At 36.1% G+C, this 144,179-nt stretch overlaps 7 protein-coding genes and 1 long non-coding RNA gene across 25 annotated transcripts in view; 4 read left to right on the top strand and 4 right to left on the bottom strand.

Moving 5' to 3' along the window:
* Window positions 1-1,369, bottom strand: part of npr1b (natriuretic peptide receptor 1b) — an 87,620-nt gene extending 86,251 nt beyond the window's left edge. Inside the window, exon 1 of the mRNA XM_009292394.5 lies at window positions 1,134-1,369. The gene's annotated coding sequence lies outside the window, so the exon portion shown is untranslated. The remainder of the gene's footprint in view (window positions 1-1,133) is intronic.
* Window positions 1-8,070, top strand: part of LOC141378213 (uncharacterized) — a 10,311-nt gene extending 2,241 nt beyond the window's left edge. The window contains exons 2-4 of the long non-coding RNA XR_012392153.1: window positions 4,673-4,797; window positions 4,934-4,989; window positions 5,082-8,070. This is a non-coding gene — a long non-coding RNA (uncharacterized lncRNA). The remainder of the gene's footprint in view (window positions 1-4,672; window positions 4,798-4,933; window positions 4,990-5,081) is intronic.
* Window positions 8,071-17,953: 9,883 nt separating this feature from the next.
* Window positions 17,954-23,878, bottom strand: chtopb (chromatin target of PRMT1b). 3 transcript variants are annotated; one of them, XR_012391551.1, is made up of 8 exons: window positions 23,748-23,878; window positions 23,401-23,477; window positions 22,663-22,813; window positions 22,413-22,566; window positions 22,205-22,342; window positions 20,919-21,568; window positions 20,613-20,764; window positions 19,345-19,433 (listed from the first exon to the last, which is right to left on the bottom strand). XR_012391551.1 is itself a non-coding variant. In NM_001431062.1 (7 exons), exons 2-7 carry the CDS (start codon window positions 23,463-23,465, stop codon window positions 18,731-18,733), a joined length of 777 nt encoding a protein of 258 aa, NP_001417991.1. In that variant the 5' UTR covers window positions 23,466-23,477; window positions 23,748-23,878; the 3' UTR covers window positions 17,954-18,730. The 3 variants fall into 3 exon arrangements, 2 of the variants coding, with proteins under 2 accessions (NP_001417991.1, XP_009290618.1); NM_001431062.1 differs by lacking the exons at window positions 19,345-19,433; window positions 20,613-20,764 and adding an exon at window positions 17,954-18,954 and having other exon boundaries at window positions 21,524-21,568; XM_009292343.4 differs by lacking the exons at window positions 19,345-19,433; window positions 20,613-20,764 and adding an exon at window positions 17,954-18,927 and having other exon boundaries at window positions 21,524-21,568.
* A 3,210-nt stretch (window positions 23,879-27,088) lies between these two features.
* On the top strand, window positions 27,089-44,538 carry smad10b (SMAD family member 10b). 3 transcript variants are annotated; one of them, XM_005158079.6, is made up of 13 exons: window positions 27,089-27,138; window positions 27,618-27,698; window positions 28,658-28,904; window positions 35,437-35,611; window positions 35,763-35,786; window positions 36,051-36,242; window positions 36,348-36,563; window positions 39,081-39,185; window positions 39,396-39,449; window positions 39,548-39,731; window positions 39,814-39,982; window positions 41,187-41,325; window positions 43,330-44,538. In XM_005158079.6, the coding sequence occupies exons 3-13, from the start codon at window positions 28,668-28,670 to the stop codon at window positions 43,539-43,541; spliced, it is 1,707 nt and encodes a 568-aa protein (XP_005158136.1). In that variant the 5' UTR covers window positions 27,089-27,138; window positions 27,618-27,698; window positions 28,658-28,667; the 3' UTR covers window positions 43,542-44,538. The 3 variants fall into 3 exon arrangements, with proteins under 3 accessions (XP_005158136.1, XP_001922725.2, XP_068070257.1); XM_001922690.8 differs by lacking the exon at window positions 27,618-27,698; XM_068214156.2 differs by lacking the exons at window positions 27,089-27,138; window positions 27,618-27,698; window positions 28,658-28,904 and adding an exon at window positions 29,024-29,147.
* A 4,492-nt stretch (window positions 44,539-49,030) lies between these two features.
* On the top strand, window positions 49,031-65,236 carry syt11b (synaptotagmin XIb). 2 transcript variants are annotated; one of them, NM_001162531.1, is made up of 4 exons: window positions 49,031-49,247; window positions 57,739-58,649; window positions 61,034-61,154; window positions 62,262-62,730. In NM_001162531.1, exons 1-4 carry the CDS (start codon window positions 49,214-49,216, stop codon window positions 62,564-62,566), a joined length of 1,371 nt encoding a protein of 456 aa, NP_001156003.1. In that variant the 5' UTR covers window positions 49,031-49,213; the 3' UTR covers window positions 62,567-62,730. The 2 variants fall into 2 exon arrangements, with proteins under 2 accessions (NP_001156003.1, XP_073781454.1); XM_073925353.1 differs by lacking the exon at window positions 49,031-49,247 and adding an exon at window positions 57,570-57,658 and having other exon boundaries at window positions 62,262-65,236.
* A 3,383-nt stretch (window positions 65,237-68,619) lies between these two features.
* Window positions 68,620-108,354, top strand: plin6 (perilipin 6). Of its 3 annotated transcripts, XM_005158066.6 has the most exons (9): window positions 68,632-68,781; window positions 70,544-70,597; window positions 73,554-73,589; window positions 73,670-73,868; window positions 74,806-74,888; window positions 84,404-84,641; window positions 85,554-85,762; window positions 102,747-103,013; window positions 105,819-108,354. In XM_005158066.6, exons 3-9 carry the CDS (start codon window positions 73,566-73,568, stop codon window positions 106,269-106,271), a joined length of 1,473 nt encoding a protein of 490 aa, XP_005158123.1. In that variant the 5' UTR covers window positions 68,632-68,781; window positions 70,544-70,597; window positions 73,554-73,565; the 3' UTR covers window positions 106,272-108,354. The 3 variants fall into 3 exon arrangements, with proteins under 3 accessions (NP_001103951.1, XP_005158123.1, XP_068070125.1); NM_001110481.1 differs by lacking the exon at window positions 70,544-70,597 and having other exon boundaries at window positions 68,620-68,781; window positions 105,819-107,448; XM_068214024.2 differs by lacking the exons at window positions 68,632-68,781; window positions 70,544-70,597; window positions 73,554-73,589; window positions 73,670-73,868; window positions 74,806-74,888 and adding an exon at window positions 84,076-84,198.
* zgc:171704 lies at window positions 108,287-113,000 on the bottom strand. 8 transcript variants are annotated; one of them, XM_073924425.1, is made up of 5 exons: window positions 112,839-112,993; window positions 112,699-112,752; window positions 112,530-112,606; window positions 109,680-111,450; window positions 108,287-109,523 (listed from the first exon to the last, which is right to left on the bottom strand). In XM_073924425.1, exons 1-4 carry the CDS (start codon window positions 112,951-112,953, stop codon window positions 111,040-111,042), a joined length of 657 nt encoding a protein of 218 aa, XP_073780526.1. In that variant the 5' UTR covers window positions 112,954-112,993; the 3' UTR covers window positions 108,287-109,523; window positions 109,680-111,039. The 8 variants fall into 8 exon arrangements, with proteins under 8 accessions (XP_073780526.1, XP_073780528.1, XP_073780529.1 ...); XM_073924427.1 differs by having other exon boundaries at window positions 108,287-109,539; window positions 109,686-111,450; XM_073924428.1 differs by having other exon boundaries at window positions 109,699-111,450.
* Window positions 113,001-113,272: 272 nt separating this feature from the next.
* On the bottom strand, window positions 113,273-141,208 carry trim33l (tripartite motif containing 33, like). 4 transcript variants are annotated; one of them, XM_073926071.1, is made up of 17 exons: window positions 140,914-141,208; window positions 139,236-139,327; window positions 138,350-138,488; window positions 138,145-138,262; window positions 137,893-138,009; window positions 133,416-133,530; window positions 132,685-132,828; window positions 130,524-130,635; window positions 128,621-130,449; window positions 127,848-127,923; window positions 126,854-126,896; window positions 126,361-126,490; window positions 123,787-123,998; window positions 120,056-120,158; window positions 119,852-119,920; window positions 119,389-119,523; window positions 113,273-114,159 (listed from the first exon to the last, which is right to left on the bottom strand). In XM_073926071.1, the coding sequence occupies exons 1-17, from the start codon at window positions 141,098-141,100 to the stop codon at window positions 114,085-114,087; spliced, it is 3,696 nt and encodes a 1,231-aa protein (XP_073782172.1). In that variant the 5' UTR covers window positions 141,101-141,208; the 3' UTR covers window positions 113,273-114,084. The 4 variants fall into 4 exon arrangements, with proteins under 4 accessions (XP_073782172.1, XP_073782173.1, XP_005158134.1 ...); XM_073926072.1 differs by having other exon boundaries at window positions 128,621-130,407; XM_005158077.6 differs by lacking the exon at window positions 113,273-114,159 and adding an exon at window positions 114,752-115,146.
* Between the last annotated feature and the right edge of the window lie 2,971 nt (window positions 141,209-144,179).

Here is a 144,179-nt window from a genome sequence, read left to right as displayed (position 1 = left end):
TAATAATGAATGCTTATAAGTTTCTTTAAACAAATACTTTTAAATGAGGATTCATGTTTAAATAAGGAAATAACTCATAAAATCACTTTGTCTTTCCAGTAATATTTATTTTCATAGATATTGTAATAAAGAAGGAGTTTTCCAATACTTATGTACCTTTTTTATGAGAACAATTGTGATAAAAATATACAGAACAGTATGATAAGAGGTATTTTCTGTACCATATAAGGTACAGTTTTTATAAAGGTACAAAACTGTTCCTTAATGAACATTATTTGTAACACTTTGCACCTTTTTTCTGAGAGTGCATGCTGCATTAAGAAATGAATACATCCTGCAAAGTCACTGCTACTGTTTAGTTCATTATAACTTATGTATAAACTAATGTAAAGATTTCAAACTGGATCTTATTGTAAAGTCTACAAGCAACATTAACTCATACTGGGGTAAATGTATTTAACAGTGTCCTTGTAACAGTGTAATTACACATTTAATTACTGAGTAATAGTAATTAACATGCACTTGCTGCAGGGTAAAGATTAGGGTTATTGGAAGTAGTTATGTATAATGCGTTTATTGCTATAATATGTACATGTAACGTTTAACAAAAGCAGCTTTAACAAAGTGTTGGCAATAAAACTTAATTATTCTGTGCTACTTTTATTATCATATAACTGAAGCAAATGGAGCAGCTAAAAAACATAATAAACTCCAAATCTGAAAGCTTCCTGAAGCTAAACACATACATCATGCCCTTTTTTATGGAGAGAACATCTTAAAATCATTTACCATTAAAAGTGAATTGTTCTCAAAGGGTAAAAACAGTATTGTGAATAAAATAATAATAATATAATAATATAATATAATAATATAAAGTATTCAGAAGAGTTTTGAATGTCTGTTGGGCATAGTCAAGTTTTGAATGCAACACAATTTTCATCAATCAATTGTTAAAACTAAATTAATCATTAAAAAAACAACAGAAAACTAAGATAAAATACAATACAAGCCTTGTCCAGTGAAGTAAAGGCATAATATGCAATCACAAATCATTTAATGGGAAAATCTGTCAACTAAACTTTCAAACCCAACAGAATTCCAAGCATGCAGAACAGAAAAGATAAATGAAATACCTCTTATACATGATGTCTTCAGGTCTGCTCAACATGAGTTGGTACAATCCTGTGACAAGTCCACTCAGCACAGCACAAAACACATCTCTGCCTCTGTGAAACTCATCCCTGCAGGCTGACTGTGTGTCATTCAGAGTGCCAAGAGCAGCCGTGAATTTCTCAAATCACATTACCTCACAGAAAGCTCCACCTCATCTCTGTGTCGAGCTGCATTCCCTGCCATGCTCCAAGGTTCTGAGGGTATTAGTGCCTCAGCAGTTACTGCTGTCAGGAAGAGAGAGGGAGAAAGAGAGAGAGAGAGAGTAAGAGAGAGAGAGAGAGAGAGAGAGTGTGTGTGTGTGAAAGACAGAGAGAGAGAGAGAGATGTTTTAATGTATCTTCTATTCTGTGATCCAGCAAGCTAAAGCTTGACCCTTTACCAAAGAAGTACTTCCAAATGTTTCCAGCAATGAAAGAAAAAAGCCTAAACACTCCACTATTTTTAGTTAAAAAAAAAACTCAATGGCATCAAAATCCATTAGCTTCTACTGTGCATTGAGTACTCATACATGCACATAACCCATAAGAAACAGAAAGTCAAGGTCGCACTAGTTAGCATGACCCTGTTATCTGCAATACTGCTGATTGCAAAATGCAGACAAAAACTCGTTTTCTATTCAAAAGTAAACCAAACAAGTGTATCAGAGGCCAGCTAGTATACGCTGTGCGAGTAAACCTCACTCTTCAGGACGTGAACCAGCAGTTTGAAGATTCTTGTCCTTGTTTGCATGTCCGCCTTCCATGTAGGTTTGCCTCCCATTCAGAATGGATGAATAGAACTGGGAAGGTTACACTGGTGCCATGACCCACAGTAGTAAGAGTTGCACGAATAATCCTCATTACCCTGGTCTCAAGAGGCAAACTAGTGACCAACACTAGAGCCTGTGTGCTTAATTTACTTAGGCTACAACTGGCAGTTTGAATCCCATTCAGAATGGGTGAGAAGGACAGGTGGAGTTCCACTGGGGCCATGACCCGGATGGGAGTTTAGAGGGAAGGCTGTAATGGAAATGGGGAAGAAGGATCTGTGTTAGTAATTTACCAGCATGGAAGGAAAGTAAGAGGATAAACAGTGGACAGGTAAATAGCTTGATAGGGCATCCAACAATGATGCCCAGAGACTCAGAGTGGGGGCACCATGTCTGTAATATTTTGGTAGAGTGACTGGACCCCCCGAGAGGTTTATAGGATTGGTAATAGGAAGTGAGGAAATAGAGGGAGTGATGATGGGTTCGAGAGAACAAGAAGAACAATGCTAGAGGGCTGGTCTGCCTTAAATAAGTTCAGCAGTTCAGTTAGCCGGCCCTGGCCCGGTTGGAAGAGGCGTGCCAGAGTGCAGTACGCTTGTAGTGTGAAAGCATGCCTGAGCCCGAAACTGAAGATGCAATGTCTCTACTAGGGGACTGTTTCATGTGGATTTATTAATCATCCTTGCTGTTCAATGAACGCAAACTGCTGTAGTTTATTAAAGACACAAACCCCTCGGTACACATCAGCTGCATCTTCAGCAAACCTCCTAATACCTGCAGCTTGAGATAATTTATGAGCATCAAAAATGGTGGATCTGTTCAGCAAAGTGTCTGACTGCATGTCACTGCATCCCAAACGACTAAAAATAATACAAAGTGATATAACTAAAGCAATCAACACTGTACTGAGCGAGAGTGATCATCGATGTAAGCGTGCTCAGGTCCGGTAGGTACAAATGGAATGTGAGTGCAGGCAAAGAGGGTGAGGGGATGGGGGACAATCGCGCTTTGGCATGGTTCAAGGCAACTGTACCTAATTTGAGTGCACCCAAAGTGACACGTGGTTTCGCCGCTGAATCTTTGTTAACAAGATAACTCCATTTCTTACTAGACTGGCCTCAAGAGTCTCCCTAGTGACTAGCGAAGTTAAGTAACCTTGTTAGGCCATGTCCACACATACAAGGGTATTTTTATGAAAGGGCTTTTCCCTGTTTTCATTTTATAATTCATTTGTTTTATAGTTTCATTTTATATTCACATGAAAACCAAAATAGCACTGTGAGGCTCATAAGGACTCATAAGGCCTACAACTATTTTACGATTTGTCAGTTTAGTGGCTAATTCATACTAAAATGTACGAATGTACGTTTGTTGCAAAATGTGTGGAATTTTGCATCTACCACGTTTGGTGGGGACCCAGCCGTGTTGGCCAATCAGTAAGAAGAAAAAAAAAAAGCACACACGCTGACATCATCTGGCGAAAACTCTGGTTATAGTGTCCACATGACCACACTGTACCCTGAGTGTCTGAAAATTAATCATCTTTATTTCTATAGCGCATTTACAATGCAGATAGAAGTTCTAGTACATTGAAATTGAAACTGTGTCAGTCCAGTTTTTAGAGTTGAAGTTCAGTTCAGTTCAGTGTGGTTTAATTTCACTGCTGAAAGTCAAAACACTGAAGAGCAACTCCATCAGTTTGTGCAGCTCCACAAGTCCCAAACCAAGCAAGCCAGTGGCAATATTCACCCTCTCTGGAGTTTTCAGAAAGTATCGGTTTGAGGCACCTGACGCTGTGTTTTTCATAGAAAAAATTGCAGTTTTGAAAATACATGTTCATGTGGACAGGATCTTAGTTCATATCCTTTTCACGTGGCAGAATTAAATCAGTCCATATTTGTTCAACTTATGTTTATTTCATAGTGCTTTTACAATGTAGACTGTGTCAAAGCAGCTTAAAATAGAAGTACTAGTAAACTGAAACTGTCAATCTAGTTTTCAGATTTGAAGTTTGGTTTAGTTCAGTTCAGTGTTATTTAAATTTTACAGCTGAAAGTCCAATCACTAAAGAGCAAATCGATTGATGCGCAGCTCCACAAGTCCCAACCAAGCAAGCCAGTGGCGAGGAACGAACTTCACCAATGGACAAAGTGAAGGAAAAAAAACCTTGAGAGAAACCAGACTCTGTTGGGCAAGACCATTTCTCTGGCTTGCTCTGGCCATTTGTTGCAAAAACTCGATTTTCGATTCTAAATTGATTTTCGATTCTAAATCCACATACGTTTCTGATATATTTGCAAATTTTTCTCTGTTCGTTTAATCATAATAAGTGTAGTAATCAAAACATCAAACATGATAAAGTAAAATTGTGAAGTATGGTTTACATGAAATTGGTTTTCGGCTTCCCATCCAAATTCACATTATGAGTGGGAAGTGAGAGCAGCTATTGCTTCCAGTGCCCAGGGAGCAATTATCGGATACGTGCCTTGCTCAAGAGCACCTCAGTTGGGTCCCGAAGACAAGAGAGAGTGTGGTTCTTTCATACTCCCCACTTTCATTTCCTGCTGGGACTGGCAATCGAGTCTGTAACCTATAAACACTAGGCCACAACTGCCTGTACATGCCCTAAAGTGTAGAGTACAAACCCCACCTGGAAGTAAAGCTAATATTTAATTAATTTGGCATCTAATTATAGTACTGTAGTGGATATACTTTTAATTAAATATAATTCTTGTGTGTCCTAATAAACAGGGCCAACATTTGGCAGAAAGCTCATGACAGGATGCCTGTCAGCAAATAGGATATGAGATGGTGAGGAAAGAGTGGGCCGACTTTTGAGCACCATCCAACAACCATGCCATGAAGTGTGATGTCATGTAAGTGTGTATGCGTGTTTAACAAATAGGCTACAGTGGAGTATGTAAGCCGCTTTAACAACTACTCTGTAGTCTCTACTTTCAAAACAACTTACATTAATTGTTTCTATCTATTTATATGTCCTGTCAATTAAAGGATTTTGCATCAAAAAGGTTTCTTTTACATCTGTGTCGATATTACTACTACAAAAGGTGATCATTCTGTTCAAAAACATCATATTTTCACATCAGCAGTTTAAACAGTAACCAATTAGTTCAATGTTCTTCTGTTTTCACAATCACAGATCCAAACAGCTGAAAAGATGTGGCCACACATAAGTAACATGGTTAAATATACACTCAAGACACCACTTGAGCAGCTAGTGGAGCAGGAATTGATGGACATAGGGGACAACCTTGTCAGATACTGTGCCTCCAGCTTCACATGCCAGCTATGTCACCTTGGCATCGGTAGCGCTTTATGAGCTTGGAATAAACTCTAGATTCCTGGCACACTAAAAAAAAAAAAAAAAAAAACACACATACACACTTTTATAATAAAATAAATTAAGAACTGTCAATCTGACTTTTATCACTCCAGGCAAAGGCATCATAATGTTTTGGCAGAGGGTAGATGCCTTAGGACAAACTCTGAGGAATTGTTGCCACATGCCAGTGAGGAAGGTGACCATTATAAAGCAGAAAAAGTATCTTCACTGACCTTATATTCAGTTTTTAAAAGAGATCCCATTTCTTCAGACAGCCAAAAAGCAAGTATGGATCTTCACTTCAATTAATTGACTAGACATTTTTAGATATGAACAATATTGTGAATATTGCACTTCAAATCAACACAACCAGAAGATACACAACATGAACCATAAATGACAGAAACTATATTTTAAACAACATTAACAAATTGATTCAGCGTCAATGGAAAACAATGACTTTCAGAACCGACAATGCATCAGAAAGGTCAGTGTCTTTATAGACATTGGTGCACACTTGACTTGTCTACATTTCGGACACTGACTTTCAGTTTCAATGAATAGTCTGCCTTCCTCATTTAGTTTGGTAAAACGTTCCCCACCCTTATTACAAAGTTAACACCTACAAAAACATACATCAATTTGGAACAACTAACTATTGGTTTTACATAATGCTTAGTACAAATGATTGCATTGAATTAAAGAATACAAAAAATGTAACAAACAGTTAAAGCTTGCCCTGTGTTTATGCAAAGCATCAGATTGTGTTTGATTTTGGGGCTCAAACATTTGAATGCTGCCTGTAGTTGTTGTGCTTAGAAGTCTGTCATAACCTGAGTGGTTCTCCTGTTACTAGAGGCAATGTTGAAGTGCTCTTTCATTACTGAAGTGATTTCTTGCAGGACTTGTGCAGCCAGCAACCATCACACTTCTTCAATTCTTTCAAACACATCCTGGAATCCACTGCTGCCATCATCTCTGACTGAAACTGAGATTTACCAAAAATCCCATTCCTCATTTTAGGTAGAGTTTTAGGGGATTGACAGACAAATCATTTGCTTTAGATTAACAAATGAAAGTGAATACTGTCAACATTCTTTGATTGTCTGAGATCATCTTGGACAATCATACTATTGGAACTTGAGGGAGAGTAGATGACTCAGTAGTGAGTAGATGTTCTTGTTAACTTCAGTGTCCATCATAAATTAAGATACATGTTGACTGCTTACCCAGCAAGCAATTCTTTTAGTTAACAAAGTCTTATAATAGGCTATTTATCAAATAGACAAGAATAAAGTAACTTCAATGCTCCATTCAGCAATGAAGATTGAATTTCATCTGAAAAGTTAAGGTAATAGTATTCAACTTTTACAGCTGTAATTGTACAATGTACAAGTTCACTTGTTAGCAAATACTTAGGTTTGTTTTTCTATCTTAGAGAAATCATTACAAAAGATTTCCATTGTTAGTGATACTGTCTACTACAGCCTAACTTACCCATAACCATAAACCCCTCACATAAGCGCAAATCATTAGTTACTAATAAAACATGCTTGGACACACACACACACACACACATTACAGACTGCCACTAAAGCTAACGGCAGTTGAAGATAGTGACAGACATGACTCACTGTTGCAGTGTAATCTATAATGACCACTTGGTGAACAGTCTAATCCCTCCAGTAAAATTGCCCGTGTTCATATCGTCAGTTGAATACCAATTTTAACTATTAATTAACTTAAGGAAACTTATCCAACTTAATGTTGTCTCATCACGTGAATATATTGGAGTAAATGGCTTCTCACAGATGAAATGTAAGACAGGACTTGGTTTACTTTGATTAAGAGTTATGATGAGCATGGATAAATGAACTCATATATTATTAATATTTCAATCTCTTTGTCTGCTTTTATTTCATGGTGATTTTAAAAATGTATTTCTAAATGATTATTACAGGTGCTGACAGTTCACACCTCTGCATTAATTTAATGTTAACAAATGTCATTTTATAGTCATCCATCTTTACTAGTCAAATGCTTTAGAGTAACAATTTTTGCTCTTGTTTCAGAAAGACAGACTTTACTACGTTAGCATGAACAACAGGGCTGAAAGTGGTGGAGAATATGGCCACAGTGGGGAGTATACAAAGGTTTAAACGCTTCCATGAGCTGATATCCCCTCACTGTCACTTGCTGAAGAGCTACACGGACCCTTACGAGAGACAGGTCAGAGCATTTTCCAGCTGCCCAGCAAGATGTGCCCTTGGGTCACAATAAGCTCTATCTGCTCTCCACACATTTTAAGTTCAACCTCTACTAACCTTTTTTCAGTGGTGGTTGTGTGTAAAGCTCTTGTGTCTCCTTGGTTTCTGCAAGCTGATGGTATGTGTGTGTTTGTGTGTCTCTAATGTGCGATTCCTTTTTGAGCTTTCAGACACCACTGTGCTCCAGCACGCATCTGACATTTATAGTCAAAGCCATGGAATGTCTAAATAACAGCCTTATGCAATGTGGAATGATATACATGTCACTAATCTCAATGTCAATTACAGGTAATTCTAAAGGACCTCCAGTGCTGTTAGATGCTTTTCTTCTCTTTTCCTGTTGTATCACTTTCACATTGAAAAAGTATAGAAGTAATGGATTAAAAGCATAGCAATTAAATTCTGGCTGTAAAACACATACTTCAGTAGGTTCAATGACGTTTTTGGAAACATTGAGCATTTGCTTTTGCTAAAACATCATAGCAGGAATACACTGGAATGATGATTCTGGTCGGTAGCTGTAATTATTTTCATGTTATAACAAAAAAAAAAAAAAAAGGAGAAAGAAAATGGATGATAGATTTATATGCCAATTCGTGATTCTACAGGTAAATGTTAGCATGAAAAGAGTTGCAAAATTGACTTTGGTTTTGTTGTAAAAGAATCATTAACTTAGAATCTGAAATATTTTATGGCATTCTTTAAAAAATAAAGATATATATATATATATATATATATATATATATATATATATATATATATATATATATATATATATATATATATATATATATATATGTGTGTGTGTGTGTGTGTGTGTGTGTGTGTGTAGTTTATGGTAAGAGGTTGATAATTTAGAAATTATGGGATGTGTAAAAAAAAAGTAATTAAAATACAAGTGAAATTAAGTATCACATCATAATACACAGAATTTAAAAAAAGGATATTCACATGGACACATTTAACTTTTTGTTCAAACCAGTAAAATAGATGTACATTTAAGCATCACAACCTAATGTGCATAATGAAAAGTACATACTTCTTAAATAAGATTTTACATTTGAGTTTTAAATGATTAATTTTTACAGATTAGATTCAATCAGGGATTAAATAAAAAATAATTAGCTAGCTCACAAATATAGATCAATGAAATGAAAGATAAATAAGCCTGCTTAACTACACAATTAGGCATCGGATGATAACTGGTTTCAAGGATTACTGTGGTTTGGAAAAGTCAAGCTTTTAAAACCGCAAAAATTTCTGTTATACTGTTCCTACAGTTTATCTAAGGTTTTTTTTTTTTTGTTGTTGTTGTAAAGAAATCTGTGTTATTGAAAGAATGAAAAAGACAAAATTATTTATTAGAAATATTTAGCCTGACATGTTTACTGTTCCAAAATATTGGGTGCCGAAACTTTTTTTTAAATAATGGCTGTTAAATTGCAGAAATTTATTGTAAAATAACGAACATTAAATGACAGATATTTCCTAAAATTAAAATTTCTAGTAAATTTCTATAATTCAACCTCTGTTATTTTACAGTACATTTCTGTAATATAACGGCTGTTATTTTACGTTTTTCTTTCGGCAACCAAGCTGCCAGAAATAAACTGTAAAATTATGTTTTTTTAAATGCTCAATAAATTGGTTCATTCTGCTGTGGTGACCCCTGGTTAATAAAGGGACTAAGCTGAAAAAAAAAATGAATGAAAGAATGAAAAACTTAACACTTCATTAGGACATTTAAATAACTGTTCATGAAGATAGATATAATTGAATTAAGGTATAAAGCGGGTGAAATGCACGTGCAATTAAATTTTCACCAATAGTATCAGTTGTTTAAAACTCACTGGTATAATTAATGATGATTGATCTAAAGTACAAGTTTGGTTAATAAAGAGGTACAAGAACAAAATACTGAACTAAATAAAATAAAAACAAATGAAGAAGCCGCTTATTTAGAGCCAAGAGATGCTTTTTCAAAAAAATAATAATAATACAAACTGAACTCAGGGTTTAGTCATTTCTAGATTTGTCCTTTGCTCCCTTCAGACAGGCCTGGGACGGTCAGATGGATAGAATTACCAAAACAGGATGCAACACAATAGCATCTCCCTCCCTTTCTCTCTCCCAACATTTTCCTCTCCATCATCTATCTCTAAACCCACAATTCATTCCTTTATAACCAATGAAAAGCAGAAAGAAAACGGCAGCAAGAGCAAGATTGTTCAATCTAGCGAACAACAGAAAGGATGCAGTATTTGACCAACAATAGGGCTGTCAAATGTGTCACGTAAACATTTACCGAAAAGCTTTTCTTGGCATTGTGTAAAGTCACCTTCAGCTGCAATCATTGCTGGCTCTCAAGCAGAAAACCTCCTCCTTTTTTCATTTTGGGACACTCATGATTCTGAAACAGAGCTGCATGGAGGGAAAATCTAACATTTAAACCCTGTTTAGCACTATATTTAAAACAAGTGAAGTTTTTTCTTCTCACTTTTATCCTAAAACGTCACGCCAGTTTGTTAATCAGGTCTGCCTGATTAAAAAAAAAATCTAATGAATGATATTCCCCTTTTTTCAAGCAGCGTGACTTTATTACATGTGGATGCCTAATTAGTAAAAATGGTCTTTAGCACAAACATTTGAGAATGACTCTACAGCACGTCAGTTATCGAGAAGTAGTGTTTAATTATAGTCTATTCTGTGTTACCATGGCATTAAACTCCCAGCTTCGTGCTAGAGAGGGCTTGTGATCAACCGCTGTCTGGGGACTGTGTGTACAGAGATTCATGCACAGGAACAACTTAAAAGTCATTTTGGGTCTTGCAATTATAGCATGTTGTAGAAGGAGGAGATTCGGTTACACTGAGAACAAGACAGCTAGTGTCAGATTATCTTAAAAGCTTAATCAGCACATTATGTACATCGTGTATGCACTTATTCTTTGACTTGAGTGAAGCAATTATTACAATAATCAGCTGGCACTATCGATTTCAATCAAAGGACATGCTCCTAATTCACTTATTCTGTATAGTTTCTCTACTGTGCGTGTAGAAAAGTTTCTCGTGGGAAATGTCAACTGAATTCTAATGCTAGTTCTACACCGATAAGTACATTTAATATGATGTTGACATTTAATATGGCTTGTGAGGTGGAGCCACCATGGATCAAACCTGTTGGGAAATCTCATTGATACTCCATTGCATTTGGATTTGAATAATTTGGAGACCAAAGCAGCAGCAGGTTAAAATTTTCATCATATTCTTCAACTATTGCTGAACGTGTGCAGTGTTACAGTGTCCAATATTCTGCTGAAAGCGCTCCCTTTCACCATTGTCATGAAGACGGGGACCTGGTCTATAGCTCTGTTTAACCTTCCTGTCGTGTACGGGTAAAATCTGACCTATTTACAACTTAAATCACTCATAAATATTGTTATACATCTGATTGCCTCAAGGCCTTATGATGTCCTTCACACTATGCATTTGAACATTTAAAAGTGATGATCACCTCTTTCATTATAATTTTAAGTGTTTTAATCAACCTTGTTATACCTGTGGTGTTCCCGGTCAAAAGCAACCGCCATAGGATATGAATGGGTATCCAGGCTATATTCATTCATCAGACAGAAAACATCCCCACAAACACTACCCCAACTCACTCACTCCAGACTGAAAAATGTCTTTTGCAGGTAGACAACTCCTTTACGTGTTTATGTGCTGATCCTCCAGCCTGATCTCACAAGGAAAAAAAAACTATTTTACGTTTTGTCAGTTTAGTGGCTAATTCATACGAGTTCAGTCGTACAAAAATGTACGGTTTTTAAAAGGAGGTGTGCCACCCAACCCCACCCCTAAACTCAATCGTCATTGGGGATAAGCAAATTGTACACAACTGTATGAATGAGATCGTACAAATTCATATGGATTAGATACTAAACCAATAAGTTACTTTCAATATTGCCATGAAAGTTGGATCCTCCAATGTGAATCAACTTCCTGATAAAACAGTGTATCAGATCTTCACACAGACAAGGTGTCTGTTATGTGAATCCATCTGTTTCTTTTTTTCGGCCAATCTCTGAATGAAGCAGAAGCACTTTTAGCTTAGCTTAGCAAAAAAATATTTTATTGGATTAGACCATTAGCATCTTGTTCAAAAATTACAAAAGTATAACTAGTGCTAGCTCAGTGTCCATGTTTACCGTATACCCTCAGTCACTATTCCCTGTTAGTACACTATTGTGCAATTGAAGGACTGACAATTCGATCACTCAAAACACAGGAAAGGATAGCATTTTGTTTGTGCTTTAGCGGTTGATAAATCATTAAGATTGATTACATTTTTAATTTCTTTGCTCAGACCGTGAGATAGTTATTTTAGCTAGCTGTCTATTAGTAATGAAACAAAGTATTTTGATTTCTGTCATCTATTGTTCAATTTGTAATACATTTTTAGCACCTATTTTTATTTTCATTGCAGTTATTGAATATAATAATCTAATTCTGTAAATTAATATTAAACAGTACTTTGAGACATTGTTCACAGCTAAAGAATGTTGAATAAAAATTTGGCGGAGAAAAATGTTTTTTGTGCTAATATAAGAGCAGTTAAAACAGACATGAAAATGATGGAGAGGGTTGGTGCGAATGCCCTTAACATAGATCATCATTTCTAAATTGACGTAACCTTTTTTTGTTTGTTTTATTGCTTGTTATTTACTTTGAGCAAACTGAAATGAAATGTTTCAATTTAATGTTGTAAATAAATCTTATTTTAAAATGTAAATATTGTCTCTCGATGAATAGAGAACTATGCAGAGAACATTAGAGAGCAAATCAGGGCAAAAACTGGTGTAATTCAGTTATGAGTTTTAGTTTTTACTGTAATAAGTTCAAAATAAAATCTAAAAAATACTGTATTAGTTAATATAGGGCAATGTTTTCTAGTCACTGTAAAACCTTAATTAATAAATTAGGAACTTACCCATGGCAAATATTTACCTTTGGCCCACAACAGACATCTAAGAATAGCCCAAAACTAGACTAGTCGTCCAACAGACTGATTAGACGGACTTTATATGTGTGGTCATTAATTTCTGTTTATTTGATCTAGTCAGTCTAGTTATCTGTCTAGTTTTGGCCTGTTCAGACATCTATTAGATTTCACTGAGAGCACAAATTTAGCCTTGTTTTAGCCAAAATGACTATGTTTAGACTATCTATTAGACATCTTTTAAAAAATTATTGCTGGGCCTCCTCAATTCACCTTTGGTAAATACTCACCACTACTGACCTATAGTTTCAGAAATACTATAACAATTTGGCATATCAAAAATTGGTTAGAGAACTAATATTCTTAATTCTTCCTATAATAATTTTTTAATGAATATACCATGAAAATACTCTCCATATAAACTGAATACTGCCAAATCTAGGATAAGCATAATATTTTGGCATACATTTAGCTGATTTGGTTCTAAATATTATATATCATATTCCAAGAATATGGTATGTCAAAAAACAATGATGAATGCATTTTTTTTTAGCCATCGCGGCAAAGGATATGGCAAAGCATGTGTGTTATTCTGAACTCAGCCCTAGTCATTAAATACAACGAAGAAAAAGGAGGGGAAAAAGTCCAGAAACACTGGCAACCTTTCTGATGTAGAGGAAATGGGCAATTTTAGCAGTAGGTGTTCCCAAAAAGGTTGAGTTTATGGTTGATTACAGCTCTCACATCTTTCACCCAGCAGCGCCGATGTGGTCAGAACCAAGTTTGATTGTCTTTGAAAAAGCCGTTTTGAAAAACTGACCTACTTCTTCAGATGTGCTGCCCACACTATTTGAGAACACACTATGTGTTTTTTGCTTTGAAACAGTTTCTAAAGCCTCATATAAAGTCGACCTACCTAGTCCAAGACATCTGATGACATCTGAAAACATTTAAAAAATGAAATTAGGTAAAACATGATGCATGATTACTCTTATATAAACAATTGCTCCATTATCACTGCTCTTAATAGATAGCCAAGTGGTCATTTTAGTCATTATTGGTTTGACCTACTTGACAAAATGTTTAGAAATAAAAAGATTTTTCACACAAGCAACAACTTCAACTTCCAGCTGTGTTGAGTGAGCAAATCAGACTTTCATGCCCCACATGAGAGCATGTAACCTGTCAGAATGTTGTTGCAAACTAGAAAAAAAACATGACATCATCGTCCAGATATGTGCTCGCCTTGTGTGAAAATATACACCAGTCCCAGTTCATTCATTTTTGATTCAAATCCAAAAAATAAAAATATGGCTGTGAATGAACCTCAGGGCAGGGTGGTAGCATAGTGGATAGTTAAATGAATGAATGAACCTCAACTATCTCCTCTGTGTCTGTAAACTAAACAATGAGACATGACATTTCATTTCAAAGTTCTGCTCAGAAACCCAGGATGATCATTTATGTAGATGTACTGTAACTTGTACATTACCTTCCTAAGCAGTGCTGCAGACCAGGTTCCCCTCTTCATGCCTTTCAGCAGGAAAATGCACACTGCAGCTATGGGATGGTAACCGTTTTCAAGGTATACTGTGGTTTGGAAAAGTCAAGGTTTTAAAACTGTCAGTTTTCTGCTATACTGTTCGTAAGGTATGCAAGACATTTTTATTTACATTTTAATTTTAGTTTTTAGGACAACAGTATCTCCAGCAGAAAAGACATCCAAAGATGCTGTTTTCAATTGTAAAGAAATCTGTGTTTTTAAAACTAAAGACAGCAAAAGTCAATGATTCATTAGAGACATTAAACCTGACATGTTTACTGCTCCAAAATCCTTTAAATGTTTCTTAAAATAAAATATATTGTGTTGAAAGGGGAATTCCAGATTCCAACACAATAGAGTATCAATGGGACATGCTGGACCAACAACCATTTTGGCTCCATCTGACAAACTACAGAACTTAAGAAGAATCTACTGTTAAGATACTGTTGCCAGATACCACAAGACACTTAAAGTGGTCTCGCAGAAATAAATATATTTAATAATATTTTAAATAACAACATAGCAGTATTTATCACCTCTTTTATATGTGAAAGGGTTTCATTCATATACACACAAACTGAAAAACTGAGTTTGAACATTGAAGTCAATTACGTAGAATGACACCTCTGACCACCCCTAATCTTAGTTGTGATTCATTGACTACAACACCTTGTCACGTTCAGACAGGTGCCGAAAGTTAGACAGTGAGCTTCATTCAACCAATCCGCTTTCATTGCTGACATCATCTCCAGCTGAATGCAGTGCTGTTGGCAGGAATGCCATAGCAACCCTCATCTGGTCCTCAAAGTGGCACATTACACTCAAAGTGTCTGAACACAAGACATCAGAAAAGAAAGGAAAAGAATGGCCACTCACCGATCAAATTGGCCCCTGCTAAGAGCCAATGCATGAAAAATACTGCATGTCACAGCGCACAATACAGCTTTGCTGTGACAGCTTTTACCTGTTTCCAGCTGAGAATTGTCTGAATTGGTAAACAGGAGTTGCACAGCATGTAGCGTTTATGCACAGAAGTTGATACTATTTGAAACGGCTGACATCTTGTGATCCCTCTTCTGTAACAGAGTGGGAATGTAAAACAAGTGTGCTTAATAATTTAGGAAAACAATTAATATTGTAGAGCCGTGAGTCTGTAAACAACCAACAAATGAAGCTTTGAAACTGACAACACTATGATAGCAGCTCAGCATGAATCACACAAAAGCACATTTACTCCACAAATGAACACCGACAGCCTTCCCATGGTGAGCTTAGGCATCATAAAGGACATCTAGCTTGACAAAGAAGATTGGATTCCGACCCCACAGCGTTTTGGGATGGTTAAACACACCCTAACAAAAGATGAAAAGTACAGAAAACATTGTGATCTGAAAGACACTTCGAACAGACAATGTTTCAAACAGCAGCTTGAAGCCTTAAAGCACATTTAAATAGTTTAATGGTTATATAAAGATGAAGTCAGCGGGAATAGAGGTTTTAAGTTTAAATAAAATACAGATTTACATAGCTATAAAAGCATGAGGGTATCCTTGTGTTATTGAAGTAAATAAAAGTTTTGCCACTTGTTAGTATTTTCAGATTTTCCTTTTTTTTTATCAAAGAGATGATAGTGAAACAAGGGTAGTCAGATTCTTATAAAATCAGTTAATGTTATAGCATAACTGAAATATGTGACTTTCCGTGTATGAAATATGCAACAAATAAATTCTGCTGTAATAATAATCTAAATATTTAAAATTCTGGCCACATTTTCTTAAAAAGCTCACCCTTATGGATTTGGTATGTGTAATCAAAAGGAAACTACAAACACTTAGCTCCCCCTGCTGGGGTAAAATACTTATTAACATTCGGACATTAAGATAATTATTACACACGCGCGTGCGTGCCTGAATATCTGTCTGTCTGTCTGTCTACAGTTGAAACCAGAAGTTTACATACAACCTGAAAAAGGGAACATAACCATTTTTTTTTTTTCAAAAAAACGTCTGACGGTAAATCATACTAAACATTGACTATTTTAGGTCCATTAGGATTACCTAAATCATTTACATTTGCTAAATGCCAGAATAATAAGAGAATTTTTTATTATTATTTCTAGACAGTCAAAAGTTTACATACATTTCCTTAGTGTATTCTTAGTGTTGCTTTGCTTTTTTAACTGTATAACTTTGGTCAAATGTTTTGGGTATCCTTCCACAAGCTTCTCACAATATTTTGAGGAATTTTGGTGTAACTGAGTCAGATTTGTTGGCTGTCTTGCTTCCACAAGCTTTTTCAACTTTGCCCACAAATTTTCTATAGTATTGAAGTCAGGGCTTTGTGATGGCCACTCCAAAACATTCACTCTGCAGTCTTTAAAGCACATTTTAACTAATTTGAGTCATGGTCTGTTTGGAAGACCCATTTGTGGCCAAGTTTTAATTTCCTGGCTAATGTCTTGAGATGATGCTTCAGTACTTTTACATAATGTTCTTTCTTCATGATGTCATCTATGCTGTTAAGTGGACAAGTCTTGTAAGGCTTGTAAGCTTTCCCCTTTGTCCTCCTAATATAACACTGGTCATTATGGCCAAACAGTTTAATCTTAGTTCCATCAAACACCAGGACATGTCTCCAAAAATTATTCTTTTTCCCCAGTGTAATTTAGCTAATTGTAATCTGCCTTTTTTGTTGATTTTTCCATGTTGTCCAAAAGAAAGCAGGGCGTTTGAGGTTTTCTTTAAATACTATTATACAGATGCGTCTAAAATTAACTCAAATGTTGTCAATTGGCCAATTCCAAAACCTTGACACCAATATCTGAGCTTTTTCAGAGGCATAATAATCTTATTGTACGTAAACTTGACTTTCAAGAAGTTATAACAATTTCTTTAAAAATATCTCTCTTATTATTCTGCTATTAAGCATAACAGAAACAAATTTAATAATCTTAACTTACCTAAAAGAGAAAAAGTTTAGTCACATTAACATCTGACTTTTTTTTTAAATGGTTATGTGCCTTTTTATACAGCGTATGTACACTTCTGGTTTCAACTCTATCTATCTATCTATCTATCTATCTATCTATCTATCTATCTATCTATCTATCTATCTATCTATCTGACTGTCAATCTATCCCTCCATCCATCTACACACAATAGAAAAACACAATCCCTAGAAATAAACTCATCAGAAACAGACTCTTATGTGACATAGGAGTCATTTTGTTTCTTACCAGTGCATTTCACCCAGAGACTACATATAGGGGATGCCATTTAGCTGGACCTGTGTGAAGTTGCTTGAGTGCAGAAAAACACCCTCATCATGCAGGCAGAGACTCTGGATACTGGCTCTAATGCAGTGGGATTCAGAGGTTGAGTCATCTGATGCTTCTATAATCCAAGGAACCACACACTATGAGGAAAAGGATAAACAAGATCCAACTGAAGCATGCTTGAAACATCTTTCTCTGGGTTGGCTACTATAAAAGCACTGATAGACCAAATGACAGAATAAAAGGACACAGTTTTTGGCGGAAATGGATTTCTAAAGAGAGGCCAACTCGGTTGTTTCCACAGCAACAGGAGCCTGCACAAACAATCCTGTGGTGCTGCGGCTTGACTGATCCATAACTGGAAAGGGGGGAGTACTACAAAACAAATTTCAAACTGGAAATTGTTTTATACAAGTGATACTAGCAGATGTGTTTTGATTAACGGCTTACCTTTGGGATGGAATTTTAAAAATAATCAGCTTCAATTGATGCATAACTGTGAAAAAAAAAAGTGTTATAATTAATGGCATGCAAATAAAAATGTTACATTTTACTTCAGATTTCAAGTTACACAAAAAATGTAAAAATAAAGCCGAAGACAAAGATGGCCATTACCAAACATGTTTTTATTAAAGAATATAACTTTTCTTTTATAAATCACCATCTGTAACACACACAAAGTAACAGTATACAAGTATACAGTCAATCTTGGACAATTGTATCATATAGGAATGATACGAAACACTATTTAGAAAAAGAATTGATTGCTTACATAAAGTAGTTTCTTCAGACGAGTTCTAATGCAAATACTTCGAGTATGATTACATGCTTAACCAAAATATCACCATATTATCAGTCTTGTGGTTCTTGATACAGTTTAACAACCAAAACATGAGGAAATACAAATGTCACCTAGTAAACACATTTTTTGTTTTATTAATATAAACAGCTTATCAAAATGATCAGCTATCAAACTTCGAACTGAGAGGCAATTCATATCCTATGAGTGCAAGCATTCATCGGAAGTGCTCATCAAATAAACTGTTAAACCGTTTTCTCAGAAACATTATCATGCTGCCCTCCTGAAAAATAGCTTTCCTAGAAAGCAGCGCAAGCCTTCAGAAAGCTTTCAATTCTTGTTCTGTTCGGTGTGACTACAGAAAAAATAACGATTCTTGAATTAGAGTAGCAAATTGAAAGTTCAGGGTTTCGAAGCAGCAGAGCTCAGAGAAATGCAACAACTATACACAATAAGTTTAGGTCTGATGAAGTCGATCAATAAGAACAAATCACACTGTAACTGAGCAGTCCATCTGCAAGTTAGATTACATGCTCCATTAGGATTAAAGAATATGCAGTGGAGCTCAACTCTCATGCCAAGTCCTCACACTATGTGCTTCAGATCAACCTGAGCCATGTATGCATCCAGCTCTGCATCCAGATGGCTCTTGCTCTTGGACATGTACTCATCCAGTTGTTCATCCAACTGCTCCCGAGCGGCTGGAACCTGGGGGCTGTCGAATCTAACTCGGCTGTACCCTGAATATGCCTTCTTACTGATGGGTGTAAAATGACCACGGCCTGCGCACACAGGACGAGAGTTTATAGCTGTAACAGAAAAACAGGTATGTGAAATATATGAAAACAGACGTACTAAATAGATCACTTAAAAGAGCTGAAATAAATGAGTAAATAAGAGAAAATAAATTTTTGGGGACATTTGGAAGCTTTTATTTGTGTCCTTAGTCATAATTGTACTATGTTCGTTTGTTTGTCATTAAAAACTATCAATGAATTATTGTATTAGCAACCTAGTATTTTAAAAACAAATAAATTGCTGCAATCATACCATTTATATGATGGTCGCTGGACTGCGAACGAGCCAAAAGCAGACCAATTTACATGCATATATTCAATTCAATGTGTAGCAATGTTTATGCTGTTTGTCATGTAGTACATGTTTTTAGTTAATGTTGCTGGCTTTTTTTTTTTTTTTTTGAAAGCTTCTTGAAAATCAGAAAGATTTGAATTGTCATTATGGGTGTAAAGCAGGGGTCACCAATCTCGGTCCTGGAGGGCCGGTGTCCCTGCAGGTTTTAGCTCCAACTTGCCTCAACACACCTGCCTGGATGTTTCAAGTATACCTAGCAAGACCTTAATTAGCTTGTTCAGGTGTGTTTGATTAGGGTTGGAGCTAAAATGTGCAGGACACCGGCCCTCCAGGAACAAGTTTGGTGACCACTGGTGTAAAGGATCACGGTTCATTTGTGATTTATATTGATCACAACCCACAGTTCGGAACACACGTGACCCGCGGATTAATCCTTTTTTTCTCCGTAGATTAATCTTAAATGTGTAGCGATCACAGAGAGATCGCCTCTCGCATCATTCAGACCACATGTATGAAAGCATGCTTTCCTGTAAAATATAATGATGAGGGAAGAAGTTGTGGTAGATTAATTGGGATGTAGTGGATTTCTTAGGTTGAAGGTGTTTTCTGTCACTAGTTTAGCCTGTACTCAGTGTAAGCTGCACAATTAGTCATTAAAAGATTAGGATCTCAACACCCACGCAAAATAAATTATAAATGTTGGCGATTTGCATATTTTTATTAATCCTTCGAATCACAGCATTAAAACCTTTGTTTGAAATATGCAAGAATCAAGAAAGAGATTCAGTCTTTAGTCTTCTGAGGTTGGTAACGAAGGTACAAACAGTCAAATAACACAGAAGAACTGGGATAACAGTTTATAGTTTTAGATGTAACCACTGATGTTTATGGTAAAAATCAAAATCACAGTCAAAAATGAAAGTTGTAGGCAGCAATTACATTATTTAACCAAAAGGTGATGACAATCAGCCATCAAAAATATGCCACTGAAAACATGAACTAAAAATAAATATGAATTGTACAAATTATAACGTTGAATTTAAACATTTAGTGTTATCAGCAACAGTTGTAGTAAGAGTGAATTTTTCACAGTACTAATATTTTACAACTTATTTTTATTCAGCTTATGATTTCTTCATTTTGTTTTTAATAAATGTACAGGTTCTAAGTTCTGTTTGTTAAAATCAAAAGTTTCTTGTAATACTGTTTATTTAATAAATGGAAAGCAAATTACATTTGTCTCCTCCTCTTTTTGGCTGATGCGAAAAATGGCCCAATCTGTGACTAAAAACATTATGTGATCCAAATCATGAGATTTGTGATCCATTAAACCAGTGGTTCTCAAAGTGGGGGTCGGGACCCCCCGAGGGGTCACGGGACAATGAAGATGGATCACCTGGTGATTTCCAAAAATCTATTAATTTTTAATAAACCATAGGAATTACTATATTCTATCCATAATCCATAGTTGTTTATAGTTACTATATACCACTGCAGGGGTGGCCAACCCTGTTCCTGGAGAGCCACCTTCCTGCAGGTTTCAGTAGCAACCCATATCAAACACACCTGCCTGTAATTATCACGTGGTGTTCAGGTCCTAATTAATTGGTTCAGGCATGTTTGATATGGGTAGCAACTGAAATCTGCAGGAAGGTGGCTCTCCAGGAACCGGGTTGGCCACCCCTGTATTTAGTACTGCATGTAGTTACTATAATAGATTATAGTTACTAGTTTTATTTGGTTGCAACCCCTGGGGTAATTACATAATATTAAAGACACAGCAGTAGCGTCAGATGCAGCAGATTGATTTTACAACACCAGGTTAAACTTTCTGGCTCATTTACAGCACTGACAAACATTAAATTAAATTAAACAGACTTGGGTCTATTGGTGTGTGTGCGCCATTGCAAGCAAGATTTCTGTATTTATAACCACCTTAGAAGATATTGGGGGTCGCTTGCATTGCTATTTTGGGGGTCGCGGGCTGAAAAGTTTGGGAGTCCTTGCATTAAACCACTAATTGTCATATAGCCCTTTTCAAAATCTAGTTTTAATCACTGTAAAAAAAATAAATAAATAAAATTTAAAAAAGCACAATGAAACCATCAGAGCTCAAAATGTCTTGTTAATCTATAGAGAACAGGTGCTACAATCTAAACAAGGAGTTGTCGAAAGTGTGAGTCAGGTGAGTCTGGCAAAATATTACAACATATTAAAAATCAATAATGTAATCAATAAAAGATAAACATTTCATTTTACAATAAAAGTAAAACAAGTCTCTCATACCTTGTGCTGCTCCTGGATGTAGCACCTGTCGCACTACATTTCCTTCTGAAGAATCCAAACAATAAAAACAAGTTATCATTTATACGAAGCACACTTGATTTCAATCATTTCAGTCTGAAGTTAACAATTTTAGAACAAATTAAAATAGTTGGTTTTGTCCTACAGCATGAAAGTAATTTAGTAACACAACACATTTTAAAGATGCCAATAAGATAGGTATCCAGGTTACAATCTCTTAGCAATAAGCATATAGATCAGTGGTCTTAAACTCAGTTGCTGGAGGGCCGCAGCTCTGCATAGTTTAGCTTCAACCACCTCCAATTCACCTGCTTAGTAGTCTCTAGTAGTCTTGAACACCTTGATTAGTTGGATCAGCTGTGTTTGATTAAGGTTGGAGCAAAACTTTGCCTAGCTGCAGCGCTCCAGGAATCAAGTTTGAGACTTATGATTTAGATCAGCGGTGCCCAAACTCAGTTCTGGAGGGCCGGTGTCCTACAAAGTTAAGTTACAACCTAATCAGACATACCTGAGCTAGCTAATCAAGCTTAATAGGCTTTCTAGAACCATCCCTACAGGTGAGTTAGGGCAAGTTGGAGCTAAAATCTTCAGGACACCGGCCCTTTAGGACCGAGTTTGGGCACCCCTGATTCAGATAACGGTGAACTTCAGCAGGTGTTATACCTGTCCTTTTAATGGCTCCTCCCCCTCTGGGTCCCATTGGTCCAGCCCAATTCATATTGCTTCCAGGCTGTTGCTGGCTCCACCCTCTCTGAACAGCTACACCTACAGTGTTGACTATACCTGGCAGTCTATTCACACCTGCACACAGAAACACATGCTTGTACGTGTGATTTGAACTACTGTTCGTTTCATCTACTCGGTCACTCACTCTTTTTTGTACAAAATCCTTTGACCATTCCTCTTCTGCTTCTTCCTCCTCCTCTCATCTGCCCGTGCAATCCCATCATGCCCCCTCTCCCCACAGGATGGCCGAGCCTCGCCTTCACGTTCATGTTCACTTTGCACAGTTGATTATTTATATGCTGCAGAAAGGAAGAGTGCCAGAAATGATTTAGTCTAGCACGCTGAGATCAGCAGCTCTGATAGTTTTGTATTGTGTCAAAGAGAATGTGTCTGACAGCTGTATTGTGTAGAGCGGCTAGCACAGAAGGTCTGTTTGCCATCTCCAGAGCCAGACGCTGATTCTTCAGTGAGGCTGCAGTCTGCTGGTTCCCTGCGGCAGCGATGGCCATCACATCTGCAGCCTGATGCTTCAGCAAACTGGTGAAGCTGGAGGAAGGAAGAAAGACAAACACAATATTTCAGCTGCACTGTAAACAAGAGTATTTCAGGGAAACCTTTCAAACAACATCATGAATGTAAAATCAAACAAAAAGTGCTCAGGGGTAGATTAATTATTGCATCGGTGCTCTTTGGGTAAGGTATTTATCAGAATAAACAGCAAAAGAAAGTCTAAAGCACTCAAAAATGTGGAAAAAAATATTAAAAAGCTTTTATTGACATGGCTCATCCTTAAAACTGGGCCTAAGCATTTCGGCAAACACTTGCCTTTATCAGGGGAAATGTTGGTTTTATATTCGCAGATTCGTTCAGTGACAACTTGCCTATATTGTTTACCCAGGTACTTTCGCTCTCAAATCTAAAGTCACGTGCAAGTATGACTTGAAAACAACATTAGCATCATTTATTTGATTTGACTGTGAACAATGTACTTTTGATGTGATAGTCATTGACTGTTAAAATGATTTCCATTGGTAAAGAATACTTTTCTGAAATAATATTAATAAGGAGAAAGTTCAAATGTGTGAATATTATAGCAACTTTACCTTAATATAAATGCAAAAATAAATTCTTACCGGTCGTGCAGAGAGACAGTGCATGTGCTGTTCAGAATGATCTTCTGGGTCTCCATAGGATTCATTTTCACATCCATCTTGCGGTGTTAAGGTCAGAATTTCAGTCAAACAAATGAAAAGGGGCATAATGAGAAGTCATATCAATATTTACATTTAACTTTAATATAAGTTATACAGGTCTAATGCTAGGTAAACATGTCAAGACAGTCTCGGCTAGCACTAAACTGATTTGCACGAGACAAAACTTAGCAAACATCGGAACGCTCAAAACTTTAACGGAAAATGTCGTATTAAATAATTGTAAATTTATACATATTGATCATAAAACGCGTTCATTGACTTCCTACCATTCAATATAGCACCAAAGCTCGTGTACAGCACCCAGATGTTATTGGAATAACGTTGGTTTTGGTCGACTGATTTCTCTGCCAGGTGCGTGAAGATTGGGACAAATTCTGACACGCCAATGTGTCCGCCTGAATGCTCTAGCGCCCTCTGCCGGTCATAATGCCACAATCCGCTTAGTATTTATTTTTTATTATTCTTTTATTACGTTTTATTTTGTAATATTATTTACAATTTTATTACTTCATTTTTATAAATTGATTAATTGCTTCAAATTTATTTAACCTTTTAAAATGGCTTTCATCTTAGGAAAATCATTGTAAACCATTTCATCATTTTTCTTTTTCTTTTTTTTTTTGAGTTTCCAAAAAAAAAAAAAAATACATATATAACTTACATAATCTCTCATACAGAAAGAGACTTACAGATCTTGCATTTGCTTTGTATTTTCTTCCCTTTATAAAATAAAATCCATAAAATGGCCTTTAAGCCATGTTGCCTTTAAATTAAAAAAAAAAAAAATATATATATATATATATATATATATATATATATATATATATATATATATATATATATATATATATATATATATATATATATTTTAGACACATAATATTACATTCAAAAGTTACAATTCAAGAAAAATCCAGGCATATTGGTAAAATAAGCTCAATCATTTTTTTCAATTTAGAAAAAAGTATTTAGTTTGTGTTCTTAATGAAAAAGAAAAAGTTTCTTCCATGAAATATTTCTCCTGAGACCCGAAAAAATTATTTTTTTCTATTTTTCCTTTTTCTGTGATTTCCTACATTTTTTACATTTTGTTTTTATATTAAATTTCACAGCATGTCCACTGTAGTGAACCACAGGACAATTTTAGTTTAAAACGGTCACCACTCAGACAACAAAACTGTACAGGATATGGCTGTAAAGGGATATTAATCTAACATTAATGTAACAAAAACTAAACAAAAGCCTTTTTTGTGTTGAAATTCCTGAAACAGTTTAGTCTGAAAGAGAGCCGAACTCCAAATTTAACATAAAAGTTATTTAAATATGATTGTCATTCTCTAATTGTTCTGCCTCCTACAACATGCAGTCAATTACATTAAGATGGTCCTGGTGTCCACTATAGTGGACATTTAAAAAAGGATGATATTTTGAGACACAAACAAGTTAACTGCTTTGAAAGCTAAATGTATTGTTTCTGACACTTTAATAAACTAATATATTTATGTATTAATAATAGTAAAAAAAAATAATTAATTAAAAAGCTTAATTTTACATGCTTCTCTCCTTTCCATAAAATGTGCTTTTTTTGTATGTCGGCCATTTTGGATGCAGTGTTAGAAGTGGTTCCTAGCATGCCAGCCAATCAAATGACATGTCACTAGAAAGCCCAGGATGTCCTCTGAACAGTACAACGGGACTTGACAGAAAAATAGCCCAAAAAATTCAAAGAAAATTCATGAAAACGCATTGTCCACAACAGAGGACACAAGTCAATGGGTTCTCAGGAGAATATATAGTGTGCATTGTATCAATCCATTCTCCAATGTGACTCTAATTTTAACCATTTTTGTAATTACTTTTTATTAGCTGCCAGAAGAATTAATAAGTTTCTTGTCTTTATTAATAGGCAATCTCTACTTCAAAAATGGCAACTTAATGTATTTTAATCTCTTTCCAGTATGGTAAACCATTTAATAATGTCAAATCAAATGGACAATCACAGTTAATAATCTTTTTATCAAAATTTACTAAAAAAAAAAAAAGTGAATTAAATACATATGAATTAATATCTAGTTAATATTTTTACATCCCTATACATTGGCTTATCATTTTCTGAACATCCAACGGCTTGGCTTACATTATAAAATAAACTTAAATTAAAAATATTGCAGTTAAATGATGCTATTAACCATGATTTAGCTAAACCATCCATAGTTTACCCATGCAAAATAAAAATAAAAACACAATCTTATGCTAGCAGGCATTACACTTTCACATGTGACACAACAATTTCCAAACAAAAATCTTTTTTTAAATGATAAAAATATTCATCTGACAGAGGTGACAGCGCTGACAAAGTTGACAGATTTGACGAGTGTAACAAACTTTTTACTATCAAAACCACACCAACATGGCGAGAACATGCAAACTCCACAAAGAAACGCCAACTTTTTGCTATCAAATACATAAATTTATTATGTATTAAATGAATTATGTTTAACAGTGATGGGTTGCAGCTGGAAGGGCATCCACAGTGTAAAACATATGCTGGATAAGTTGGTGGTAAATTCCGTTGTGGCGACCCCATGAAGGATTAGGCCGAAAAGAAAATGAATGAATGATTGAATCATTAACAAGCAGTGAATATGTTACTATTAATTTTCACATTTATGTTTTTTAAGATTCAAATTTAAAAAGATATAATGATGTTGACTTCTGATGCTGTTGGCATTTTAGAAATTTATTTCACTAACAAATGGAGCTTATGGGATTTTGCTTTTTGTTGATGCTTGATGCTAGGAAAATCATCTAAAGATGTTAAATATCTTCCTCAGCAATAACATGATTATGTTGATATATATTTGTGACACAATTACTATCAGTGTAAAATATTCTAAAACATTTAAACTCAGAAATTTGTCTGACACAAAAAAACTTGTCTGACACTAAAATAGACATAGACTGTGGTAAATGTTTTTTTAGACTACCGCTCCTTATAATAACTGATTTATTAAGTTTTAATAAATGTCTGAGACTATAGACATAAAATGGGGACATATTTTTGAAATATTGTCATGCACATGCTATTAAAACAGCTTTGTTTTAATTTAATATAGTGCTAAAATTTTATATAATAATAATAATAATAAAGTAAAATTAAAGAGATAGTTCTATTAATTTTAATTACATTTAAAATTGAAATAACTAATTTTTCCTTTAATATCATCAGATATATTTTTATATCTCCTATTTGTAGTCTACTATTTGTAGTAAAACTGGTCCTACGCAATTATTGCGCCTCCCAAAAAAGAATAAATGAACGAAAAAATGGATTTACTATAATAAAACTATGGTTTACTTAATTTTACTCATATTTGTAAACATAAACAGGTAACTCAGGCACAACGAGACTTACAGTAAATGTTTGAGGACTTCAGCTCTCCCTCCGTTTCATTTTATAAAGTAAGTTTTGTTGAACTTGAATAGCTTCACACGTAACTTTACGTTTGTCTCGCTAGGGGAGTTCTCTCTCTCTCTCTCTCTCTCTCTCTCTCTCTCTCTCTCTCTCTCTCTCTCTCTCTCTGCGCGCACGGTCAGCGAGCTAGTCAGACGAGCGACACACACAGAAGATACGCACATGTGACACAAAACGAACTTGTAAGTACTAGTGCTTATATCTGCTTCTATACATTTATAGTTTGTGTTTTATGTATTTTGTCATTAACATTTGCCTGGGAAACTTGGCCATACTGTCTCGGAATACCGAATAAATCAGCGTCTGATTCAGGAAGTAACTGTTTGGCATTTCCTTGACTGAAGTAGCTGAAGTTATAAGTGATGGAGACGTCTACTGTGGAAAAGCCTATCAAATGATTTGCTTTGTCAACATATATAGTTATATTATAGAATTCTGTATTTTTATAATAAGCTTTTTTTTATCTGTTTTTGTAATTTTAATTAATTAAATTTTAATTACATTTTGACAGCATATTAGGCTCAAAAGTTAAAATGCATAACCTGTGCTGCATTGTCAGTGATTGTTCACTATTGCTGTAAAAACTATACAGTGGCTTCAAAAGTGTTTGGACATTTTATCCACATTTTAGTTTTTTATTATTACTTTAAATATTGCACAGTGGTTCGACACTGGTTTCACTTGAGGACTGGAAATCTGGAAAGTGGTGACCCAACGCAATGAAATAGTTTTCTGTCCAAAGGTAAACATACATACTTTTAACATCAGACATCACATTAATAGTGAATTACAGTAACCATTTAACTGCCCGCTTTACCAAATGATTGACCATATTTTGACTGTTTTAAATAATGGTTTACATTACAACATGGTTGGCTTACAAAAAAATAATCAAACATAATCCTGTTGCACTACTTCACCTGATTTTGGTTTTATTGTAAAAAAAAAAAAAACAACAACAACTAACAAACAAACAGGTAAACATGTTAAATGAGAATCTGAAATATTTTACTTAAAAAATAAAGATGATTTTGTGTTCAAAAATGTTTCATTTTGATTATGTTTTTAAATAAATAGATTTTACACTTCATATTTTCAGATATTTCATAGTATATGTATTAATTCTGGTACTATTACCATAAACCAATATATATCTACCATTTGGCAGAGGCTGATATTTAAGAAATTATGCGGGAAAAAAAATGCATTAAGTGTGGGGACTAGTGACATTAGGACTTAAGAAATGCAACCCCAAAAAAAAAATTTTTTAATTAGCCTAGCAATATTTTGCTTGCCAAAAAAAGAGAATCGCTATAAAATATCCTTTATTATTATATGCTATATAATATATAGACGGTCATGCAGGTCAAAAATTTTATTAAATATTCTGCTACTGTATATATACTTTTAATTTTAAAAATCAGAAAACTCCTTGTATCACCTAACAAATAATTATGCAGAATAGCTGAACCTTATGATTTGTCATTACTAGCCAATTATCATCTGTCTCAGAAGTTCAATACAAGTTTGAAAAATCTAAATGTTTTTGCTTGAAAAGCGTTTGTGTGCTGTATTTTAGTGTACATTTTTATTGTACATTTATTTATTTGTCTTTGATACAATATGTTAGAATATCTTACTCAATTGATATAATTTTTTAATAGTACTTACTAAAGTCTTTCTCTTTCTCTTCTAAATCAGTGTGAGCAGAATGTCTGTAAATGCCCCGAGCAGCAATGATGCCTGTTTAAGCATCGTTCACAGCTTGATGTGCCACCGGCAGGGGGGAGAGAATGAGAGCTTCGCGAAACGTGCCATCGAAAGCCTGGTAAAGAAACTCAAAGAGAAACGAGATGAGCTGGACTCTCTCATCACCGCGATCACTACAAATGGAGTTCATCCAAGCAAGTGTGTCACCATTCAAAGAACGCTGGACGGACGTTTGCAGGTCAGAGACAACCAGCTAACATCATATTTTTATACTCATCTTACTTTATTTATACAGCACAATGCATTTTATCACATATTGATTACATTTGTGAAAATCAGATGATGTCTGTGGTTTGTTGCAACAGGACACAAGACGATACTAACTAACTGCTGAAATGTTAATTCAGCTGGTTTTATGCTGGTCTGTTTAGTGAACCAGCACAGCCATGCCAAACTTAGCAGCCAACATTATTTACAACAGGTCAGTGACTTTTGAAGAAGCTGGTTGACCATAAAAGCAAGTTAAGTAAGTTAAGAATCCTTGGTGGGAACAATTGCATACCAGGTTGTTCCAGCATATGAAAATTTAAGCCACAGTTTTTTTTTTTGTAACTATGATTGATCAATTAAAGTGAATTAAAATGTATTTTAAGTTTTGATAATCAAATTAAAGCTAAAATTTAAATATTAGTATTTTAAAAAGCTGATTATAAGAAGAAATAATAAGCTTTTAAATAAAAAATACTGAAATTTAGAGTACTGAAATTGTTTTTATTTAGTATTTGGATTATGAAAGTTATACATTATAATATACATATATAATCTATATAGTTGTAATTATACATATAATTATATGGGTGGCGCAGTGGATAGTTCTGTCGCCTCACAGCAAGAAGGTCGCTGGTTTGCGCCTCTGCTGGGTCAGTTGGCATTTCTGTGTGGAGTTTGCATGTTCTCCCCATGTTCGTGTGGATATCCTTCTGGTGCTCCGGTTTCCCCCACAAGTCCAAAGACATGTGATATAGGTGAATTGGGTAGACTTAAATGTCTGTAGTGTATGTGTGTAAATGGGAGTGTATGGGTGTTTCCCAGTGATGGGTTGCAGCTGGAAGGACATCCGCTGCGTAATAACATATTTCGCTGTGGCAAACCCAGATTAATAAAGGTACTAAGCTGAAAAGAAAATGAATGAATGGACGAATATAATTATATATAGTTATACATAACATACATATATTATTATTATTATTTAGTCAATTTATTTTTTAAAACCTTCTAATAATTTAAAATAAAAATAAAATTCAAATCTAAGACTTATAATTACAAAATATTAACAAATACTGCAATGATATTAATATGATGTTAAAATAATGATACTAGCATCCAAATCAATTCTCTTCTTTTTTAGCAGAGTTATCATTATGTACCAGACTGTTGGTATCATCTTACACATAAAATAGTTTGTTTTTATGGAAAAGCACATCAGCGTTGGATTATTTTTTATGAATGTGACTGCACACATTGTAAACAGGGTATGTGGCCAGTTCTCAGCTTCAAAATAAAACTAGAACATAAACAATATCAAATAAAGCTCCAGCATCAATATTCAGGAAAAGAAGCAATTTTTTCCTAAAGGTTGCATCTCCATTCCAAGTGATTGCACTATTGTCATCTGCAGGGGCAGATTTAGTGATTGGGGGACCTAAGCCCTCAAGCCATCAGGCCACAAGTTCTGAAATGCATTCTTTCTACTTTTATTTCATTTTTATTTATTTAGCAGTTTTTATATATCACTCAATCTTCTTTTCTATGTTTTATCTTAATGTAAGCTTTACATTTTAAATAATTATATATTTTTTTAATAAATTTACAATTGACTGATTTATTTTTTCTTTGCCATGATGACAGTAAATAATATTTTACAAGATATTTTTCAAGACAAGTTAGGGTTATTAGGCAAGTTATTGTATAATGATGGATTGTTGAATAGACAATCAGGGGGGAAAAAATAGATTAAAGGGGCTAAAAAAATAAAAACTGCTTTTATTCTAGCCGAAATATAACAAATAAGATTTTCTCCAGAAGACAAAAAATATTATCAGACATACTGTGAAAATTTCCTTGCTCTGTTGAACATCATTTGGGAAATATGTAAAAAAGAAAAAAAATCAAAAGGGGGTTTAATGTTTCTGACTTTAACTGTATATATATTATAAATTTGACTGCTGGACTGCTCCATGATTGGGGGTGGTGGATTTTTGTTTCATAATATTGTTTTTACATGACATTACATAATAATAATATTAATAATAATAATAACAATATTTTATTGTATATTAAATCATAATTAGGCAACGCAGTGGCGCAGTAGGTAGTGCTGTTGCCTCACAGCAAGAAGGTCGCTGGGTCGCTGGTTTAAACCTTGGCTCAGTTGGCGTTTCTGTGTGGAGTTTGCATGTTCTCCCTGCGTTTGCGTCGGTTTTCTCCGGTTGCTCCGATTTCTCCCACAGTCCAAAGACATGCTGTGCAGGTAAATTGTGAAGGCTAAATTGTCCGTAGTGTATGAGTGTGTATGTATGTGTGTGTGTGTGTGTGTGTGTGTGTGTGTGTGGATGTTTCCCAGAGATGGGTTGCAGCTAAAAGGGCATCCGCTGAGTAAAAAACGTGCTGGATAAGATGGCGGTTCGTTCCGCTGTGGCGACCCCGGATTAATAAACGAGACAAGCCGACAAGAAAATGAATGAATGAATGAAATCATCTTTAATTATGTAATAATTTTACTTGTTTGACTCTCATTATACAAAATATGATAGACAACGTTATATATAGTTTATAGGTATAATTTATACTTTTAAATATTTATGGGGGGCCCAAAAATGTCCTGGGGCCCTAAGCTGCTGCTTGTTGGTTAAATCCACCCCTGGAATCATAATGGATTTTCAAGACCATAATTAACTAAAATAAATACAAAATGCCTATATTCGCTTACACCAACATAAAACAGTCATATCACATTACTTTTCACAATTAAGACCAAAAGTCTGGCAGACTTTCACATTGGCAGCATTTTTGAAACCATCAGAGGAGGAGAATCGAGGTATGGCTGATGTTAACATGGAAATCTTTTCTCCCAAAATAGTCATTTGAAGATTTGAGAGAGACTCAGAGAGGCTCGAGACAGAGAGTTTTCCCTTCCCCCAGCTGTAGACGGAGAGTGAGGCGGGTGGAGGGCGAGGAACGCTTGTTTTGTCTGAAACACAGGAAAGAGGCGGAGCCAAGCTTAAGCCTGTCTGTCTCGCACTCTGTGTATGTGGGAGAAAGACAGAGACGACTATGTCAGTATTTGAAGCATGAGTGCAATGCGTTCAAGTGGCACATTTATGCAACAAGTTCTAAATGTATACGTTCATCTGTATGTATGTGCGCTAAACTCTCTGTTTCACGTCGTACGCAGCTATTTGGGTTTGTTAGTGGAGAAATGTGATGTTTATGAAAACTAGAGAGTTCTGAGAGTTTAATATGGTGTTCTGTCTGTGTTTGAGTTTGTAAAACGTAATGGGTTTGGCAATGGACCAGCTCTGTCTCTGTGTCTGTGAGCTGACTGTCTCCGCTTTGACTCGCTCAGGAAGGTCAGTCTCCAGGGTGGAGAGTTGTAAGTCATTCCAATAGCAAATGAGGTCACAGTGTGTTGCCACTCACAAGATGGTATGACAGCAGAGTCAAATGTTTTTCTGTGCTTTTTATCTTCTGTTTGCTTCCCTTTCTTTTACTTCTTTTACATTGTATCGTTTTTCTCCATGATGTTGTGGTCTTAAGCTTTTGAAATGGCTTATTAAACCATGAACAGTCAGTAATTAGATTGGGGCCACCACAGCAGAATGAACCGACAACTATTCCAACATTTGTTTTAGCAGTGGATGCCCTTCCAGCCCAGTACTGTGAAACACCCTTACACTCTTGCATTTACACACACACTTATACACTTTGGCCAATTTTGTTGACCCTATTCACTTATACCTTTCGACTGTGGGGGAAACCGGAGAACCTGGAGAAAACCCACGTGAACATGGGGAGATCATTCAAACTCCACACAGAAATACCAACTGATCCTGCCAGGACTCGAACCAGCAGCCTTCTTTCTCCAAGGCAACAGTGCTAACCACTGAGCCACTGTGCTGTCAGAAAAAAAAGGCAAAATCTTTCGCAATTTTTTTTAAAAACTTGGGTTGTCTGCATTCAACGTCAAATGGAAGATATCTCTCAAAATCCTCAGCATGCATCCATAGAAGATAAAAAATAAAAATATAATTTGAATAATGAAATAAAAATAATAATTTATTACCTCAATTTTGTTTTCTTTTCAGGCTGAAATATTAAAATTTGCATATTAGCATAATAAGAATCTCTCAGAAATGTACATAATATAAACAAGTATGGGGTCATTACAATATGATAAAATACTATATTACAATATTGAAAAATTGGTGACTGTGACAATGTATTAACTTATGTTGTTGTTCAGTAAAGCGTTAAAAGCATCTTTTACAAATCTGGTAAGTATAAGAAATGGTTTCTAAGCAACATTGTTTCTAATTTCTGGTTCATGTTACCTGGAAGACTATAGTAATGGATGTTGAAAATAAAAAAAGTATTTCAAATAGTAATTTCTCAACAGTACACAATATGCTAAAAAGGGTGCTTTGGTATAAGAGTATTAAAAATATTTATGTTTTGAACAGTAATTTATGTAAAGCACATTTTAGTTGAATTTAAAAGTTGAATGATTCTAAAATAATAACTGTTATTAGTCCTGATGTTCATACTGAGCATGTTTCATACTGAAAGCCAATTAAACAGATGAGACATCATGGTTTTCCAGTTGTGTTTTACATCATATTACAGCATCAGTCTTCTATTTCATTTGGCATTTAGTTATGTCTTACTTGTGTGCCAAAAACATCAAATGCATTTTTCTCTTTGAGAATAATTCTTTGGAACAGAGCTCGGACTCAGGAAAGGGTGGAAAATGAATATAATACTGGGAATACTCTGATTATTAAGATGTTTTGGGTCAGTGCAGGAACAATAACACTAAATTGATATACTCACTGGCCATGTTATAGGCACACCTTGATAGTACTTTGTTTAACCCACTTTTGTTTTTGAGCTGCCTGATTCTTTTTGGCACAGATTAAACTAGGTGCTGGAAACAACAATTAGAGGTTTTGGTCTACACTGACATGATAGCATCAAGCAGTTGCTGCATATTTGTTGACATTTTCATAATGGCACTCCACCAAATGTGCTATATTAGACTGAGATTTGGTGGCTGTGGGGGATATTTTGTGAATTATTGAATGTTTAGGAAACCAGTTTGAGATGAGCTTTAACTTTGAGACATGACACTTATGTTATCCTGTTAAAGGTAATCACAAGATGGCCACATTGTGGTCATAAAGGGATGGAGTTTGTCTTCTTCAATACTTGGTAGGCAGTGGCATTTAAATCATGCCCAATTGGTACTAAGAAGCTCAAAGTGTGCCAAGAAAATATTCCCCAGACTATTCCCAGGATCTATGCTTTCATGTTACTGATGCCAAGTTCTGACCTTCACAACCAAATATCAAGCCAGACATTGAGACTCAACATACTAGAACTGTTTCCAGACTTCTGGTACCAAATTTCTGTAAGCCTGTGAGACTTACAGCATTCTTAACTGACAGGAATGTCACCAGTCTGCTCTCTTGCTGCTGTAGCTCATCTGCTTCAAGGTTTGATGTGTTGTGCATACATAGATGTATATGTTGATTGTAACAAGTAGTTATTTGAGTTGTATGTACAGTTGAAGTCAGAATTATAAGCCCCCCTGTTTATTTTTCCCCCAATTTCTGTTTAACAGAGGAAAGATTGTTTCAACACATTTCTAAACCTAACGATTTTAATTACTCATTTCCAATAAGCGATTTTTTTATCTTTGCCATGATGACAGTAGATAATATTTTACTAGATATTTTTTCAAGACACTTCTATACAGCTTAAAGTTACATTTAAAGACTTAACTAGGTTAATTAGGTTAACTAGGCAGGTTAGGGTAATTAGGCAAGTTAATTTAAGAAGATGGTTTGTTCTGCAGACTATAGAAAAAATATATACAGTAGCTTAAACAGGCTAATAATTTTGACTTTAAAATGGTTCTTAAAAAATTAAAAAGTGCTTTTATTCTAGTCAAAATGAAACAAATAAGACTTTCTCAAGAAGAAAAAATATTATCAGACATACTGTAAAAATGTCCTTGCTCTGTCAAACATCATATGAGAAATATTTAAAAAAGAATAAAAATCAAAGGGGGGCTAATAATTCTGACTTCAACTGTATATATATATATATATATATATATATATATATATATATATATATATATATATATATATATATATATATATATATATAAAGGTGGCTGGTGAATGTAAAAGAAAACATAAATGATTAACAAAAAGGTCGATCAGAAGTCTTCCTTTTGTTAAATGTTAATAGCTTAATCCTATGTCTAACTACACCTTAAACAAAAGGACATGCCAGTCTCAGAAGATACAGTCAATTAGGAAGAAATAGCTCATATATAAATCTAAAAAGTAGTAGAATATATAAATCTTATGATTTATAATACATTTTTAATTCATAATTCTTAACCATTATAATTCTGAATGTGTGTAAACTACAATGGATTTTTGGACTGTATGTTGAGATGAATTGTTGTCACTGCTACTCAGGTGGCTGGACGGAAGGGTTTTCCTCATGTCATATACGCTCGTCTGTGGCGATGGCCGGACCTTCACAAGAATGAACTCAAACATGTCAAGTTCTGTCAGTATGCGTTCGATCTGAAGTATGATAACGTGTGTGTGAACCCCTACCACTATGAGCGTGTGGTGTCTCCTGGAATAGGTGAGTATGTTACTCGCTTCATCACTAATACATTTTTTTGAAAATATTTTGATCAACAGGCAGTAATCTAAACATGATTTCCTTATATGCCATTGAATTTTTCATGCAATACATTGTGCTCTATTATTTTTTCATTCTTCTTGTTTTGCAGTGGGATTCAGTTTGCCAAACACAGGTGAGTGGAGCTCTGAATGAATAGGGCCATTAGTGCTTGTGTTTCTCCTCAATGTGAAAGAATGTCTCAAACATTCATCACGGCTAATCGCTGATGGCCCTGATCGGCATGCTGCTGGCAGCCAGCCTTTAATCAGACAGAGACTGCCATAAAATGTGTCAGATCGAGACAAGCAAGGACTCGCCTTGCAGTGAGAGGCATAAACAGGAGCATGAGCTTGGAGAGGAGCTCAACAATGTTTTGACACTCTTTCTCATCCCTCAGGCAGGATAATAAAAGAAGAGCACATACATGACTGCATCCAGTTGGAGGGTCCGTCTAGTATGACATTACAGCATGACCACCATCCTCCAGATCACTACAGCCCACAGCCGCTGAGACTGATGTCCCAAGAGCCACCCCAGAGGACCACTTCATCTGTAACTCTCTACCCCAACCTGCCCCTTTCTCCACCCCGTAAGTATAGCAAAACTTTGATTAAGCAAACCAGTTGACAGAGTAGTTTGATATTGATAATAAGTCATTTAAAGTGATTTTCTATCTGTCTAACTCTTTCCAAAGCGAGCGCTCCTAGGTTGTCCATACAGGCTGAACGTCCTGAAGGTCTTCTCCAGATCGCATCACCAGCAGGACGGGCCTTGTCCACCAGCACTCCACCCTCCACTCCAACACACAGTCATCCACCCACACACAGCCAACCTTCATCCCAGCAGCCTTCTGTCAGCCAGAGCGAATACAGCAACTCCAAGCACACACAGACACAGAGCTCTTACCATAGTGAGTCGTACATTGTGTAAAGGTTCTTTACTATCTACTGTAGCTCAATTGGAGTGTTTGTTTTAGAACCTGGCACATTTTCTCCATTAGCTTGGTTTATTTGTGCATATGTGAACATGCCAATTGCTCTCTGTTCCACAACAAAACAGTCGGTCTGAGATTGCCTAAGCAAACCAGCCTGTAAAATCAACCAACTTAGATCCAACAAGCCAACCAACCTAGAACCATATAACCAACAAACCAGTAAAACCAACCAACCAACCAACTCGAATCCAACTAACCAGCCAGTAAAATCAACCAACTCACATCCAACAAATCAACCAACCTAGAACCAGCTAACCAACAAACCAGTAAAACCAACCAACCAACTCAAATCCAACAAACCAGCCAACCTAAAACCAGCCAACAAACCAGTCAGTAAAATCAACCAACCCACATACAACATATCAACCAACCTAGAACCAGCTAACCAACAATCTAGTAAAACCAACCAACCAACTTGAATCCAACAAACCAGCCAACCTAAAACCAGCCAACAAACCAGCCAGTAAAATTAACCAACCCACATAAAACAAATCAACTAACCTAGAACCAGCTAACCAACAAGTCAGTAAAACCAACCAAACAACCAACCAACCAACTCAAATCCAACAAACCAGCCAACCTAAAACCAGTCAACAAACCAGCCAGTAAAATCAACCAACCTAGATCCAACAAACCAACCAAGTTAGAACCAGTTAACAAACCAGCCAGTAAAACCAACCAACCTAGAACAGAACCAGCCAGCAAATTAGTCAATAAAACTAACCACCCAGCAAAACCAACCAACCCGGTTCTAACAAATCAGCCAACCTAGAACTAAATAACAAACCAGCCAGTAAAACCAACCAACCTAGAACCAGCTAACCAACCCAAATTTAACAAACCAGCCAACCTAAAACCAGCCAACAAACCAGCCAGTAAAATTACCCAACCCAGATCCAACAAACCAACCAACCTAGAACCAGCCAATCAGCAAACCAGTAAAACTAACCAACCAACCAACCAACCAACCAACTCGAATCCCACTAACCAGCCAAAAAAAAACAGCCAGTAAAATCAATCAACCCACATCCAATTAATCAACCAACCTAGAACCAGCTAACCAACAAACCAGTAAAACCAACCAACTCAAATCCAACAAACCAGCCAACAAACCAGCCAGTAAAATCAACCAATCTAGAACCAACCAACAAAATAGTCAATAAAACTCACCACCCAGCAAAACCAACCAACCCGGTTCCAACAAATCAGCCAACCTAGAACTAAATAACAAACCAGCCAGTAAAACCAACCAACCTAGAACCAGCTAACCAACAAGCCAGTCAAAACCAACCAAACCAATTCCGACAAACCAGCCAACCTAGGACCAGCCAACAAAACAGTCAGTAAAACGAACCATCCAGTAAAACCAACCAACCCAGATCCAACAAATCAGCTAACCTAGTACCAGATAGCCAACCAGTCAAAACAGTCAGTAAAACCAACCATTTAACAAATCAACCAACCAACAAAAACATCTTGAAAACAAACTCTGGAGTTTGGTTGACTGGTGTGAAAAAAGTTTTAACCCCAAAGGTTTTTATATGCATTTTTTGTATTCATATCCCAAAAAATTGTCACATATACACAAATCTTGCATACCGAGTAGTATTAATCAATTACACGCACAACATCCAGAGTCAATTTAAGTAGTGATGCTTGTTCTCCTCTCTCCTCTTCAAAATAGAAGAAGAAAGAGTAATAGGAATAGGCTACATATTGTGTTCATTCAATACTGCATAGAAAGGAAGGCGAGTTTTGCTCATTATCAAAGAGCTGCTCTGGATTATCCCAAAAGTTTATTTCAGAAAATCAGTGGAATTTTGATACATTGCTTGTGATACTTCAGACATTTACATATGTCAACAAAACCGAAACACAGAATGGCAGTACTATAGACATTATAATATATGGTGGCCACATTGACATATTGGAGCAAGCAATAATGTCTATGGGCAGTATACCAAAGTATGGACACACACACGCCAAACAGCGGCAGGAGAGAAGTGCTAGAGGGGATCTCAACACTCTGCTACATTCTGTCTTTATTTAACACACTGTCATAAAGTTATCTTTCTGGGCATTCTGTATTTTGCCTTTCACTACGGTAGATCTGAACCATCAAAACACCTCTCAAAGTGCTTTTCATGTGAAAAATGCAACAAATCCAAGCTGATTCGATATTTTTTTTACTACGGACGAAAATTGTCAATATGATTCACACAATGTGAGATCAATTTTATTTTTTAACATGTGAAAGTTACAGATAAAAAACTCTGATCCAGTAAGCAATAATCTGGAATAAATTGAAATGTGTTCACAATTGACTTTTTTAATATTATTAAGACTCTGCGTTGTGTTATTTTATGCTGATATAAGAGAAACATTGAAAATTGGAACAACTAATAATTTGCTTTAAATTCAATTGTGTTTCAGCGACAACCTGGACAGGGACCAGCACAGCCTCTTATACTCCTACTGGACCACAGCAGAATGGGCGGAGTCACCAGCAAGCCCCTCCCCCTCACACTAGCCACTTCTGTTAGTAAAAACTGACATCATGTCTACACCCAATCTTCTGAATGATATATAATAACTCAAAATATAAAAGAATGAATAAAATAACATTTAAAAATAGATAATCGTAATGTTATTTTTCATGATCATATTTATCAGTAACTATGATATACCTAACATATGCCCTTCGTTGCATTTTAAATGTGTTTTGTTTTCATTTTATACTGTTTTTAGGGTCTCAGCATCACACACCGACATCATATCCTCAACCAGTCTCCAACCATCCAGGTACACACAAACATGATTATCTACATGAAAAATGTATATAATCAATTCGTATTAACCATAATGCATGGTGTAAATGTTTCATTGTGTGTGCACTACAGGCCCAGAGTTCTGGTGTTCAATCTCTTATTTTGAGATGGACGTGCAAGTTGGGGAGATGTTCAAAGTTCTAGCAAACTGTCCAGTGGTGACGGTAGATGGATATGTGGACCCTTCGGGTGGAGACCGCTTCTGTCTGGGTCAGCTTAGTAATGTTCACCGAACTGATGCCAGCGAGAGGGCACGGTCAGTGTGCATTCAGCATATAAATTACACATGTTTATAAAAGGAAATGCGAGCATATGAATGCCTGACATCCACCCAACAGGCTTCACATTGGTAAAGGGGTTCAGCTGGAGTGCCGTGGGGAAGGGGACGTGTGGATGCGCTGCCTTAGTGACCATGCTGTCTTTGTGCAAAGTTACTACCTTGACAGAGAGGCAGGGAGAGCGCCAGGGGACGCGGTTCACAAGATCTACCCCGGAGCCCTCATTAAGGTGCACCTTTAATGACATCACACCTTTTAACTGCTTCCTTCGGTGCAGTTAAATCAGATCTACCACATCTAAACCAGAAGGAGAAAAACCATGTGCTAGTAGTGCACTACAGATAATACATGTATTTGTAAAATCTGTTATTTCCAGGAAAAATTAGAATAGTGTAAATCATTAGGATTAACCCTTGTGTTATGTTACATTTTCATCAACTTTCGGGTACTTTTGAGTCACAAATGTCTCTTTATTTCAGCAAATGGAATAATATTTGGTAATGAATCTTACTTTGACACATATTTTGGGAAAATTCTTTGAATATGTAAAAACAACAACAACACACTCTGGGCAAATTTTCCACCCTTTCATTATGTTTGAGGCTGTTTTTGGCCCATTGACTTTCATTATAGTTCTTTTTTTATTGCAAAGCAATGACACCATATTATTATGCATTCTTGATTGCTGGTGGTTTTTCCATTTAGGAAGAGGTACAATTTGTCATTTTTATCTTGTTCGTCAGTTACAGTGCAAAAAAAGCTTATTTTATGGCTTTTATATTGAGTTTTATGGAGTATAGTGTGTGAGGGTGTATTTTTATCTTATTTATTTATTCAAGAATTAAAATATATAACCACAAGCTACATCAAGCTACATCAGCTGCAGAAAGAAAAAAGACTAACAAAACAAAGAAAGAGGTAAGTGATTTGCAATTGTATAAAAGGCATGAGAGAGACCTTTGCATACTTGAAACATCAGAGAAAATCAAAATAAGCACCTCAGCTCCCAGAACATAGTAAGCATAGTGAGTGTATTTATACATACACACTATAATGTGATGTTATACTCCATAGAAATCTATATAAAACCCAGAAACGTTTTTGCACAGGCCTATCTAAAGGGTTGATGTTGCACAGGCCTATCTAAAGGGTTAATGTTGCCAACTGATGATGAACAGTAAAATTAAATGTTTGACCTCCTCCTAACAGGGAAAACCACCAACAATCAAGAGTGCATGCTTATATGGTGTCATGGCTTTGCAATGAATAAATGTCATTATAATGAAAGTCAGTGGGGCAAAAACAGCCACTAACATAATGAAAGGGTAGTCAATTTGAACAGTGCACATGGGTTAAAAATTAGGATGTGAAAGACTAAAATATATCTAGCTCAGTTCAAGCACAGGTAAATAAATGTCATTGAACTCTTCTAGGTGTTTGATCTCCGTCAGTGTCACAGGCAAATGCAGCAGCAGGCAGCGACTGCACAGGCAGCAGCAGCTGCTCAGGCTGCAGCGGTGGCTGGGAGCATCCCTGGGCCTGGTAGTGTTGGAGGAATCGCTCCAGCCATCAGTGAGTCACTGCTCCCACAATTATTGGTTTCAGTAGTATCAATATTTCAGTGTTTTCAAAAACAATTCTTCAAACCCATAGACCAAGCTTTTTAATTCTGTGCCAGTTTTTTTGAGTTTGCAGTCCACAGCAAATTAGTGCCAAGAAAACGTAGCTTTCTGTTAATTTATGTCGGCAAGCTGCATGATAACATACAGTATGAGTTGTGTAGTTTAATTCAAGTACAAATGACTCTGGTTTTTAGGAAGAACATTACCAACATAACAGCACAACCAGCGTAGTCAGATATGTAAGCGAATTACCTTATGAGCTGCTTCTTTTAAATGAGCCAAGAACATACAACAAAACCATTTTAGCCAGATTCACAAACAAATGACTCTTATGAAGCAGTTTTTTTTAAATGAATCAAAAACATACCAGCCCAGTGTTGTCTGATTCTTGAACAAATTACTCTTTTGAACTAATTATATTTGGTAAATCAAATGCTTAATGCAGGAGGCTAATTCATGAGCAAATGAATGTATCTTTTTTTTTTTTTGAAGACAATATATACTCTATAACTGTAGGTTAACCATGTTTATATCCTGCCCACTGTACACCCAACTTCTTAACTCTTCTGATTTTGACTAATGCAATGATGTGCACCTTTTGTGGAGCTGCTTTGGAATGACAATCATTGTGAAAAGTGCTACACAAGCAAACTTGAATTTAATCAAAACACAAAACACAACAAGAGTTTTCTGATTCAGGAACAAATGAACTGATTCTTCTGATGTTTAATAATGAATTCAACACATGCAGCATGGCCAGTGTAAACTACCTGGCTAAAGTCTAGTCGTCGATCCTAGTTAAAAGAGCAACATATAATAACTTGACTTTTAGTTGATCATTTAAGAAAAGTGGCAGAAGGTAGATTTTTCTGTTGAACTGCATCCCCAATCATCACAAATACTGTCTATTGGAACCCACATGATCCCCAGATTCTCACAGAAACCAGTCAAGTTTGGTGAAAGAAAAGTCGTGGTTTTTGGTGTTGCATCAACATGAATGGCAACATCAACAGACTGAAGTTTCAAGACATTTGTGCTGCCCATTACATAACAAACCACAGGAGAGGGCAAATTCTTCAGCAGGATAGCGCTCCTTCTCATACTTGAGCCTCCATATCAAAGTTCCTGAAAGCAAAGGTCAAGGTGCTCCAGTATTGGCCAGCCCAGTCACCAGACATGTACTTTATTGAGCATGTCTGATGAAGGAAGATGAAGGAAGAGGCATTAAAGATGAATACAAAGAATACAAAGAATCTTGATGAACTCTGGAAGTCCTGCAAAAACGCTTTCTTTGCCATTCCAGATAACGTTATTAATAAGTTGTTTGAGTTATTGCAGAGATGTATGGATGCAGTCCTCCAAGCTCATGTGACTCATACACAATAGTCATTCTTTTCCACTGCACCATAACTTTATATTCTATACTGTACATTATTTCTGTTAGGTGACAAGACTTTTGTCTAAGCAAAGTCAGATCTGACTGTCCTAATAAAATAATTAAAAATCAAGGCATGATCGTATTTTATTTAGGTAAAGTAGGCATAATCTAGAGGCCTTTGCCCTTTATATAAGCCACTTCTGATATTAAATGATCAACTAGAAGTCAAGTTATTATTTGTTGTTCCTAAAACTGGGATAGACGACAAGACTTTTGTAAGGTAGTGTATAGTCTGATTCATAACCAAATAACTAATACAAGCTGGTTGTGTTTTAGTTAAATCAGATTCTCCAATAAATGACTCTTTTCATAAAAAATACAGCTTGACCAGTACTTTCTGATTCACAAACAGTAAACTCTTTATATTTAGTCCTAGAATTTTTGTAATGTGCCAAGCTAGATTACAACTGCTGAGAGAGAATTTTATGAATTGAATCCTGAGCCAGTAAAGAAGAATGGAATCACATCATATGTCCAGCCCTACTCTTACAGATTCTCCCTCATACACTTTGGCAGGTCTGTCTGCTGCAGCTGGGATAGGTGTTGATGACCTGCGTCGCCTGTGCATCCTGCGCCTTAGTTTTGTGAAGGGCTGGGGACCCGACTACCCTCGACAGACCATCAAACAGACACCGTGCTGGGTGGAAGTACATCTACACCGTGCCCTGCAGCTGCTGGACGAGGTCCTGCACACTATGCCCCTCGCTGACCCCGGACCTGCCAACTGACCCACAGACTGCAAAATAACAAGTTCTGTCACAAAAACATTTAGGTCGACAGACAGAAAGAAACCTGCACGGGCAAACAGTGACTCATAATACCAAACACACACATAAGCCGTTGTGCCTTCACACACACAGTGTTTCCACAGACATGGCCAGCAAAGTGCCACTGAACTGACCAGTGTTTAGTCCTGTCTTGGGTATTGTTGACAAGGTTGTCATGGTAACACAGACCAAAGGCCCCACTGATGAGTAAACACTAAAGGTCCTGATGTACTCAGAGCAGATTTTTTTGTTCTTCATTTAGTCCTTAAAGAGTGTGTAATTCTTGTACAATGGTACAGAGAATACCCACCCACTCTGAATTTACAATGGTGAGAAAATAGCAGCTAAGAAAGCATCTGTTTGGAAAAATTCTGCAGTTCGGCTCTACAATCAAGTCTTGGCACACTTATTTATACCGAATAATAATTACACTTTAATTTGTACTACAAAGCAGCTCTTTATAGCTTGTTTTTACTTGTAGACCCACAGACAATTCTACAATCCCCACAGGATGATGGTAGCTTAAAGCTCTGATATTTAAATATTTTATTTTTCATTCATTCAGTTTCTTTTGGTCCCTTTATTAATCTGGGGCCACCACAGCAGAATGAACCGCCAACTTATCCAGTATATGTTTTATGCAGCCGATGCCCTTCCAGCTGCAAACCATCACTGGGAAACATCCATACACACTCATTCACACACATACACTACGACACTACGAACAATTGAGCTTATCCAATTCACCTACAGCACATCTTTGGACTTGTGGGGGGAAACCGGAGCACCGGGAGGAATCCCACACGAACACAGGGAGAACATGTAACCTTCACACAGAAATGACAACTTACCCAGCCAAGGCTCAAACCAGTGACCTTCTTGCTGTGAGGCAATCGTGCTATCCATTGCGCCACCGACACCCTATTTTATTTTTCTTCAATAAATGTTGCAATATGAATACAGTTTTGCAAGATCTTTTGTATAGCTCAAATTGGCATTTTTCTGGGAGTCTTTCTAGATTCAGGTACAGAACATTGCAATGCAAAAATGCTTTTCTTACTTTGCTTTATTTAATTACTAGTTGAAATATTCTTAAATCAAGTAAAAACATTGTTTTGTTTTCACCTTAAGTTAAAGTTGAGAGTTTTTCCTTAAAACAAGCACATTTATCTGTCTATGGGAGAAGTAAAATAATCTTGTATTTGCTGTGAAATGTGGATGTTTGGACTAGAAACGAGACAAATTCAAAGTAAGATAAGCATTTCTTTTTTTTTTCGTATAAATAATTAAATACAAATAATCTTTGTTACACCTCCAAACATTATAATTTTTGAGCCCAAATGTTTTAAATTCTCTTGAAATGCTCTGTAGGCAGCACAGTGGCGCAGTTCAATCAAGGAGGAAACCCATGCATAGACTGGGAGAACATGCAAACTCCATACAGAAATGCCAACTGACCGAGCTGGGGCCCAAACCAGCAACTCCTTGCTGTGAGGGGACAGTGCTAACCACTGAGCCATCATGTCACCCAAGAAAGTCATTAATGATGCTGCTTGCGAACCTACAACCTTAGTGTTGGTAACGTAATGCTCAGCTCACTGAGCTAGCTGATCAGACATGTCTTACTGGTTATAAAAAATATTGTATTTAGCCAAAATTTGCATCCTGGCATAAATTGGAAAACCAAGACATTTTCTCCAAGACAAGCATTTTTTATTTATTTATTAATTTTTTTTTGTATTTTTTGTAGGAGAACAGCATAATGCTTCATTCTTATTTTTCTGATTGCTAGGAGTTGCAAAATTCAACTTTGGGTGAAACACACTGCTTCTCACTTTCACCGCTTGTCAGCGGTCCAACCACCATGGAGGAGGGACACCAATCAGATCAAAGCATTGTTCATAATCAACGAACACAGCAGCAAACAAATGACAAATTGGCTATAAATTTTTTATACACAAAAATAAGTTTCTAAAAACAATACATATTTTTAATACCTTCCTTGTTGAAATTTCGTACAATATTGAATCTCTTAAGCTTATTAATAATAATAAGAAGAATAAGTTTCTTAAAGCTTATGACAATCTTTTTTCTTAATGATTGAGGCTGTGTATTTTTCTCTCTCTCTCTTCTTTCTTATTTTTTGTTATTGTATTTTTTCTGCAATGCAGTGATGTTATTATTTTTGTATTCAATAAAAAAAATGACAAATTGGCTACACTCATTAAAAAAAAAAAGGCAAACATTTTGATTATCCTGATGGCGAGCAGCAGTTGGCCAACAGGTCATAAACTCGCCAAAACTACCAATTAAACCTTAAGTACATTTCCTGAGCAACAGTTTTTACCATTTTAGGTAGATCTCATCTTAACACACTGATATTTGTTTATCTTTGGAGGGTAAAAAATATCTGAAGTGTAATTTTATGTTTAGGTTTTGCTCTCGTCCGACTGCACAGATTCCAATATGTTTTGGCCTCAGTTATGTCATATTATGAGAAAAGTAAGTCTGAAAAAGATCTGTTTTATGTTCTGTAATTTTAAATCTATGTTGCCAGTTCATTCCACTGTGGTGGCCCCAGATTAATAAAGAGACTAAGCTGAAAAGAAAATGAATGAATGAATGAATGAATGAATGAATGAATGAATGAATGAATGAATGAATGAATGAATGAATGAACAATGCAGCTTATCTGAATGCTAAGAGCAGGCCGTCAGGAACAAATACATTAAAACCAGCTAACAGCAAGAACAGAAATGTGCTGTATTCCACAGACCAGTATGTTTGAACTAAAAAATCTTGAACTGAGACCAAAGACTTGTGTGAGATCAAAGACCCGCAGTCGCAATCTGCTTGTTAGGAATGCCATAACATTTTCTAATTCAGTGATACCGAGAAAAAAGTTTTGTTAAGAGTGAGATTTTCTTCTGCTAGGCTATATGTGAGTGATATTAAACAAACAGTGCTAAACTATGTGCCAAAACAGTCTGTCACTTCCATGCTTGCTGATGCCTTTATAAGCCATGCATGCTAAGACAGGAGTGAGGTCACCTAGTGGTTATTTAAAGGACTACATTTAATCTGACAGAAGTGTATGTATATTGTGTATTGTATAAAATATATGGTGCATGGTATAATGTTCTAACAACAATCATATTGATCATCTTTCTTTGCAGTTAGTGCACTCCTCTGGCCACATGAGGCAGCCTAATTGCACGTTTCACAATATCAGCAGGTACAGATGGTCAGGAATTCCAAACTGTTTTTTTTTTTTTTTTAGATTACCAAATATTCTTATAGTCTCCCCTGAGATTTGAACTTAGTATTTATAATGTCATTTGACATGCAGGTAAACGAATAAAATATTGAATCTTTTTTATTGTGATTTCAAATATTTTACAACATTAATATATATTTTTTCAGTTCATTTAATGTTGTTTTTGTACTGCAAATGCTGTATTTTCAGATGTCCAACATATTGATCTTTGCATATCACATGTGGACATATCAGGTTTTTTATTGCAGGCATTCCTTTAATTGCATGCATCATTAAAGCAAAACTAAATTATATATTTTAAGTATATTGATCTTTTTTTTTCATTGAAAATAACTGCTTTCTATTTTAATACTTCCAAAAATTTGGAAACAGTATTTTAAACATAATGTTTTTAAAGAATCATGTCTTTGTCACATGATCCTTCAGAAGTTAGACTTATCGTCTGATTTGCTGCTCAAAACCATTTCTGAATGTTATCGATGTTGAAAACTGCTAAAAATCAAACATGTTGTTTTTGTTTCAGGCAGCATGGTGGCTCAGTGGTTAGCACTGTCACCTCACACCAAAAAGTCTCTGGTTCAAGTCCCAGCTGGGTCAGTTGGCATTTTTTTGTGGAGTTTGTATGTTCTCCCTGTGTTGTCATGGGTTTCGTCCAGGTGCTCTCCCCCACAATCCAAAGACATGTACTGGTGAATTAAATGAACTAAATTGGCTGTAGTGGGCAACACAGTGTAGCAGTAGGTAGTGCTGTCACCTCACAGCAAGATGGTCGCTGGTTCAAGCCTTGGCTGGGTCAGTTGTCGTTACTGTGTGGAGTTTGTATGTTCTCCCTGCGTTCGCGTGGGTTTCCTTCGGGTGCTCTAGTTTTCCCCACAGTCCAAAGACATGCGGTACAGTTCAATTGGGTTGGCTAAATTGTCCGTAGTGTATGAGTGTGAATGAGTGTTTGCGTGGATGTTTCCCAAGGATGGGTTGCGGCTGGAAGGGCATCCGCTGCGTAAAAACTTGCTGGATAAGTTGGCGATTCATTGCGCTGTGGGAACCCCAGATTAATGAAGGGACTAAGCCGAATAGAAAAAGAATGAATGAAATTGGCTGTAGTGTTTGTGTGTGTATGTGAGACTGTATTTGTGTTTCCCAGTACTGGGTTACAGCTGTGTAAAACATATGCTGGATAAGTTGGTGGTTTATTCCACTGTGGCGACCCCTGATGAATAAAGGGACTAAGCCAAAGGAAAATGAATGAATGAATGTTTTTGTTTCTTTTAAATCACTCTTTTTAGAATATTGAGGACACTGAACAGACCAAAATGGACAGTAAAGATATCTATAATATTACAAAAGATTTAATTGTTTATAAAATCTTTGTGTTTTTCAAAGAAAACTGAAAGTACTAAAAGAAGCAGTAAAAATGCCATCATTCTCAACATTGATAACAAGAACAACCCTTAATGATTAATCCTTAAGTGATTAAATTATTATTCCTCACAACAATGGCAGGAAATCAAGAATGACTTCTGAGAGATCCTGCACTGGAAAAAGCCTTTCGTTCATCCAATTTTAAAAAATTAGAGAAATGGTTCACATCTAAATTTGATCACTTGAGCCAATGAAAAATAAATAATTTGCCTTCAAATATCAAGTCCATGAAAGAACAAAGCATATTGAGTTTCTGTTTAATATGCATGCAGTGTGAGTAACCTTAAAATTGTACACTGGTCAAAACAAATATTTCATAGTTTCCTAGAGCTCTTAAACAAAAACACATATTAAACTATGTAAGTTAAAATATATTACTTAAAAATATATAAGAAATTATATTAAACTGAAATGAAAGATACATTTTTAATTGGATGAAGTGCTTGAAATTTTCTTCTAGTGTGTTAAACTTAAAACTGAATTAATGATGCGTGAAATTAACGTTTTTAAATAAAACAATTATTGTGTGATAAGGCTGACTAAAATAATATATATCAAGCCAGTCGTACTTTTTATTCTAAAACACATTATCCTGGAATTAATTAATTACTTAATGGAAGGAACTCCATGTACCTCTGCGGATCTGAAGTTGCTGGAAAGAGACAGAGCGCTCTCTGTGTGTGTGCATCTCGGTGTTTGGATGCTGAGGCTGGTGGGCGTATCTTACAGTCAGGGTCTCGATCTGACGCAGTGCATCTCATTCCATCTGCTCAGCATCACACCGGCCTGGACCGCACCACACACGAGCACACCGTCAACCGGAGAGATGTAGCCATGAACCATCCACAGTATATCAGCTAAACGAAGTACCACCGACATCTAGCTTATTGTTTACTCCTTGGCTGTTATCCGCATCGCAGGGCGCCCAACCCTCAAAATGGCTGAGATGACCGAAATCGGCGCGGCGTACGGTGAGTTGCCTATAGCATTTCCCCGACAGACCTGTGACATGAATATGGCGCATTTATGAACGCACCTGACCTTTTTAAGAATGCGTGATTTTGGTCTAATGTGGAAAGTCGACTGTTTAACCGGGATATGTTATTCAGTCATTAAATATTAAGTGTTTTTGAATGTCGCCATGATGCTGTTTTAATGAAGTGATGCGCAGTAAGAAGGAGCAGGAATGACGTGATGTCTGTTCCTGACAGGACCCCAGGCCTCTTTGTTTGTTAAAATCAGTCTCCACCCCGGTGTACTCAAAAACCACCAGCTGATAAGGGCTGGTCTAATTTATCACGAAGACTCTGGCTTTATATAGGTTTTCAGTCAATAAGGCTGTTGTACAAATGTGTGTTGATTCCAGTAGTGGTTTTGTTTTAAAGAGTTATAGTTGTTAGAGATTATAAACCATTCATTCGGTTTGTCATTTTCTGTTTGCAAAGTATTACTGACTTTTATCTGTAGAGAAATTAAATGATAATAATCAAATCAATAAAATATTATTTGTAAAGACATAACATTATAATTAAATCAATAAAAGATATGATGAATAAATCAATACAATTTAAGACACTTTTTTTAAACATATTTTGTTTTCAGCTGAGAGATGCTGTTTTGCAGAATGTTTTTTTATTGTTTCTTACTTTAAGTCTCTCATCCACTGTCAAATTCAAAGGCAACATGGGTTTCCAGTCATTCAGGTTTTAACTGATGAGAAATAACCCTCATAACCAGGGCCCGATCTTGGGATTAATTTAGGTTGCCCCCTGTAGTGCCCCTCCTCTAAGTGAGTGCCGATTTATATCAAAGCTCAATCATAAAGATGCACTTTAATTCATGTCATACGCCAGATGTTACCTGTTACTTCAGCTGTTTTTCTTGTGTCAAGCGGTTTTGTCCCTGTAGATCGACTGATTTGTTCTGAAATAGAGATTGAAATTGTTACAGTGTTGATTGGCATGGTTTGCTTTTCAGACAAATATTTTAAAAAGGATCAAAATTGATAGTCGCGACTTGCGAGTAGACTAAACATCCCATTCGTTGATCAGAATTACTAGGTTTACTTCCTTGGATTCCACTCATAGCTGTCAAATATGTGTTATTTTAAATTACCATTCTGAGTTGTTATGTCAATGGTAAAAGTGTGCTTCATGGTGAAATCGATAGTGAAAGCAAATAATTCAAACGGTTGTAGCACCAATTGAATAACTTGACCCCCCCCTTTATTGTAAACTGTGGCCCCACCTTGGCCCTTGCCTTTTAAAAAATTCCTAGATCCGCCACTGCTCATAACACAGTTTTGACACCGAAGAAGTCTCTAAAAAATAGTTTATAGTAAAGGACTGTCATACACACTTCAAGACCTTCAAAATACTTGTTAATTTTATCCAGTTTTTTAACAATTACTTTACAGATATATAAAACAGGAATTTTATATGGCGGGCTAAATTTCAGCTGTTTTAATTAATCGTGAGTTAATTCATTTCAAAGGGGTATATGCCGAGCTAATGTGTTACCCATGCTGATACACTTCCGGTGACCTGTTATCATGATTTTTTTTCCATTTCATATGGTTCCTTTTAAAGCATCGATGTTGTAATGCAATTCAAATACAATCTGTTAAACAGACTTTGGCATCAATCTAGTTGCTCAAGCGTATAACGAGACAAAAAGCGTTTGCTTGCACGCGCCCGTCAGAATTGGCAGGCTAGCGCAGAAGCTCCATTGAATATACTGGGGTAAAATAAATGCTCATATTATAAAGACATGGCGGGGAAAATGTAATTTAATGCAGTGCTTCTTGTATAATCTGAGACCCACTTTATATCGGATATCACTCGGCCAGTGGAGATAGATGATTTTTAAAGAAAACAGACCTTAAAAGCGCCGATTTTGCAATGGCATACAGTTTGCCGGAAACGATTAACCCAGGTTACTGGCAAATTAAAAGTCCTATTAGCATGCTGAAATTTGCAATTCTCCAATTATATATGAATAATCTAAAATACACATTCAAAGAAAATTTCTCAGCAATTCTGAACGTATGGATTTTGCAACAAGGTGTGGATTATTTGTAATTTGAAATGTCAAAGGATTTGGAAGGAATCATTTAATATTAAGAAAGTTGCTGATCAGTTATAAAATGCTTTTAGTTGAAAGTTATTAATATTAATTATTAATTTTTAGTTATTAATGTACGACTGATTCAGTACTTCAGTTCAGTTCTTTGTGGCCAAATGGACATGAAATGTTAAAATTTTATACAGATTTATAATGCATTCTGTGGGTTAACATGTGGGGCACACTTTGATCTATTTCCACCCAAAAGCTATAACACATCATTTCAACCAGTAAACTTTATTAATTCATGATAAGGATTCATGATTAACATGACACAGCTCCTGCATGTGCTTTTTTCTAAACTTTATTTAATAAAGATTGTAATGTGTTTTAATTTAAATAAGAAACATCAAGTTTTTTATAAATACTTTTTTTATAGAATTTCCCTGGTTGTTACAATGGAGAAGGACTATGTTGTCCTATTATATTTTTCACTACCATCATTCAGTATGCAATATGTTTAGTGAAATATAGCTTTTAAAGAGTAATGTAAAGGCAAAAATGTGTCATGTGTGAAGCTGTGAAGTCATATGAAAGAAAGGAGTGTCCTCAGACCTGATGCCAGCACCAGCTGGTACCACAGTGCCCACCTCCATCTGGCATCAGCCTCCGAGAGACATTTACCCTCCAGACAGTTAGTTCACCCACTCTCACAGTGGGCTCAACATGTACACAAAGAACAGGCACCGTATATTTCACCATGAATGTCATTTCACGGAACTGCACTGTTTTAAAACGGAACTACACAGTTTCAATTTACTATGATTTTCTATGTGAAGCTGCTTTGACACAATCTACATTGTAAAAGCGCTATACAAATAAAGGATTAATTGAATGTTGAAAACAAGGGCCTATTTAAGAATTCTATAAGACACATTTTGCAAATACTGTACAATTATACCTTGTTTTGTGTTATGCTATTCAACCATTCAATCAGTGATTAATTTTTAATGAAGTAAATGCTAATGGGCAGACCAAGTCAACAGAAATGGAACTGGAATGTTTTCTAAATTTGCGATTTAAAAAAAATCTATTCATTTTTAATTGTACTGACCATGACTTGATTTAGTTGAGATGTCAGCTTTCTCCCTGGTGTTTATCCACTCATGCTTTCAATACTTTTATACAATTTTCATATTCTGATATATTTGGACCAAATCGTAATTTTTATATTAATATTCTATATCCATATTGTAATAAACTGAAGAAAATGTAAAGTTTTGAGTGTCTTTTAAATATGATATTTTTATTTTGACCTTAAAGCAACACAGAGAAAATACAAAAAGCAACAACAACAATAAAGACAAAAAAAGAAAAAACAAACAAAATAAAACAAAGACAAAAAAGATTTAAAAAGCATTGTTACATTAGTTCCTCCAGTTTTATACATTAACAATGTTACACATATATTTCCAGGCCAGTGGGCACAGTTATGATGATCTTGACCTTTCAAAGATAATTAAAGTTTTGAGTGTTGCCATGTTTTTTTCCCATGCTTTTATTCAATTTATGCCCGTTAGTTAATAAAAAAGACATTCTTAAAAAATATCAAATTATATGTGAACATGTATATTCATCAAAGTTTTTGAGTGCATCCCATTATAATGTATACTTTTATTATAATTGATAAGTTAACCCCATTCAAATGAATGGACTTTAAATAAATGAAACAGACCAAATTTATCCAAGCTATATTTTATTTCTAATGAAACATCAAAACAAAAACAAACAAACAAAAAAACTTATATGCTGCAATGGTTTGTCAATAGGTGTACATCTACAGGTTTATATTGAGTCCCAATACCAGCAATATGCAAAAGTATCAACATTTTTAAATGGTTATTTATCTTTAAAAAATAACAGTAAACAATACATAAACAAATGAAATTGAATAAATTACCCATCTTTTGAATCATTCGCAAACTTTTATTCCTTAACTAAAACTAAGCTTTTTTGGGCAAAACCCAGTCAACAATCCCTGTCGTACATTTTCATGATGTTTTTTGCATCATTATGTGTGACGCTAAGACCACAATGCTGGAATAAATGGCACAACTAATTTCTGATATGGTTTGTAAATTGAAGACAATTGATTTCACGGCTGTAAATCTATATTCCCTTATATGTATATTTCCTGGAATGGTCAAATCAAAGCAATTTTCACTGAACCCGTCATCCTCCACCACAGAGTGGATGGCTTGCTTGCTCACCATTCAGCAGATGTTTTAGTTTTACAGTTGCCCTGCTTGAGGGTGTAGCATTGATAGAGCTCTTTTAACAATCCCTCACATATCCCCATAAAACCAATCTGTAATGTAACAAGCAATGGAGCCACCGTCACCACCCCAGACAGATCTTCTCTGCTGTTTGATATTTGATTATTCTACCGTGTCCCCAGTCTAGACACACCTGTCAGGCTCTAAAGGGATGTTATTTAGATTTATATCCTCCGAAATTCTAGAATTGAATCCTAGAGATGTCTCAGTTTAGAGTTCAGAAGCTCTGGGCTTTTTTCTATAGGTTGGTGTCTATTCTCTCTGTTTGCCTATTCTGGTTCATGCCCCATGGGATATTTCCAGGTAACTGTAGCAGCTGTTTTTTCTTCTTACATCATATAGCAATAGGGTGAGAGTCTTTGTCTGTGGCTGGTTGAGAGTGATGAAGAATAAAAAAAAAACAGACTGGGTGGAGCACTAGCTAATCTCTTTTTCTGTCTGCCTCGAGCTGTTCATTTTGGCTGCAGCTCCTTCATGCTGTTCTTTTGGGCTGTAATGACTCTAGATATTGTTTGCTGCCCTTCTCGTTCTCTTCTGAATCTAAATTGCCTTCCATTATTTAAACAAACACGCAGGGATCCAGTAAAACTGCTGACCTCATGTCTGATCTCATAAGTTAGGTCACTGTGACCTCATAATATGGTATGGTGAGGTGGACAGAGTGATCAGCATAAAGACTCATTGTTATTCAAGCCATGTTTAAACAGCTTAGCTTGGCCATGTATCAGCAACACAAACACTCGCCTGCAGGGAGCATTTCTGTTCTGCTGCCATCAATCATAGATTAATTTCAATTTATGTCACTGCTCTGACAGCGCAAGGACAGAAAGTTTCAGTAAATACACAGTCTTTCAGGGTTTTTTCTATCCTTTACTGTGAATGCAGTTTTTTCTTACTGATCTGTAATACAGTCACATACAAATTCATTAAACATACTTTGGGATCAGTAAAAATGTGTTGAATGCCCACTAAAGTTGTACTTTTTAATACAATAAATACAGCAAAAACAATATTTATATTTTATTCAATACAACTATGTTTAGGGGCCAATGCACCTACGGATCCGTTCCAGTTCTTATTATTCTTACGGCTTCTTCTTATGCTCTGGTAGTCTATTGGCAGCCATATGAGCCTTTTGTGGCATTGGCGCAAACTTTGGCACACTGATAGAGGACAGTCTCATCTTCAACCACAACAAATTTGGACTCTAACTCAAACTTTGTAGTGCCATCACCTGTTCAAACTTATGTTAATCTTTATAACATTTTAACCGAATGAGCAACAATCAATATTCTTTTTGATTCTTTCATTGGCTCAAGCCCATTCAAACGCACCCTCTCACATCACTATTTTAAATTTTTTGTAAAACCTATTTGAACAAACTCGTCTTAGGCCATTTCGATTTTAACAAACATTTTATCACATGATTTACAGGCCATGTTAACAAAAAATTATGAAATTCAAGATGATTAGACAAACCGGAGATACAGAGTTTGATTAACTTGCAAACAAATTTAACATAGACCTTGCGAAAATTGACGTGAGCTGCAGCATTTCAGCGCAGTGGTCTGGAGATTCATAAAAATGCTTTTTTGCTTATAACTTTACAACCCAATGTCCAAAATTCATAAAATTGGTATCTTTACATCCATCAGAGCATGCCGAGTCAAGTGAGGTCTGATTTTCTCAGGTCAGACATTTTGGCTGTCGGACATTTTGAATTATGTTAAAAGTTGCTAGTTTTTACGGATGCAATGGCGAATTGTTATAAAAGTCAGTATGTGTCTTCGGGACTGTGCCCTGAAGGCGTTCAAAAAGCTTCGTTGCAGCACCGTTTTTTGGTCAAACGTTACACAACCATATTTCTACAAATGCTAATAACTTTTAAATAACTTTGCGTATTGTTATGAAACTTGTTGTGTCTTGATTCATTCCTTGGGTTGTCCTGAGAATATCGAAACCAATTATGCCTTAATTAACCGAACTTTGTGTCCGCCATGTAGCCTTGGGTCAACAACCTACTTTTTCAAACTCCTCCTACATCGTTTGGCTGATTTGCACCAAATTTGACTCATCATCTTCAGGCCATGCTGACAAACGGTTTTTGACAGACCAAAAGTTATGGCAATTATGTCGATAGAAAAAACTGTTGTTATTTAGCATATGCACAAACGGTTTGAAGTATCAAAACCCAACTTAACTTGTGTGATTTAGAGTTGACATTGACGAAACTATACGTCAGTTTGCACCACCTTCTGGGTAAAATTGACAAACAATTAAATTCTATCAATAAAAATCATACAATATTTATCAAAAGACTTTTGAATAGTTCTGTCTACTGTCATGAGACTGGTCTTTTTTATTTTAAAATCTGTTGTGTTGAACTCTCCATAGATCTTTAGCCCAATTTCCACTAAATTTGGCTCAGACCATGGTGCCAAAAAGTTGTAGAATTTTCCAGTTGCTCTGTAGCTTGTTTCCATGCTTGTTTATGATGTGGACGCTGGTCTGCTTGGCCCTGATAATTGCTGCTTGCAGCTATATTTTAAACTCTTATTCATTTCTGTTAAGACGTACATTCTGGCAATTTTTTTTTATTTCAGGGAACAAATCCCTAATTAATGGATTTATAAAACTAATAATAAGTGATTAATTTGTGGGAAAAATTCATGGCCACTGCTTATGCTTCTGTAAAAAATGACGATGTTTTTGATTGTTTATGATGTTTTTGATGAATAAAAATGAATAAAATATCTTTATTATTAATTTGATCAATGTTCATCAGCATATATAAGTATTTATATCCTAAAATAATAGGACATCCTTTCCAATGTAGGTAAAAAATATGAGAGAAATTAGAGGAAAGTTCATTCAGTACAAAGTAATAGACAGATAATAGACAATACTACACACTATCCAGACTCTATAGGATGGGACTAGCTCGAACAAATCTGTGTTGGAAATGCAATAAACAAGAGGGTACTTATTTACACATGATCTGGGGATGTTGCTTAGTTTATCCATTCTGCTTTAAAATTAAAACAATTATTGAGGAGTGGCTACGCTGTGAGTTACCTGTAGAGCCATGGCTTTGCCTTCTGGTTGACAAACTAGTGATACCTAATATAGGTAAAAATTCCTTTGTTCTTCTCAAGATTGGATGCATTACAGATGCTAGGATGACCCTACATAATTGGAAGTTTCCCAGAATGCCAGAAGTAAAAGAGTGGATTAATGGGATGATTGAAAACGTTGTGTATGCTGGGGAGATTAAATAATGTGGGAGAAGTACATAGAAAAGGGGATAATCTCTGGCGACATTTATAATAGGGATAAATAAGTATGTATCACAAAGGTACCACAACCTTAATTTCCATATATGGTTACTATATGTTGTTCAATTTTCTTGGTGTGACAGGTGGGTGTATATGTACCATGTATCATGTGTAATGTGAAGTGTGTTTTTTGTTCTTGGCAGTAAAAAAGTCGAATTATAAAAAAATTAAATAAATATTTAATAAAAAAAAATATTTTAAAACAATTTAGTCATAAATCATACTGACTCTAAACCTTTATTCGATTATATATATGTTTTTATTTATGGTTCAGCTAACTTTACAGCATTTTAAGTGACAAAGTTACAAAAAAATATGGTTTTAAACAACCAATTTAACATAGGACAACATTAAATGCCAGTCACAAACACAAATGACATTTACACAAACCAAATGTAGGAACACTAGCCAGGATTTGATCTAAAATATTTGATAACTGTGTTGTTGCGTGGTGAGACCGGATGCCGTAGTCTTGTTGTGGGCTGATCGTGGTCCTCTGCATCTTGCGGGTGGAGTGGGCATGAAGCAGAATAAAGAGACTGCCAGTCTGTCAGTGGCTGCTTGTTCAGAGCTGGTGTGCTATAACCATCCAGAACCAGAGAGACTGTCGCTTAATTCTGTTAAAGATAGCTATCTGAACGTCTTAAGGTATGAATGTAGAAGATGTAAATGGATGTGACTGAGTTATGTCCCCTTGTGTTTATCTCCCGTCTGTTCTTCTCTTTCAGACATGTCTCCAGTGCTGGCAGGGTTTATCGGTGCTGGCGTGTTGGTCGTTGCAGTCTTTGCGTTAATCTACCTGTGGACTTGCTGTCAGAAACATTACAACAGGACCAACTACAAGCTCCATGGCATCCAGTCGGAACACAGCGATCCTCTCACAGACCCTCCGTACAAATTTATCCACATGCTGAAAGGGATGAGCATCTATCCTGATGCACTTACCAACAGCAAGAGAATAATTCGAGTGGCACGTGAAGCCAGAGCTCAAACCTCTGACCGAGTACAAGGCAGCAAGGGCCGCCCAGTGGTGCTGGTGAATATGGATTCGGCAGCAGAAAGTGGCTTGCTTGGGGAAAAGCAGATGAGGCTTGAGGAAAGTGGGCATGAGGTTTCCAGGCTGGAGAGGGAGCTTCCGGTGCGAGCCGATTACTGCTGCTTGGATAGCAGCTCCGCAAGCAGCAGTCAGACGTCCAGCACTACGGTTTCCAGCACTGCTACACCCTTCACCCCTGCCGATGAACCCAGCCGGGGAGACCTCAGCATTGCAATCGACTATAACTTCCCCAAGAAGGCCTTGGTGGTCACCATCCTGGAGGCTCGTGGTTTGCCGGCAGTGGAAGGTCAGACAGGCAGCGCCGACCCCTATGTAAAGATGACCATTCTTCCGGAGAAGAAGCATCGAGTGAAGACTCGAGTTTTGAGGAAGACTCTGGAGCCTGCGTTTGATGAAACCTTCACGTTTTATGGCGTACCGTACAGCTCCTTGTCAGATCTCACGCTGCACTTCTTGGTGTTGAGCTTTGATCGTTTTTCACGAGATGATGTGATTGGTGAGGCTATGGTTCCGCTGGCTGGCGTGGACCCGAGTACAGGACGGGTTCATATTACACAACAGATCACAAAGAGAAACATGCAGGTAAGATAACACAAACAATTAATTTGAGAAATCATTTACTACATTGTAGGTTTTATATGAAACTTATGACTAATAAAAATCTATAAATTTGAACTTTGCATCCCCTTAAAAGTAAATTCTGTATAGTACGAGTAATATGAATTAAATTTAGGCCCCGTTTACACTAATGTGTTTTTGTTTTAAAACGCTTAAGTTTTGCTACGGTTGCGCCATCCGTCCACACTACGCCGGAGTTCTCGAGCTCGTCGTCTGTCCACAAAAATACCTCTCTTGCTTTCTTTGCCATCGCGTTAAATGTTCAACCGGCGTTTGTTGACTAAAAATTACCAAATGCCGAGTGAGACGCATGCTTTCTGTTTATACTAGAATGCGCATGCCCAGAGTGCACGGATGGTCACGTGATATACGTTTTTGGTGGCGTAGTGTGGACGGAGATATGTTCAAAGACGCTAGGTAAAACGCTAGTGTGGACGCGGATCGTTTTTGATCTAAAACGCCGTTTTAAAACTAAAACGCACTAGTGTAAACTGGCCTTAGACTACTAAATCCGCCATTTTGTTAGTTTAACGTGTAACGTAAATGGCATCATGGGATGGAAAAGAGTCCATCAATTGCGCATTTCAAAAATCTGGTCATCTGGCTGTTTTTAGCTTACATACTATACTGTAATATACTATACTATACTATTTTACGAATAATTTCTATACAGTATTAGAGTAGGCAGATTCAGACACAAAGTCAGTGTCCTATTGTACCTAGTTTAATTCTGTGTATCACTGTCAGTTATAAAGCACTATGCACTGCATCATATAGTGCTTCATATAAGCCGCATGCAAAAAACAAAAATGTGATATATATTTATAGCATAAAATACTATTAACTACTACATATACATACATAAAGTATGCACAACTACAACAATACCTACAGTATATACCATATTATGTACATTATATAACAAGACTAAAGCATTTAGATTCCTTAAATGCGTTTCCTGTACTGAATGTGTGCTGTCACGCTGTGATTGATTCATCTGTGCTCTTATTATAAGTCAGACTCTTGTATGAGCTCAGCACTGAATCATCACTGTGTCATCCTCCTACTGCAGATTGCAGTCATTGATAAATGTGCTTATCCTCCTGCTCACTGCGTGGGTTTGGATGATGCGTACATCAAAGCCTGCTTGTGCCTCCACACGGAACTTAAGAGAGGATGAGCTGTGAAGATAAACGGAAAACAATTATTCACGAGTGAACAGCTCGTGTACCCATCATTAATGAATCTAAACAGTTCCTCTGCTAACACAACTTATGTTGAGGAGCTGCTATGAGTCTCACTTACCTTTTTGAGCTGAAGTTATAGTGATGTGGAGGTGCATAGAAAACCTGTTTTATTGTTAATTTAAGGGGGAGGGTCGGACCACTGACTCTGATTCCCCAGGCTCTGCATTTTTGGGGAAATTCCAAATTGAACCAAAACAAACGATAGCGATTGGCCTAATATTGGCAAAATTCAGGACATTGCAACCTGCAGAATCTGAGAATGAATGAATGAATAAACAAATAAATATTAATAATTATTTACCCTCAATTGATAACAAACCTGTTTGAGTTCCTTTCTTCTGTTGAACATAAAATGTTTTTTTTTCTTCTGTTGAAAACAAATGAAGGCATTTTGAAGAATTTTGGTAGGGAAAATACTATCAAAGTTAAGATTTTTATCCTGCATTCTTCAAAATGTATTCATTTGTTGTTTAACAGAAGAAAAATCTTCAACAGGTTAAGACAGGGTTTCACAAACTTTTCCAACCCGCAACCCACAAAAGAACAATGCCAGTGACTTGCGACCCCCAATATTCTCTGAGGTGGTTTTAATAATATAAACCTTGCAGTTGTACATTATCTACCTTGACTATTCATTGTTTAATTTTGGAGAATACTACTTGGAGACCATCCTCCATGTACAGTTGTTTTAATTTATTTTTAATATACGTTGAGTGCCATAAAGGTGTCAGAAAGTTTAACCTGGTTTTGGATTTAGTGCATCTGACGCTTTTGCTGTGTTTTTAATACAACGTAATCACCCCAGGATTCACAAAAAAATTTAAAGACTGATGGCTTTTCATTTGCATTTTTTAATGTAACTACCAAGCGACCATTGCATCCTGCATCCTGGCCCCCACTTTGGCAACCACTGGGTTAAGAGGATGAGTAAATTATGATTGAATTTAAATTTTTGAGGTGCACTACTTCTTGAAGGCAAAAAAAGAAGATAAATCCAAATGGTTCCATTCAGTATTTATTTTTTTATTATGCAACTGTTAGTGTATGGATGCCCAAGAAAAGCTGTCTATTTAAACATCGACTGTGTTTTTTTTTTTGCAGTGTGTGAGCCATGGAGAGCTGCTGGTTTCTCTTTCCTATCAGCCTGTTTCTCACAGACTCAGTGTGGTGGTGTTAAAAGCAAAACATCTTCCAAAACTGGACATCACTGGCTTGTCTGCAAGTAAGTCTACATTTAAAAAGACGTTTCAATCAATACAACCCTGTTATTGTTTTTCTATAAACAATATTAGTGCTTTTATTAATTTGGTCAAGTGACAGTAAAGAAATTTACGTTGCAAAAGGTTTTTCCATTCAAATGTCCTTTTATTTTTTTATTTGTATATAAAAGACACTTGGACATGATTTCATGGTTTTCAGAAAATATTAAACAGTACCTCAGTTTTTAATATTAAGCGTGCATGTCCACCAAAGTGTTTTTGCACTGCTTTTTTTTTCTTTTGTTGTCAACGGAAGTGCGTGTGCATTTTACGCTCAATGCTAAGCGCATGGCATTTTATAAATCCTTTGACAGCTGATTTTTTAGAGTGAAAATAATGCCTTGGTGAACACACCCTAATAATAACTTGTTAAATAATAAGTCATAAAATTATTTTACTGCTGAAAATTGCACGACAGGAATACGGTATATATTAAAAACAAACTAAAACACACAAAATTCTATTTATTATATTTATAAATATCACTTTTATTGTATTTTTTGTCAAATTATTTCAGTATTCTTTTTTTTACCAAACCTATGCTTTTGAACATCATATATTTTTTGTCAAAATACAAATGTCACTTTTATGACATTTTAAATGTTTGTGAATAGATTAAAAATAAACCCATTTAAAACAGGTTTTGCTTTCTTCTGAAGAGACGTGATCACTCTTGATACCGATTTCATTTCAGCGTTCGTTCACATAAACATTGATCAGTAACAGTAGCTGAAGCTTAACCTGATGCACAAGAACATAATAGCTTTTGTGGCCAAGTTTGAAAGTCCTTAACAATTTACACTATTCCATGTGCGAATAAAGGATAAAAAATATCGGTTCATATAGTTGATGTACCATAATTCATAAAGATTTTTTATGTCTGTCAAAGTTTTGGGTGGACAGACATTCAATAGAGGGACAAAATCTGTACCAAAGGTGTTTAAATATGAAATAGTTTTGAAATGACAGGAGAGAACAATGATAGACTTTTCTGAACTAATCCCTAAAATGTAGTAGCAAATCCATAACAACTGTTGGAATCTAATAACTGGTCTTATCTCTTGTCCCAGATCCTTACGTGAAGCTGAATGTGTTCTACGGCCACAAGCGCATTGCCAAGAAGAAAACGCATGTGAAAAAATGCACGCTCAACCCCGTCTTTAACGAATCCTTCATCTATGACGTGCCAGCTGAGTTGCTCCCTGACATCTCTATTGAGTTCCTGGTCATGGACTTTGACCGCACTACTAAAAACCAGGCTTTGGGACGCCTGGTGCTCGGCGCAGACAGCCCATGCCCTTCAGGTGCTGCCCACTGGCAGGAAGTCTGTCAAAACCCACGACGCCAAATATCAAAGTGGCACACGCTCAATTAACATTAGAGCTTCACATTAACACTCTCTCTCCACACACACACACTCAAAACACAGGCACACAGGAAACATTTCTGAATGAGAGAGAGAGAAAGAATTCTGGGAAAAGATGCCTTTGTTACCACCCACAACATGGTAACTGAAATTCAGGAGGATTTGTAAAAAAAGAACTTAAGCCAACTTTTACATCATTGCTGATGCAACGATGGGCCTCGGAAATGAATCATTTTAAAATCACAAGGACACATTACCTAATCACACATACATAGAAGATAAATAATAAAACGAGACCAAAATATAACAAACTGACAGACTGTTAGAGGAGTTCTTGTGGTTTGGGATTCTATAGCTGTTCTCAAGAAACGTATCGCATGTCTTAACGCTCCGTATTTAAATCCAGAATGGGACATTACGTGCTTTTATGCGCAATACACTGGCTCTTTTAGAAGGGGAGCTTGTGAAAAAATATCTTCTGATATGTACTGATTATCTCCACTGTATGAGCAACGCACCAAAGTGACGCAGAGGTTGTATGATCTACGTTAAAGTATGATTTGTTCCGTTCTGCTTTGGCTGGAGATGTTACGGAGATTCCTGCTGTGTCACATTCTCCTCAGCTATTAGTCCAGTCATGTGATTGTACAACAATAACCTTTTTGGCAGCACTCCGGGCCTGATTTATTGCTTGGGCAACAATTTCATCATACACTTTGGATAAATCAGGCCCTGAAAAACCTCAGTCTACACTGCTATGCCACAAACACACTCTGAATGTCACTTTCTGTCTGAATTTCATACATCAGAGCTTCACTTCACCATGAAACAGAGGTTCACTGTGTTGTAGACTTGACTAGCCCATGTCATCAGATGCTCTTTTTATAAGGTGAATTGGATCTGCTGTCATTTTATATCCTGTGTGATATAGAGATAGACAAACATGTGTGCTTGTAGAACAAAGCTGAAAAGCTTTGGTATTAATAAGGAGGCTTTCTGAGCCATTTGATATGACCTTAAGGAAAAAGAAGGTATGTAGCATTTTATCCTTTGTATTTCTGTCATTTGCATACTACCCTCTCCTTACTTCCCCCATTTCTGTCTCTCTCTTTTATGATGAGAACATGTATAATAATGTGATTCCCACTGGTAGCCTGAGACTTTCTGACTGGTGCTCCTTACTTTGAATTTACTTTTATTAAGTCTACAGTCTATGTCTGGGATAGAATATTGTGTCTTATGAAGTCAGAATAAAGGCTGATAACTTTTTGTCTACACCAGACACGAGCAGCACAACACAAGTAAAGACAATAAAACCCATTACAAGCACTGAATAAATCACAAGGCAACAAATTTCCAACAATAAACTGAAGCCGGTTTCATTTCTGAAGAATAGATCATTCTTTTCATTGACTAACCAAATTATATTTGGTTCCTTTAATGATCCTGCTTGTGCATTTCTTTTAACGCGGAAAGAACACTGTAGTAAAAAAATGAACTCCATTGAAACAATTCATTTTAGTGAATCAAACATACACTGCAGTTAAGTCTGATTTTAGAAAAAAGGACATAATGTAGGCAGTTGTTTTAAATGTATCAAAAGACAGCGACAGTAACTAATCAGCATGGTGAATGGCTGGTTGATCATAAGACAAACTGTACTTAAAGATACAAATGATGCATTTTGTCAGGACAATTTCACGACAGTTAATAGACTGCAATTATGCTGCTACAAAATGCAGAGATAACGCAATCAAGCCCTCACCCTTTAACGCCTCTGCTTTTTTTGTGGATGAGGTTGCCCTGATGGCATTTACTAGAGCAGTTTGAGCAAGGAGAATGCATTGCACTAGGCATGACAAGCTGGGAAGAGACCCAGAATGAACCTAAGACACAGGAAGGATTATATCTAGAGCTGAAGGAAGTTAACAAAATAAAGTATGTTCAACAGTTTTTCCACTATGATTTAGTCCCATGTATTCAGAAAACTATAAATGATTGAAAAATGTCTTAACTCATTTAGTTAATACTGAAAAGATCTAAATTGACATTTTCTCCAAAAAATGCATTCCTAAAAGTGCAAAAAAAAAAAAAAAAAATTGGAAATGTGCTCAGGATTGAGGAAAATCAGAAAAACACGTACTATTGCCCAAAACACTTATTGTTATTTCTCTAATATAGATTACACACACTCCTGCTTAATTACCTACATATAGCCAATAGTGGTAAACAATATAGCAAATGCTTTCTCTATCATAAAGATGCTATTTCTGAATGGATCTTCTTCCATGTTCAAGTCACACTTCCTGTATAAAAGCACACTCTATCCACCTAGCAATCTCTTTCATGTGGAAAATCACTGGTATGCCAAAAGAGAAAGATAGAAAACATTATTTGGAGAACCTAAAACACACAGGTAGAATAATTATACTAATAATACAGGATAGATAAAAATAATAAAATGTAAAACAACATTCCTGTGACCTTAACACAATTTATGTTCAAAAATAAAGTGGCAGGACACTGCAAAATGTATTAGTGCAAAACAATATCTTGTGAATATTTGACATGATGTACTGGAAAATGCTGTGAGATCTCTGCTAATGTTACACACCCACCTGTATGTTAGTGTTCTTAACATCCACTGAATGTGCAAAATAAACGTGATACACAAATTAATATCTTTTTGTCACTTCCATATATAAAGGGAAATTTCAGAACATTTCTGCTTGAGATGGATAATAGAAGTGCTTTCACATTGGCAGCATGGTGGCTCAATGGTTCGAGATGTCTTCGCTGCAGTCCGTAGCACGATGACGTACTGGATCAGGTCTAATAAGTGGAAATCGTAACACTCACTATCGTAATGCACTGTAAAAAATGCAGGGTTCCACACAATTCTTTCATGTTGTCCCAACACAAATCGATTAAGTTAACTTAACACTTTTACCAAAATTTGTGGATTGAACATGAAAAAAATTAAGTTAACGCAATAAAATCTCAAGAATTGCGTTTATTCAGCTGGTTTTAAATAAGTAGTAGGAAGAATTCAATGATGTCAATGACAGAATTCAATAATGTCGCCTCACAGCAAGAAGGTCGCTGGTTCGAACCTCGGCTCAGTTGGAGTTTCTGTGTGGAGTTTGCATGTTCTCCCTGCCTTTGCGTGGGTTTCCTCCGGGTGCTCCGGTTTCCCCCACAGTCCAAAGACATGTGGTACAGGTGAATTGGGCAAGCTAAAATTGTCTGTAGTGTATGTGTGTGTGAATGTTTCCCAGAGATGGGTTGCGGCTGGAAGGGCATCTGCTGCATAAAAACTTGCTAGATAAGTTTGCGGTTCATTCCGCTGTGGCAACCCCGGATTAATAAAGGGACTAAGCCGACAAGAAAATGAATGAATGAATGGATAATAAATTTAATTTGTTTAAATTCAAAACATAAATTGTTTGCAACAATTTAGCAGACAATTCCCAGTGTTGGGTTAGGGCTGGAAGGGCATCTGCTGTGTAAAACTGTGCTGGATAAGTTGGTGGTTTATTCTGCTGTGGCGACCCCAGATTAATAAAGGGACTAAGTCAAAAAAAAAAACTAATCAATTTCAGACATCTTTTCTGTGTGTTTGTGTAGGTGTATAAACATTAATAACTGTGAGGGTTGAGTTTAGGGTTGGGGTATGTATAGATGTTAACAACAGAATGTAATGGGTAATTCAATAATATCAATAGTTTAATTTTCTAGCAACAAACGCTTGCGCATGCACGTCTACTAATCAATCTTGTGCTACAGGCTGCAGCGAGGACACACTCCAGTGGTTTGCATGGTTGCCTCACAGCGAGATGGTGGCTGGCGCAAGTCCTGGCTGCACCAGGAGGCCTTTTTTTGCAAGGTTTGCATGTTCTCTCTGTCTTTGGAGATTCCTTCAGGTTCTCCTGTTTCCCCCAAAAGACATGGAAGATAGTTTTCTTTGTTTATAGTTTTATCTTTATTTATATTTACAGCGCAAATCCAATTAGATCTACTTGTTACACTCAAAAAAATAATAATTTTTCACTCATTCAAACTACGTAATTAAAATGAGCTGAAACAACACAATTCTTGAGATATCACTGGGACAACTTAATTTTTTATATAAATCCACATAAATTTGTTAAAAGATAACTTAATCGATTTGTGTTGGGACAACATGAATGAATTGTGTGGAACCCTGCATTTTTTACAGTGTAGGTAAACTGCTCCGGTTTCCCCCACAGTCCAAAGACATGTGATATAGGTAAATTGGATTAACTAAGTCAGTCATGTGTGAATGGGAGAGTGTGTGGTTGCTTCCCAGCACTGAGGGTTTTGGGTTTCACCAGGTAGGGCATCCTGATAAAGCAACCACTGTTCATCATAGTGGTATTGGCTAACAAAACATTTTTAGAAAATTTGACTAGGGACTTTTGTAGCTGTGTGACAAAAAATGAATCAAACTGCAGTCAGTGGTACTTTTGTTTCTTCAGTGATTCTGCTTGTTTACCGCAAGAGTTTAATCATTGATTCTCAATGACACTCAATCAATGAATACATTCACTAAAAGATAGAAAATATTACTTTACAAATTGTATACTGTAAATCATCAGAACATTTTTTATATTAGTCAATAACATGATACTGGTATTTATATTTAAACTGAATAAATATATACAGTATTTACCTACATTTACATAAAGGAAAAAATAGAGTGAATGATGGGCTCTGTGGGGTTTTCTGTGGGCACAGATTCTGTGTGGGCCAACTGTAGCTATTTTGTACAGTGTATAAGAAATAGCAAGGTTGGATTTTGAAGGTTTAAGCTGAAGCAAAGAGAAAGTGAAATTCCAAACTGATATGTAACAAATATAATACGGATGAAGCCTGGATTCTCACTCAAAAAAAAAAAAAAAAAAAAGAATATGACAGCCATAAAGAAAGCCACACTATAGCCATCAGAGCTGTGGATTCTGTTGGATAACTGATGGATGAGTTGAAACTAAGCAAATGATGATGAGAAAACGTTCAAAAGAAGTTTCTGAAAATCAAATGATGAAGTATATTACAGGAATGTATGTTTTAAAGCTAACCTCGAGCAAATAAATGCGTCATGAGCATTGACGTCAATTAATTTCCAAAAATAAATAAAACCATGAAAATTATTCTGTCTCCCTTTTAAAGGTCTGAGAACTCTACTAAAAGTTAAAAAAAAAAATCGTTATTGCCACCAGACATGTTAGATTGTGAAATGCAATAATACGATAGCCTCCTCTTTTGATACAGATCCTTTAGGCAAAGTCTGAGAAAATTTCCCAAGCTCAAACTGTCAAATGATTGTTTACACTTATTTAAGTCTGCTTTACTGAATCATTTTTGTTGGAAATTGAGGAAAAACCAACATGACTCTCCAAAGAGAGTCTTTGTGAAGATTTTCCATTATGCCTTGGCAATGTGAGATGACCTTAATGTACTTCTTGTTCAGTGATTGATTTTCTCGGAAGAAACTTCAATCTTCTGGTAGTTTATTCCCATTCGTTCAATTTCTGAATCAGAACAGGAATGCTGTTGAAAAGGGTCTGAACAATCCATAAACTTTTGAACTGTGACATTAAAATCATAACTCTCTAGATACATCTGACTAGACTCTCTGTACACAGCAGACATGTTCCTACATCACAAGTTTAGATAACATTAGATTCCATTCTTCAAAATGTCTTGCTCATTAAGGCAGAGACTCTACTTCTTTGTTTATTACAACAAAGAGCTGTCTTTATTGTCTTTCCGCAGATTTTACTGAATAGACGTAATTCTGGTATGAACATTGATGTCAATTCTGGTAGCTGATGTAAACAAGTCAAAGAGCATACGTGAGAAATGGCAGTCAAAACTGTCCAAAAATCCCACAGTCCATCAACTGTCTGGTTGGTAAACCAATGGCAAACAACGCCACAGAATCATCTCCACATACGTGGATTGGCCGCACCCTAAATGAGGGGCATCACATGCACCTACCATGAAAAATGACAAATTCATCCAACAAAACCCTCAGATCAGTCATTGCAGACAGATTGAGAACTAACTGAAAGAGTTCAAGTGGGTGTGAGACTATTAAATAACTGATATTTTTGATAATTGATAACTTTGTTAACTATTTAAGATATCGCTGTATTTTTATTTTGGTATTTTTCCATCTCAAAGGACACAATATCCTTAAGGTAAGAACTATTGCTGCTTATTGTCTACTCGGTAAAAAAAAAAAAAAAAAAGTGAAATAGTGTAGATACAGCAGATGGTAAAGCCTCAATGTAGAAAAGCCTGTGTGTTGGGATTAAATTTGATTTCATTGGGATTTAATTTGTTTTATGCAATATATTCATTTTGATACAAATAAACAAAAAATCTATTTATTTAATTGTAAATTATAGAATGGGATTCTTGATTATAGCTTTAAGTCTAGCACAATAAATTTTAATCGTATATAGATAAATATAAATCCGTACAATAACAGAAACGTTACTAGCCAGTTATTACTCTGTATTTCTAATGTAATCTATGTATACCTGGAAATAATATAGTTGTAAATTACTACAAACATTTTTTAAAAATAGGGTGTTACAGTGGGTAGCACGATCCCCTCACAGCATGAAGGTCACTGGTTTGAGCCCTGGCTTGGTCAGTTGACAGTTCTTTCTGGAGTTTGTGTGTTCTCCCTGTGTTCGCGTCTGTTTCCTCCGGGTGCTCTGGTTTCCCCCATAGTCCAAAGACATGTGGTATATGTAAATTGAATGAGCTAAACTGGCCATAGTGTTTGTGTTTGAATGCAAGGGTGTATGAGTGTCTCACAGTGTTGGATTGCGGCTGGAAGGGCATCTGCTGTGTAAAACATATGCTAGATAAGTTGGCGGTTCATTCTGTGGTGACCCCTGACTGTTTAAGGGACTAAGCTGAAAATGAATGAATGAATGAATGAATATAAAAAAAAATACTTTTTTATATTTTCAATATCAAAACTTCCAGTTGCAAAAGGAGCAGAGATCATTATGCAATATAAAATATAAAAACCCAACAGGCAGATAATTTTTGCAATGCAGCATAAACCGAGGAAGAATCAAGTCTTCTTCAGAGTCCTGAAAGATGATTAGCTACCCCTTCCATTATTTGTATAAAGTATGTTCAATAATCTTTTATATTTTTTCATCTCCCAAGGATTTTTCACCAAAAAATAAATAAATAGATGTGTCATTGTTTGTTCCAGTTGTTTCAAACCAGTTTGATTTTTTTTTTTTATATTTACGAAACCAAAAGTCATTGGTTTCCATAGCATTTTTATCATAGAATGTTGATCAATGGCTACCAGTTTCCAATATTCTTCATTATGTTCTTGTTTGGGTGGATTGGTGGCTCAGTGGTTAACACTGTCATCTCAAAGCAAGGTCACTGGTTCAAATCCCAGCTGGCATTTCAGTGTAGAGTTTGCATGTTCTCCCCATGTTCGCGTGGGTTTTCTCTGGGTGCTCCAGTTTCCCCCAAAAGTCCAAAGACATGCAGAAGAGGTCAATTGAATAAACTATGTGTGTGTGAATGAGAAAGTCTATAGGTGTTTCCCTATACTGGATTGCAGCTGGAAGGGTATCTGCTGCGTAAAACATGTGCTGGAATAGTTAGTGATGTATTTTACTGTGCCGACCTCTGTAATAGAGACTAACCCAAAGGAACATGAATGAATAAATGAATATCTTTGTTTGTGTTTAACAGCAGAAAGTTTAAAGTGATATTTGACATCATGTTGTTATTTCACTTTGTATAAAGTTGTTAATTTAAAAAAATATATACAGATTTAAAAATTATGATTGATAATAACTTGATGGATAATTGATTCACGTTTTTGGTGAACAACCTCTTTAAGGCAGATTACAAGAGTTTCTTTTTTTTTTTTTTGCTATCTTTTATATTACCTATCACTTGAATTTCCCGCAGGTAAGCACTTGTTCAGAGCTGACATTCACTGGAATTTTGGGGCCCATCTGAGCAGTAAGTGAATCTAAAAAGCACACACTTTATTGTACAAACAGGCCTGTCATTAAGCTTTTGATCTATTTTCCGTTGGATTTTATTTCATGAGATAACATTCCTTTTAAACTCTTTGATCTGTACATTTGACTTGATCTGATAAGAATTAGACAGACTTGGAAGTTTTTGTCTGTCCATGACATTTCAAGGACACCAAATCAATTGACTGCTTTCATCCCACAATATTACTTACTGCTGGATTTCCCCCCCACATCCTATACTCTAGATTTCATTGTTTAAATGCAAGCTCAGTTTTCTGGTGTGGTTTAAACACTTAATGAAATTTTCACAGCAAGGGTGTTCAGCACTGACTGATAATGTCATGTGACATCAGCTGACTTGGAATGGGCAAGTCATATTATTGATTACAAAACAGTATTGACGTAGTTGAAATTAAGTATTTTCAGCTGTCAGAAGTAAAGGCCTTTGGTTTGGTAATCATAATGTATAATTAGTACGATAATACTAGATTACTGTTTTAAAAGAATTCTACTCAGGGTTTCCACTCTTTAATGAACAGCAGATTCAAGGACTTTTTAAAGCACCATTAATTTTAAATCAAGCTTTTTTTAATTTCCCCAGCATATAGTGCCATGTACTCAACATTTCACTTACACTTAATATTCAGCTTAAAATGTCAGAGTAATGATGATGTTTTGAAGGTGTCATTTCAGTGGTTAAAAAACAATAGACCATTTCAATGTGGTCATGTCACTGGCCCATAAACGTTTCCTGCTTGATAACAAACCATTTCATGACTGTAACAAGAGCAATTTAATAGTTAAAACAGCTCTCATAACATCATTTGTCACTATGTAGCTATTTTTGGATTCTGGAAAGCCAATGGAAAATGTAAAACAGGAAATATGTTGGGACCGTTGTTTGTTTACATCCCTCAGAATGGTTTATACTAGTGTATTTAAATATGGTTTTTGAAAAATTAATAAAATGTGCTTCATTTGTCAAATTTAAGATTTTTAAATAAATATTTTTTTTTACATTTTTTTTATAATTTTAGTTTTGTTTTGGACAGCTGCACAGTTCAGTCTCTAAAATAACACCATAAACAAATTCCATTTCAAATTTAATTTCAAGCATCTATGTTTGTTTTTAAGTACTTTCCAAGTCTTGAATCTAGGGCTGCACAATTTATCATTTCAGCATTGAAATCGCAATGTGATCATTCGCAATAGTCACATCACAAGCAGTGTTGGAGAAATTTATTTTAAAAAGTAATGCATTACTATATTGAGTTACTCCCCAAAAAAGTAAATAGTTGTGTTTGTTAGTTACTTTTTATGATAAGCACTGTGTTATGTTTTTTGAGTTCATTTGCATTACTTTATTTTGACCAGGCTGAGGCTTGATGTCTTTCAGAACTAGCAGGGAGATTTTTTTCCTTTTTTTTTAAATAGAGGAGTTAACGACACACTGTATAACCTTCATTTACCTTTAAAAACACACAGTAAAAATGAATGAAGGGTAATGTTATCTTCTGAGAATTCCCTGACCCCACCCCGGAGTTATGCATGCCGTATATACAGATTAATGACAGTTTAAAGCAGTGTGTTTGCTACTTTTGTACTTTTTGTCTTATTCAAAAGTAAAATCACTGTCAATTCAGATAATTCTCTTTTCTTCTTTTCTTCCATGCGTTCAAAATAATGCGAATTTTTTATTGCAAAAATCAAAGGGTCTGTCATCTTCATTTCTGTCTGTTCCTGCATTCTTTTATGGAGTGTGTGATTCAACATGACTACATTCATTTTAATTTAGCAATAACTTTTTTTGGAATTAAATTAAAAAGTAACTCACATTAAAAAAAATTTTAAAAGTAACTCAGATATTATTACTTAATTTTGAAAAGTAATGCGTTACTTTTTACTTAGAAAAGTAATATTATTATGTAGCTCGCTTTACTTGTAATATGTTATCGCCAACAATGATCGCAAGTAAGCAATGTTAAGTCTGGATTATAATTTAGCATTTTGCTTTTGTTTTTCAGGCCTGTGACTGTGCAAAGGTTTTAAAAGCCTTAAGGCCTAAGAAAATGCACCATTTGTATCTTTGAAAATTTACTGATTAATTTTATGGAAATTCATGGTTTTATTATTATAAAACGAATGCTGTTTCATTTACATTGGATTATTCAATTACTGTATACCTGAATACCTTTCGACTCTTCGGAAAACAATTAAACACTGTGTATTTAAATGCATATTTTTCTTTATTGAATTTATCTATGCTTGTAGATTGTTTATTATACAAATATTGTGTTCAAAAATATAAATATTATGCTTATTATACAAGACTTATTGTGCTCAAGTGCTATACAAATAAACTTGAATTATATTTTAGGCACTCCCCTGAAGAACCTTCCCAATCCAATTACAATTATTCAATTATACTCATATTTAAAAATACAATCTCGATAATTATATTCCAAATTAAACGATAATGATATATATTTCGATATCAGTTTTTAATGCTTCCAGATTTGTAAGAGTACCCCAACGATGATGCCACAACAATGAAGCCACAAAAATTAGAGGGTTCATTAAATGGCATAACATTTTTGGCCAATAAATGTTTGGTGGTCGAAAATTCAGTACATCTCTAATATTAACACACCTTTAGAGTCCCATTGTTACGCATTTCTGCTGTGTGATCTTGGATCAATATGGAGTAAAAAAAAAAAGTAAAGAGCTTATCATAGTTATTGACATACACTTTAGCGCAATTCGATATAATATCGTTTATTGGCCCAACCCTTCCACATTACTTTCAAAACATACTAGCAATTCAACATCAGTGCGATCTAATCCTTCCAAAAAAAAAAAAAAAAAAAGTCAAAATGAAAATAACTGGAAATCTTTCTGACACAATATGTTTGATATGCTCTGGTTTGCCTCCACAGCACTAAACAGACATGATTAAAACAAGAAACAGTGAGGTGAGCTTACTTTTCAAGGTTACTCCACACTGTTAACTTCTGCATCGTTATCATGCTAAATGACAGACTTGCCTGTGCAGGGGAACGTCCTAAACCGTGTGGTGAAACTGCCACTGGTCAGCTCTGCGCTGCAGCAGGCCTCATCCGTCTACACAGTTGTAAAAGGACGGTATCCACTGCTGGGGTTTGTGGGAGGTGTAGCAGAGCTGAGTGTCCGTAGTGCATCCACAGCAGCCCTCCAACAAGCTGCTCCACTGCTCCAGAACCTACAGCCAGAAAGTGAGTCCTTCATAGTCTTTTTTTTTTATAGCTGAAATTATATATGAGACATGCATGCTCACAACAAAAGTACAAAATATCTATAGAAAAAAGCATACTAAACAGATGCATATATATACAGTTGAAGTCAGAATTATTAGACCCCATTTGATTTTTTTTCTTTTTAAATTATTTCCCGAATCAGGGGTGTCCACACTCAGTCCTGGAGGGCCGGTGTCCTGCAAAGTTTAGTTACAACCCCAATCAGACACACCTAGTTTAGCTAATTAAGCTCTTACTATGCTTTCTAGAAACATTCATGCAGGTGTGTTGAGACAAGTTGGAGCTAAAATCTGCAGGACACAGGCCCTCCAGGACCGAGTTTGGACACCCCTGATCTAAATGATGTTTAACAGAGCAAGGACATTTTCACAGGATGTCTGATATTATTTTCTCTTCTGAAGAAAGTCTTATTTGTTTTATTTAGGCTAGAATAAAAGCAGTTTTTAATTTTTTTAATAACATTTTAAGGTCAATATTATTAGCCCCTTTAAGCTATATTTGTTTTTGATAGTCTGCAGAACAAACCATCGTTAATAACTTGCCTAATTACCCTAACCTGCCTAGTTAACCTAATTAACCTAGTTAAGCCTTTAAATGTCAATTTAAGCTGTATAGAAGTGTCCTGAAAAATATCTAGTCAAATATTATTTTCTGTCATCATGGCAAAGACAAAATAAATCAGTTATTAGAGATGAGTTATTAAGACTTTTATGTTTAGAAATGTGTTGAAAAAATCTTCTCTCTGTTAAACAGAAATTGGGGAAAAAATAAACAGGGTGGCTAATAATTCAGGGTGGCTAATAAGTCTGACTTAAACTGCACATCTAAAACTCATTTTACAAAGTACATGTCTTGGTAATAAATTAAAATAATTATTTCATTTTGGCTTTCGCAGTTGAGGCAGTGAATACGTATGCAATGGTGGGTTTGGACCAACTTGAGAAGTACTTCCCTATCCTCCAACAGCCCACAGATGAGGTGTGTGTGTGTGTGTGTGTGGATGTGTGTGAGAGAGAAAGACTGGATCATCAGCATGAATTAGAACTATTCTAAATATTTACCATTTAAATTAAGTAACTATTTAGTAAACATTTTTTACTTTATTTATAGAAGTTTTTTGTAAAAACATAACACCAAATAGTGCACATCGTGTATATATGTTAACAAAATGATCTCAGTGTTATTACCTGATACTAAGTAGAACATGCACCAAAACACTAGCAAACAATACAGCAATTATACAGCACCATAAAATAAAACAATAAAAAATCTCAGCCAGACTAATGGAATGAGAAACAACATAGAATGACATGTAAAAAGGAAGGAGAGAGAGAAAAAAATATTACCAAAAATAAATGATTACAGAAACATTATTAACCTACACACCTAAGGAAAGGGGCCCATATTTTGTCATTCAAATTCTATTCGCCAAATCTAGAGAAAACTAACCTTTCCAGATTGAGGGCAGAAACCATTTGGCGAACCATTTAAAAAAATTTGGAGGTGTCGTGGATTTTCACTCCCTCAGAATCACTTTCTTGGCCAGCACCATGCCAAACATAAGGGAGAGTTGTTGATGTTTCGGCCAAGTTTGAGCCTGGTCTGATCATCCAAATAGTGCTATTTCCACATCAATTTTAATGTCCATTTCAAAAACCTGGGAGTAAAGTCCGAAGATACTTTTCCAAAATTTGTAGGACCAGAATATATGACCATAGGTCCCTACTGCGCCTTTGCATTTATCACACAAAGGAGACAAAAAATACAGCTTATTTAGTTTGGCTTTATTATAGGGTAAATATCTTAGATTTTCTGTAAGTTAAATATTATTCATAATATTTTTTTTACAATAAGGTAGATGTAAATTTATTTGAAATAAAATGTATATTTTAACATGACCTTGGGATTACTTAAATGTACAAAATTAATCAAATGTTAACCTAATTTAAAGGAAATATCCGATTTTTAAAATCTCCCTCAGTAGCTTACATTTTGAGAATACAGTTCTGGAATCTGTAACAACTATAATACTTAATTCAACATCTGCACATTTATTTTTTGGTGATACTAAATCTGAGCAGCTATTGTTTAACAATGATTATTGGTTATAATTATTAGTAGATTATTAGCTTTCAGAAAATGCAAATGATTACAAAGTTCAGATGTCATCTGGCCATTTAAAGCATTTTGACGCTAGTTACCAAGTTTTAAAGACAAGTGTTTACATGATTTTTAAACATAGTAGAGCCTGCATTTTTATTGTATATTTTAAACATTCAAGTCAATCTTATTGTGACCAGATGACTTTTGTCCGTGTTAATGATTTAGCAGAGGGTAAATGAAGTGACTTACAATTAGGAGGACAATTATATTTTATTCCACAAGTTGTAATATACAAATTGTCTCCATCTTTATTGCAAATAAGGAGGAAAAAAAAGTAAATAAACTAAATAAAAGAAAAGAAAAAACAAACCACTAATGGCCACCGGTTACCCAGAAAGTGAGGACAGATGAGGTACCCAAGCAGCAGTGTTTTCACCACACTCAGCTCACAGCAATCACACTGCAACCTAAAAAACACAAAAAATCAACAGTGACCAAATCACCACACAATCCCAACCACCTTTTCTCCACCGCCATCCACACAGTGCAGGGAACCCAGTGGCCACTGATGGTAAAGCAAATCCAAAACAGAACCTACAAAAGAAAGAAAAGTTTAACAAAGGAAAATACAAATTGTTTTCAACCTAGCAACATAATAAACAACCCAAATTCGCATACAACAAAAGTCAACCACAAAGATTCAATAACAAAAATATTATTGTAAGTCTAAAGTAAACGGCAACCGTGCATCCCTAAAAAGGGGAAACACAGTTTATTACAACACAGAAACTCAGAATATAAAGAAATCAAACACAATAAAACATCCTATAAATAAAACATGCATTAAGAGATAAAAACCCTTCTTTGTTTTAAACAATACCTCTAAGATCCTTAATTTCTCATGCTGACACTCAGGCAACAATCAGCAAACAATGATCCCGTAATAGCACTAGAAATAAAAAGGATAATATCATTAAAACACAATACTAAAAACGGTTTATTAAAATTATAAAACAACTACCTCTTTAAATAAGTTCGCAATGAAGATCTGGCAGCATTAAATGTTGTTTGTTCATCAGCTACCCCTCACGTGAAGTGTTGACTCTATAAATGTCAGTTTATGCATGCGTTAAAAAAAAGGAAACTCCGCGAGAGAGAGAGAGAGACCGCACATCACACAAATAAACTTACTACCTACCGGCCTTTACGTGCCGCGACCAGAATGCAACAACGACAGCAAAATGGCAAACAAACTTTGACTCACTTATATAGCGCTGAGCAATCTACAACCTGTTGTTAATTTACGCCGCAATCAGGAAATAAAGTGTCCGCACATAAACAACAACACTTCCTTGCATGGCGCTAAGCCTGCTGGGACTTGTAGTGCCCAGACATGGTCTCATTACAATCTACCCCCCAAAATTTAAATCGACGTCTCGTCGATTAACTTAAACCACTACAACCATGGGCGAAACAAACCATTTAGGACATTGCTGGATAGCCCCGTTACTGGAAGAGCAACATGGCTATGCAACTCAGCTTCACTGACATGTACAGGCCGAGGAAGATGGTATGGGTTTGAATGCTGTCCAGCTCTTGCTCTTCTCGTACGCCTTACAACCGCTCCTTCCGGCCGTGGAGCAGACTGGTCCTCCACATCAACCACTACAGGTAAAGATGGACTAATATCTTCTATTATTTGTGTTCTAGGTTGCGGAATAACTTTTTCTTGGGATAACACACCCCCAGGCCTCAGGGACATCATTACAATATCTCCCTCTTCATCAGTGAAGTTTTCTTGATAGTCTGCCTGATCTAAAAGGCCAAAATCATTTGGGGGGGTATAGGCTGGACGCAGTTCAAAACGATGGAGGTTTCTAATATTGCCACCTTCTACAGGAACAATAGCATACACAGCTCCAAGTTCATCAAGGCACCGCACTACTTTGTAAGGGGTTGAATCCCAAGCATCTTGAATCTTGTTCCTGCCTTTTATGTTGTGAGCTCTTCGATACACAAGCTGGCCTTCTTTTAGCTTCTCATGACGCACAAGCTGGTCATTTGTTCGAGCACGATGTTCTGTGGCACACTGAAGACGAGCTCGGGCATTGTTGAATATTCTTTCCAAGTTGTCCTTATGGTACACCATCCAGTCTACGTCACTCTGGAAACCATCATCCAATCCCAACAGAAAATCGACTGGCAAGTGTGGCTCCTGCCCAAACATAAGGACATGAGGAGAGTACCCAGTAGATTGATGCTCTGTGGTATTGTACGCAAAGACTACCTGAGCAAGATGGTCTGGCCAGCGACACTTTTCCTTTGGTGGCAATGTACGAAGCAAATCATGCATGGTTCTATTAAACCTTTCGCATTGCCCATTTCCTTGTGGTCGGTAAGGTGTGGTGCGAGTCTTTGAAATGCCATATAGTTTGCATAACTCGTAGATCAACTTGCTTTCAAAGCACCTTCCTTGGTCGGAATGGATTTGTCGTGGTACTCCAAACAAGTAGAACCAACGCTCCACTAAAACACGTGCCACTGTTACTGCAGTTTGATCTTTAGTTGGGATAGCTTGTGAGAACTTTGAAAACACATCAGTCATAACTAGTACATTTTCAAGCCCATTTGATGCAGGTTCCAGTAATGTGAAGTCAATAGCCAGGATGTCCAATGGTCTCTCCGCCATCAGGTGCCCCATGAAACTTCGCACTCTTGGTCGTACCACTTTAGCCAGAGTGCAACGCTGACATCTCTTGCACCATTCCTCAATAAACTTAAACATACCTGGCCAATAACAACGAGTTCTCACTAAACTTGCGGTCCGTTCAATGCCTTGATGCCCATGATCATCATGTAGACTGGCCAAGACTCTTTCCCTGAGTACAGATGGTAATACAACCTGGCGGATTTCTCGATGTTCCTCTTGAGGATGAAACTTTCGGTACAACACTCCCTCCATCTTTACCAGCTTCCCCCACTGCCGCACGAGTTCCAGCACCTCTGATGACTCCATTGCTCTCTCTTGTGCATCAGGGGTCTTTTGGCGATTCCAATAAACAAGAAAACGCCCAATCGCAGGATCCGCTTCCTGTAACGCACCAAGATCTTCCCTAGGCTGTTCTGGAAAGACAGACATGGTTTCACTGGCAACTGTGTGACAACTGTTGGGACCATACTGATGTAACTCCTTTGGCACTGGAGTCGTTAAAGCAAGTTCAACCACAGATGGAGTTTTTCTAGAAAGAGCATCAGCATTAACATTTGAACGTCCAGGCTTGTATTTTATTTCCAGATCGAAATCTGCCAGTTGATTAGCCCAACGCTGTTCCAATGCTCCCAACTTTGCAGTCTGCAAGTGGCTAAGTGGATTATTATCAGTATACACAAAGCACTTCTGGCCCAACAAGTACTCCCTGAACTTTTCTGTAACAGCCCATTTCAGGGCCAAAAACTCCAATTTCATAGAGCTGTAATTTTGCATGTTACGTTCAGGTGGTCGCAATCCACGGCTTGCAAAAGCCACTGGTCGATGTTTACCTCCCTGTTCTTGAGACAACACAGCGCCCAGACCTTGGTGACTTGCATCAATGTCTAGAATAAAGGGCTTACTGAAATCAGCATAAGCCAGAACAGGAGCGTTAGTCAGAGCCATTTTAAGGGCTTGGAAAGCATGTTCACAAGAATCAGTCCAATTGGACCCCAGGTTAATCTTAGGTCGTTTACTCTTTTGCCCCCTAATCAGCTCCGCTACCAATGCATTCAAGGGTCCAGCCATTTTTGAAAAGTCCTTTACAAACCGTCGATAGTAGCTAGCAAAGCCAAGGAAAGATCTGAGTTCTTGAAGACTTTGTGGCTGATTCCACTTAGCTACGGCCGATATCTTCTCTGGATCTGTGCTAACCCCAGTGGAAGAGACCACATGCCCCAAATAACGTACTTCTGACCGGAAAAAGCAACATTTACTGAGTTTTATCTTAAGGTTTTGTTGTCTCAGCCTATCCAGCACCAACCCCAGTCGTTGAATATGTTGCTTAATAGTTGTTGAGAAAACAATCACATCATCCAAGTAGAGCAGCAGCGACTGAAAACTCTGATCCCCAAAAATTCTCTCCATTAATCTTTGAAAAGTGCTTGGGGCATTGCACAGTCCAAATGGCATCCTGTTAAATTCAAACAGCCCAAATGGGGTACAAAAAGCAGTCTTGAATCGATCAGATTCCGCTACCGGTACCTGATTATATCCACTTGCCAGATCCAAAGTTGAAAACCACTTTGCTCCAGTCAATGCATCCAGCGACTCTTCTATCCTTGGCAAAGGGTAGGCATCCTTACGGGTTCTGGCATTCAGCTGGCGGTAGTCAATACACATCCTCAAAGAACCATCTTTCTTTTTCACCAATACAATTGGGGAGGCATATGGGCTACTGCTCTCCCTAATAATGTGGCTGTCCAACAACTGTCTAATGTGAGCCTTCACATCTTCAAACTGACTGGGGGGAATTCTACGATAGCGTTGGCGTACTGGTGTATCATCTACTAAGGGGATTTGATGGTCTATTAAATTTGTACATCCCAAATCGCCATCATGTTTTGAAAAGACGTCTGAATATTTCATTAACAATCTCTTAACTTCCTCCTCCTCAATCTCTGAAAGCCCAGACAGTTCTACGCCTTGCATATCAATGCTTGACTCCGATGTAACAGCATGACACTGAACAACCACTACATTAGGGTCCTGTGACCTATCACCCTGAAAGAAAATGTCCTGAGATGAACTTATGATTTCAACATTAAGCAAACTACCCAATCTAATTTTGGGGGGCAAATATAAAGGTTCTGTGCCGACATTAACTATAGGTACATGAACTATACCTTGTACACACTGCAGCATAGCAGATGAGATTAGCACTCCAGCAGGTAACCCCCCGTTCTCTGGGTTTTGGGGTTCTAAAACCACTACTGTCCCACTGTGTATATTCTTTGGGCACAAAGCAGGCACTAACCTCATAGTTCCAGCTGGAATCTGAACAGGTTGGCAGGACTGCACTCTGGCATACCCAACAAAGCCAGGAACAGGGGCATCCTCCACCCTGTGACACTGGGATAGGGCGTCTCTCCAACCTTGTTCTGCCTGCCTAACCTGTGGAACTGAAAATAGTGCTGGGCCATGTTTTTCAAACAAATCATTATAACATTGTCCTATAATGTTCATGCCCAAGAGGCCAGGAGTAAATTCTTTCTTTTGATGAAAAAAACATCAACTGGATCTTTCACAACCAAAATGCCCTGTCCTCGAAGGGTTTGTCCCAACACTTTCACGTCGGTTTCAAAATAACCCACATAGGGGATCTCAAGGCCATTAGCTGCTTTTAATTGAAGCCAGTTACATTTCTTAAGACCATTCACCCCTAATTGATGGAAATGTTTCTCAAAAAATGACTCCGTTATCGTGGTTACCATGGATCCTGTATCCAACAAACAAGAAATATCTACTCCCATCCCAATCTGTGCATTTACAACAGGGCATTTGCCCACGAGTCGCTGTAAAATAGTAGGGCAAACGGGTGACTTTGAAGCTTCCCTTGTCCCTTCAACAATCTGACTTAAAATTGCAGTAGGGGCTACAGTATCGGATTCCCCAACTGAAATCTCATTTACATTTGCCTGAGGTGATCCGGAGTTTGACTCTGTAGGCCAAGGTGAACGACAAAATCTGGCAATGTGCCCCATTTTGTTACAACGTAGGCATCGCCGCAATGTATTTTGCCTTGGTAAAGCAGCAGCAGGGGGATCATTCTTTGTAGGCATAAGTCTATCAAGACGCTGGGTAAGATCATTTAATTGTGCTTGTTGCTGTCTCAACATTTCTTTCATTTCTTTTAACTCTGTTGATTCCTGGAATCTAACCTTAGGTTCCTGGTCAACTACCCTGGTTTGAGTGGCATTACACCATGGCTGGGAATATGAAAGAGTTGCTTCCCTGCTCCCCTCTTCTACCCATCTAAGAGCCTCACGTCGAACCTCGAGCAACGTAAGAGAAGGCTTCTCCCTCACAAGTCGTTTCAACTCACGTTTTAGCGTTACATCTTGGACATATTCAACAAACTGATCGCGAAGCACTCTATCGGAATTGGGAACACTACCTGGATTACTATTAAGAATCAAGTCCATCAATGACATTAAAGCATGAGAAAATTCAGTCAATGATTCACCTTCTTTCTGTTTTCGCTCATAAAACCTCTGCTGTAATTGTACAAATGTCTGTTTTCCCCCATACAAATCTTTTAAAACTTCAAAAACAGACTCTGGAGTTTGTCTAGTAACAGGTGGATGAAGTTTTACCTCCATTCTAGCTTCTCCCCCAAGATGATCCAACAGAAAGACCACCTTTTCTTTATCAGCCCAACCTCTACCCTCAATACACACCTTAGCCTCGTCAATCCAGTCCTCAATACTCAAGTTAGAGTCCATGTTCCCATAAAAACGTGGGCACTTCCTCTCTCGGGGCACATAAAGCATTCTGTTAAAAGACACTGAAGATGAGTCATTAGAAACAGAAGGGTGAGGTTGGCTAGGGGCATCACTGCTAGATGGGGGACGCAGTCTCATCAACTCCTCATTCTGTGCTTGTAAGCTTTGAACCCGCTCCCTCAAGTCCATTAGTTCTTGCTCCATATCTGTTGGTGAATTCTGGAAGACAGTTCAATCAGCACAATGACATCCAGGGTCCACAAAGCAGAGTCTGCGAAATCCTTTATGCACGGTCACCGTTTACTTACACTGAACTTATGCAAAAACATTTAAAGTTGCACAATCGATAGAGTAAGACACTTCACAACAGCCTCTGCTAAATTAAATCAATTTTAAATACCCTGCCGACTACGCCAATTGTGACCAGATGACTTTTGTCCGTGTTAATGATTTAGCAGAGGGTAAATGAAGTGACTTACAATTAGGAGGACAATTATATTTTATTCCACAAGTTGTAATATACAAATTGTCTCCATCTTTATTGCAAATAAGGAGGAAAAAAAAGTAAATAAACTAAATAAAAGAAAAGAAAAAACAAACCACTAATGGCCACCGGTTACCCAGAAAGTGAGGACAGATGAGGTACCCAAGCAGCAGTGTTTTCACCACACTCAGCTCACAGCAATCACACTGCAACCTAAAAAACACAAAAAATCAACAGTGACCAAATCACCACACAATCCCAACCACCTTTTCTCCACCGCCATCCACACAGTGCAGGGAACCCAGTGGCCACTGATGGTAAAGCAAATCCAAAACAGAACCTACAAAAGAAAGAAAAGTTTAACAAAGGAAAATACAAATTGTTTTCAACCTAGCAACATAATAAACAACCCAAATTCGCATACAACAAAAGTCAACCACAAAGATTCAATAACAAAAATATTATTGTAAGTCTAAAGTAAACGGCAACCGTGCATCCCTAAAAAGGGGAAACACAGTTTATTACAACACAGAAACTCAGAATATAAAGAAATCAAACACAATAAAACATCCTATAAATAAAACATGCATTAAGAGATAAAAACCCTTCTTTGTTTTAAACAATACCTCTAAGATCCTTAATTTCTCATGCTGACACTCAGGCAACAATCAGCAAACAATGATCCCGTAATAGCACTAGAAATAAAAAGGATAATATCATTAAAACACAATACTAAAAACGGTTTATTAAAATTATAAAACAACTACCTCTTTAAATAAGTTCGCAATGAAGATCTGGCAGCATTAAATGTTGTTTGTTCATCAGCTACCCCTCACGTGAAGTGTTGACTCTATAAATGTCAGTTTATGCATGCGTTAAAAAAAAGGAAACTCCGCGAGAGAGAGAGAGACCGCACATCACACAAATAAACTTACTACCTACCGGCCTTTACGTGCCGCGACCAGAATGCAACAACGACAGCAAAATGGCAAACAAACTTTGACTCACTTATATAGCGCTGAGCAATCTACAACCTGTTGTTAATTTACGCCGCAATCAGGAAATAAAGTGTCCGCACATAAACAACAACACTTCCTTGCATGGCGCTAAGCCTGCTGGGACTTGTAGTGCCCAGACATGGTCTCATTACATTATGGATTCATAACGTCATTGAGTCAACTTGTTTCTGTTTCGTCAGTGTTAAGAGGACTTTTCGCGCGCTTTTCGGTAACAACATCTTTGATTACTACTACAGCTCTTATTAAATATCATAATCTATAGAAAGAAACAGACTTAAGTAGACATAATTTTCGATATTTGCACTAACATATGGTCTTTATGTATGATTTGGAGGCAGTTTTGTCGTGGTTGTCGGTTTGTTTGCTTATTGGAGAGTTTACCCCTTACCTCTGCTTGACTGCCCTCCCCTCAGGTGGTCGCTAATCTAAAGGACGCTTTCTTTTCTCGGCTGGACGATGCTCAGTCTCGACTGAATGATGAGCTGGACAGAGCCGTGGACAGATGGGACAGGCTGATAGACCAGATGTGGCGCCTCCTGGCGGAAGCTCAGGGATCGGGCCCGGGACGAGCAATCACAGCGGGTCTGGATGAGCTCATCACGCAGTCAGAAGAGGCGGTGGCGTATTATCTGCCCCTGCCACCCACCTTGCGTAAGAACGTACACACACTGAACTGACAGCGAGACACGAGGTTTATTGGAAATTACTTTGAAAAAAAGTTAGCACAATAGTATTATGCGTATGCGGGATGTAACCACAAGATGGCGCAAATGTTCTGTCTGTTTGAGCTTAGTTTGGTGGCCTTTAGGGTTATTTTCTGCCAGAATTAGCAGCATTGCAAGTCATTTAGCAGTCATTAGCATAGAAGTAGACTGTATACGTATTATTCAACACTATATTTTGATAGCATACATTTTTTGTTAAAAATAAACAATTTACTTCATTAGTAGCATATTTTTGATACTTTTGCAAGTATGTCAACTTACAAACTCACCCATAACCGAGCTCACAGAGAATCACAGGAGGGTTATTAGAAGAAAAAGCATTTTAAAATTGTCAAAAATGTTATATATCATTTATTAATAAAATTAAAGGGTAAAATAAACGAATATCAATATTCAAATAAATGTTTAATTAAATTGATACACAGATGAAATTTACAACTAATTGTACAATAAATAAAAAATAATTTAAATTAAATTAAAAAAGTAAAAACACAGATTGAATTAAAATGAATAATACAAATTTGTTGAAAACGATGTAAACAAATTAATAAACAGAGTACTGTCATGAGTATGTATAATATATAATGACATCATTTTAGGCCTATTATTAAATATTTTATGATAAGGCATGTGGCACTTAAAAGGTTACACAAATTTCTGCATTGAAAGTTATTTGACATGTTTTTTCTCTCACTTTCAGAGGGATATAGTCATAAAAATAATAAAATATAACTAAATACATTCCTCAGATCAGCTATTTAAACAAATTGGAGCCACTTCAGTTAGTTTCTGAATAATACATTGAAATCACAGGCACTTTATACTGTCTCATCTTTAGGTTACGAGTATGAGAGAATGGTACAGAGTTATGAAGATGAACACCTTCATAATGACGACGATGAAGATGATGATGAAGAAGAGCCTCCAATGTGGATGCGCATCCGTAGCCTGTTGTTGTGCCTATACTTTCAGCTGTATTACAGACTGATGAAGCTGAGAGAAAGAGTGGACAACATATTGCAGATGCTGGGGGCCGCAGCTGAAACGGTAGGCCTCTGTGTAAAAACCACTCTTTAATACAACTTTGACCATTTCTTAATTGATTGAATTCCCAGCAAAATGTTTACATAATGTTGTGATGACTACTTTTTTTTGTACATGATTTACTCATAGAAGGAAGTACATACATAAATACCTGCATACATACATACAAACATGCATAAAATAGCGTATAAAATATATAAGATAAATGATCATTTTAGCATTTCAAAATGTTATAATTTTTAATGAATTTTTCAGGTCTATAAATCTTATATCCAGGTTTTCCCTAATGGAATGTTTATTTTCAGTGTTTTCCCAGTGTTAGGTTGCAGCTGGAAGGGCATTTGCTGTGCAAAACATATGCTGGAAAAGTTGGCGGTTCATTCTGCTGTGGCAACCCCTGATTAATAAAGGGACTAAGCCGAAAAGAAAATATATGAATGAAAACAATTGTTGAGGTTGTCAGTAAAATGAGGATTAGCTTGACTTTTAATATTTGTGCCTTTTGGAAATACTCCTGAAACATAACATTAATAATGAAGAAATAAACTCCTTGTATTTGTTTCAGAATATAAATTTTCACAATATGTCTGATAATATTTTTTCATCTGGAGAAAGTCTTATTTGTTTTATTTTGGCTAAAATAAAAGCAGTTTTAATTTTTTAAACACCATTTTGAGGACAAAATTATTAGCCCCTTTAAGCAATTTTTTCTGACTGTCTTCAGAACAAACCATCGTTATACAATAACTTGCCTAATTACCCTAACCTGCCTAGTTAACCTAATTACCCCAGTTAAGCCTTTAAATGTCACTTTAAGCTGTATAGAAGTGTCCTGAAAAATATCTAGTCAAATATTATTTACTGTCATCATGGTAAAGATAAAATAAATCAGTGACTAGAGATGAGTTATTAAAACTAATATGTTTAGAAATGTGTTGAAAAAATCTCTCTGTTAAACAGAAATTGGGGGAAAATAAAACTGGGGCCAATAATTCTGACTTCATCTGTATATCATCATCTTATCATTTTGCTTCAGCTTAGTCCCTTAGTCCTACTCATCAAGGGTCGCCCCAGTGGAATGAACCGCCAACTTATTCAGCATATGTTTTATAAAGCTAAGCTACTGAGCCACCGTGTGACCTATATATACAGTGCCTAAAGAAAATCCTCATACACTGTGAAAATCTACCTTTATTCATATTATACCCTGCTTTGTCAATGAAGCAGTTTCATTTAGTTCATTTAACGCACCAAAATACCGACAAGGAAAACATAAACCCTAAAATAAAAGACATATGCACAAAGAAAGCCACAAATAAATGACAAAAAAAAAACTTAAACGTAATAATAAAACTGTGAAAGTATTTCACAAATACTGAAATAAAACCGAAAAAGAAAACAAGACATGAGTCATGAGTCAGTATGTAGAGTGGTATGTTGAGATCAAATCACAAAATAAATATAACCACAAACATGTCTGGTTCAGAGACTCAGTCGACACTGAAAGCATGATAACGGCAGGGAGTGCCTCCTCAAAACCTCCTTAAACCAGAAAGTATCTCTTCTTCTTCGAGTCTAAATTTAAAATATCCCATGTACGTGCCTCAGTGCCATGCTGCAGTCATTCCTGCTACCCTGCCACCCTCAGGCCTTCCTGTCTAGTCTGTAGTCACACACACATAGAAACAATCACAGCAATCACTTGTTCCAAATCATGACCCCTGAGACACATTAAGCCAAGGAAAGACGTGGGGAAAGGCAGAGAAAAGTTTCGAGATGTACTCAAACATTACAGGCCTATTAAGTATGACCTTTTCAGTGTGTGAAGCATTATTAGCAACAGAATTTGTTTGTTTTATAATTTAAAATTATTTTTACAATTGTGCTTTTAGTTGATTTAAAACCTTTTTCTTTGGCTTGCCTTACTAAAATTAAGAAGACTTTAACTTCATTTTTATTGTTTAAGTGAAGTTCAAGCATAGTTTATGGAGTAATATTCTAATATTAATGTTCTAGTAGAATACTTGTAGGTGCATTTCAAGTAGTTTGATACTATTTGGGAGTTCACAGAAAAAATGATTTGTTAGATTTTCTAAACCTTTTTAAGGCAAGTGGTTGCAAACAATTTATATACTCTGAATTTATAGAAACAAAGTAAGTTGAATCTTAATAAATTTAATTTGTTTGTTTAAATGTAGCCCACATAAATTGTTTGCAACCACTTACCTTAATTTTTTTTAAATCCAATGAAATTTTTTTTTCGATGTAGCTGTAAATTTAAAAGTTTACTACTATTACATTTAGACTACCTTAAAAGGCATACTTTTATAAAGGAACAACACTGTAAAAGTGATTAATTACTTAAAGCGAGTAAACCAGTTGCCTTAAAAGCAACAAGTTGACTTTACAAAAATGTAAGTAAACCCATTGTAACTTGGAACTGTTTAGTTAACTTAAATTTTATAATTATGCAAATTGTAATCACTTTTTTAAAATAAAAGTGAACTAATCACTTTTTTCCAATACACATTTATTGTTTTTTCCCCAGCAATTGTGTATCTAGCAAAATGGCATACAGTAAAAAATATCTGTAAAACTTTATTTAGATGATTCCTTTGACATTTAAATGACTATAGTAAACTTTGCAAGTACATGTCAACTTACACTAACCCTAACCCTAACCCATAACAGTCTGCTTATAATCTAATGAGAATTTGTTGGCATTTAGATGAAATTTACCTTAAATTCAACAAATGGACCATCAAAATAAAGTGACCAATACATCTGCTTTCCAGACTCCAGTGTGTCTTCTAAACTCAATTCAGGCTATAATTGTAGATTTTCTAAACTTAATGAAGCACCAAATATGTAATATTGTAATAATTACAGTAATTATATGAAAACAGACGTGCTAAAATAGTCTGACACTGTAAACAGGGAATAGTTGACTTAATTAGCATAATTATAAAAATGAAGCCAGCTTAACAGTTCCAAATTAAAATGGATTTACATAGCCTTTGTGAAGTCAACTTGTTGCTTTTAAGGCAACTGGTGTACTCGCTTTCAGTAACTAATCACATTTTACAGTGCATAACAAGGGTTAGTTAAAATATTTATAGCAAACTTTATTTTAAGGTGTCCTTTTTACACATACTCCGTGTACTTTTATAGCATTTTTTTGCATTATTATAATTAGTTACAATATTATAGAATTATATTAAGCATATTTGTAGGATTTTAAATGCACTTAACATCATGTCTGATTTTTATATTATTGTTTCATAGTATTTTTGTAAGTTTTAGTCACTCATTTGTATTCTTCTTTATATTAAAGGAGAAAATAGTAACTTATTTAGGCTGGTTGGAGGCGTCTGAGCATTTAAAAGTCTAACATTAATGCTTTAGTGATTCCAAAATGGCAATTAAAATAAATGATGAAATGTTTGTGTGCATAAAAGAAGGCTGTTTTTGATTCAAAGAAATCAAAGTTGAAATCAAGAAGTCAGTCTGCTGAATGTTTTGATGGGAGTGCTTGTTTAGACAGAGGATGGTCATGATTGAGCTGAAAACCCAGTGGGTTTAGTGCTACGTGCTGTTTGGCGGTCGCTGCTTGTGACTTGAATACCCACCAAATCACTCACACACACAGATTACAGACTGAGCTACAGGATGAGGAGATGTGGAGATTGCAGGAAAGAACAAACACAGTGCCAGCGTTCAGCAGAATCAAGCCCTCCACCCTTAAATGACACTTTGAAAACATTTATATACAGTCCTGGTCAGAACTGTTGGCACCCATGGTAAATAAGCAGAGAAAGATTTTGGTTTCCCAAAATACATTGACCTCTGTTAGTGGCACCATTTTGTTCAATACTTTTTGCGTCCTCCATTTGCTTCGATAATAGTCTTCTTCATAATGCCAAATGAGGTTGTGAACATGAGATGAGACCATTGTTTCATACACAGTCTCCTCAGATCCTTCACATTCCCAGGTTCACATAGTTGCCCTCTGTTCAGTTTACCACATCCATTCGCTATCGGGTTCAGTTCAGCACACTGGGATGGCCATTGCTGAATCTTTATTTTATGCTCAGTGACCCATTTTTTGTGTTGCTTTTGAAGTTTGTTTTGAGTCCTTGTCCTGGTGGAACATCCAACCACAAGTCTATTATAAGACTTCTAGAAGAGGCAGTCAGGTTTGAGTTGGTTGCAGTTGTACAGTGCTCAGCATAATTGAATACATCCCATTTTGAAAATGAATATCTTTATCCATTTCAATATAGGCATTTGAATTTAGGCAATGCATTTTGGTGCATTTAAACAAAACAGATTTATTAAACAGATATATTTATTAAAATAACATTTTAGTCACCATATTTAGAAATTGAAAGATAATACATTTAAACTCATGCGAAATAGTGTTAAAAAATACAACCTACAAAGTTTCAACAAAATTTTTTCCAAATTTTTTTGTTTGTTTTTTTGCTTCTCTTGATTTTTCCTCTTTTAAAATTTGTATTTAATATTTTTCTACAACATATAAATTTAGGTGAACTGGTTTTTGGACTGTTATTATGTTGGCTTGAGAAAGCCAACATACTGTAATGCTACTTAAACTTATTCTTATTATGTTGGCTTGAGAAAGCCAACATACTGTAATGCTACTTAAACTTATTATGTTGGCTTGAGAAAGCCAACATACTGTAATGCTACTTAAACTTATTCTTATTATTATTATTCTTATTATTATTCCGGCTTCTGACCAAAAAAAAGCAATCGCTTCTCCTCCCAGGGCTTAGATGCTACAAGCCCCAAATTTGGTCAAAAGCTGTCTATTACTCATGAGATGGTTGCTGTATGTCCTCATGCCGATAAGATTTGTAGTTTTTGAATTAAAAATTTTTTTATTAAAAAATTGTATCGAGTAATTGGGGCATATAAAAAAGTATACAGTCCTCAAATTTGGCCAAAAGATGTGTTTGAAATTACTGATAAGTGTCATATTTATTTGGTGTAATTATAAATAACAGTTTTCCTATAAATATTTTTTTTATATTAAATTTGTAAAATTCAGACTCAAAGCGTGTCAGAGTGTCCACGAGATGGCGCCAGAAGACTATTTTTGAGCCCTTTGTAATTTAGTACTGGCCCTTTAAGAGGCGGGGATATCCGGACTGACTGTTTTGAATCTACAGAAATTCGGGCTCATTTCAGACGTGCTTGTTACAACATTTGAAGTTGAAATTGCGACCATTTTGGTCGCATATGCGCCTGAAAATTAATCTATGCGACCTCATAACATATTTGGGCGCATTAGTGCAACTGCTGATAATGGTTGTAGTGCGACCTGTTTTGATTTTTTGTAAAAACGTGCTGAATCGCTCTTCCCTGCCGCTATATTGGTTCATATTAGCTGTCAATCACTCAAGGTATTCCGCTGTCAGATGACAGGGAAGGAGCTTTTATGACCACAGGGAAATGCAAACGGCTGAAGAGTAAAAACTTAAAGCACACAGGTTTGCAAACCCCACCTAAAATTGAGGTGTAGATGAGAGAGATCGTGACACGTCACGTGGTGAATAATGATCCGCCAGCTGAGATCACTGAAACTGCGGCTCATAACAAAGAGCGGTATTGCGCCGATGGTTAGTGCAATAATCCTGCTCTGCCTGCTCATAAATTGGGTCGGCTGACTCGCCAGCTTTTCCACAAACACAGAAAAATGAAGATCATCTCAGACTGAACCTTTAAATTGACACAAACTGAAACTAAAACTTTTAAAGAGTGATAGAAGTGAGACTTTACTTTCTTTCTTTTGTCTATTCTTTTTTGAGGTGTATATTATTTTTTTATTTATTTACTGATGACTGCTTTGCAGCTTTCATCATTGAATTGAATTATTTATTATAATCTTTTGTTTGTTTTGTAGCAGAAATATTATTTAATAAATTGACATGCATATAAAAACAGCAGTACAAAATCAATATTTCTTACTGCAATGCTTCATTTTTGTTTGATGCAAACTATACAATTATTTTATATAAAGTAACAGACTTTTTATAGCAGATAACCTACATTCATGCACATTCAAGGCAGTATCATAATGAGAAATGGAATTCATTGTTACTATTATTGTCATTTTCATCATCACTAATATTCTATGGCCTAATTATTAGACATTCATTTTAGAATTATTGCACACAAATATCAATGTCTTCGCAGCATTAGTTAGATAGTTGTTTCTGGTTTTTGTCAGTCCTATTGATGTTGTTTTAAAATACAATAAATCCCTTAAAAAGCAATTTGCAGCGGTGCTCATTCATTTTTGGTGGGTGCTCCTAAATTTTTTCTGGTGCTCCTAAATTTATTTTGGTGCCCCTGAATATTTGAAGTTGGGAGCACCGGTGCTACCAAGTAAAAAAGTTAATTTCGAGCCCTGTATATATATATATATATATATTCATACAGTTGATGTCAGAATTATTAGCTCCCCTGTTTATTTTTTCCCCAATTTCTGTTTAATGGAGGGAAGATTGTTTCAGCACATTTCTAAGCATAATAGTTTTAAAAACCTATTTCTAATTACTGATTTATTTTATCTTTGCCATGATGACATTAAATAATGTTTGACTTGATATTTTTCAAGACACTTCTATACAGCTTAAAGTCACATTTAAAGCCTTAACTAGGTTAATAAGGGTAACTAGGCAGGTTAGGGTAATTAGGCAAGTTATTTTATAACGATGGTTTGTTCTGTAGATTATCAAAAAAAAAAATATCTTAAAGGGGATAATAATTGTGTCCCAAAAATGGTTTTTAAATAATTAATAACTGCTTTTATTCTAGCCGAAATAAAACAAATAAGACTTTCTCAAGAAGAAAAATATTATCAGACATACTGTGAAAATTTCCTTGCTCTGTTAAACACCATTTGGGAAATATTTAAAAAAGGGAAAAAAAAATCAACTGGGGGTTAATAATTCTGACTTCAACAGTGTATATATATATATATATATGTGTGTGTGTATAGCTTTTGGTCTATGCTGTACCAAAAAAAAATAAAATCACCCAGGTGATGACAATTAAATATTACGATAATAACATTGTGTTAGTGGCCAGTGGGGTGAAACAACGTCATTGGTCAGAATTAACCACGTGATGAAGATGGCCTAATATTGTATTTAATGCAATTTTCTTCCTGTAAACTGTATATAACTATATAACTATAACTATATATATAACGCTGCAAATTACTGTAAATTGACTGTGCTCTATATTAACTGCAAAACTGATAAGACTGATTAAATAAAAGACAAATTAACTAAATGCATGTGCTATTGTTTCATTAGTATTTTAATTTAATATTTTTCTTTATATGATATTTATTATAATGTAATTTTGTTCAGATTATAATATATACTATAAATACTAACTATACTATAGTGATCTGCATTAAACAACCTGAACAAATCAGTTCTCTCTCTCTCTCTCTCTCTCGATTTGATCAAAAATGTAAATGAGGCCTTCCGATTAACAGTCCAGTGGACCCTAGCAACAGCCTAGAAACCACTCAGAACACCCTAGCAACTACCTAGGAATGCCTTAGCAACATCTTAGCAACCGCCTAGCAACCACTTCTCAACCGCTGTGCTTCCTGCCAACTGCCTTTGAGTCCCCGGCGCAGTCACGTTGGCTTTCTCAAGCCAACATCAAAGTTCGTCAACGAACTTTAGGTTCTAGTTCTTATTATTATTATTCCGGCTTCTGACCAAAAAAAAGCAATCGCTTCTCCTCCCAGGGCTTAGATGCTACAAGCCCTAAATTTGGTCAAAAGCTGTCTTTTGCTCAGGAGATGGTTGCTGTATGTCCTCATGCCGATAAGATTTGTAGTTTTTGAATTAAACATTTTTTTATTAAAAAATTGTATCGAGTATTTGGGGCATATAAAAAAGTATACCATCCTCAAATTTGGCCAAAAGATGTGTTTTAAATTGCAGATAATTATCATATTTATTTGGTGTAATTATAAATAACAGTTTTCCTATAAATATTTTTTTTTAATTAAATTTGTAAAATTCAGACTCAAAGCGTGTCAGAGTGTCCACGAGATGGCGCCAGAAGACTATTTTTGAGCCCTTTGTAATTTAGTAATGGCCCTTTAAGAGGCGGGGATATCCGTGCTGACTCCTCTACTTGTGATAATGAAAATGAAAGCCATGCGAACATTCACGTATATTATACAATAAACATATTGAATATAAAATCATTCTAACTTTATTTTTAATCTGTATTTTAACCCTCTAAAACAGCTATGTCCTTGCCACAAAACTAATAATCCATCTTCAAAACCTTCAATTTCTTTCCATTCGGTGCGGTCGGACCTGAACGTCTTTATACCGTTGTAATCACGTGTAAATTCTAACAAAGACAATGTTTGCACTTTTTAAATCACATTTTATTTATTGTGCAAAAATAAAACATCCAAACAGCATCATAACCAATAATATATATATATATATATATATATATATATATATATATATATATATATATATATATATATATATATATATACAAATATACAATGTATGAAGATTTTTTTATATCCCCTTAATATGCTCTGCTGTTGCTGCATCAATTTCTCTCTGTAACATCTGGATTGCAATTTACACTGCAATGTTCACAATTTATTATTATGGGGGGAAAATCCAAACAGTATTATAATGTTTTAAAGCAAAAATGTTAAGAACAATTATTTACAAACAGTGAAAATAAAGTGTGTGTGTATACATATATATACATACAGTTGAAGTCAGAATTATTAGCTCCTCTGTTTATTTTTTCCCCAATTTCTGTTTAATGGAGGGAAGATTGTTTCAGCACATTTCTAAGCATAATAGTTTTAATAACTCATTTCTAATAACTTCTTTATTTTATCTTTGCCATGATGACAGTAAATAATATTTGACTTGATATTTTTCAAGACACTTCTATACAGCTTAAAGTGACATTTAAAGCCTTAACTAGGTTAATAAGGTGAACTAGGCAGGTTAGGGTAATCAGGCAAGTTATTGTATAACGATGGTTTGTTCTGTAGACTATCAAAAAAAAAATAGCTTAAAGGGGCAAATAATTGTGTCCCAAAAATAGTTTTTAAATAATTAATGACTGCTTTTATTCTAGCCGAAATAAAACAAATAAGACTTTCTCAAGAAGAAAAAATATTATCAGACATACTGTGAAAATTTCCTTGCTCTGTTAAACATAATTTGGGAAATATTTAAAAAAGGGAAAAAAAATCAAAAGGGGGTTAATAATTCTGACTTCAACTGTATATATGTATGTATATATATACATACATATATACATATATAACACATACACACATTTATGGTTAAGGTTATAAGGATTATTTCTTAATCCCCCTTTTATGTTGGCAAAAACATAAGTTTACTTCAGATATTTCTTTCAAAACAATATTCTGTGCCGCAAAAGAGCCTTCTCCTCACTTGTGATAATGACAATGAAAGCCAAGCTTTTGGCCTATGCTGTACCAAAAAAATAAATAAAATCACCCAGGTGATGACAATTAAATATTACGATTATAACATTGTGTTAGTGGCCAGTGGGGTGGAACAACGTCATTGGTCAGAATTAACCACGTGATGAAGACGTCCTATAATATTGTATTTAATGCGATTTTCTTCCTGTAAACTGTATATAACTATATAACTATAACTATATATATAACGCTGCAAATTACTGTAAATTGACTGTACTCTATATTAACTGCAAAAATTATAAGACTGATTAAATAAAAGACAAATTAACTAAATGCATGTGCTATTGTTTCATTAGTATTTTAATTTAATATTTTTCTTTATATGATATTTATTATAATGTAATTTTGTTCAGATTATAATATATACTATAAATACTAACTATACTATAGTGATCTGCATTAAACAACCTGAACAAATCAGTCCCCTCTCTCTCTCTCTCTCTCTCTCTCTCTCTCTCTCTCTCTCTCTCGATTTGATCAATAATGTAAATGAGGCCTTCCGATTAACAGTCCAGTGGACCCTAGCAACAGCCTAGAAACCACTCAGAACACCCTAGCAACTACCTAGGAATGCCTTAGCAACATCTTAGCAACCGCCTAGCAACCACTTCTCAACCGCTGTGCTTCCTGCCAACTGCCTTTGAGTCCCCGGCGCAGTCACGTTGGCTTTCTCAAGCCAACATCAAAGTTCGTCAACGAACTTTAGGTTCTAGTTATTATTATTATTATTCCGGCTTCTGACCAAAAAAAAGCAATCGCTTCTCCTCCCAGGGCTTAGATGCTACAAGCCCCAAATTTGGTCAAAAGCTGTCTATTACTCATGAGATGGTTGCTGTATGTCCTCATGCCGATAAGATTTGTAGTTTTTGAATTAAATTTTTTTTTATTAAAAAATTGTATCGAGTATTTGGGGCATATAAAAAAGTATACAATCCTCAAATTTGGCCAAAAGATGTGTTTGAAATTACTGATATTTGTCATATTTATTTGGTGTAATTATAAATAACATTTTTCCTATAAATATTTTTTTTATATTAAATTTGTAAAATTCAGACTCAAAGCGTGTCAGAGTGTCCACGAGATGGCGCCAGAAGACTATTTTTGAGCCCTTTGTAATTTAGTAATGGCCCTTTAAGAGGCACTTTCCCTTTAAGAGGCGGGGATATCCGTGCTGACTGTTTTGAATCTACAGAAATTCGGGCTCATTTCAGACGTGCTTGTTACAACATTTGAAGCTGTTTACATTAAAATACTTTAGCGAAAGTACACAAATACAAGAAATACAACACTTTTTAGTGTTCCTTTAAGAGGCAGAGAGATCTGTGGTCAAAATCGAGGTAAGATTGAACTTAATTCTGGTCATCAGTCATTCATATTATGCTCGCGGTGAATTCCATAAAGCGTAATAAAACTGAACTGGATGCAGAATCTTCCGCGTCGGAATCGACCCGCATGCATTTCTGTCTGCTACACTGTGAGTTTTAAAATGCATGCCTCTGATGTTGGCAGAAACATAACTTTACTTCAGATATTTCTTTCAAAACAGAATATTCTGTGCCGTGAAAAAGCCTTCTCCTCTACTTGTGATAATGAAAATGAAAGCCATGCGAACATTCACGTATATTATACAATAAACATATTGAATATAAAATCATTCTAACTTTATTTTTCATCTGTATTTAACCCACTAAAACAGCTATGTCCTTGCCACAAAACTAATAATCCATCTTCAAAACCTACAATTTCTTTCCAGTCGGTCCGGTCGGACCTGAACGTCTTTATACCGTTGTAATCACGTGTAAATTCTAACAAAGACAATGTTTGCACTTTTTAAATCACATTTTATTTATTGTGCAAAAATAAATCCAAACAGCATCATAACCAATAAAAACACACAGCAAAGAAAATGTATTTTAAAATAGTGAATATATATACATACAATGTATGAAGATTTTTTATATCCCCTTATATGCTCTGCTGTTGCTGCATCAATTTCTCTCTGTAACATCTGGATTGCAATTTACACTGCAAATTTTCACAATTTATTATTATGGGGGGAAAATCCAAACAGTATTATAATGTTTTAAAGCAAAAATGTTAAGAACAATTATTTACAAACAGTGAAAATAAAGTGTGTGTATATACATATATATACATACAGTTGAAGTCAGAATTATTAGCTCCCCTGTTTATTTTTTCCCCAATTTCTGTTTAATGGAGGGAAGATTGTTTCAGCACATTTCTAAGCATAATAGTTTTAATAACTCATTTCTAATAACTTCTTTATTTTATCTTTGCCATGATGACAGTAATTAATATTTGACTTGATATTTTTCAAGACACTTCTATACAGCTTAAAGTGACATTTAAAGCCTTAACTAGGTTAATAAGGTGAACTAGGCAGGTTAGGGTAATTAGGCAAGTTATTGTATAACGATGGTTTGTTCTGTAGACTATCAAAAAAAAATTGCTTAAAGGGGATAATAATTGTGTCCCAAAAATAGTTTTTAAATAATTAATGACTGCTTTTATTCTAGCCGAAATAAAACAAATAAGACTTTCTCAAGAAGAAAAAATATTATCAGACATACTGTGAAAATTTCCTTGCTCTGTTAAACATCATTTGGGAAATATTTAAAAAAGGGGAAAAAAAATCAAAAGGGGGTTAATAATTCTGACTTAAACTGTATATATGTATGTATATATATACATACATATATACATATATAACACATACACACATTTATGGTTAGGGTTATAAGGATTATTTCTTAATCCCCCTTTTATGTTAGCAAAAACATAAGTTTACTTCAGATATTTCTTTCAAAACAATATTCTGTGCTGCAAAAGAGCCTTCTCCTCACTTGTGATAATGACAATGAAAGCCAAGCTTTTGGCCTATGCTGTACCAAAAAAAAAATAAAATCACCCAGGTGATGACAACTAAATATTACGATTATAACATTGTGTTAGTGGCCAGTGGGGTGGAACGTCATTGGTCAGAATTAACCACGTGATGAAGACGGCCTATAATATTGTATTTAATGCGATTTTCTTCCTGTAAACTGTATATAACTATATAACTATAACTATATATATAATGCTGCAAATTACTGTAAATTGACTGTACTCTATATTAACTGCAAAACTGATAAGACTGATTAAATAAAAGACAAATTAACTAAATGCATGTGCTATTGTTTCATTAGTATTTTAATTTAATATTTTTCTTTATATGATATTTATTATAATGTAATTTTGTTCAGATTATAATATATACTATAAATACTAACTATACTATAGTGATCTGCATTAAACAACCTGAACAAATCAGTCCTCTCTCTCTCTCTCTCTCGATTTGATCAAAAATGTAAATGAGGCCTTCCGATTAACAGTCCAGTGGACCCTAGCAACAGCCTAGAAACCACTCAGAACACCCTAGCAACTACCTAGGAATGCCTTAGCTACACCTTAGCAACCGCCTAGCAACCACTTCTCAACCGCTGTGCTTCCTGCCAACTGCCTTTGAGTCCCCGGCGCAGTCACGTTGGCTTTCTCAAGCCAACATCAAAGTTCGTCAACGAACTTTAGGTTCTAGTTTTAAGTTATTTTGTTATATAAGCTCCAGATTTGGCTTCAGTACTGACTAATCTAATGTATATGCACAAATATAATATTGAATAGCTTTCTATTAAAACATGAAATAAAAAGACAGATTTGTGATCGGTGTACTTATATTTTAAGATTTCTAGGACCACAAGCAGAGCAATAGACTCACACAATTAAAGATTTAACTTATTTAACTGTGGACATGGGTACCTTTTGTGATTTTCAAAAAGACAGTTAGTTGGCAGAGTTCCAGTAGTGTCTGACAAATGTTGCGTAGTGATAAATGTAGTTGAGTTTGTTTTTGAATGAGAATGTTTTTCTTAAAACCCTCTCAAAATGTATTTGGTGGTTTAGCTACAGTTGATTTCTTTACAGTTTCAATTGCAACTGTAATACTCCAGCTCATGCCTGTAGTATTTGCCATTTGTACTATTCTCCTCAAAGTGCATTATCCCTTTAACTGCCGCACCAAGAAAACTTTTTTGGATTGCATTTCTTAACTCCTAATTTCACTAGTTAGAGACTCAATGTATTATTGTTCAACACATCCTATAATTTCTAAAATATCAGCCTCTACCAAATAGTTGATATGTCGGTTAACAGTAAAAGTACTGTAATTAATACATATACTATGAAACATCAGAAAATATGAAGTGTAAGACCAATTTATTTCAAAATATAATCGAAATAAAAAAATTTTTAACACTAAATCATCTTTGTTTTTTGAAATATGCCATAAAATATTTCAGATTCTCATTTAACACATTTTCTTGTTTCTTTTAAAATAAAACCAAAATCAAGTGTAGTAGTGCAACAGGATTGTGTTTGATTATGTACAATGCTGAGTGTGTAAAACATTATTTATAACAGTCAAAATATGGTCAACCATTTAGTAGAGCAGGCAGTTAAAGCCTTAAGACAGTATAGACACTTCTCAAGGCTGATTTGTAACACCTCCAGTTCATTGGAGCTTCTTATTTATTATATGCTGAAAATTCTTTTCAATGTGTTGGCTATTTACAACCACTTTCCACAATATGAGAAATTAAGGTACAAAAGCAATACATTTTCAGAGGCTTTTTTGTTTATTTAAAATCACTGTATTAAAAACACTCCAGGTATCTCTATAGTTTAAATTATGTAACATTATGTAGAGCACACCTCAGTTCTGCAGCCAAACTGATGGGAAAATTAAATCTCATGTTCATCTAGAAACCCCAGATACTAACTGACCCGTTAGACACATGGCCTATCTCAGACAAGTGTTCCATGGGTAGACCAGTTTGTGTACTAAGGATCAAAGGGGCAAGGTGGGCTATTGTCTGTACAGAGTCCTTCGCTGCTTTCCCAGCAGTAGGGTGGAGAGTAATTGGGTCCAAAAGCACGAAAGCCCCTGTGCACCATGTTCAAAAGAATCTTCATTAACCAACTCTAAAAGACACCCCAGAGAGTCTGGAGCGCAGAAATGTGAGTGTGTGCTACCGGGACTGATGCTGAGCTGTCAGAGACACACACAAGTCTAAGACTTGGCAGCATATTGCCCTACAGTAATTCACGTGTTGGTCACGGGCTGTGCAGTGGACCGGAGGCGAGGTGACGGGCTTATGACAATGGGAGTTGAGAACACAGAGGGGACTTTCAAATTTGGCCGACCCACTTTTTTCTCACCTAAATGAACTGGCAATAGTCGGGGAGTCCTACTGCCAAAGCAGGGCTGTTTGTGCTGGTGTCCGCCAGACTGCTCTTGTGTATTCTCGCTCACGTTGCCTGATGGCAGATGAAGCTGCACGTGAGACGTTGGCTGGTTGTAGGATGAGCAGACAGACCTTGATAATAACCCAGGTTTAATGTGATTGCTTGTTTCAAAATCAACTTAAATGTGCTGCATAAGTACGTAAAACCTTTAAAAGTGAAGTTGATGCACTTATATTTTTGGTCTGATAAGAAAATGTACGTAAATGACACTTAAAAAAAAGTGTCTCACTTTGGTAGTGCCTTTAAAAAAGGTACATTTTAAGCATTAATATATACCTCTAAAGTACAAAAAATTCTAAGAGTTACAATGTAAAAACATTACCAAATGAATTCCTTGATCCCTGAATGAACAATTATTATTTTGTGGCAGTTTCCCACATGTTTTCTTGAACACAACAGATGGAAATGATACTTTATTTGAAAATTATTTGAAAATGATTTAGTGCTGGGCCTAATTAAAGTTCAGGTACATAATGTGTTCAGACCAAAATTAAGCTATTATGCATAAGAACTGTTATAGTCTAAAAATACCTCCATTTGGTTTGTATTGGTTTGAAGTTCAAACTAAACTGGCAATATCTGGGCCTATTCTCAGAGGCTATAAACTAACAATTTCATTTTTAACAAAGACATAAGCAAAACACCCTTTTTTTGACATAGACATCTTTTGACCGTCTTCATATATATGACCTTTTTATCTGGTACACTTGCTTGGTGCTTCACCTGGTACACCAACATTAAAGGAGACCTATTAAGCAAAAATATCTTTTATGAGGAGTTTAAACACTGTTGTGTGGCACTAAAGCCCACCTCCAATGACAAAAATAATTAATTCTATTTATTTATAATCACACTTGATAAACACAGTCTGCAGAAACACTTTGATTGACATTCTGCCTTTGGACATGTCATTAGAGGGGGTAAAGTCCCACCCAATAGTGAGAATCTTTCCTTCATTAACATTAACAGCCCTGAGTAAAAAGCACCCATCCATTATTAGAGTTTTAGCACAGTACTTACTAAAAACAATGTCAGCGACTGAGATGCATTATAAATTAATTTTAGGATGCACAAATGAACACTGTAGTCTTAAAAAATGTACTAGCAGTACATTTTAAGCACTAATATCTAACTTTAAAGTACAAAAAAAATCTAAGAGTTACAATGTAAAAACATTATTAAATTAATTCTTTGATCAATAAATGAACAATTATTACTTTGTGGCAGATTCTTATGTGTTTTCTTGAACACACGAGATGAAAATGGTGCTTTATTTGGAAAATTATTTTTTGCAAAAGTTAAATTCACATTTCAGCATCCGTGAGTCCTTCAAATAAGTCAGATTACTCTTTTTACACTTAGTACTTAATTTTTTTAATAAATTAAAGTTTGTATTTACTTTAAATTACACTTAATTTTACTAATAAAGAAGTAATTGCTATTGTAAATGGCAAAAAATAGACATATTTGCATTATTTATACATAGAACAAGAAAAAAATGGTTTAATCTTAAAAGATGAAGAGATTTTATAGCGTGGACGAAACAGCTTTTCGTTACTTATCTGTAAATCTATTTTGTTTTTTGTGAATAAATAAATAAAAATCAAAAATCAAAAAATCAAACAAGCAAATCTGAACATTTAGAAACAGGGCATGGTGAGCAGGAGAGGGACAACATTAATGTAGGAATGTCTCTTTTGTGAGTCTGAAAAGGTTCAATTGACTCCAACTGTGGCTGACAATACCAGTTTTTCTAGCAGTTATAGTTTGCTTTGTGTGTTGTTTGTTGCTTTATTTGCTCAGAGCATAGAGAGTATCCCCAAAGAACCCTTTCACGTTTCTGCAAGTTGTCTGTGGGCATTTAAACAGAGTCATTACTGCCACTTCATCAAACTGTAAGGCCCCATGTCCAGTTCACCAAGTTCAGCAATAAAAACGTGACTTCATTAAAGCTCTTCTCAGTCCATATGATCGGTTGGGCTGTCACGTTTCCTTTTAAACACCAAATGGTGTTATAATCAGGTCTATCAATGTTTCCTGACCAGCATTTGTTATATTCAGGTGGGTCTAAAGAGGCTGATGGAGATGGTGGAGATGCTGCTGCAGCTGCTTCTGTCCTTTTACACCGCTCGGGTTCATCATGTGGAGGAGCTGCGTTCTCAGCTGGTTTCTCGGCTCACAGCAGGTCTGCAGGCACTGACGGTTTGGCCTCCTGTACAGCAGATGCTGGTTCTGCCTACACAGGTACGCGCTCTCACGAACGACCTGCTGGAACTGGGACAGATTCTTATACAGCTGCTCATCAACACCACCCCGCTCTATGACCTGGTGAGCAGCACAACGTTCATTCAAATTCTGTCAATAACACACACATGCGCTTCTAGTGAAAATGAACACTGCCCTCAAGGAAAACCAGATGCAGAATGGTTGAGTCTGAAAATCAATTTGTGCTATTTAAAGATGATAGGATGAACAAAGCTAAATATGTCAGTCTGTGTTCCTGTATATAAAAACATCATAGTCTGTGTAGCACTAATCACATGGCCTGGTTTATATTTTCTCTGTGTTACTGTGTTTCTTTATTTTCATTTAGTGCTGTACCCAATTTAAGTTCAGGTACATAATGTGTTCAGGCCACAATTAAGCTTCAATTATGCATAAGAACTGTTATAGTTTAAAAACACCTCTATTTAGTTGCACATTGGGTTTAAATTGGTTTGATGTTTGATCTTGCCTTTTGTATTCTTACACTATAAAATGGGAATTTTCACAAATATCTTTTGACCATCTTTATATATGACATTTTTTTAAGTGGTACACTTGCTTGGTGCTTTACCTAGTGCACCAATCTCTTTTATAAGGGATTTAAACCTTGTGCACTGTTTAAATTGACTACCCTTTGTTATGTTCAGGATGAAAACATCCACTGAATAACACTGCTGTAAAAATGCAACAGATAAATATATTTTTCACATTTTGTAAAATGTATTTATTATGGGGTTAACAACCTCAGTCTTGATCAAAAATACTAAATTGTTTAGAAAATTACAGGATTTTAACTCTTTAATTGCCAACTTCTCAAATAATGTGACTGATTTGGAAAAAAAACCGCAAAATGATGTATTTTCAATATAAGAAGTAATTGTGGACTAGATTTTTTAATCTTTTATGAAAGTCTTGGACATATGAACGATTAGTAACAACATTGGCTTTGATGCATTGTTAGATTTTCATTTTTTTTCTCCCTAATTTACTGTTGGTGGCTGTTTTTGCCCCATTGACTTCCTTTATAACCACATTTGATGGTGTATAAATACATAGTCTTTGTTTTTCTTTACTCGGTGTAGTTCTGAGAACTGAGATGCATATTTAGTTTTCTCAGACACATCAACGTAAGTGCGTAAAGGGCATTTTTACAGTCTAACACTCTCAGACACACTTTAATTTGCTGTTATACTCGATATAAAATTGATAAACTAAGCTTTTTTCTAAAGGCTTAATGGTGCTAACTAACGATCAACATTAAAAATTACAAATTTAACCTCTTCCCAACAGGGAAAACCCCGAACAATCAAAAATGGATGATTATATGGTGTCATGGTTTTGTAATTTTAAAAAATGTGGTTACAATGGCAGTCAATGGGGCAAAATTAAATAAATTAGAGGGAAAGAAAAAAAAATTAATCAAATGCATCAAAGGCAAATGTTGTTTCACATGTCCAAGACTTTATTAAAGGGTTAAAAAATCCATTCCACAGTTACTTTTTAAATTGAAAATACAGTTGAAGTCAGAATTATTAAACCCCCTGAATTATTAGCCTCCCTGTTTATTTTTCCCCAATTTCTGTTTAATGGAGAGAAGATTTTTTCAACACATTTCTAAACATAATAGTTTTAATAACTCATTTTTTATAACTGATTTATTTTATCTTTTGCCATGATGAAAGTACATAATATCTGACTAGATATTTGACACTTCTATACAGCTTAAAGTGACATTCAGTGACATCATTTTTAATTTGGCAATTAAAGAATTAAAATCCTGTAATTTTTCTAAACAATTTAGTAGTTTTAATCAAGACTGAGGTTGATTACAGATTTATGCAAAAAAACAGAAAAAATATTTATCAGATGCATTTTTACAGTAGTTTAATTCTGTAGATGTTTTCATTCCTAACATAATAAAAAGGTTTTTTATTTATTTTTATTTTTATTTTTATTTATTTATGTTATTTTAAAGCATTTTCTCAAAATAAGATTTGTCACCTAAAATCATTCTGCTAGCTATAACACAGAAAAAGTTATGGCTAAATTAAGACAGAAAAGCACCCCAGAGATGATGAAAACATCCCCAACAGTACATAAGGGTTAAACACTGTTGTGTGGTACTATAGCCCACCTCTAATGATAAAAATTCTTTAATTGTTATAATCACATCATAAAAACAGTCTGCAGATGCACTTTGATTAACATTCTCCCTTTGTACATGTTATTAGAGGGGGAAAGTTCCACCCATTGGTGACAATCTCTTCTTCATTAGCATAAACAGCCCTGAGTGACCAGTTGTCCACCATTGGATTGTTAGCACCCTACCTGCTTAAGATAATGTACGAGACTAAAATGCTAAGAGTCCTAGTAGTTTTATTATGCACGAATGAACACTGTAGTCTCCATGGACGGCCTTTTTTTGACCCATATCTTCTGAAAGTTTCAGCTTTTCACAGAGATAATGTTAGTCTTGTTTTAAATCTGCCACTATGCTGACACATATGCATTTGTAGCTCCGCCCTGTTTTGAAAAAAAAAAACACAATCTAATTTAAATTTGTGTCATGCAAATCTTTGCAAATGCTCATTAGCTGGAGCTAACTGGAAAATTTAATTAGATCTCAAATATTGACAACAATGGTACAGGTCACTTCATATTTTTGTTGTTCATTTGAAATGTAGTATAATTGTGAGTTTAGAAATCAGTGTTTCAGCATTTTCCCATTGAATTAGATTTGGTCTTAGATAAACTGCAAATATAGTCTCAGATTGAACAGGACATTGACTGAATTGAATAACATTTCCAAAATACTAAAAAATAAGAATCAGAGACCTACGATAAGAGCGTTTGGTTCTACTTTCTCAGGTGAAACAGGTGTCTGATCTCGATGCTGCAAACAACCCGACTCCAGATGAGGTCCCCGAGAGTCCCTCTGGCCGTGCCTCTGCAAACAGTCTCTTCCTCAAGGCCATGGATGGTCGTCCACGTCGCCGCAGAAGCCTTTATGCCCGTTCCCGCCGCGGGTCCAGCAGTGGGGTTCCAACCAGCCCAGTTCAGTCCCCAACTCCAACCCCAAGCCCGGTCCCAGCAAATGGACGTAAAGGCAGTTTGAAGACGGATTCCAACTCAGTGGGGCCTCCAGAGCTCGACACATTGGCTGTGCCCACCACCGATATGATTCGACGCCGTTCCTCGACCACCGAGGTCCTGCTGGCTCCCATTATGCAGTTAGTAACACAGAGCCAGCGAGCGTTTGAGTATCTGAGCTCCTCAAATGAAGATCAGGTCTTACCTGTGGTGGAAACCACAGAGCACTAGGGTCTACTTATCTTCTACATTAAACCTACATTCAATTACAGATCATTTAATTACAGATTATTCGGTTTGCTGATTGTTACGAAGAGTACAGCAAACACACCATTGAAAAAAATGAATAGAATAAATCCTTCAGCTTGTCTACAAAAGACAATCATATCGTTACAATTTAACTTTTGGATGAAATCATTTACCTAGCATTGAGAATGTGCAGATGAATAAATCTTATGACAAAATCAAGCATTGTTTAGCTATGTGTATTACTTCCCTACATTAAAAAATACTATAGTAGTTTGTAGTACATGCTATAGTGGCTTTGAACCGTGCTAGTACTTGAAGAAATGTTAGTATAGACAAACAAATTACACAATATTGTACTCTACACTACACTACACGGTTTACTGTAGTAAATAGGCTGTTTAAACAGCAAAAATCAGTCCAAGGTACTTGAAAAATGTGGAAAACATATTAAAAAGCCTTTATGCACATGGCTAATCGTTAAAAAACTTGTGCGTTTCAGCAGAGAACTGCCTTCACCAGGGTAATGATTTGGTTTGTTTGATTTTGTATTTTTATACATAGGCTATTTATTACAGTTCATCAGATCACGATTACTATAAAGTACTATAGTATTTTTCATGTGGATTAGAATGAAATGAAAACAGTATGGATTTGCTTTCTGCAGTGCCATTCGTGTATGTGGCATTTTATTGCTTTCATTGTCTGATTGTAGTAGTAAGTGCAAATAAACGTATGATGTAACAGAACAATTTGTGTAGAGCAAACAAACGTATTTTTTACTTCTGAGCCTTAGATTCTGTGGACTGAGAGTTGGATTCATGATTGATAACTATTTGCTGGAAATCATTTGTTGAAAGCTGCCAAAATTTATGTTTAATCAAGAGAAGAGGAGAAAAGTATATGATTAACATTACTTTGATTTCTCATGGGCTGAATCATGCTTTGCTAAGCAAGAGCTGATAGAAAACAATTGTGTTACGCATAGATGTGTATGAACGGTCACCGAAGGGTGTTAAATGATGTTAAAAATGTGATGTTGCAAAGCAAGTATGTTACATGTTTCAAGCTTCTAGCTTAAATCCTAACAGCCTATTGTGCTTTTTCCTGTAACAAATGTAATATTTCTCTTTAAATGTAATTAAACAATTTAGTAAATGCAGTTGTTGTTCTGAGTACTAAAAATCAGTATATTATAAGGTCAAGAATCGTGGTGTGATTCTAAGTCAGTTATGAGTTTTAGTAGTCATGTCAAAGCAGTAACTAAATCAGCATACTATCATCTCAAAAACATGGCAAGAATTAGATGCTTTGTTTCCAGTGAGAAGCTTGCTCAAGCTTTTATGACCAGCAGGGTGGATTACTGTAATGTAATGTTACTGTAACTTCTCACTCGCCTTCCCAAAAAGACTTCCATCTCACCCAAAACACCGCTGCCAGGATTCTGAACAGAACAAGAAAATCTGAGCACATCACACCTGTCCTCAGGTCTTTTCACTGGCTCCCAGTTACATTCAGAATAGATTTTAAAGTATTATTACTGGTCTATAAATCACTAAATGGCCTAGGACCTTAATACATTACAGATTTGCTGACTGAGTTCAGCCAAAGCAGGGTGAATCCTCCTTCAGCTATTATTACCCTCCCTGCTGGAATCAGCTTCCAGAAGTGATCAGATGTGCTCCAACATTAGGCACATTTAAATCAACACTTAAAACACGTGTTTGGCTGTGCCTTTGCTGAATGAGCACTGTGCTACGTCCAACAGTGCGCGCTATTAAGTCTTTCTTTTTTATATATATACTTTTATAACCTGTTTTACCACATTTTAATCATTTATTATTCATTTTTATTTTCTTATACTTGTCTCTTTCAGTCCTGTTTGTGTAAAGCACTTTGAATTACCACTGTGTATGAAATGTCCTATATAAATAAACTTGCCTTGCCTTGCTATTTGAGCAGAGAATGAATGATTGATCAATGACTGGACAATAAAGGTAAATGTTTTGTTTGTCTTTATTGACATCGATAATTGACGTACATTCAATAAAAACACATCTGAAAAGTATAGAATACAGTGTAAAGTATATACAAGGCGATAACATGTACACTATTAATATCCCACTTATCTGCACTGCAGGCTTGTTCACACCAAGAAAGACGATCACTGTAAAATTAACTAGATTTCCATAACAAGAATCAACAGCAGTCTGTCACCTTGAATGCTCAAGCTCTTTAAAGTCTGAATGTCTGCATAGTCACTGAAAAAATGCTGTCTGCAAAGTTGTTGCAAACATTTTATTTGTGTTGAATTTAAACAAGTTAAATTTAGTAATGTTCAACTTTGTTTAAAATGAACCTAAATAAATTGTTTACAACCCCTTAACTTAATTTTTTTTAGTAAATCCAAGGAATCATCCTTTAATATTTTTTTTCTCAGTTTTGTTATAATTGTGATCTGGATGTTGGTATCCCCATAGAATTAGTACAGTTACAGTGATCCTCCTTGGTATGAATGTTCACATGTGAGTAACACTGATACTAGCACAACCTCAAAGAAAACTTTAGTAAATTACAATATGTACATAAAATATACAGTTTACTACACAGTTACTACATTTAATCACTCAGAACTAACATGTCAGTAGAGACTCATGAAAATAAAGTCCATCTGTGCATTTAAGGACATGAGATCCAGCTCATTTAATTCCTTGAACATATTTTCAGAAATAAAAGTTTGTTCTCGACGAGGATTACAGTTGAGAGCAACTGCTGGTCTCTGGAACTTCATTTTTTCCACAGTAACTGATCAACTTTGAACATGGATCTATTGTAGGACTGTTAATCAGTCGTATGTTGAAATCTGCTTGCATTAAAACACTCAAGCTAAATAACAGAGATCATACAACACAAAAAAACTACATTATCCATAATGCTGTACAGAAAATTCCACCAATCAGCAAGTGGCAGCAAGATAAAGTCATAGCCACTGCCATGAAACACTAAAAATGTGGAATCATCCTAGTACCCTGTCAAAATACTTTATAATCTATTGATACAACCAACAGCTTAATTTAAAAGAGGAATTTGTTTGATTTGCAATGCATCATGGGATTGTAGTATATAGTTCAAATCATTTTCATCTAATTGTATTTGCTTCAAATCAGAGTTTGTAATTCACGCGGTTGCTGGATATTTTAGTAAACTGTTTTAGGACACAGGCCTCAAACGGGATTCCTGGAGAGCCGCAGCTCTGCACAGTTTTGCTCCAACCCTAATCAAACACAGCTGATGCAAGTAATCAAGGTGTTTAAGACTCTTTCGAGCGGTGTTTGATTAGGGTTGAAGCAAAACTGTGCAGAGCTGCGGCTCTCCAGGAATCCCGTTTGAGGCCTGTGCTTTAGGAAAATACTCCAGAACCCCCTCTGCTGAAAAAGTGGACATGCACTAATGCAGTGTCCCACTGTGCCGTTTACACTAGTGTGTTTTCATTCTAAAACATTAGTTTTTTTTTGTATATATCTTGTTAAACCTGGCATCCACACTGCTCCTTAATCTTTGACCTGCAAAAACTGAGCATAACGAGGCCATCCAGATTCTCTATTGTAGATTGTGTTTCATCGAACCCTTCTCATATGACCTAAAAGCAATTGTAGATGGCAAATATGAATGCTGACAAAACATGAGCATGCCTAGTTAGCATGAATGATCACGTGTCATGCTGCTAAGTGTGGATGGGGATTGTTTTCTATACTGCAAAACCCAAAAAGTTAAGTTAACTCAAACCATCTGAGGAAACCGATTGCTACAAACTATTTCAATTCAAAAATTAATCCTAATGAGTACTGTGAACTTAATCCATTTGAATAAATGAAGCAATATGAGCACAGTAAAACCCACGAAATGAAGAGAACTCAAACCAACTGAGTACTGTAAAACCCAATAAGTTAAGGCAACTCAAACCGTTTGAGAAAACCGATTGCTACAAGCCATTTGAGTTAAAAACGAATCTATACGAGTGCTGGGAACTTACTCCATTTAAGTTGAAGTAATAAGGTAATTAATTAACTCATTACCTTCGACACTGAGTTCAAAACTCTTTTCAAATGAGTAGAATTAACTTCCAGGACATTTTGAGTTAACTCCACTCATTGTATTTGATAAAGTTGACTGTTGGGTTTTACAGTGTACACACAAATATTTATGCTTACATTTTTTTCAAACTACGCATTTAAAATGAGTGTAAACAACATAATTCTTGAGTTTTTTATAGACAACTTAATTAATTTATGTCCAATCCACTTAAATTTGTAAAAGCTAATAAGCTAACTTTCTTTAATGTTGCCCCAACACATCTCAATTGTGCGGAGCCAGCATTTTTACAGTGTAGTAAAATAACTCTGTAAAAACAGCAATATGCCATTTTAAAACAAAAACCTACTAGTGTAAACGCAGTTTTCATTTCAATTTTATGTACGTACCCTTTGACCAACTTAAATCAAAGCCCAGGTTCACTTATAAGGACTTCCTTTATCACCTTCCTCAAACAAACTCAATCTACTTTCCTTCAACTTTAAGCTGAGCTCTGAACGTTTAACATGCTTATTATTCTTCTCTCCATCATCCATGTTGGCTACTTGACCCCCTTCAAGCTCAAAAACCCTTCAGCCGGGGGCCTCTTCTGAGCTATTTAGATGCTAGGCTGCCAGGGGCCTCATATGGTCATCATGATCACCAATTCGCCCTCAGTTTTCTACTCGCGCTTCTTTCCAAACACGGCAGACACGCTTCTGACGATGCCCTTGATTCCCACCATGCCCTTTTTTATTGCTCTGGACTCCTTGATGAGGTCCAGGATTTCGTGGAAGACCAGAAGGACCCCGTGGTAGGTTTCAGCAGCTGAGATCTCGAAGAAGCCGCAGTCTGCAGACAGGGCGAACAGACGGCCCTCCTCGCTCGGGACGGCCCGCTGATGGAGCAGATCTCGCTTGTTTCCTACGATGATGATGGGTACGGATGCGGAGAGCTTTCTGGTTTGGCGGATGAGCTGCACCTGTTGTCGGACCACCTCAAAGCTGGAGTGGTCGCAGATGCTGTAGACCAGGATCACACCGTCAGCCCACTGGAGCTGCTTGTCGCTGATAGATTCGGTCGTTTCGCAGCTCTACAACGGACGGAATTCAGATTGTCAAAATACATTAACAATGAATATAAAGAATTATACAAAACACATACAGTAATGGATCAACTCTGGTTTAAACAGTAGTTGTCCTGCTTTGTTTTTCAAACAGAAAATATGATGCTGACAATCACAATTTTTTTTTTATAAATAAATGTCATTTGCTTTATATTGCCAATTTTCTCAGACAATAACATACTTAAAACTACACACAAACTTAGTTTATTTCAAGTTTTTCAAATTTGATTAAAAATGTTTCAGATTTATCAAAATACAGTTAAAGTTTTAAGGTGGAACGAGTACAGAAAAATCGTACCCAAGTAAAACTACCATTACTTCCCCAAAAAATGTAGTGAAAGTAGAGTAAAAGTACTTGTAAATTTTGCTCAAAGTAGAAGTAAAAAGTAGCCCTTTAAAAAGTACTCAAGGGTGGCGAGTATTACGCTGTGAATGGCTTATGCGTTTTCATGCAGTTTTAAACATGTAAACGCATGTGTGAACGTAACATTCTGTAGTGGATTTAGCTATTGTTTAAGGCCATTTAGCCATGTTTTTAGTCATCATGCAGTAAGCATCCTTCATCTTCTCATCAGTGTCTAAACAGTCTCTGATTTAGTGTGTGAAATGAATGTGGATATTTTCTTGGACAATTTTAATGCTTCCAAACACTTTGCTGCTTTTATAAAGTGCCTATGAGGTTGTTACTTTCTATGTGTAATTTGATTACCAGGACTGATTTTTCCACAATTCCCGTAGACCAGAATAAAAAAAAAAAGTAGTGACTGCAGGTTGAAGGAAAATAACCGAGTAAAAATACCAATACAGCACTAAAATGTATTCAAGGGAAAGTAAAGTACATATTTTTATTAAAACTTAGCAAATTACAAATCGTGAGGAAAAACTACTCAATTACAGTGATTTGAGTATTTGTAATTTGTTACTTCAAACCACTGAATATTAATTACAAAACTTATGACGGAAAAGTTTAAACATACACACTCAAACATTCACAACAATGAGACCTACAAACACTCAAATTTCTGAAGCCAGACAAGACGACATACCTGTGGATACAGTGAGTCCCAGATGTTTAAGGATACCTCACGCCCATCTGTTTTGTCGATATGACTGTATATTGATTCTGAAAGAGAGCACAGAACGATTAAAAACAGCTCGTTTGCAAACAAAATGTATTGTGGGTCTATTATGAATGTTTTTACAGCAAATACGTACCAATATCCCCATATTCTCCAATGAATCTTCTGGTGAGAAAACGCACTGTAAGAGCTGCAACAAAGAAGAAAATATTATTTAGATGCTTAAAACATACCTTATACACATATAACAGAAACCTTCAAAGTATTTCTGCTTACCTGACTTCCCGACATTTTCTGCTCCAAGTAGCAGAATATTCGCCTCCACCTTGTGCTGATTTCCATCCATCGCTTTGCTGCCCACCTGAGGACTCGGTTTGACCAGAACAACCATTTCACCAAATGAACAACTGCGAAAGTCTCAAGTGTTGAGTGAGAGCTGCACTTGGGCTACTTGAACTATTTATGGATTTAAACAGTGGGTGGGACTTGTACTCTTTTTCACCCAATCAGAACAGTGCGCTCTCAGTTAGCCTTGGCAAATCGTCAATACTGATTGTGGGATGCATCAAAATGAAAATATGTTGATTAACAGCTAATGTTGTTCTTTGTCGTCAAGAATAAACTCAAAAGCTGCCCTCGAAAACTGGTTCACACGAGAGCCCATTAATTCTGCTTGTTTTGTTCTCTTTCATACGGTGCAAAACACAAGACGTTTTAAACAGTTTATTTGAAAAAAACATACAATTACCCCATTATATTCACTCGTAAAACTCAGAAATTAGAGGAACCAAGGAGACCTACACAAAGACAGAAAAAGTATGATGTGATATAAGGATTTACCAAATTATAACCCTGCTGAAAAATCCATGGCTGGTTTTAGCTGGTCGACCAGGCTGGTTTTAGAGGGGTTTTGGCCACTTCCAGACTGGTTTCCAGCCATTTCCAGCCTGGTCTTAGCTGGTCAGGCAGGGAGATGACCAGCTAAAAACAGCTTGACCAGCCTAGCCAAGCTGGGAGTCCAGCCAAAACCAGCTATATCCAGCTTAAACCAGGCTGGTCAAGCTGGATTTGGCTGGTAATTTTCCAGCCTGACCAGCTAAGACCAGGCTGAAAATGGCTGGAAACCAGCCTGGAAATGGCCAAAACCAGGCTGGTCAACCAGCTAAAACCAGCCAACCAGCCTAGGCTGGTTTAAGCTGGATTTTACAGCAGGGAATTCATCCGCATTTTTTTTTTTGCATTTTCCATTATTTCTATAACTTTTTGTAATCTGAAGAAAAAGTTTGAAGGGCGGTATAAAAAAAATTAGCTTGAAACATAACTAAATAATATAGTTTCTTGGTGGCATACTTGCCAAATATGATCAGATTCCAGTCAAAAAAGCTCAAAATGGAATTTGAATGTGTATTTCCATGTTAATATTTAAATATCAAATATAAGGAATTTGGTTTTTTTGACAGGCTGCAATGGGTAGCACGTTCGCCTCACAGCAAGAAGGTCACTGGTTCAAGCTTCGGCTGGGTCAGCTGGCGTTTTTGTGTGGAGTTTGCATCTTCTCCCCATGTTCGCGTGGGTTTCCTCCAGGTGCTTTGGTTTCCTACACACGTAAAAAGACATGCGGTACAGAAGAATTGGGTAGGCTAATTTGTCTATAGTGTATGTGTGTGAATGAGTGTGTATGGATGTTTCCAAGTGATGGGTTGCAGCTGGAAGAGCATCTGCTGCGTAAAACATGCTGGATAAATTGGTGGTTCATTTTGCTGTGGCGATCCCAGATTTATAAAGGGACTAAGCCGAAAAGAAAATAAATATATGAATATTTTGTTGACAATTTTCTTTGTTTACCATCTATCTATCTATCTATCTATCTATCTATCTATCTATCTATCTATCTATCTATCTATCTATCTATCTATCTATCTATCTATCTATCTATCTATCTATCTATCTATCTATCTATCTACCTACCTACCTACCTACCTACCTACCTACCTACCTACCTACCTATCTATCTATCTATCTATAAATACACAAATGTAACACTAGGCTTGCTTCAAATCCTTGACCAAAGGAAACCAAAGGAGCATTGCGCCCTCTGCTGGCAGACATAATAACATTGATCAACACAAATAACGCACCTTCATAACTAAATCACAGCAGAAAAAAAAGGCCAAGTGAGCACCGAGTCCTTAAAATGAAATAAAACATCTGTTTAATTCACATTTAAGTAAAGGCGAAGCTAAATAAACAACAGCAATAAATACAAAGTGGTCATTTTCTCTTCAAAACAGTATTTCTGTCAATTCAAAATGAATGATGTCCTTCAATGTTTAGCAGCTGTAGTGTCCTTCTTCCCTTTGTCATTGCAGGATTTCTTTACAGCGATAGTAGATTTTGTAGTAAAAAATTCTCTCATGCGTTTCAAAGTGTTTCTGTGTTTCTGTTTCAGAGGGTCTGTTTGTGATGTTTCTCCTGCTCCTGTGCTGCTGGAGTGCTGCAGGAGAGAAGCGTGAAGACTCGTGCCAAAAGATTGATTCAGGCATTGCTGAAAAGATTGCTGAAGACTGACAACCAGACTTTTGTTCTGTAGAGATATGAAAAAAAGCACATTGCTTCAAATAATATTTAATTCAGTGATTACAAGTGTTTATATATATATATTAGGGATGTAACGGTATCAGAATTTCACGGTACGGTAATACCTCGGTATGAATGTCACGGTACGGTATTTATTGAATCATTTACAGGAAAAAAAAAACTTTTGAAAATACTCCCAAAAAAGTGCCAAAAGTGTCAATGACATACAAATTAGCCATCTATCTGTTAGCTTTGAAACAGGAACTTCAATTTTAATAACAAAAAATTATTAAACCATGTAAAAAAATAAAGTTTCAATTTAGTATTGTTAAAAACTCATCACATTTAACATTTAATCACTCACTTAGATAGAGATGGGTTTAAAGGAAAATTATCATATAAATATAATCTGGTAAAAGCTGGTATCTCTGGGTATTTACAATGTCCCCTGCAACAGAAAAAAACCCTCTCATTTGGGACTGAGGATTCTGGGACAAGAGAGATATGACTTGGCCCATGTTGACAGCAGTGGGGTAACGTTGTGCATTGTCTTTCCCCCACTTGAGAGGACAAACCATGAGTGAGATAGAGATCTCTTTGCGGTACAAGTCAATGTCTGCATCAATCTGAACAGTGTGCTGTGTTTCTGCAGTCCCCATGACTGTTATTAGTCGTATTCCCCAACTTGCAGGCACGTGCACACATAGGGCTCAACCTGTGCAGTGCACATGCCCTTTTTAGTCTTGGATAGAAAATGCCCTTCCAAAACGATCAAAAGTGCCCCCGCGACGCGACACAACCTCCGTCCAGTCCAGCCCTTCAGTAGGCGCGCGATAACACCTCTCTTGAGTATGCGCGCTCAACCCCCCCTCGGCGCTTTACAATACGCGCGCCACAACACAGCTGATCAGAACGCGCGCGACAGCACCGCTATTCAGCACGCGCGCGGCGACAACACCCGCTTTAGGTTCGATCATTTCCATCTTTTTTTCATCTCCGCTACTAGCAGCACACTCCATTTCCGCATTACTGGATCTGTAGCGACAACAGACCGCAAAGGATTATGGCCACGCCGGGGCTGATGGGAAATGAAGTTCCAGCTACCTCCCGTTCGCTTCATTCGCCTGAGCAAATTTTCTCAGAAGACCTATAGTTTTACCGAGTCATGCGACTTCGTTAATATCGAAAAAATTTAATATTGCGGTATGACGGTATTTACAATACCGTTACATCCCTAATATATATATATATATATATATATATATATATATATATATATATATATATATATATATATATATATATATATATATATATATATATACATACATACATACATACATACATACATACATACATACATACATACATACATACATACATACATACACACACACACACACACACACACACACACACACACACACACACACACACACACACACACACACACACACACACACACACACACACACACACACACTCACATACATACAGTTATGTATACATACAGAAATATTAGCCCCCCTGAATTATTAGCATCTTTGTTTAATTTTTTTCCCAATTTCTGTTTAAAATAGAGAAGATTTCTTCAACACATTTCTAAACACAATAGTTTTAAAAACCTATTTCTAATAATGATTTCTTTTATATTTGCCATGATGACAGTAAATAATATTTGACTAGATATTTTTCAAGATACTTCTATACAGCTTAAAGTGACATTTAAAGGCTTAACTAGGTTAATTAGGTTAACTGGGCAAGATAGGGTAATTAGGCAAGTTATTGTATAATGATGGTTTGTTCTATAGACCAGTGGCTTTCAACCTTTTTTGCCTGAGACCCCCTTTTCCCCCGGAAAATACTGTGAGGCCCCCCTCCACATTTAATGATATTACTGCTCATAAAAGTTTGCAGTAAAGATGACAAAAAAAACGCTGTTTTCAAACAAACAGTTTATAACTACATCTAGATAAGTTTATGCACAAATAATAGCCTAATGTAAAATATAAAGCAAAACATCAGTAGGCTGTTTGTAACTAAAAAACATAAGCCTTTGGTCTTTTAATTGGCCCTTTTCGGTGTTTCATAGGTTGCTAGGCAACCATTAACCGTTTTCTCAGATGATGAAAAGCTGAAAAACATTGCTGTCGCTTTGATACAAGTTTTATTTATGGGGAAAAGTACAAAGCACTGCAGTGTTAGTGTGTTCCGTGTTTGTCTGAGAAAACTAATTATACCGAAATGTGAATATTCCATACAAGCTGAAGCTGATCAGTCAATTCTTGTCATGTGACTTCCGGTGCCTTCGCAGCCCGGGGTTAATTGGTGCGAACGCCTCACGCCGCTTGTGAGCGCAAATTTGGGCACTTCCATTGGAAACAACAAACTTGTGCGAACTCTAGAAATACACGATTTGCGAATATCCCCTAAAATCCTGCTGTCATTTCCAATCTCCATCAGTTGATCTTCTTGCACAGACATGCTGGATTCACCTGATTTGCTGACAAGTGGGTTGCGGATCCATTCCTTGGCAGTTCCTTCACTGGGCCTTTTCCCCTTGGCAAAGAAACTTTCCAAAGACATATGTTTCTTACTCATTTTGCTGCTTTTAGGTTAAATTTGGGCGCTAAAGTGACCAAGGTGTAAGCGAGAGAATGTTTCTTGTGCAGCCTGGTATCGATTGATCCACAGACCGATGGTTGAGGACGACTGAACTAGGGGATAAAATGAACTAAAGCAACATGATCATTCTCCTAACTGTCCACTGCTAAGATTTTTTTTAAATATGACCTGACCCTCCACAAAGTTTGCTGAGGCCCATTTGTGGGCCAGTACCCCCCTGTTGGTAGTGATGGGTCGTTCATGAACGATTCGTTAATTTTGAATGAATCTTCAATATGACTCGGGAACTACAAGTCCTCTCAGGGAGTAATTCGTTCATCCGCGAGTGCGCACATTTGTGCAGGTGGTATCGTTCATTTCTAGTCTTTTGAGTCCTAAACAGTCCTAAACAGCAGAGAACAATTAGCAAACTGCTAGAACCATCCACAAGCAGCTGAAAACAAGTCAAAATGTCCTCAGAGGGCGCGAAATCGTCACAAACAGCTGAAAAGCAGCTACACTACAGCTAGAACCATACACAGACACTGAAAGCAAGTCTAAATGTCCTTACACACGGCTGGTCTCGTTGCTAAAATGCTTCTATGGCATCAAATACTATAATATCACTGTACATTTTAGTATCATTTGTTCTTTCCCCAAGTGAAGGGTAGAGTTAGGGGAGCTGTTTGGGTTTTTTAAAAAATGGAATCGTTCATATTTGAACAAATTAGACACTTTCTCTGGTGAATTCATTTAACTGCTGATTTACAAGTGAGAAAGAAACAAAATGGAAGTGAAAAATAGTCTAACCATAAAAACAGGCAAAATGTGAATATTACAAAAATAAATATATAAAAATACGCTTTTTGATAAATGAGAAGTAAAACTGAAAAATGACAAACAAAAAAACTTGATCCTCTTTGGCTTTCTAAGATTTAAAAAAAATTATATTCATGATATTCCAGAAATTTTGTGGAAACCCTGGATAATGTACATCCAGCCGGTTGCTCAAGCAGATGCTGTTGTACAAAACTAAAGGGTTCTATTCTGCAACAACAACTGGCTGGATGTGCAGTGCTCAGCATATACAAGTACATGCCTTACAAATCTTTCTTTTAAATTCTTATTTTTAATAGGAAGCTATAGAATATTACATTTGTGCATATACATTAGATTAGTCAGTACTGCAGCCAAATCTGGAGCTTATCTAACAAAATAACTTGTGACAACGGTCCAAAAACAAGCACACCCAAATGTAAATGTTAGAGAAAAATGTTAAATAGAAATTTTAAAAGGAGGAAAAAGCAAGAGAAGCAAAAAAATATAAAAACTTTTTTTTGAATTTTTTTAAGTTGTAATTTTGTTTGCAATATTTTGCTTGAATTTAATTGTATTGTCTTTCAATTTCTTGATATGTTTGATGACTAAAATATTATTTTAATAAATATAGCTGTTTAATAAATCTGTTTTGTTTAAATGCACCAAAATACATGGACTACATTCACTAAGAAATAGCCACAAATATTCATTGTCAAAATAGGGTATACTCAATTATGCTGAGCATTGTACATTATCTACCTAACATGTAAGAAGCTTGACTGTTAAATCTAACATAAAAGTGATTAGATGAATAGCAAATATTTACCTCAGAACGAATAAATAAGATGTCAAAAAGAGTCCAAACATCCGACACTAGTTCAGCAGCTGTCCGGTAAGGTGGTTTCCTGTTCCCCTGCAGCCGGCCGAGTATTATATCAAATTCAGCTGTTTTTGAGTGATTCTTCATAAAGAGAGAAAAGACCAAAAGACAGATTTCATCATAAACCATTCATTTAACCAAAAACACACTCTAACGCCATTTTTATACAACTGTCTTGATGGGTTTGACTAAAATGTTTTTTTAATTCTATAAAAGTCTAATAAATAATTAATATGAATAAATTTCTTAGAAATACACATAATAAAATAGAATTCTTATTAATTATTGACCATTCAGTCATCTGTCTTGACTATCACATCATTTTAGTATTGCCTGGAATCAATATTTGTGAGAATTTTTAGATTCCTAGTGTATTTTCATAGCAATATTATATATAACATGCATTTACTTTGGTGACGCTGTAGAGCAGGCCCATGTTCTCATCACACTGGAGGCCCAGGAGAAGCTTCTCACACCTCTGAACAAAACAGATGACATAGATACATGTGACTTTACATTAAATAAAAAGTCTCAGTCCTTCACTAAACATCCTTTAAAACTGTTGAGAGTATAACTAAAGAGTGTGAATCCATTCAGGCTGCTGGTTTCTCACTCTTTGATCTTGAAGACTCAGACCGGTCGTCTTCATCTCCTCACCAGAGTCAATCATAAGAGTCTCGCTGACATCCTGACAGAGCAAACACACCCAATCCTCACTGCAGGAGACACAAACAAACAGTTATTATATTAACAGCTAGATCACCCATGAACAAAAAAAATTTATTTACTCGTGCTGTTTCAAATTCACATGATAATGATAAAGATATTTTCCGTCTCTCCACTTAAAGTCTGTTCACCCAAATGTATGAATTGTGGGCTTTAATCTAAGTCTCCAGTAGAGACACACTTGCTTTATATTCATTCATTGTCCTTCAGCTTAATCTCCAATTCATCAGGGGTTGCCACAGCGGAATGAACTGTCAACTATTCCAGCATATGTTTTACGCAGTGGATGCCCTTTTAGCCGCAACACAGTACTGGGAAACACTCATCATTCACACACACACGCACATACACTATGGCCAATTTTGTTCATCCAATTTGCATATACTGCACGTCTTTGGACTTTGAGTGAAACCGGAGCACACGGGGGAAACCCACGCAAACATGAGGAGAACATGCAAACTCCACACAGAAATGCCAACTGGCCCAGCCGGGACTCGAACCAGGGATGTCACCTAACAGCGACCTTCTTGCTGTGAGGCGACAGTGATAAGCACTGAGCCACCATGCTGCCACTTGCTTTATATGATAAACAGATATTAATTTGGCTTTTACTCACATAGAAACCTTCAGAAGACTTTGATTAAATCATCTGATTATTTCGATTTATTTTAGACTAATGTGTTGCAAGTTATAAAAACATCATCAATTTGACAACACACACACACACAGACACAAACAGACACACAAACACACAGACACACAGACACACAGACACACAGACACACAGACACACACACACACACACACAATTCTCATAATGCAGTCAAATATAGAAACACAGTGGAATTAGTGCAGACCACAACAGAAATGTGTCAGGAAACCTCAAACAGTGAAGAATCCATACACTTCCTGTTCAGAGCCAGTGGTGATGTTGTATTAAAATAGCATTTGAGTTAAAGGAACACTCCACTCCTTTAATATCAGCTAGAGTTACAGAAAAATACCATGGCTGCAGCAGGCACACTGATATTATGCAATGCTTAAAAATAGTCACCAATGAGGTAACATCGATGTGTAATATATAATTGTGCATGCGCTGCAGCCATAGTATGGCAGCAAAGTTCATTGATTATTATGGCGAAATGAGTATATAGTTCCTAAACCAATCGACCTAGAAAAAAGCTACCTCACCCTTTCTGTTGGTCGATGTACAAATTATAACTTCAGATGAGTTAAATAAAAAATCTTTTAATACCATAACCTGCTCTGAACACAAAAAACTCTCAACAGCATATTTGCTTTAGCATATAACTATCGATGTTCCCTGTACATATCTTCCTTAATGACATGCACTAAATATTTGACAGTTTTACTAACATTTAAAATTTGCCCTGACAAATAAACATCTAGGAAAATCAAATGTCTATGTTTATTCTTTCAACATGTCATGTAAACACTCTTTTTTTGAATTATATTGCACATCATATCTCTGCCCATAATACACACAAGAATTAGGCAGCTGAAGAAAACCAGCGCTACCTGGGGAAAAGATAACCAAATCATCAGAATACATGTAAGGATTTATTATAGCATCACCAAGCACAAAGCAACGATCACTTAATTCCTCAGACAAATAAACATTAAAAAGAGCAGCTGAAAGTAAACCTACTTGTCATACTCCATTACATACTTTAAGAATCAGGTACAGAATTGCCCCACTTAATCCACAAACTTTTTGATTAGTAAACCAGTAAATTAAAATTCTTAAAATACTATTCGTTATTCCTCTTTGTTTTGAATTACTAAAAAAAGGCATCAATAAAACCAATTATAACAGCAGAATTTTGCCTTTTATACAGTTCTACTACTTCCTTTAATGCATAAATACATAAACCAGTGCTGTGATGAGACTTAAAACCAAATTGATTATCAGTAGTCCCCAGAAATGCACCTAATCTGTCTAATATACAAGTCTAATAAGATTCATTGATGTGTGCTAAGCCAGGGATTCCCAAACTTTTTTATTCCGGGACCCACCTAGGCAAGTAATTCAATCTCAAGACCCACCATAATATTTTAATATGGAAAAATGGGTTAAAAAAAATGTATCCATTTAAAGCAGTCAAAAATATATGGTGTTTGGATTTTGTGATTTGATATGGACAAGATGAGTCTTGAACTGCTTTTTGTGGGATGCTGGCTGTAACTGTGATAATTTTTTTGTTGAAAAAGATACTGTTCTTTTTTTAGAAGAGAATATGATCAACCTTTGATCAAGCCCTGTCACATCGCAGTAAATTCCACTGCTAGTGTGGAGACATAAGAAACTAAAGAGCTTTTAGATCGACTACTACAAGCTAGGAAAACGTCGGATAAATATGCCAATGCAAATAACATTATTGCTGAATTGATCTAATATTTACACCATTGCTTAAGGAAGGAATGATGGGGGTAGTTACATTACTATTTTCCATAACATCTATGCCCTTCAGTAACATTAAGTGACGTTAAAACTAACAGATAGCACTATAGCTATTTATTGATTAGCAATCTGTCAACGTTGGGATGTAAAAAATATGGGAAAATAAATAGCTCCAAATGAAAGAATACATAGCAAACATTAGAAAATATTGACAATAAAATAAAAGGTTTAGCCAATTAAAATCAATGGCCTATCCAAAAATTAAATAAAGCTCTAAAATCTCTTTCACTTTTAATTGTATTTGCATATTGATTAAAGTTACTATAGTTATTTAGTGAAGAGCAGCAAATGAATCTCTCATTTTGTTTTTGTTTGATTGTGTTTTGTAAATGTAAGAATGCACAGATCCATAATGAAGCATTTGACTACTTTAGTGACTGTTTGTGCTCATTTAAGAGAAAATTAGTAGTGTTTAAAATAAAACCCGCTGGACGGAGCAAAAAAAAAAAAAAAAAAAAGCACTTTTTCGACGGTCCCTTACTGAGAGCTCCGCTCCGCGCTAGCTCTACCGGCTAAATGCAGATTGTGAGGGCTCAAACGGAGCAGTGCTCGTAATGTCGAGCGAAAAAAAGAAAAAGACAGCTGTGAAACATAACCAACTTTGTCTTTTTGTAGGAAACACACTTTAGATATTTTTAAGGTGAGAGGTTTTTGATTTATTGCCATCAATCATACTGGTTTTGATTCACCGCAATGTAAATATAGCGGTAAATATATGTGACGTTGCGGTCGCGACCCACAGTTTGAAAACCCCTGTGCTAAGCTAAGCTAAAAGTGCACCTGCCAAACCCAGAGATCAGCTGAATGGATTTAAACTCAATGGTAAAACTCAACTGTTTAACTCTAGGGGTACAATAAAATAGATGTTTAGGTCTAATAATACACAAACAAGGAACCTTATAAATAGGATGATAAAAATAAACAAAATAACTCACCTCTCATATCTTTGACAGTACCACTGACCCTAATGAAAAGCAGCTAGGTTCATCAATTTTTGAAGTGCTCTGACACATTTGGGTTGTGGTTTGTGATGTTTGCATTGAGTTTCTGTATTTTTATGAGTTGAGAATTTGTGTGTATGCGTATGCTAATAAAGTCACTTTCATAAAATTCCTTTTAGTATTTTATGGTCTCACCGAGGTTTAGTGAAGATTGGTGGGATGTGACAGTCAGAGTGAAAAGCGGATCCACATTTTGCACAGAGAAGTGAAGCTCCTGCAGACTGGCACACGACACAGAACTGTACATCAGACGCCGGAGAGCTGTCGATGTCACTCATCTGTGATGTAGAGCAGGAGGAGGCTCTGGATGCTACTGGACCATCATGCCATCGCCACACCTGCTTAATCTGGAGAAGAACAGGATAAAACCAGAGCAAATAAGACCATTGTTATGGCTTCTGCGGCCTCCAAGGGAGTCCTTGAGTGCGTCTCAATCAGCTCCTTAGCAAAAAAAGGCCTTATACAGCATTTTAAAGACAGTAAAGATTCTGGCTCACTACACTTTGATACACTGTTGATGACATGAGAAAGTCCTTGTTGTATAACATTAAAATAGCAAAAGCAGAACTGGTGTCTTTCACATATCAATGTTTTAAAGTCTTTTTTTTTATTACATTATAGATAAATAATTTGACTATGACAACTTTTCAACCATTAATCAATTATAAATGCTTGTTAGTTAGTTTTGTGCCTGTCTAACTATGTCCATTTATGATTCAATAGAAATAAATAAAAATAATAACAAAAAGTCATTAAAAAACTCATGTTTAATTGAGATGGATCACATTATTTATGTTTTGCACTTCGGAAATTCTGTTGAGGTACTAGTCAACATCAATTTTCCGTAATTATCATAATGCATTGTGGGACTATTTACCAAGCAAATGTTTCAGTGCACTAATAGAAATTTTGCGATTTATAGCCCCTAAAATGGCTAGTGCTCTGACTAGTGACAAAGAGAGCTGATTGAGATACACAGCTTCATTTCATGGGTAATGAAGAATAAAACAACATGAATAATAGTTTGCAGCTCAGAAAATCCTACTTTATGTTTTTAAAAGTGTACATAGATGCACCAAGGGGAGCTTATTTAGACAAATTGTAAAAGTTGTTTTACTTTTAAACAAAACAATATGTTAAAAAAAATAATTAATAGTCTGTTCCTGCACATTCTTTTAGTTTCTATATGTATACCCTAAGGCAGGGGTGTCAAATTCAGTTCCTGGAGGACTGCAGCCCTGCATAGTTAAAGCCTGGTTTTACTTCTGCGTCAAGTGACCGGTGTGACCCACGGCGCATGCAACGCACATAGCTGTGCATTTACAAGTGGCTCAAACTCGCTCATTATGAGGCAGGAACCGGCGGACGTGCAACAACTTTAACTATGAGGTAAACACAAAACAAAACTTTCTATCCAGAGCTTCTTCACGGGACTTCACACTTGTAAACAATCGCTTCATCGGGGTCGCGCCATTCGCGCGGCTCTCGGTCCTGCCCAGACTCGTCAGCGCTACCAAGTCGACCAATCACAGAGCTTGCACTATGCATCGTTGCGACGTGTAGTTAAATGGCCAACAGCCACGGCAAAGGGCTATGCATCAATGCCATAGCATATGTGTGCGTTTGACGCAGAAGTATAAATCATCCTTTAGTTCCAACCCTGCTTCAACACTGAAAAACTGCGGTCACACGGAACTTTTCTCGCCACAGACTTCCATTCATACACACGCGAATGCGTCAGACTGGAAAATGCAAGGTCATGTGGCAAGTTTCGCAGGTCGCTGCATTGGAAAGTTTAAGCTTGGTGAACTCTGACCTGTGAAATCGCATCACTTGACTACGTGAGACCAATCGAGGATCAAAACATAACCTCTTTGTACAGGAATTTAAAACATGGAGCAATCGCTCGCTTTTTAAATAGTCTAATCATCTTGTTTAACCCCACCCCTTTTCACAGCACCGTACGACAGAATTTTGCAAGCTTAAACCCTAGTGTGACTGCAGCTTTACCTGTAGATTTCAAACAATTCTAAAGGATTCAATTAGTTTGATCAGGTGTGTTTAATTAGATTTGGAACTAAACCATGCAGAGCTGAGGTTGATGTTTTTGGGAAGCTAGAACTGTGCTACCCAGCAAACTGCGAAACTTGTCACACGAGGTTGTGTTGCCGGTCTGTCGCATGCGTATGAATAGAAGTCTATGGGGCGAAAAGTGCAGTGTGGCCAAGGCTTGAGAGCTAAAATCTGAAGTATACCGGCCCTGCAGAACTGAGTTTAAGCACCCCTGTCCTAAAGGCATGAGAAGTAGCTGGCTGCAGGTTCAAACATTTTGATTTTCCATCTGAAAATAAATATTTTTGCTTAATGCAATTAGACCAAATTATTTTTAATTGAATTTGGTCTATATGATGCTCACTCTGTAAAGTTTATCAGAGTAGCCTGTAAAATGGGTGTAATCTTGTGACTTTCTTACACTTACATATAACAACAGATGACAGAAATATCTGTTATATGCTCAAATGCCAAATAATATATTTTCTCTACTAGCAAACGAGAGCCTCAACTAATATTGTTTTGTAGTCCAGTCAGTCCAATCTTTTAAAGCACTTCAACTTCCCCAGTTTTCAAAATATTTGTCACACCTCTACAGTAACTCTTGTTTCAAACTCTTTTTCTATTTCTGAGTGACATAGTTAACAGCGTGCTTACCTCCCCTCCCTGAGACTCCTGCACTAAGATGTGGTCTGTGGAAGAATCTGTAGTAAGGTGAAACTCAGGGAGTGGATGCCCATGTGGAGGCAGAGAGACAGGCAGACGCACCAGAGAAACACACAGAGACCTGTCATGGACAGAAATGTGGTCATATAAATAATAAAATGTAGTTACATTTTGCATTAACATTATACACATTACATTTTGACAAAATAAAAAAAAATCTAAAATGTAAATACCAATTTGCTAATAGCACTAATTAAAAAAAAAACACAGCAAATTAGTCTTAGGCCACTATTAGATTTGTAGTTTTAGCAATGATATAATGACAGATATTTTTCACTACTGGGCCTAAGACTTTTGCACAGTACTGTAATAAGGGTAATAATGTCTGATGAAGGAAGAAAGCAAAGAGGAAAACCCTATAGATCCTACATGAAGCAAGTGAACCATGAACCAAATCAACAGAGTAGGAATATCTCAAATTCACCTCCTGAATTCCTTTAATTGAGTTTTGAAGCGTTTCAGCGTTGCTAAAAACAGAACAAAAATAGATAAATGGAGTTAAAAAATAGTTAGTATACACCAGTGGTGGGCAACTCCGGCCCTCAAGATCAATTTCCTGTTATGCAGTAGAACTCTAATCCTGATCAAACTCACCAATCTGAAACTGTGTGTTCACACTGAAGGCAACAAAAAATTGTAAAAGTTCGCTCTGGCCAGCCTGACAACAATGATGTCTGCCTTCACAGCTCTGCCGGCGAGAGCATTAAAATTTGCTACTTGATCTCAAATTTAAAGAAGCCATTGCAGCATATCAATTCCCCACAGTCCACAGACATGTGGTACAGGTGAATTGGGTAGGCTAAATTGTCCGTAGTGTATGAGTGTGAATGGGTGTGTATGGATGTTTCCCAGAGATGGGTTGTAGCTGGAAGGGCATCTGCTGCGTAAAATGTGTGCTGGATAAGTTGGCGGTTCATTCCGCTGTGGCCACCCCAGATTAATAAAGGGACTAAGCTGAAAAGAAAATGAATGAATGAATTATGCACATCAACTCATCCCTACTTGTCTTTTTTATGCATGTCACTAAAAAACATTGTAAATAATTGGAAATTAGGGAACAATGGTGGTCGGAAACAAAGTTCACAGGACTGTGTTCTCTGGAATCCTCTCAAGTGGCGGACGTCTACATTCCGTTTGCTTGCCGGTGAACCCCGTCATAGCTCATTACCAGAAAGTTGACTTGATTTCAACTCTCCTCGATGCCCACACTGACGAAGACGTGATGTGCAGCTCCTCGCAACTGACTTCCAATGAAAATGAATGGCTTTCAGCGACCTTGACGCTCTCGCTGCTTTCAGTGTGAACGCACAGTAACTGTCTAATGATACGAAGCTCAGCAGGAAATTTGACGTCAAGAGTGAGAATTGCCCAGTCCGTTATGAAGTAAACTTCTGAAAATAAATAATGAAGAAAATCACCTGCAGATTCTTTTTCATTCTTTTCTCCCTCGCTGTGATCAAAACAACTTTGGATAGTCTTTCCATTTGACACACTCTGCAAGCAAAAGAAAATGTTTCAATTACACAAAAGCTCTAACAACTCTCAAAACGTCTTTCTGTAAAGGTAGAGACACACCAAACTGACACCAAAAAACTAACACTGAGGAAAGCAGACAATTGTGTCGCTTCACATTGCCTGCATCAGGTCAAAAATAGACTTTAACTCTTGAACTCTCTTCATTGTCAAAGAGCTGTGTCACTGATTCCAAAACCAGGGGAAAACCTGATATCAAAGCTGATATTTCATCACATTTTCTGTGTTTTGCAATAATGAAAATGACTAAAAATAATAAGAACTAAATAAGCTATGGCAACTATTGATGCTACATATCATTATTGACCAAATATAGCATTCTTCTGCATTCCCCCAATTAGCATACTATTACATCACAGTAGTTCCTATTGTGCCAAGAACCTGCTCTAAAGTAGGAGCTAATTTAGTTTCTCCCGAAATAGAGTTTCTATATTTAAAATTGTTCCTAGTTCCTGCAGTGTGAGCACAGCTCAAAGCTGGTACTTCCACACGTCACCTCTTGCTTTCAATTTTGTTGGCTTTCCACCCTTCTAGAGGAAGCTTTTTGGTCATGATAGGACCAGAGGAGGATAATGCAAGGCCAGTTTTCATCAATGCTAGGATTTTTGGCATTGGTTTGGTGTGTCCCGGGCTTAAAAAAAACAAACAATTCACCCACCTTCCCCGTAATGTCCTCTGAAGATCCACAAGGAGTCGAACCCACTGGAGTTGTGGCATTCCGACTGTCTATTGAGTTGACAGGGGTGCAGGTTGTTTCTAAAAGCTGACGAAAAGTTGTTGGCATGTCAGCACTCCAGTGTTTTGATCCAGAGTCACACTCTGTGGTTGACTGACCAGCTTTATCTTGCCTTACACATTTCTTTGTGGTGGTAGAAAGAGAGTCCAAGACAGCAAAGCATAGGTCTGGAGAAAGTGGCGAAGATTCTCTAGGATCAGACACGGTGGAAGTGGGCAAGTTGCTCTCTGAATAGTCTGCATAAGTAAAACTTGTGCTGCTCATTCCTGCTTCCTGATCACAGGCAGAGTCAGCCAAGGCCTTAACTGGGATGTTAGTTCTATTGCTTCCACTAATGGGATCAGAACACAATGGGTTTGCATGGGGTGAAGAACCACTTGGGGTGACATTAAAGGCTGAATTGATGGGACAATGATTCATCACATCATTGGATGTTCCAGTAGAGTGGACATTAGATACTGCAGTAACTTCATTTAAAGGAAGTGCATTCACAGTTGAAAGAATAGTTAAAGGAACATTGGGTTGTGCAGCAAAACCATGTACTGCCCCCAAGAAACCAGCTTGAATTGGATGGGCCACTATCAGTGTTTGAACGTCACTCTGTATGTTTGAAACTGGGTGGGTTAGCCCAGGTGTTTGGTTGTTGAATTGTACAGAATGGGTTAGTGTAGCTGCTTGGTTGTTGGCTTGTATTGGTGGCATTAAAACAGGTGTTTGATTGTTGTTTGGTATTGGGTGGGTTAGTACCAGTGATTTGTTGTTGTCGGTTATTGGCTGGGGTAGCGGTTTTCTTTGGTTATTAAATGGAATTGCATGGGTTGGTACAGATGTTTGGTTGTTTGCTAGTATTGGTTGGGTTTGCACCAGTGTTTGGTCATTGGCTGTTAATCCATAGGGTACTACAGGACTTAGGTTATTGACAAGAACTGCATGGGTCAATAGGGTTGATTGGGTGTTGGCTGGTATTTGCTGCAGTAATAAAGGTTGATTGCTGCCTGGTATTGGATGAGTTGGTATAGATGTTTGGTTGTTGCTTGCAATAGGTATTTGGTTATTGCCTTGTATTGGATAAACTGGAATAGTTGTTTGGTTGTGGGCTAACATCGGATGAACTGGTGTAAGTATTTGGTTGTTGGTTGGATTTGGATGAGTTTGCACTGGTGTTTTCTTGCTGGCTGGTATTGAATGCGTTGGTGCAGGTGTTTGGATGATCCTTGGTATTGTTTGATTTGGCATGTCAGAGTAATAGTGTAAAGTCCAAGTATTCCCACGCTTGGCAGTCTTGGAGTTACATTTTGTTTTAGTCTGTTGACTCGATGGAAGATGGTGCTGAGAATGAACAGAAGGACTGTAAGCATGCTTGGATTGCCCAGACATGACTTCATGGGACTGGGCTTGGACAGATAGCGGTGAGGAAGAACATGAACTTTGAGAGTCTGAATAGCGAACATTCGATAGGTCGGGTTGGAACAAGGTGCCGTGGTTAGGTTGTGGTTGGGTTGTGGCCTGGTTAGACCGAGATAGCTGAAGTATACTTTGAAGGATCTGGTGATTTGGTGCAGTTTGAGAAGATGTAGCAGGATCACCTGGAATCTGTTCATTAACACTTGATGAAGCCATAGCATGACCAACATTAGTGGCAGTTTCCATAGAATTTGGATTTAAGCTTTCCACAGACACAGGATTTGTCTGAATGTATTGAGTCCTCTCTGAGGTAAACGGAACAAAATTCTTTGTAATTCTTACAAATCCTGAGTAGAAGAAAGAAATGAAATCAAATTCCTTTTTAACATTAGAAAGCACAAAAATTTAAGATTTTATGTACCAAAATTCAGGATGTGCTGACAGAGATCTTTCTGAATCTCAATGTGAAGTTTAATCATGGACTCAGGGGTGCATGTTTCCCGGGACAGAAGCATCTTCACCTGGGTCTCAATCTGAGTAAGAGACAAAAAAGCAAACATTTCAACTCTGAATGACACCCAGTTATAATAACAAAAATGACATAATTATACAATGGATTCACAGTCAGCTCAGTATGCAAATATATGTTCTTCATCTCGAAACATACAGAGCTATTATTAGAATCTTTAAAGGGTCACGAAACACCAAAACACATTTTTTGAGCTGTTGACAGTCATATATGTGTCCCACACTGCTAAAAACACTATTAGGACACCTATATTTCACTAAAAAGTGTAAATTGGTTGTTTTTGTGTTATTTCAAGCAAATTCGTACTTCCGGTTTGAAATTAATTTTTAAAGCTGTGTCCTGGCCATGAGATAATAGCGTGTATTCCAGCGTGTAGACTGGACATCTGTGCCAGAGTGAGTCTTATTACGTCTCAGAGTGTGCTGCATTAATGCATGAGTAAAGGCTTGATTTAAACCAATCAGCGCTTTATTGTGCAACTTCATTAATATTCATTACTGTCATAGTGTTTACACGACAGAGACACCACGTTGTATTGGCAAAACAAGCGTGAAGTGTTGCTTTTATAGTTTGCTGCAGTTAAGTTTTGTTTTTATTTTCTCTCTGTGAGAGCGCAGCTACAGTCACGTGTGGATTAACAGTGTACGCGACGCTCAACAACAATAACTTGCGTGTCTAAGGAGGAACATTGTTTACCTGAGAGCTGTTCTCATCTGCAAACGCTGAGATCCGGATTCGCTTGTAGTCTTCTCTTAATAAAGACGCGGCAGTTGCTGGTGATTGTCCTGCCTCTACAGATTTGGTAAGTGAGCGACCAGTGCTCTTTGTTTATTCAGTTTGTTTGTATCGAACTAACAATTGCACTGAGTGTAAACATGTTAGCACCACAACCAAACTTTAACCTCGTGTAGGGTTTTCACCGCATTTAGTGACCGGAATAACACACGCGGCTTTCTGACACTACCTGCCGTGTGCATCTAAGTTTCCTGGAAATGTGGAGGGTTTTTTCTCTCATTCGCCGTGTGGTATCAAACATTGCATGAAAAATACACGCTTAGAGCAGTTCCTCGAATCAAATATCTCGTTTGTTGCACGGGGCATGAATGAATTCCCTGATAGAAAGAGCCTAACTGCAGATAAAGTCCACCATTTAATAATTTGGCAAATAATTCGACTACAGATTTGCATGTAAACACAGTCACTTTCTCCCATGTAAACACAGTCACTTTCTTCACCATACCACTTTAGTTCCTCCGACACTCCCCCCTAAACAGAGCTGGACACGCCCACTTTTCTGACTTTAGTAGAGGTGTGAAAACACCCTGATGAAACGAGGGGGTTTCATGGCCCTTTAAGAATATTACTAATTTTTCAGGGCAGACCTTAAAGTGCCACAAAAAGCCCTAAACACCTTTATTAATATGTTGACAGTTACATACATGTCCCACGTTGCTAAAAACATTATTGGGACATCTGAAATCTGGAAATGGTGAAATGCACTAATATTCCCACTCATCTCCTTTTAAAAAAAGACACGGTTTAGAATCCAGTTTGATTGTCATGTCTCTTGGATTTGGTAAGTGAGTAATCATTGTTCTTTGTTTGCGTTTATTCGGATGGCAAAGTTAGTTCGTATCATCAGCAGTACTCTTTCAGTTTTTAACGATATACCTTAGTCAAAATGATTTAGTTACTGAGTTTACAGTAATATCACTACAATATTGTGGATTGAATATCCTCCACTTCCACATAGCTCTCAGATCCGCTGTGAATGCTCCCCCTGAATCACTGTCTATCTCCCCTGCGTTTGTGTTTGTGTTGCCGGTGTGAAAATCAGCTGTTGTGCACATATTGAACCCCCCTTTTTCATGCAAACCCTTCCCTCGACACTCCCATCTAAAAAAAGCTGGACTCACCCGCTTTCCTGACCTTTTTCAAACTAGAGGTGTGAAAACACCCTGCTGTGTTTTATGGCCCTTTAAACATAAGCTACGTGTATGTAAATAGCCTATTTAAATGTGCAAGGGATAGGCAAAAAAACAAATCAGCTTACTCTTTTTTTGTAAACCAAGAGGCAGTGGCCCTGTGTTCTTTGAATCTTGTCAATAAAATCTGCTATGTAGTCTTGACAGCCTTCCAACCTGCTCAGAGAGCTCTTCCTCTCCAACAAAACTCTCACCTCCTCTGCAAACACTGCCTTAAAGTGAAACATGCAAGAAGAAATCAGGGCTTACAGGCTGAAAATTCCAGTACAGGATAAAACAGAAATTACTCAAAGAACACTTTTTTCAGTTGGGAAAGCTATTGAAGAAAAAACTGAACAAAATGATTTACAACCAAGTTATTTTTATATATTCAGCATAATCTGTGTGCATTGTTTTGCTGATCGAATTAACGAAACACTGACTGACATAAAAATAAGTCAACAAATTAATTATGTGAATATAGAAAATTTAAATTTCATTGTGGCCCGTGAACATTTCCTGCATGTTATCAAACTATTTCATAACTGTAACAAGAGGAAATTCCCTCATAACCTAATGTTAAAATGGCTATCATAACATTATTTATCAATATGTGGCTTTTTATGTGGCTCGGAAGGTATAGAATTAAAAATGTAAAACTGGAAATACATTGGGACCATTGTTTTTGTTTACATCCCTCAAAATGGTCCGTATGAAGTTAATATTAATACCGTACTTAAAGTAATAAGTACAAGCATTCTTGATTACTTTTCCATTCAAAAAAATTAAACTCATGTACATGCTTTTAGAAAATGCTTACCTGTATATCCTTTAAGATCTGAGAAGCTTTCAGAACCATGCTGTGATAAATCTTGTGGACGCTCTGTATCAATAACTTCTTCGTTAACATTTTCACATGCTCTATGTCCTGTAATCTAAACAAAGATAACAATACTCACAACAATGGATTAATTATAGACACAATTACAAGATGAAGCAAGATATACAGTTGGGTCCTTAAATATTTGGACACTGACACAATTCTAAACTTTTTTGGCTCTATACATCAACACAATGGATTTTAATTGAAACAAACAAGATGTGCTTTAACTGCAGACTGTCAGCTTTAAAATTAGTGTATTTACCACTTTTTGCATATGTGCATCCCACTTGTAATGGGACCAAAAGTAATTGGACAGAATAATAGTCATAAATAAAACTTTCACTTTTTAATACTTAGTTGCAAATCCTTTGCAGTCAATTACAGCCTGAAGTCTGGAATGCATAGACATCACTAGACAATGGTTTCATCCCTGTTGGTGCTCTGCCAGGGCTCTACAGCAACTTTCTTCAGTTCCTGCTTGTTCTTGGAGAATTTTGCCTTCAGTTTTGTCTTCAGCAAGTAAAATACATGCTCAATCGAATTCAGGTCAGATGATTGACTTGGCCATTGCATAAGATTCCTCTTCTTCATGTTTGAAATCTCTTCGTTAGCGTTTGCAGTATGCTTTGGGTCATTCTCCATCTGCACTGTAAAGCGCTGTAAAATAAGTAATGTAGCACTTGGCTTTGTATGAACAGAAAACATTGCCTGAAACACTTCAGAATTTTGTCAGCGGTCACATAATCAATAAATGCAAGACAACAAGTTCCATCGGCAGCCATACAAGCCCACACCATGTCACTACCACCTCCATGCTTCACTGCTTAGGATCATGAGCAGTTCCTTTTCCTTCTCCATATGCTTCTCTTCTCCACGTCCACAGGATGTTGTTCCAGAACTGTAAAGGCTTTTTTAGAACTCTAATCTGACCTTCCTATTTTTGAAGCTCACCAAAATAGTTTACATCTTGAGGTGAGCCCTCTGTACTCACTCTGGTGTGGACTACTCTTGATTGTTGACTCTAACATACATAGACCTACCTCCTATCTCCAGTTGCTTGATCCGGACAACTGTTGTAAAGGGTGTTTTCTTTAACAGAGACTTTGGTCATCCACCACAGTTGTTTCTGTGGTCTTCCGGGTCTTATGGTGTTGCTGAGCTCACTGGTGCATTCTTTCTTTTTAAGAATGTTCCAAACAGTTGTTCTGGTCATGCCCAATGTTTTTGCTATCTCTCTGACACACACTTGAAATGAACTCTGGACCTTTTATCTCCTCATTGTAATTGGGATAATGAGAGAATAACACACCTGGCCATGGAACAGCTTAGAAACCTATTGTACAATTACTTTTGGACCCTTAACAAGTGGGAGGCACATATGCAAATTGTTGTTATTCCTACACCATTAACCTGATTTGGATGGAAGTACTCTTAAATTAAAGCTGACAGTCTGCAGTTAAAGACATATTGCTTGTTTAATTTCAAATCTATTGTGTTGATGTATAGAGCCAAAAATTTTAGAATTGTGTTGATGTTCAAATATTTATGGACTCAACTGTATGTGTAAAACAAAATCTCTATAACATGTATCATTATCACATTGGCTAGAAACTAGTATTGTTCTCTACCATTTAGTGCTACAACACAGCCTGAAAAATGCTTTATGATTTGCTTTCAGGTCCATATTGCGTTCAGTGCAAAACATACATGGATGTGCATTTAAAAGGTGCTGCTCCACTAACATTAGTAGTTTAGACATATTATAACCATTTTGACTCTGCTCTTATCAGACAAATCAGCAAAAATCTGGCTTAGACTGATTTACGAGCATATGCTGAGCCTCTTTACAGACTCTTCAAGGCTTGCATTCCTTCAGAACCAACAGGAGCTCTGTGTTTTCTCATTGTATCATCCAGCTTTGGCACTATGACCCTGGCAGAGTACTTCTTTATTATTATTATTATTATAGCTTATTATAATATTGGCTTAAAGTGCTATTTAAAGGATTTACTAGATTAATTAGATTAACTAGGCAAGTAAGGTCAATTAAACAAGTCATTGCACAACAGTGGATCTGTAGCCAATCAAAAAATATATAATTTTCAAATAAAGAAATGCATAAATAATATTGAATTAAAAATGTTTGTAAAACTAAAAACAGCCAAATTAGGGCTGTGCCGATAAACAATAGCCCCTTTCACACATACAGACCTTTCCGGAAAATTACCGGCAATTTTCCGGAAAGGTTGTATGTGTGAACAGGTCCTTTTTGAAAATACCAGTAAATTCGTTCTGGCCTTTTTCCTGAAAGAGAAGTTGTAACATTACCGGCAATTTGCCGGAATGCTGCGCTGTGTGAACGCAGAAGGAAGATTGCCGTAATAAGCGCGTGCACGTCTAGAACGTGCTGACGTGAGACGTCTGCTTTAGCCAATCACAACAGTCAGACGCATTTACGTCCGCGCGGTTTGTGAGAATAAAAGCCTTTGAATATTTTTCCAGACACATTAAGCTGCTAGAATTTAGTCAGATCACGTTTATATGTTCTTCTTAATGCCAACTGTGTAAATAATCATCGATGAGATGCTTATGATAAGCCGTTGTTTGTTTACCTTCAAGCTTTGCGTGTGCCTGTGAAACAGCCTGTGAGCGCCTGCACACGCACATATTATGAACATCTCGACATGCGAAAGTGATCCTGCGAAAGTTGTTCACAATTTTGATCATCCACAGAGTTTGTAATTTAGTCAAATGCTTACAAATACAAGCGCAGCCGTTTAAAGCTCATTTGTGGTGAATGATGTCAGAATTTACCGGTATTTTGGAATGGATGTGTGAATGCTCTTTTCCGGAAAATTTCAATAACGTCCTCGCCTGTGTGAACAGCGCTTTTTTGAATATACCGGTAAAGTCGTTCCGGAAATTTTCCAGATATTTACCGGTATCACTGTGTGAAAGGGGCTAATATTATATAGAATCGTGATTAAAAGAATGTCAATAACAATTATAAGCTCTGGACTTTTATACTCTATATTGATCCAAGAGCCAATCACACAGCAGAAATGTGCATCAATGGGAATCGAAGTGTGTTGATATTAAAATTTATCGGCCGAAAATATGATATGCCACTTAATGGACCCTCTAATTTCTCTCTTTTAAATACGGAAGCAACAGCTTATACCGAAATAAATATTGTTATCGTTCAATATTGAAAATAATTGCATTTTTGCCATATCACACAGCCCTAAGTCAAACTAAATTAAATAAAACTTCCTCAATAAGTAAAAATGGTACATTAATTACTGTAAAAATGTCTTTACTCTGTTAAACATCACTTGTGAAATATGCTACATTATTAATCATTTTGCTATCAACTGTATGTAAATACAAAGAAATTTTCCATGTATATTGCATGGCTGAAAAAAGAACAGTGCCCAGTGCCTCTTTCTGTACTCTTAAAAACTGCATCATGTTGTGGGTGAAGAGGAAGGTAGAATTAGTCAGTTCATATAGAAGGTTTAAACATTTTGTGCATCATCAGTTGTGCAGAATGCCTGGCTTTGAGATGAAGCGAATGTTATTAAAGAACAATAATAAGAAAACTTCCATTGGAGTGGCCCTGACCCTAATGAAAGATTAAACTAACCATATAAAATCATTTTAGTAATTAAAGATGTATATGTGATTTTTCACAGTACATGTCAAAAGCACAATATTAAAATGAGTGCTTAATAAGGCACAATATGCAACATTTTTTGCACATAATATTTAAAACGGGTCATAACTTTTCAGGTGTTCAAAACTGCTTGCCAACAGTAAAAGTTCACAGTGATTATGTAGTAGGTATGTGTGACTCTGGGATTCTTTACAGGACCTGCTTTAATCTGCTGTTAACACCTTTTGTTATTAACCTCTTTCGCTAGACAGATCTCCATTTGCAAATCTCAAATGCGTCTCTAGACAGCACTTGTAATTGCATTTCATGGGCAGGGTCTCATTCCTCTATATTTCTTATTCAAATCTGTAAAACAGTCCTGCAAATACACAAACCTAAAACAAAGCAGCATTTGCTTACTATTTTGAATTTCAGTTGTTTTCTTCATTCCAGGTGGATCAAGTTGATAAGAAAGTATTTGCATACTGGAACTTTCAGATGAAACCATGTCAAATTAGAACAGCATTTTGTCTATTCGGTTTTGACATTGTTAAGCTTTTGCTTTATAAGATTATGCACTGGCTCCTTGGCTACACTGATAATCCTATCAGAGCGATCTCTCTCTCTGTCGTTGATGGTCTGATAGCCTAAATAGATTCAACATGAGGAACACAGCAAAAACTAGCCCTACAGATGCTCTTCATGTGCATAGCGCGTTCCGAAAAAAAGATGGCAGCTCAAATAGCCCAATTCACTCACCTTGCCTCTAGCAGCAGGAGGCTGTGGCTGATCGTCCCTTTCTGACGTCTGATGGAGTCCAGCAAACTGTTCATTTGCTGTTTCTGAGATTCCACAGCTTCCTCCTGATTCACAAAACTGATAAATGGACGGCCATTTAAAACATGGACTTTCAGACTGTGATGTGAGTTATTGTTGCAGTGGAATACTAATATATGACAAATGGATAGTGAACAGTGAAAGTGCAACACTGACATTGCATATGAATTATACCTGTGTCCTCTATGAGTGATCAGCTGACAGTCTTTACAGGTGAGCTCTTCACAAACAAGACAAAAGAACCTCAAGCTTTCCTGAGAGTGTAAGGGACAGCGTCTTCTCTGGATCCAGCCTAAACAAAAGAAACAACAGAATTAAACTTACACCGACAAGACAGTGGTGTTAGTCGAAAGCATGCAGGTGGGATGATAGATCGAACCTGTGGGTGGCTTTTTGGGCATGACTTCATGGTCACGGGTCACTTTAACCCTGTGATGTGCAGTCACGCAGTCCAAACACAAGGCCTCCTCACACTGGACACACCAACCACTGACCTCATTCTCCTCACACCCACCACACTGCAAAGGTGATTCAACATTAAATGTACAGTATAATTAATTTATTTATTTTTTAGATGTTAGTTTTCAGTAAAATTACATGCATGATTATATGGTGGCAAGTGTTTGCAATCAAAAAGTGTCATTATAATAGTCAAGTCAAGGGCGCAAAAACAGCCACTGACAATTTTAACAATACACAAAAGGTAATATAAATTAGCTTTAGTATATAAAGCTTTCAAAATGGCTGTTTGTGAACCTACATTTTTAAAAAGAATGATTGAATTGTGTTGATGTAATAATATTATGTTTTGAACTACAATGATACAGACAGAGGAATAATATTGCTGGAGCCATTTTCCACAAACTGATGAACCACAAAAATATTGGCAGCCAATCAGAATCTGGCCTGCAGTGTATGTTAATAACAATAAACAGAATGACATTGTTTGCAGAAGTGGACGTTAATATATTTGATCATATTTACAATGAAACAAAAAACAAGAATCATTTTAAGATATTTTTCCCATTTTAAATAAGATAAAAAAAATGATTCGTTGACCTTAAATCTGCAGACTACATAACAGCTTATATTAAACAGCACACATATCACACAAATTCTAATATGGTCATCATTATATTTATATGAATATTTATTATTCTTTGTGCAAGCAGGCTTTTATAATGTGTGAAACAATTGAAGTCAAGTGAGAGAACTGAATGTACTGTCAAGGAAATTCATAACCTCTATAATTAGTCCATTTTTACCTTGGGGGCCTTGTTGTTATCAGACAAGTCTTCAAAAATGGCACATTCTGTGACTTCAGACAAACCAAAGGATTGTGCACATGAAGGGCAGTCTAAATGAAGAGACAGAGAGAAAAAACACAGACTAAACTTCACTGAATTCAGACTACTCGTGTTGCTGACAACATTTTTGGTTTATTGTTTATTGCAGCAGCAGAAATGATTTTAACAAAAAAGGACATATTGCTAAGTATGAGTATACATAATATTAACTGTTCATCTAGCTCATGAACAGGTAATTATTCCCCTACTGTGCAATAAATGTGCAGCACTTTCTCATACGCACTTGTAAACAGCACCTTATATTAATATACAATGCAATACTTTCTCATTTCGCATTTATACACAGCACCTTATAACCTGTATATTTATGACAAATCTGTACATGCAACTCAACATTCAGATCTTTTTGACTAACTGCATCTCTGTTTAATGTTTATCGTCTTTTTTATATTTATTTTGTGTTGTCACTTGTCAATTTATGTACACTGGAAGCTTCTGTAGCCAAATCAAATTCCTTGTGTGTGAAGCACACTTAGCAATAAAACTGATTCTGGTTAGTTTACCAATTGAACATTTCAATGGGTTCATGTCATTGGCCCATGAACATTTACGGCTTGTGATTTATGAAACTATTTCATAACTGTAACAAGAGGCAATTCAATCATAACTTAATGTTAAAACAGCTATCATAACATTATTAATATGTGGCTCTTTTTGGATTCTCACAAGCTATAGAAATTAAAAATGTAAAACAGGAAATACATTGGGACCATTGGTTTTGTTTACATCCCTCAAAATGGTAAGTAATATGTGCACTCTTTAGTCTCTCTTGCTTGCTTTCCTGTTTTAGTGACCAAAAATTACATTCACTAGTCATTTAACAGGCACTTATGTCCGAGCTACTTACATTCAGCAAACATGAAGAGGCATACAATACAAAGAACTTTTTTGTGCTCAAATAAATAAGAGCTAACCTTGGAGTAAGGAGGGGGAGGATTGTTTAAATAAAATAACAATAATCATGGTTATGAAATCAATCAATAACCATTATATTTCTAGTTAACCTATAGTTACCACGAATTAACTAACTGTAGTAAAACTGTGATTACAAATGGTTATCAATAGGCCCAAAATATATCAGATTACACTGAAAAATACAATCATTTAAGAAAGAGATTAAAATAACTGTAACGTTGTTTAATGTTAATTTAAAAATCATATTCGGGTTGTACAGCTGTAGTAAATTAAACTTCGCCAAATAATACAAGTAAAAAACAGAGCCCCTCGAATATAACGTTACCTAACTTCCGGTGTCGTCGATAGGAAATACGATTACCAAAAGCGACTTCAGGAGTGATTTTTTTATCTGTTCAAATTTAGTGCGTTTGTAAAATGTTACATATGTCACAACTGTAAAGTTAATTACAATTTGATAGTAAAATGTCTAATTAATATGTAGATACCACAAATTAGTGTTTAATTGTAACTTATGAGCCCCCAGTAGATAGCAAGTTATCCGATATGCCGTTAACGTAAGTCCAAACTTACATAGCCACACAGTGAACATTTCTTTAGGAGTCTGCAGTTTAACGCGATCTGATTCATTCAAACTGTGAACAGTAACTCGAGTTCTCACCTTGTGAGCTTCCATCTGTGCAGATCTTTGTAAGACATGTATTGCAGACTGTATGGAGGCAGGGCAGAAGTTTTGGCTCTGTAGAATCGTTTAGGTGTCCTTTGCAAGCTGCACAAGTTCCGCAAACCGCTTTTTGCAAATCCGGACGGGGCGACGCTGAACGCCCTGTCGGGCCAGCGGTAAACATCTGTTACTTAAAAAAAAAAGAATATGTAAACAAAGGCGTAACGTTTACATATATTTGGTCGTTAGGGAAATTCGACCCGTTGATCTAACGGTAAGCCGTACAATAAGCAGTTTCTTCCTAGAACTTTTTTTAGCTTGGGCGGAGCCTCATAGAATATTCATGAGTTCATATATATATATATAGAGGGCGTGTCCCCTGATGATACAAAAGCGAGACAATTAAAACGGTTGGTGGTGTTATTTCGACTTGAAAATATGCTTTCTGTATAAAATTACGAACATAGTAATGTTAACCTTGAAAATCTGTTTGTATTGGATATAAGTAGTTGCACGTAGCCCATGTAAGTTAGTGCGACGTAAAGGGACATCAAATAATATTGTTGCATCATTGAACTAAGTTTTAACACAACTGTACGCTTCAACTATTTTACGGGTATCAGGTATAATGATTTTATTTTGAAAACTTCATGTTAAGGTATGGTTCAAGAGCGTTTCAGTCTGTTTTAACAATTTGAAGGTGTAATTAATTCCGTGTGCAACTGTTGTCTATATTTTGTCGTCTGGGTTCTATTCTACCGGGATGTTCCCAAGCTGTCATGTCCAGAGGATAAACCTGAAAGTTAAGCTTATTTATTTATTTATTTATTTATTTATTTATTTATTTATTTATTTATTATTTGTTTATTTTTTTGTGTTTAGGTGACCTAGATCAGTCTGCTTACAGTTTTTCTCAGTCGCTGTGGTGCATTTCTCACAACACTATTTACATTTGCACAACAGGTAATGCATTTCTCAGAACAATTAGTCATTTGTGTACTCCTAGTAGCAGTTTCTCATTACTTCCAACACACTGCAGATGCTTTTGGACATTCATCAATTGCTTTCATACAACTCTCTGCTGTTTTATAACATTATCATTTGTCATGTCAGTCAAAGTTAACTAAACTTGAAAATGCTTAATAGGCATTCCATATAAAACTAGTAATCCTCATTTCATTACTTGAGTCATTGCATACAAAAAATTTAAACTAGCTGTCAAAATCTGTCTAGCAAATTTTATAAAAAAATGTCAATCTTTATTTTCCTGAAAATGCCTTAAAAATGTAACAATTTCATGAATGATTTACAGACCTGTGTTGTAGGTTCAGTTCAAATATGTTCTGCAATATCGTTTACAGTTGTGCACAGCTCTACCCAAAGGAAGTTTATGTTTGTTGTAAAGGGGTTTATTTATTCTTTTGCACAATGCTGTGACTAAATTAGAATTGCAATGAGCAAATGCAGTAAAACTGTGAAACCTACATATTGTACTCAGATAGTTCACTAAATGCAGTGATGTCTAACTTTATTGTAGTTTTCAAAAGGCTGTGCAAATAGTATATAGCGCTGTCTTGGGCATTTTCAGGAAGTGTTACCAACATCTGACTTTTTTGCATTGAAACAAATGTACAGAGTAAACTGTCATAATAAAAGCATGACAAAGCCATTTGACTATCTTGTTTATAAACAATGGTGTCAGGACTTTTCATTTTGATGATACTGACACATTGATTGACATCAATACTTGCTTTTGAGGAATGAACTATCCATTTTGAGCATATGACAAGCTTTTGCAGGTTATCAGCTAGGTTTTGCAGTTTGTACTAATTGTTTTGAAATTTGCATTAACTGTTGTGCAGAAATGCACTAGTGTTGTGAGAAACGCACCAAAGCGACTGAGAAAAACTGTAAGTAAATGTAGGAGGCAGAGCTTTCTCTGAATAGAAATTTGCCTCAGTCATTGTTTTTTGTTTTTTATTGATTTTTTTTAAATGTAGCTTATTTCTTGATATGGTTTGATTTTATTATTCCTGTTTGTTCTTACTAAACAACTTTCTGTTGTTAAAGTTTTAAAAGAAAAACATATTTTCATCTTAGTGAAACAATGGGTGTATTTTTATTTGCAGCCAAATCTGTTCTGTGGCTCACAGATACCATATAAATCTGAGAAAATGGAGGAAGTGAAGAGCGTAAGTAAAAGCAGAACTGGTGTCATGCTGTATGTATTTCTAGAAACTGAAGGACCATTGTCTTTGAACCAGTTTGACTAGAAAAATTCTCATACCTGCAAGGCCCTTCTATATCCTACATTTAGTAACAACAGCACAAAGCAATGCCAGTGCAATGCCAACTAGAGTGGTTAAATCAATTAATGTTATAAAAAGATAAAGATCAAAAGCTAACAGAACTAAAGTGTAATGAAACAAACATCAGATTTAATTCAAGCAATTGTACCATGTTTTGCATGTTTTGGTTTGAGCTGCTAGCATTGCTCTAACTCCAAGGAAGTCACAAGTTGCTAATCAGCAACATTTTAAGCCCACTTTCTTTTCACTCATCATAGCACACGTGCTGCTGATGATATGACAATAAAAGTGATTTAATTTGGTTTCGTTTTTTTTAAAAAAGCATGCTGGAATTTAAAAATTTTCCCCACGGTATGTTTAAATGGCATTTTTATGATGTACATATAAAAACATTCATACCAATTTTTAGATTAACCATATATATTTTTGGAAATTCTTTAAATCTTTATTCCTAATTGTCTAATGTTGAATGTATGCAGCAAATGGTGATCATACACACTTTGATGCTTTAAAAAGTCATAACTACAACTAGGGATGCTCCGATTAGGATTTTTGCAGCCGATACTGAGTACCAATTATTTGTCATGCTGATCAGCCGATGCCAAGTACAGATTCTGATGCTTTATAATGCATATAGCACATTAAGTATGCTACTAAAGTGAAGATTTCTCCTTGCCTAGGAGAATAAATCAAAGATGTTGCACATAAACATGTCTCTTATAACCATTTAGTGTGGACATGTAATGGTCAAAAGCAGCTTTACAGGAAAAAAAAAGAAAAAACGGATACAAAAAAATGGTAAGAAAATCACCAACAAAGCAATTTGGAAATAATGCAAATGATGGAAGAAGAATTGAACATGTAACAATGAAATTTGGAGCGCATATTAGATGCATAAGAAGTTAAATTCCACACCTTTAAATCCATTACTTCTTTACTAAAAGGAAATAGCTC

Source organism: Danio rerio, chromosome 16 (assembly GCF_049306965.1).
Source record: "Danio rerio strain Tuebingen ecotype United States chromosome 16, GRCz12tu, whole genome shotgun sequence".
NCBI classification, from domain to species: Eukaryota; Metazoa; Chordata; class Actinopteri; order Cypriniformes; family Danionidae; genus Danio; species Danio rerio.
Note: the sequence above shows the minus strand (reverse complement) of the source record. Positions and strands in the feature narration are given on the sequence as shown.

Excerpts from the sequence above, each read along its gene's own strand:
- chtopb (NM_001431062.1), bottom strand. The coding sequence starts at position 23,465 with ATGAATCCTATGGAGACCCAGAAGATCATTCTGAACAGCACATGCACT. Across the intron at positions 22,814-23,400 it reads ACTGTCTCTCTGCACGACCG|CTTCACCAGTTTGCTGAAGC; the intron begins GTAAGAATTTAT and ends TCCTTCCTCCAG. Across the intron at positions 18,955-21,523 it reads ACATCCAGGAGCAGCACAAG|CTATAAACTCTCGTCCTGTG; the intron begins GTATGAGAGACT and ends TTTCTGTTACAG.
- smad10b (XM_001922690.8), top strand. The coding sequence starts at position 28,668 with ATGTCTGTAAATGCCCCGAGCAGCAATGATGCCTGTTTAAGCATCGTT. Across the intron at positions 28,905-35,436 it reads CGCTGGACGGACGTTTGCAG|GTGGCTGGACGGAAGGGTTT; the intron begins GTCAGAGACAAC and ends ACTGCTACTCAG. Across the intron at positions 36,243-36,347 it reads CCTGCCCCTTTCTCCACCCC|CGAGCGCTCCTAGGTTGTCC; the intron begins GTAAGTATAGCA and ends CTCTTTCCAAAG.
- syt11b (NM_001162531.1), top strand. The coding sequence starts at position 49,214 with ATGGCTGAGATGACCGAAATCGGCGCGGCGTACG. Across the intron at positions 49,248-57,738 it reads CGAAATCGGCGCGGCGTACG|ACATGTCTCCAGTGCTGGCA; the intron begins GTGAGTTGCCTA and ends CTTCTCTTTCAG. Across the intron at positions 58,650-61,033 it reads TCACAAAGAGAAACATGCAG|TGTGTGAGCCATGGAGAGCT; the intron begins GTAAGATAACAC and ends TTTTTTTTGCAG.
- plin6 (XM_005158066.6), top strand. The coding sequence starts at position 73,566 with ATGATTAAAACAAGAAACAGTGAG. Across the intron at positions 74,889-84,403 it reads TCCAACAGCCCACAGATGAG|GTGGTCGCTAATCTAAAGGA; the intron begins GTGTGTGTGTGT and ends CCCTCCCCTCAG. Across the intron at positions 84,642-85,553 it reads GCCCCTGCCACCCACCTTGC|GTTACGAGTATGAGAGAATG; the intron begins GTAAGAACGTAC and ends TCTCATCTTTAG.
- zgc:171704 (XM_073924425.1), bottom strand. The coding sequence starts at position 112,953 with ATGGTTGTTCTGGTCAAACCGAGTCCTCAGGTGGGCAGCAAAGCGATG. Across the intron at positions 112,607-112,698 it reads TGGAGAATATGGGGATATTG|AATCAATATACAGTCATATC; the intron begins GTACGTATTTGC and ends GCTCTCTTTCAG. Across the intron at positions 111,451-112,529 it reads GGGACTCACTGTATCCACAG|AGCTGCGAAACGACCGAATC; the intron begins GTATGTCGTCTT and ends CGTCCGTTGTAG.
- trim33l (XM_005158077.6), bottom strand. The coding sequence starts at position 141,100 with ATGTTTACCGCTGGCCCGACAGGGCGTTCAGCGTCGCCCCGTCCGGAT. Across the intron at positions 138,489-139,235 it reads ATAACAACAAGGCCCCCAAG|TGTGGTGGGTGTGAGGAGAA; the intron begins GTAAAAATGGAC and ends TCACCTTTGCAG. Across the intron at positions 132,829-133,415 it reads AGATCTTAAAGGATATACAG|GCAGTGTTTGCAGAGGAGGT; the intron begins GTAAGCATTTTC and ends TTTCACTTTAAG.